The sequence below is a fragment of the Megalops cyprinoides genome, chromosome 9 (genome assembly GCF_013368585.1).
Source record: "Megalops cyprinoides isolate fMegCyp1 chromosome 9, fMegCyp1.pri, whole genome shotgun sequence".
In the NCBI taxonomy this organism is placed as follows: Eukaryota; Metazoa; Chordata; class Actinopteri; order Elopiformes; family Megalopidae; genus Megalops; species Megalops cyprinoides.
Window position 1 is genome coordinate 10918685 of NC_050591.1, and position 144179 is coordinate 11062863.

The following is a 144179-nucleotide window of genomic DNA, read 5'->3' on the forward strand; positions in this document are numbered from 1 at the left end:
GAGTCAATTGTGGGTTAGGTACCTTAAGACCGTGTTTCCCAACCCTGCTCCTGGAGGCACACTGTCCTGCATATCTTCTATGTATCCTTCCTGCTTGACTAAATCAGGTGTGCTCAGCTAATCAAAAGTGCCACTGATGAGTTCAGTCAGGTAGGTAGAGCAGGGATAGATAGAAGATATGCAGGACGGTGTGCCTTCAGGAGCAGGGTTGGGAAACGCTGCCTTAAGATACAACAGCAGTGCCCCAGTGGGGAATCAAACGGACAAACTTTCGGTTATGCTACACTGCTGCCTTTTGCTTTTATTGCAGGACCACCAATTAAAGAGTGCATTTAAACACTCACACCCAATGGTGCACTCAGCTGTGGACTGCCTGTGAAGACTCCATGAAATCCATACTGTCAGTAGTGACCATCTTGCACCCTCACAATTCCATCTCCACAACGTGAACCATTTAATCAACTTGTCACAATTTTCTGCTTTTCTAAGCCGCAATATCTAATGATAGCAAAGATCAATTGGGATTCTGGGCACAGATACACTTTTGAGAGGAAACACAGAGCAGGAAAAAAGACTCAAAAAAAAGCTCAAAGTCCTAGGAGTGTTGACAATCAGAGCTGTGCACGGTTTTCGTTGTAATGCGGCTTTCAAGATCAGACTGGACCGGGGGTCTGCAGGTGTAACTTTGACAGATTATCCACCACAAAAATTGAGCAAGGCTCTGCAAGAAAGCAGGCCGGTTCCAATTCCACCACTTTGTACTCCTGTGAGTTTTATTGTTGCGAAGAACTGATTAATGGGACGAAGCTCAAAGACTGCTCTCACACGGTGGGGTTTTGCTGCGTTTCTGTGTTTTTCGACGGACCTCGAGATCCGTCTTCTGAATGTGCAGTGTACAACAGCAGGCAGCCAAAAGGGCAAGCAATTATTTTCCCTGCATTGGCTTGATTCCCTCCAGAAGCCAAATAATATGATGCTGCGTAGTTGTTTTTGAGTCCTCCTTTACAGCCATGTAATATAGGAGTGTTTAATGTTATATGGACAAAATGTGCTGGCCACTGACAATGTCGTTATGCTGAATAAAATGCTTATGCTTGGGGGGTTAAGTACTTATTATTTATTTAATGTACTTTTGCACATATTTCCAATGGTAGAAAATAAAGATACTATTTTGCTTTTATAAAAATACCTACCTTTAGATATTCAAGTGATATAACTTGCTCTTTTGCCGGCATTGATCTTTCAGTTAAAGAAACTGTGAACTGAGTTAACTTGAGGTCCAGACTATTTTCCTCTGGTAGTTGAGGTTTCAGCTCAAAAGTACCTGATTCATTAATACCACATATGCTTTAGTTTTGATTAGTAATATGTCCACCATGGCCACACTCTCATAACCCTGTCTGTGCAACTGTTAGAGTAAGACATTGGCTGTGTCCCAATACGAAGTCAGCTGCCTTAGAAGGCAGCATTTGAAGGGAGCATTTTCACTATTTTCACAATTTTGCATACTTGCCCTTCGTAGGCATGTCCCAAACCAAAGCCATCATAAAATGCGTCCGTCTAAGGTGCCTTATTTCGGTTAAATTTGAAGGCAGCATCCGATGTATCATCATAGGGTATTCCATAAGTCTTTGCGATTACCTCAGGCTTCTCAACTTCTGTTAAATCAATGGTGGCTGAAAGCACCACAGCGGTAGGTGCGGTGGTAGTAGAGGAGCTCATTATAAATGTCCGTATACAGTGAACTCAATAATTTGTTGAGGTTATATCTAAAAAATACACTGTAATTATTTAATACACTGGAATAATGTGCGTAATGTTTTTAAGCCTCGGTGACCTTTCCATGAATTAGCTTGCTAACGTAGTGGTAGTTTGGTTGTCCATCAACAAAAGGTAAAGTCTTTTACAGCTACTGAAATACTTAACATGATAATCTGATTAAATTGAAAAAAGTAACTTATCTAGTGGCTAGTTATTTAGGTACACAAACATTAAAGTAATTTTCTCTCCAGCGATGCAAATGATCTATGACATCATCCTGCCTTCAAAGTGTGTCCCAATTTCATTGCCTTTTGAGGTTCCTTTTCCGTTAGGGTGCTACCTTATAAGGGAGCTCACTTCTAAGGATGCAGGCAGCAGGCAGCTGACTTAGTATTGGGACACAGCCATTGTATCTCCCTGTAAAAGCATCTACACATGTGTATGACATAACAACTATATTGATTGTTGTTTATTTACTATTCTGTCAATTATATTGCCATTTCAAATGAATGTTCTGTTTTAATTTTAAAACCTGGAGAATCTGGTTTCACTGAAATGCTTTATACTTTAATTTCATAATGTATTCTTGTGTTTTCTTATGTTCCATGACTGCATGTTATATAGCTACAGTTCACGTGCAGTTTTTGATTATAGTCTTTTTTTTAGGGAATATATTTATGGGTGCCTGTGCATTTCATCAGACCGTTTCTCACAATATTGAAGTCTTGTATGACCTTCACCATGACAATAATGTAATGACTGAGAAGAACCATATGTTTTCTCAATGTAGCCAGACCACGCCACCCTCTGTTATGGGAGGGACCCTTGAGTTCCAGGTTTTCATTTGTGGGAATATGTAGTATCCACTGTTCACTCAACCAGGGTAACCAGTTGGCAGCAATAACAATGTATTAGATTTACCTGTAATACTACAGCACAGCTATTTAGCACACAATCCTGGAAGCAGCCACAATGTGCTGTATCATAGGGAATCTCAACACCAGGGCCTCACAATCACAAAGAAGGAGATACAGACAAATCAAAAAAGAACTCCAAATCCCAGTCCCACGGTACAGCAATATCCAGGCTGCCCACACAACACAGCAATCCTTATATTAACATACAAAATAAAAAAAGCACTGCACCAAGCAACAACACACATGCACTAAAGCAACTTAAGTGCTCTCGCCCAATGCAGTGAAACAGCATCAACAATCATCATGCCAATGCATAGAAAAGCTGATATTATTAATACCATGGTCAACAGACCTGCAATTTCCTGCTGTTATTTCTTAACACAAGGTGTTAAAATGCATTACCAGCCCACGCAAAGGGGAAGACTGCGAGCTGGAGGAAACAATGAAGGCAGTTATATGAAAAAACCTCAGAACTGCTACTTACATAAAGCAACATGTTACTCAGGCATCAAAGAGAAACCATTTTAAAATCAGCAGATTGCGGCAGCTTCTCCCATCTCGCGGACTCCTTGTAAATTTAGCCGGCTGGACAAATAAACAAGAAACTTCCTGTATCCATTTTAAAGGAAGTGACTTAGTTCAACCAGTCGGACTGTCAGGTGTCTTCTAGAGAGAGACTTCAGTGATGAGACTGAGTCAGAGTGCAATGAGACAATTTTGTGTTTATTCTGAAAGCTCTCAGGGGAAAAGTCATCCAACAACTCACACAGAGAAGTCAGAGCAATTCTAGCTTGCACTGAGTACATCATACTTTTTTATGCGGTGATAAGGTGTGCAACTCTCAGAATAGACTCATACATCATTTCTAGGCAGTATTCAGGCAGGAAAGTTGAAACACTGTGGTTAGCAGTTGATTAAAAAGCAGAAAACTCCCTAAACATTCTTTTAAACTTCAGCCAGGTGAAAGCATATCTATTGCTGACCAGGCACGGCCTGTGTACTCCTTAGACCCACACAGTGCCAGAGACCAATCAAGGCCGATTGAACAGATAATCCACTCCGCCCAGGAACGATACAACATGCTTAACATTTCAGCAGAGAACACAAAGTGCTTTGTGAAGGATAACACATTTGTGTATGAATTTTATACACACAGGTAGAAACAAAGAATACAGAATGATCAGGCAGAAGACACTCAGCTCTCACACAAGGCCAACTCTCCCATTGTCTTTACAATGCCAATCATTCAATCCCGGTACATTAGCACAAATGCAAGCTTTTATTCACACTAACCTGTTGTTTAAAATGAAATCAGGCAAAGGGCTTACCAATTAACATTTGTACCATGTAAAGGTTACCGAAAACCAATTGCTTGGGCTGGCGGAAGTTGACATTTATTTTCATGATCAATACTTATCTTTACTGTCCGATTGCTTTTTAATAATGATAATACAGTGCAATTTCGCTGTAAAGTACAATATACGTATGACCCCAGAGCTACTTAGCGAAGTTTTTGCATGGCCGGACCTCATACTTTTTAAGGTGCAGTATTTTCAGCAGGGTATGGCTACATTACCTTTAGTTAGGCTTACAAGAGGAAATAAAGCAATTCATTCTAGACTGAGATCCAGTTTAATTCACATTCAGAATTCAAATGAATACAGCCCAGTTAATCCTAACATGGTGCAGTTAATTATTATACAGTGAAACATAGTTCAGCACTTTTGCTAGTTACCGGATTGAATAGTAATTCAGAATCACGTTCAGCTCATCTTAGAAGGAGCTGCGAAGACACTGCAGAAGGAACATCACATATCAAAAATAGACACCGAATTCAGGCAATCCCAAAATTGCACCCCGGGGCAAATCAGTTCAACCTTGTGGTTGTTCACGTTACTTTATTTGCCATGTTCCACATGATTTATCCTAGACGTTTTGCAATAACAGGTCCCAAGAATAAACACTAATGATAACACAATGATCGACCACCATCAATATAACAGACTCGTGTAAACACTGGGCTCTGTTATACTAATGCAGATCATATATGCAAGTATGTGCGTAAAAGTTTCCATCCAAGTAACGCCTGTGTCTACAGAGCTACAGACACTTTTTTTCCTCCATTATGCCACATCCATGTACATCATGCATGCATATCAGGCACCCATGTTATGTATATGTAGCATCCATCTTCTTATTATCATGGAAAACAATATGTCTAAAGGGCTTGCAAAATTAATAATGACAGCCTTCCAGTGTATTACATTTTATGTTCTGTGTTCTGTGACTCTGTCAACAGGTTTTATTACTTGTAAAGGGCAAATCCACATCTTGCATGTTAAGAGATCCCTTTGTCTTGGGAATTTTTGATGAGATGAGGCGCAAAGTATTTAAATTATAAAGTGAAATATAATAACCTAGATCTTGTCAGCCCTTCATACCCATTCTGCTAGGCTCTTTGAATGGTAATTAAATTGATTCTGTCAAATAGAATAATTTCCTAATGTGCTAAAATGTTTCATTATTGAAAGGCACTAATTAGAAGAGCAAAACTGAGATAGTGTCCTTTGTGTAGTATTTCATAAAGACACTATAGCCTATTTGTTTGTTTGGACTTGCATTGACTGCCTGTTTCATAACAATGGTGAATCAAACAGATTGACTTTGAATGAAATTGCCCATACAGTCCATGCATTACTGTAAGTACATGGTAAATATTATTTTACATTTTGACTTCCAGTTGTTTACAATGCTTTTCCTCACCACTGATGGTGCTGGTCCTATTGTACTCAGCTCAGTATGTCTATCTATTAATCTGTCTTTTCACCACTGTGCCCGTCATGGTGTACATCATTTTGAAAAGAAAAAAAAAAGTGGTCAGTTTGATTTTATATCTTACACACACACACACACTTTTGACGCACGCTACTGACATCATCAAGCAAATAGAGGCAACTTCATTCATTCATTTTCATTTCATTCATTCATTCATTCATTCATTTTCTATCTATAAAAAGGTGAACCTTTGAGGGGAAAGGGAAGGAGAAAAAAAAAAAAAAAAAAAAAAAAAAAAAAATATATATATATATATATATATATATATATATACATATATATATGGCATTTAACAGTGAAGCTGACATTGGTGACAAGTACATTTATGACAAGTATTTTTAATTTGGTGTGTGGAAATTGCTGTTTTGTACTGAGGCCTGTAAAAAGCATTTTTTTAGGCCCACAATGACCCTAAGCACTAGGGTGTTTTACTAGACAGCGTTCCTTTTTGATGGTATTCAGGGCTTCATTTGGAGTCACACATTCTGTTACACATTCTGCCTGGATGGGAGTTTGTTTTGTGGCCTTTCCGCTTCTAGCCTTACTTCAGAGTAGTATTTTGTGGTCATACCCATATTTTTGTTTTCCCCATTTCCCTCAAATTACTTTCACAGAAACCACATGGGGAGTTGTACTCTTGCCACCCTGCCTTTGTATTAAATAAATAATTGGCTTAAGAGGATATCCCTGGATTCACTGAGTTCACCTTAGCTTCTCGTAGAGTGGGAAATCTGCCCTTTTCAGCCATAGATTATCATTTTATTTAAAGCCAGGGATCTAGGTCCTGACAATCTGTTGTTGGGGAGAGAGGAACTGTCCAACTGTATCTGTGTCCATAGCGTCTGTCCACATCAAAGGAGCAAAGGTACCAACGTGTTTCCACCAGAAGTCGAGGTAGAATTAAAGGAGGCAAGGGTCTACAAAGTCTTATGGCACTTGTTCACCTGTGCTCCAGGTGACTGCTCTCCAGAGAAAACTGCACTCCGCACTTACACACATGTAGAGGAACTGGAGTAATGTAGGGATGACGTTTAAAAAGGTTGAGACCTAATAGAGAATGCATATTGCCAAGATGACCACACCTCTTTGATCACTGAGGCTGACCATCATAAGCATTTCATTTTCCTATTGTGACAACAAACAATGAAAGAAATATTTATCTGCAACTCTACCATGTCTTTTGCAATAATTTGCCATTATCTGCCCCAGAGCTCCCAGCAGTGCTTTCAAAATGCCAGGCCCTGTAAAACTGAATGCATTTCAAACATGAATAATACAGATGCTGAGCTCATTTTTAAAGTAACAAAATTACAGTTCTATATCTGGGGGAAATTAACATTTTAAGAGCCAGTGTGTCAAGCAGCGAAGCATTGCTGTGGACTACTTAGCAGGGCGTAGCAACTTTTGCAACTGAAGCAGAGAAACAATCCAATGTGGTGCTACAAATTTTATTGTCATTCTCATTGTTCTTTTCAATAGCAGATTTCATGATTGTTGTTTGGGCTCATCAAAAAGAAGCTATTCAATGCTTAAACTGGTGTTTAATCAAAATGGAATTGTGTCTGTCAACCTGTTCTCCTTTTGTATTTTAAGTCAGTAGTCAATCCTTCAAAAAGCATGTTGTGGAAGTGCAGTTATAACTAACTCACATTTTTGTTAAATGTTGGATTCGTTGGACGAACCAAATAAGTAATACCAGATTCAGAGACATGTGGTTAGTTGTTTAAATATTCACTGTCTGCTGTTAAATCCAAGCTTAAGCTTGTTTCTGTGCCTAGCTCCTTTACAATGTACCTGAATCCTGAAGATTTTAACAGTTTATCAAATGGATTATTTTGCTGTTTGTCTGAAAGGCCATTTCACTCAGGCACACATAGGCGCACACACACACAAATCTAAACTTGTATTTTTAAATGAACATGTTAACTAGTTAAGCTTGCTTACTAAATGAGTACACACTGTGAATAAAACTTCTCATAAAATCATTGCTTGGCAGTTAACTGAAAAACTTACGGAACTAAATTTAAAATGACATAACAAGCTAGCTAATTTACAAAGACATACTTTGCAAGTATTTGAGGCTGAGCAAGCAAGCAAGACCAATAGTTTGCTAATTCCTGTAGAAATGAACCTCATGTTCTCCCAGCTCTCCAGTGGCCAGGTTAGTAAAGCTATGTCTGTAGCTAGTTTAGGTACAAGTTGTAAGTAAAACAAGACTAGTTATCTGCCTAACAATACAGGGTTATTGTTTAAAAAAGCAACTCATGTTGCCACTCTAGCAAGGTAGCTCCTTTAAGTAATATGCATTTTTCTAGCCCAATGAATAATGTCACCTTGCAAGTATGTAATCTCCTAATATTACCTAATCTTTTATGTAGTCATCATCCTTACCTGCAAGTTATCAAATAAAACACGTCTTTAAAATAATATCTCACAGTTCCGTGTTTTCACCCTCCTAAGGTACTGTTGCCTTTTTTCTCTGGTAAATTTTCATTAAGTTAGCTAAGTGGGAGAGGGACACAACTACCATGATGAACAGAAAATAAAGCTCATGGCCAAATCCCTGTGAAAATTCAGCAAAGGTTGTGTGGCAATGTGGGCATGGCAGCCCAGCTAAAGAGACAACTTAGTATTGGCCTCTTTTATTATATTGAAGTTTACAGAAGAGGAGGACAGCTTCTGAAAACAGTCTCATTTTGTCTGAGCAAATGCACCAATGTAGAGAGATCATAATTCAAAATTTTGACAGCAATATTGTTTCATGTTTTGGTGTAGCAATACCTAAGAGAACATAGAACAAGGCTGTGCTGCTGTCAGAAGTGTACAGTTTGATAAATTGTTATTTTATAGACCATTTAATATCAAAGACATTTTTGCTGAATATGTAGCTATGCGGTATGTCTGAAATAGGCTTTGCACCTCACACAACTTCAAATGGTTTCATCTGTGTTCTGTTTCACAATTAACAGATTTTAATTGCATGTGCCACAAGAGATCTGGATATGTATCTGTTTATCACTGTTTCATGTGTCAGTGTAGGTTCTGTCATGGATCCATAAGTAAATGACCCACAAAAAAGGCTTTGGTTTATTTTGAAAGGTAAGAGTGGGTGTGTTCTACTGTCACTGTGGCTTACATCCTAAGCCATGACACATGTTTACCAAGCATGCATGTGGAAATGAGAAAAGCGGCACCTCCTTTGTCATTATGTAAAATGTTGATAGTCTGAGTGGAATATGTCAACTGCATTTTTTTAACTCATGTGATTTTAAAAATATATAAACAGTCATCTTCTTTTAAAATAAAGATGGACACTGAGAATGATGTAATAGTTTTATGTCAGGACATGAGACCAGATGGGAAATTTGAACCCCTGAGCAACTGCTGGTCCCATGCAATTGTGTCCTCTGCAGGAGCTTAATGTAGAAACTTTCAAATACTCTCCATCTGTGTGTGTGCATGCATTTCACCAAGGTTTTAAGGGCATCATGCTGAACAAACTGCATCAACTCCCTACCGGATCTAAAACAATATTATTTTCCTGATGTTTTCTTTAAGCCCAGCACCATGGAAGCAAAGGTGGTACATAGCTGCAGCCAAGAGCACAGTGCAGGAAGCCTCATTGGTGACTTTAAAACAAATGAGTTATTGTGAATTAAGGGTGTATGTGGGAGCAAGAACACTAACAGCCCACCAACATCCACAAATTTTTGCTTAGCAAGTGCCCTTGTCTAGATTCACATGAGTTATGAACACTGTGGGCGTCCCACTCATGGTTTGAATCCACAGTCCCTAGGTCCAGAGTCAAACACTCTGACCACTACTCCACACTTGAGTCCATGCTTGTTCAAAAAAAGTTTTACAGAAACTGTGCACTAGATGTTGATTGTCACATTAAGATTCTACAGTAATAATAAAAAAATCCTATCAGCATAAATCACACATGCATGCATAGCAATTAGATAAAACGAAAGATATTATTGCTCTGATTATGCCATAAAAATGCAGTAGTTGTCCGTGATATATTTCTCTGTTTATTTTTTTGAATAAGATGAAGCTGAACAAGAGAACTGAAAAAAAAATGTGACCAAAAAGAGTGACCAAAAAAAAATGTACTGGTGAAAAATGGACAAGAATCTCTCCTAAGCATTTTCTCACACCTAAGGTCTGCCCTCACTGCAGCGGCCCCAGCCATGGCATCCTCCACCCAGCAGGGGATTCTGACTGATGGCAAAGCGACCCTCTGACAGGCGCAGAATTGTACTCCTCTTAAATATTAGATAAACATCATCGACAATGTAATTTAGAACGAAAGCACAACCAGACTGTACAAATAACATTGCCTGGGACCAGTTACAAATAAATTATAGAAATTATCACAGTTTGCACAGTGCATTGAGCACTTTAAATTGGGATTTGCATATTGTTTATTTCTTTGCTATGGCTTGTTCTTGATAAACCACTCACTAAAATATCATTGTGGGAAATAAAAAAAAAAAAGTTCTGTTTGGTACCATTTGAAAAGTCATTTGAAATGTGTTTTTTTCTCACCTCAAGAAGTAACCTAACTCTTTGGTGGCAAAATATTCTTACCTAAAATATTGCACTGCTGCCCAGAAGATAAAGGGATAGACTTCACACAATGCGTTTTCTGGAAAAAAAAAAAAGACAACACCTAGCCTTATGCTTTGTATGGACCTCAAGCCCCATCTACTGCTCGGAGAGAGCTACAATGTTCCTGTTGCCATGGAGATGCAACTAGGGAGCCGTTCTCTCAGAATACTGCCTACATTTGCACTGCTGTACAAAAAGGCTCTTCTGTTTCCACTGACACAAGGCCTTCAATGGGCCAAGCTGTTATTTATTCTTTTTTTTTTCTTTCAAATTTACTGTATTTTTCTGTTCTATGACATGGTTGTATAGAATTTTTAGTACCATTTGTGATCACCATGACCAGAAGCTTTAATGAGGAGAGACTGGCATCCTCCTAGTGTTTGTATTCTTCTAGGTCCTGTTCCTCTCCTCCTCCATTTCTGATGCCACACATTAGATGTCCCGATGCAACACATGAAAGAGTGAAAAGTTCATTTAACACAGAGAAGCCAATAATTAGCTAAATGAAATGCCAGTGCAATGCAAGTCTAAATGTATTTCTCTGATGGAACAAAACCCACCAAGAGAATGGTCTGCAGGACCAACCAACCACCTATTGTTGGTCAGTTTTGTCACCAGATTTTCAGAACTGGTTATATTTCTGAAAATGTACCACATGATGACATTGATAAAAACCGCTTATTTATAGTTACAAATGTCCTGTTTGGAGCACTGAACTTTGTGACAGTGTGCTGTCTATCAAATGCACTGTTACCTGAAAAGGTTGCTACAGATTCAGCGGGCACCTGTTGGAGAAAATGCTGAGATGTATTTATGGAGTTCTTTTGCTGACTCTAATTCTGTCTGACAACACTTTGTGGTTTCATTTTCCGCTTACTAAACCTCTGTGTGAGATCGATGAGTGAGAAGCAAATTATTAAATTAGATTAAGTCCAGATCGTGGCCTCAATGGAAGATGAATGAGTGGACTTTGAGCTATAAATCTCCAGCCTCGGGGGCCAGCTTCAGCAGTTAGGCAGCAAACTGAGCTTCATGTCAGATTAGCGACAGAATGTGAACCTGGGCCTTCCCTACAACTTCCCTGCAAGACTCCCACCGGTTCCCTAGAGACAGAGTCTCTGAATGAGATTTGGTCACACTTAAAACAAAGTGTTGCTTATAAAGGCTTTATGAAGCTTACGTAAAGCCTTCATAAACATAAACCATAAACCATACACAAGCAAATGTCATTTAGCCTGATGACATTCTTGGTTATGTCACATTTGGTATAACACGTTGCATAAGAAATTATGAAATTATGAAGTATGACATTTGCTTGTGTACGGTTTATGAAGGCATTTTGTCGTGTTTATGAAGGCTTTACATAAGCTTCATAAGGCCTTTATAAGCAACACTTTGTTTAAAGTGCGGCCTGAGATTTCTTCTGGGGAAAAGGAAGTGTGTAAAAAACAGTCATGTTACCACAAACACTATATTAATTCCCCAGACTCACAGTTGCAGTCTCATTTAAAACAAAATTGGCAAAACAACCTGTAATACAGCATATTGGACTTTTGTGAACAAGTTTTACGGTGAACTCTGCTCATGGTGAATTCAGCATTAGTTAACTAACCAATAACCAAAACCGTTTATTTTTACCTTTATAAGCCTCAAACATGATCATATTTGCCATTGTCATGTAATGTTGACCTGCCAATGTTGTAACATCAGAACAGCAAATTTATACAGTGAGATGAGCAAACTTGATTTTATTAATTTATTATGATGATCACTGTTATTAGCAGTAGTAATAGCAATAACAGTGGTGGTAATAGTGCTAGTAGTGTTGCTTATATTAGATTAGCAAGTAGTGGCATATCGTCAATGTTAACGATATAAACAGAACCACGCAGTATGACCCTGTATTGTGCATAGATAATAGAATACATTTTACAATGCACGCAAGTGGTAGTAACTTATGTATTTTTACAGATATCACATTGTTTTGTAATAATGACATGACACAGTAAACGGGGAAAGTCATATAAAATAAGAGCCCGGCAGAAAAAAAAGGGTCGTAATTGTCGACATTGATTATATGTCGTTGAGGAGATACAATGTATCAAGATAATGGAAGAAAGTCATTTAGCTACAGGCATCATGATAATCACTCCGCCTAAACAATTAAGTCCTTGTTTATTTGTTTGGATTTTTTTCCCCTTGTCAGTTGTAAGTGTGGTATACATAAACAGTATGGTATTGAAAGGCACTGTGCTGGGACCAGAAATGTAACATCTGCTGTCTTTCTCTAACTGTACATCCCAAGGCTTGCTGCCTTGCCATTTATGTGTAGTACTGTAGGGGATTCATGATTGACTTTTTTGGTCTGATCTGTAGATTCATACTAGATACTGTTGAAGGTTTGATCATTATGGTCTGTATTTTGGCAGAATATGGCAGTGGTTTTTAAATATGGCCTGATGTTTTCCGCTGTGCTATTGTTCAGGCACCCTCATTATACACTTGTGTACCTTTGCTTTGTAAGTCACTCTGGATGACAGAGTCTGCCAAATGTAAAGGTTTCCCTGGCAACTGTGTCCTCACCACCTTGGTTTGAGAGGGTAGGAGATAAGCTTGCACGTGTGTGGAACGCCCTTGTTTTTCAAAAACAAGACTCAGCAATTTACCTGCTGTGCACACCATGGTGTGTTAAATTCACTAGTGTGGTCAAGGGGTCTTTTTTTGTTTTAAAAAAAGTACCTGTACAATGAAATATTGTGAGAGGATGGAAGTTATATTGTTTCATGTATTCATGTGTATCACAATGTACCAATGGATCCAATTTATTTATTTATTTATTTTTTTTTTTTAATGGATCTTGAATTTGATGCTGGATCAGAAAGATACTTCTACAGATGTCCCATCAATGTCTGTTTATGGTGGCCTATTTTTCAAATTTGTGAACATTATTTAATTGAAATGATTTTAAGAATGTTTTTGATACAGTTCTCTTGTTATGCACACTCCCCAGATGTTTACTATGTTATATCATTGCTTCATGCAAGCATCGGTGTGTTACTTTTTGTCACAGTTTACAGTGCACTCGCTGCTTCATTTGTGTTGGAGAGAGAGAAAAGTTGTTTTCATGGACAGTCCAGTTAATTAATGTATTGAAATGGTGGCCACTCCCCCCCGACTGACTTGTCACGTTGCGGCCACTGTATAATTGTCATTCTTCCAAAGTATGTCAAATCATTTTTTTATCAAGGAGTTCAATCTGAAAAAAGGGACAATTTTCTGAGCAGTAGTAACATGCAACACTGAAAGTGAGCGCCTTACCATTGACACACATAGAGTCGCACAGCACATCTGATGGAGTCTGCAGAGCCCTTTGGTCTAAATATTCCAAAGGCAGCTTCCCATGAGGCTCCCCAGTGCCAAGACCTATTTACTGTGAAGCAAGCGCCACAAAGAGCTGCTTCAGAGGAAGACAAAGTGAAGGAAAATGCCACTTTTTCACAATGTACATTAACCCCGCTCATTCAAGAATGTTAATTTGAAGAGCAGAGAAAGCACATATTGTTTTAGTGAAGATGGCGTGAGTTCATCAGTCTCCAAGAGGACTTTCCTGAGTGGTTAAACTGCTTTGTTGAGTTAATCAAAGGCGTTGCCATGAACATAAATGTTATTGTGTTCATGCAAATGAAGATGATGCTTCCCTTGAGATGCTTTGTTAATAATATATGAAGACAAACACATAAAAATTCAGTGGCCAAGTCATTATTGAAAGTGAGAACTGGTTCTCATTAAACCAGTTAAATAAACGGCATGAAAACTGGATCGAAGGGAAGGCTGGACTGAAGCTGTATGTTGGTATTTGCACGACCAAATGGAATTGGGAATGCACACATTACTATTCATCTATTATGCTACGACTGCATATGGAAATTTGGCATATATTTGTATGTGTGTGTGTGTATATACACACACACACATACAGTAGCTAGGAACACATAGGAATAAACATCAATTCTTTTCAAGCTCCAACATGCTATTTCAAACATTTTTCTTTTGTAGAAAAGTGTACACTGACAAAGAAAAACAATATTTCCTCGGTAACCATGAAAAATGTTTTTGAATCCTTTTGGTTTCAGTGTGAGCCTAGCTTTCGACTACCCAATCTGTTTTTTCTGACAGAAGTAACAAGGTGTTGGGGTCGAGATTGATGAATACTGCTGTGGACCACTGTGGGACTGGCGAGGAAAACAAAAAAACATTCAGCAACTCCTAACATTTCAAAGAAGGGTGCATCGATACTGGGGGTTGTATGTGAGTGTGTGTGTGTGTATGTGTGAGTGTTTTTGTGTGTGAGCGTGTGTGCATGCATGTGCGTGTCTGTGTGTGTGTGTGCGTGCGTGTTTGAGTGTGTGCAGGTGCGTGTGTGTGTGTGTGCATGCGTGTGTGCATGCATGTGTGTGTGTGTGCATGCACGTGCATGTCTGTGTGTGTACATGTGTGTGTGTGTCGTGTGTGTGTGTGTGTGTGTGTGTGTGTGTGCGTGTGTGTGTGTGTGGTAGTGGTGGCGTCCGATGGTGACAATGTGCCGTGTGTTGAGTTTAATTTTAAAACACTTCAATTTAGCCATAGGTGGGAAAGATAACAAAGCAGCCAATGGTTTTTCAATATCTCTGCAACAGGAGAAAAAAGTTAAAAAGTAGAAAAATATTAACGTTTCTGAAAAGTAGCCTTAATCATGTAGAATTTTGCATTAACATACTGTAACCTAAAATGTAGTTAGGTTGAATAGAATTACAAACATGATCAACAGTGCTTAATGGCTGTTTGTGATAGTTGAATGCATGAATGAATGTATTACTGTTACAAAATACATTGCTTCTAATTCTAATAGCTAATGGGAATTAGTTCTGTGCCACTATCTGAAAGAGATTTGTTTTGTAGTTATTACATGCTTAAAATGTAAAGTCTTGCTCACCCTCAAGATAAATTTTTACACATGGTCCCACAAAGTTCATTAACCTACAGTGGTGTGCAAGTCTTGAACATTTTGTGTTCTTATCCTGATGCATAGGGAAGCTAAAGCTATTTGCGTTTTGTAGCCCTTTAATCTTGGTCCCCTTTCTTAATAGCAGGTTTCTAACTGTAACACATCCTATCGGTCCTGATTTTGAGGGTGACTTTCCTGGATTTTTTTATACAGTTACATTTTTTAAGCTAAATAAATAAGTTGTACTGTTAATTGTCCAAAAATAATTTCAATTATGTTCATACATTTCAGTGTATTATCCAGTCATCCTTATACCCAGTGTAAATTATTCCAGGAGCCACAGGCAGTCTATGACCAAATGCATGTAAAACGTTGCTTGCTGAATTACTCTTCTTATGATTCTTGATGCCATCATTAATGATGGCATTATTAGCTGCAACATTAGAGCATGGGGACTACCGAGTGCTCATCTCCACAAACTCCAGTGCATTGCTAATATATCTCCACCAGGTGGCAGAGTGGTAACATGCAACGCACACAAAAAAGCTCCACGCAAAATAAGAAAATAAACAAATATAAGACCATTTTCAGGCGCATGCCGAATTTGTTAATAATTCATGGGGACTTAATTAAATCCTTGCTAATTACTTCATAAATATTGCAGTGGGCTGCACACGCCGAGTTTGTTTCGGATTTATCAGGCCAGATATGGGAAATACTCCTCCCTTTGCATGCTGATAAGAGATCAGACAGCATCTCCTCTGTTTCGGGTCCTCATTTGTAATTATTCCATTACTCCGAGGTCAATGAGGGGAAGAGAATGGAGACGGAAGGCCTCCCTCAATAACACGGCACAGTTAGGCCGCGCTGGCTCCAATATGGAATTAAATCGATATCCAAAACTAATTATTTAATATTTCCTGCACTACCTCTTATGTAACCGAATCATCAGGCCACATTTTTTTTTTTTTTATTTGTGCCTTTTGGAGAAGCGGGAGAGAGCACCGGGTCGTGAGAATTATCTGAATGATTTTCTCAGTAACAGAGAGCTGATTCATAGTTAGTTTTTTTTTTTTTCATACTTCTCGTCTGCCTTTAAATCTGCATGCCCAATGTGTCAGTCAATGGAGCAGCGTCAAGGAAAGCAAGGCAATTATATTCATATGACAGCAGCCAGGAGTTAAATAACAAGCAACATCCCCTAATTTCCTTATTTCATTATTATTATTATTATTAGCAGCAGTAGTAGTAGTAGTAGTAACAGCAGCAGCAGTGGTAGTGGTAGTAGTAGCAACAAGTAGTAGCAGTATTGCTTTTTATGACTAAGGTAGGTATGGGTACACTAATCACCAAAAGGTTGTGCAAAGTGACGCTCACAGAACCACCCAATCACAGACGCTCACAGAATCTGCAATGCCATCTGGGGGATCTGGCCTAATAGAAGACTCTGAAGTGAAAAGAGGATGTGAATGGCAGAATTCCATCTTAACGCTGGAAACAGGATCAGAGTGACTGCCACCGAGCACCATGAAAACACAGAGGATTGATCAATTATACATCAAAAGAAAAAAAAAAAAGTCAAATCAAATAAATAAAACAATTGCACCATTCCAGGTCAGCTGTGTGTTCCTCTCTTCTATCATCACCAGATTGCAGGCATGAACTGAAACGGAACTGAAGTGCCTAGTCCAGCTGCAGTGTGTGGTGCATTGCCATTCAGAAACTGGGCAATTTATCTCAGTTTAGTTTGCCCCTTACACAAAACTAAAACTGACCCCTGGTGAAGTTAATGTAAACTATTGTGACAAGGAATGAACAAGGAAAAAAGTAAGCTTCTTAAGTTCATTATTGAAAGTTAAAGCCCACAGATGTTGTACTGTGTAGATGCCATTTTCATGTTATTGTAATCATAGCAATTATTATTGCAATCATTTGTGTTTTATTTTTTGTAAAAAAAAAAAAAAAAACATAAAGCCCTTCCAAAAATACAATTGACATGTATTGATATATGAATTCAATAGGAATATCTGAAGCATGATTTCCTATCTGAAGAATGGACACAATATCTTTTTCTCAGATAAGATGAATAGGGTGCTAACAACAACACTCCATGAAGGCTTAGCTAAACCTTCTGTACCAATTTGTACTTTGTAAGAACTGAAGAACTGCCCTGGTGTTGTAATGGGTCCCCACTGATTATCTAGTAGGTGCAGGTAATTTCACACATATTGTTACAAGGTCATTGTTGCAATATGTCCTTGCAGTTTTTGATATATGGGTAAAGTCACCCATTATAAATGAACCTTGTTACAGTGGTGTGCTTACCCAATGAATGCCATCCTTGTTACAAAATTGTTGTTACGAAGATATATTTACTCAGTCACTCTCTCCTGTTACACTGTCCTTGGAATAATGTTGTACTTACAGCTATAGTACCAGTCAAATATTTGGTTTTGCCTCATTAAGATGATGGGAAACATGCAAAGACATTTTGATCTAAAGACATATGCTTAAATGCTTGAAATTTGTTTCTTAGAAAAATAGAAATAGTGATGCTGATGCTTATATATGAACTTCTTTCCAAGAAAATTAAACAAAAATATATATATTTTTATAGAGGAATCTAAAATATAAGATTGCATAATTTTATAGTTTTGAGTTTTGATGTATTTGCTATTATTCTAAGAAGTGTGTCCAAACTTTTGACTGGTACTGTATGTTTGCATATGTGAAAGTGCAACATAAAATAACCAGAATTGCCCATGTAAGTACTATGTAATTGAATGCAAATACAGAGTAATTACATGGTACTTACATTGGTTGTTGCTATGTAATTATAGTGGAATTAAGGCAGCGTATCACAAGGTTGGACCCTGTGTTGTTTTTAGGGACACCTAGAGTTGACTCAGCAGCTGGGTCCTTTCTCTGCCTGGTGTTTCTGAGATGTGGTTGTTTGCTGCGCTGTGTCTAATCAGGAGCTACTGAACTACGGGTCATGTCAGGTCCAGACCAGTTTCCTCTGGATAGTTTGGCGTTGAGCCTCTCCAATCCTGGCGCCAATTAAGCACTGCTGGCAGTATATCTGAAGCCTGCCTGCAACCCTACCCTCCACAGACATGACAACAAAGACACCGCTCATGTAGGAAACAGAAAACAGGTATTAACATGTCATATTTTACAGGCGATCCATGGGTAAAACAAGGAAATGGTCCATGTGGTTTCAAAAAGGAGTCATGAGAAGTAATATAAATGTATACTTGAATAAGTAAACACGTTGACAGTGGATAGCTTGTGGTCACAAACCGTTGACTGTGTTGCTGATTCCTGATTGCACTTAAAGCAAAATAGATTTTGATCAGTTGATGGGAAACCACATGACTAATTTCACAATGGCGAATACGATTAGTAAGTATATATGGACACAGAAAACTACAGTGTATATGTCTATACATACGTATTCACGTACAACTGCCGTAAGTACACATTCAAGTAAACCTACTACAAGTACACATTCAAGTTTGTTGTCTCAGGATGAGGGGAACTAAGAGTTTTTTTTTTTTTTTATGTTTTTTGTTGACACTGTAGATAAAGTGTCTCATGTGCTTCTTGTCCAAAATGCTTTGAAGTTGATAATGTTCAATTATTTTTGGATAGCCATCTGAATTTACCTTTGATAAAGGTATAAATTAGAAGCATCCGTTTATTAAGATGTTTGTACAATTACCGATAAACACGTGTACGTGACCCCTCAAGTAATATGAATTTGACCAACCTATCAAGCTGAAAATTATTCATTTGTTGTTTGTGTTCCGAGTTCTCCCTCCTGTTTTGGATACCATGCCTGATATTGACACAGTGTGCTCCTGAACCCATTTAACCAGGGAATGTCTGCCCCTCAGAATCAATGACAGATGGGGTAACTTTAGTTACATCTCAACAGGGAGAAAAAAAGCAAGCAATCATCATAAATAATAATAGTTTGAAACCTCATTCTCCATAAGACTCCAAACTCGAAAGGTTGACATTATAAGCAGGGTAGCAATAGCAGCCCTTGTTTAGCCAACTCATGTGGACGGATTCAGTAGTTGACTTTAAAGATGAGAGAAGAATAAGAGAGAATGAGAGAGAATAATGTGAGTTTTTTTATATAGAAGCCTCCAGGCCTGCAGAATAGTGGTTGATGTACCATAGCACTTCTTTGTATTATTATAATTATCATCATATTATATATATATATTTTTTAATCTGACTTGTTTCTTGTTTTATATTTACACAGTGCTATTCTACTCTTAAACAATGATCTGGCATTGTTTTTTAGCAGCTGGTCCGAAAACTCTGTTTTCCATTTCTATACGCAGTTTCTTTCTTTGTCTTCTATTCCCATACATGCAATTACCTTATCAAGGTTTTCCTCAGCTCCTGACAGTACTGCCCAGGGTGAGCAATTAATATTTCATTTACATTAGAGGAGCAACAGTCTCCAGTCTCTTTTATCTGACAGGCAACTTGCCTTAACAAACCTCCTGCTAATTGGTCCATTAAGGATTTCTACCCATCATGCCCATCATTTGACTCGCGCCGCGCCTCTGCGACTCTCTCCCGGGGTCAGAAAATAAACAGAGGCCAATGGGGTAAATTGGTAAATCGGTAGAGAAAGACACGGAAAGAAAAGGTGCCCAAAGGAGGTATCGCTTGACGGCAGCATCGTCACAGGAAATGACCCATTAGTGCAGTCTCCTTCCCGTGTGAAAGCAAGAGTTTCATCTGGGGCATTCTGTGGTTTAGCGGTTACCTGCAGATGGAGGCCTCAGACAGTGATGACAAGGTGGTGACAGGCTGGTGGCGGGAGACGGGCAGGTGGGGTTGTTCAAATGTTTGGGTCAGACTTGAGTCAGAGTCAGGTTTCATAACGTATCTCCTTTAATGTGACTGTTCAGTCAGCTCAGTATTTAAAAGGTGAGTATAATGATAAATACGTTTACATTTTTGTTGAGAAAGGGAAGCCTAAACTACTGACTAATCAGACTAGCAGTTTAACTAGAGAGACAGATATATAGATAGATAATTTTTCATTAAATATTCCATATCAAAGTCAAATTAAAAAAAAGAAAAAAAAAATCAAAATTCAGCAGATAACAGATTTCCTCAAGTGTAAATCTAAGGTCCTCCATTCTAAGTTACAGTTTATTGATACCTCAATACACCACCAAAGGTTTTTGACATGTGCAAAGCCCAGAGACGCTATATTGTACGAAGATTAACATCTTAAGCATGGGCAAAAGTTCAATAGGATTCATGAAAACTTTGGATGTGATACAACCTCCATGTTTATTTCTGGTTGTTCTGAATCAGTGTGTCAATGTAAATGAATCCACATGAGCATTAAATAATACAGGAGGCTATAGATCACATTTCTACAGTTGCAAGTAACAGCCCCTTTAATCTTGAATCTATTACTATCAACTACAGACAAGTTGATATAAATGTGGTAATTACAACTGGACACAGTCTCAAAAATCGCATACACAGACAAACAGACAGACACACACACACACACACACACACATTGTTTCTGTCCGTTATATATATATATTTTATGTGTACTTGCTACTGTATGTGTTTAAAGTATGTTTTCAATTGCTAACAAACACATTATTGACAAAGAAAAAAAACACTATTTTGTAATTGCTTTCCACTTATTACACTTATTGTCCTGCACTAATGTGAAATTTGTCTAAGGACTCTAAAGTCTCATTTTCAGGCTTCATCTTCAACAGTCCTTTCTGATCTTGACCCGTTGGACCCGTCTAGCTTATCTTAACGGCCCTGCTTGTCCGGAGTGACCCCCTCCATAAATGGCCTCACATTTTTATCGACCTCCATCTTCGTAAAATATTCTCTCCTTAATTTTCAAGTCTGTTGGTCACTATGGCTCTCCTGTTTTTTTCACCTTTATGTAATCCTCTTTTGGAATCACCAATTGCACCTTAGGCTCATCTCTTTGATTTACTGATGCACTGAAGCTTGATGAATGCAATCCTCCAATACATTTGCAAGCACCCAAAAGCTATTTTTCACATTAAAAGTCACACAGAGCCCTGCAGTGACGACGGCACCAATTGGAGGATGGGTGCTTCTATACTATATGTCATCTTGCAATCCCTGGACAGATGAGAAGATCCTGCTGACATACCCACACCCACCCAAGGTTACAATGACAATTTTTCCTGCTGTTCTGTCATTAGTTTCAGAAAGAAATAATAACCCATAGAAAAAATATATAATTATTTCTATAATTTTTATAATTATTTCCTGTGCTATCTTATTCCTGTGTTATATAATAAGCTTAGCTTGACATGTAATTGTACAATGCATGCAAACATCTATAATCCCACAACCTATATATTTTATATTTATTTATTCTCTCTGTGTGGGCAGGGACTAAAGGACTAAATGAAACAGTTTTGAAATTATCAAATGATTTTTAAAAGGGATCCTAAAGTCAGTATCTATCAAAGAGAGACCCTTCTTATTTGGCTAAACCCTGACACTAGCAGTGGCACTCTGGGGACTTGTTGGTGCCCTGTGCTTTGCAGCTTGCAGCCTCTACACCAGTACTATGATGCACCCAGCCATCTCTTTCTCCATGACAAAGCTGACACAATACTACTAATAATAATAATATCATCATAATCGTATTCATTATCATAATATATGATAGTTTAAGGCCTTTCACACAGTGCAGTTCAAAGTACTTAAATGATTACTTCAATCACAATATCAGTACTGTCACGTCTCCATTCCTTTCCCATGCCTTACGTAAACAAGCCCTTTGATGTGAAGTAGAAAGAAGGGGGCACATGACCATGCTAGCAAAAAAACAAAAAAAAAACAGGATATTTCTGGAGCATGAGACAGACCTCCTTTATTTGAAAGGGTCTTCATAATTGAACAGAGCTGAAAGCCTGTGAAAGACATGATTCATGACACACTTCATTTTTTGTGGAGCAAGGCCTTATTAAATGTATGACTAACTTTCTCCACCAGGGGGCATTGGCATGGTTTCCCTTTTCGACACAGCATTTAAGACGTGGGCTAGTTCAGTGGGAAAAAAAAGCAGTATGACCTGATTAGCTGGTTTAACATAGGAACTCTTGAACAATCAATCCCATCGACACAGAGGTGGAGAGATGCAATCACATTGCCAGGGTCCCAAAAATGACCTGAAAGAAAAACTCTAGTCCCTGTCTAGATTTTTAAAACTAGTTTTGGAAACAAAAAGTTCTTTGATGGAATCTTGTGACAAAGCTACTGATTGTCATAACTGACATTTAAAAGATTATTCATCGGGCAGCCATATCTCTGCTCAGCAGTGGTTTGCCCTGCTCCTGTTGAGTGTTTTGCATAATGTGCTGGCCTTGTGGCTCCATATCTCTGTTTCCTATGTTTTCATCATTTCCAGAATATGAAATACCAACTGAAAAGTTTTACTGAAGTCTTCAGAAGTTTCTGACTAAGTGTGTGACAAGCATATATGTAGTTTTGTAAGTATGCATGCACAAATGAACCTGAATCCTTTTTTTATTGTTATTATTGTTTTCCACATTGCCACTCATCCTTGGTTTTTCTGTTAGACTCTTTTTACATGTACAGTTTTATAAGGGGAAGCCCTATTAATTATCACCTTCAGAGTAGCAAAGTATACCTTTTTACCTTTTAGGTGCATATGTTATAAGATAATTCACAAAACCAATAATACCACACTGATCTATAGAAACATTGTGTACAACCAACATCAATTGGATGATATTGCAAAGTACTACTGCAGATCCACTGAGGTAAGACTGGTTTGCAAGGTTATCACAACTTCACCAAATATGTCGAGCCAGGACGGTGAAGAATGCCCGTATTTTGAGAATGAGGTCAAAATCCAGCTAATGTTTACTTTTGATTTTGTCTCAAGACATTTAAGGTGGGAAGAATTGCCATCATCTAATGATCGACTGTGTCTAATTCTTTAGCAGCTACTAAGGTTGGCTGGCTGCATCATTGACTATGTCAACATCAGCGGACCTGGGCCCAGTTACACTAGTTGGGTCACTGCTACATCTGATGGAGTGTCCAGACATAACAACTACACCTCTTGTACCATAAGGAGGTATGTACCTCTTTGTGTTTCCCCTGGGCATAAGCATAACCCCTGGGATCTTACACCTAAAGCAGAGCAAATGTAGGATGAAAATTCACAATTAGATGCTCTAAAGATGGTTTATAAATGCTGAAATGTTGCACATCTATGTGTCTACCTATCTAATAAGAGTACAATGGTGGTTTCAAAAAGTGTGAAAATTGTTTTTCTCACACGTTAGGCTATTTTCCTATATTCCTAATTTTTCTTCTTCCATTTGTTAAGGTTAAGTAATTAGCATTACCATCTAAAATAAGCACCAGCTGCAATGTCCATACAACAAGCAACCATAAGATTAAAAGTGCAAATGCTTATGGCTTAAAATGCAGCTATATGTTCCTTGTGTATAGCTTGTTTTATTATTATTTATTATTATTATCTTGTTTTATTTATGTTGTATGCATACTGTTGGGATTGGAATCTTGCAACATAGCAGTAGTTTTCAATTATAAGATTGTGTGAAATGACCCTCATATTGCACAAAATGGCATCATATTAAAACAATAATGAAATAAAGGATGTGCATTATTAATGTGGATTATTGGAGAGCCAGAATTCACTGTATGTTTTAATGATTAAATAAAATTGTATTACATTACATTACTGTCATTTAGCAGATGCTTTTACCCAGAGCAACTTACACAGGTTACAGTTTTACATGTTATCCATCTATATAACTGGATATTAACTGAAGCAATTTTGGGATAAGTACCTTGCCCAAGGATTCAAAAGCAGTTTACCAACAAGAAATTGAACCAGCAACCATTCAGTTACAGTTCTGCTTCTTACCAATATGCCACACTGCAGCAAAAATACTGAAAATGTCTTCATTATGCCAGAGAAAATGATTTGCTTTGTAATTCAGTGACAGAGATTATATGGTTGTAAACTATAAATGTTTCTGGTTCTTTACATGTGTATCAATCTTAAATTACATTTCTAAATCATACAGAAACAATAACCAAAGCTAAGAAAGACCCAAATGAGTGACCTTTATATCTCTGGCTTGGAAATTGCAGAGGTTGAGAAAGATGATTGTGTAATTACCGCACTGACAATCCTCAGACCACAAAAAATATATTGGACCACACAGCCCCTTGAAGCAAAAGCAAACTTGACAGTTTAGTAGCTACACAAAATCTTTTCACTTAATTACCAAGCACTGATTTTTAAAATTATTATTATTATTTAATTATGAAATGTTTTTTATCTGTGGTTGGCAAGGACAAACATAGTTAGTTAGCTGGCTAAGAGCATCCTATCTTATTTTATACATATTTATAGTAAATATTAACTGCAGTTAGTGAAGTAGACATCATTATTTTATATCTCAGTGAATGATGGTTTGTTATTGATTGCAGATTAATATGTAGTGATAAGACAATTTTCAATAATACAGGGCTGAAACTGCAGCTGTGCTATCATTGTGAATAACAGCGAAGTTGAAATGCCAAGCTGACCATTCAGATTGCCTGAACAGAACTGTCCATTTTATAAGGATGTACGGCGTAGGTATTGGTTCTTTATTAAGCATTAATAACTACACCATGTGGCAACACAGCAAAAAGGCAACACAGGAAAATGAACTCAGTTAGTGGTTATTGTCACAGTTGTATATCTTCAGGTAGCCACAACAGTATCTTTCATTAAAAACTAAAAACTGTCAGTATAACTATCTGTATACTAAAAACTTGGTGTAAAGTTGTCTTAAATAAGAAAAGAAAAAAAAAATAGTGCATGCTTATATATCTACCCCTTGTCATAATCAATATTATTTTTTAATCAGGGAGTTAGGTGCTTAATATATAAGTTCTGTATGTGCATGATTACAAATGTGACTTAAAACTGGGGAGTTAATCATTTTAATAGCATCCGTTCGTGGTTCTACTGTATTATGCATTATACAATTAAGAAATAACAGAAAAACAGAAAAAAAAACACAAATTCATATGTTTACAGTAATGAATTGCACCAAAGATCAGCTGGATGGGGGATAAATACTCCCTGCTGATGTGTCCAACAAATAAGGATAATTGTGGTAAATCCAACAAAAACTGGCTTTAATAAACTATTCTCAATCATTTAAGTACTTCCAGTGAATTCCTGAAAGAGAAACACAGTAACATAACTACCCCATTTTAGACATATATTTAGACATGGAAATTGCATGCAAGGTTTAACATTTTTTTACGATCTAGATAAGTGATAATAATTCATCACACTGTGTGACACATTCTAAGCTGATGCTTAACAGCTGTGCAGTTTTTCATATTTCATTACTCAATGAAACCAAGCATAGAAAGTAGGGTACAATCTATGTACTGCTCTTCTGTTACCTAGTAAGAAACAAAACTCTGACAGTTGAAATGCAGTAGAACACTCTGTGAAAGACATCTGTATTCTGGAAACAAACAAATGAGAAAAAAAAAGAAAAAAGGAAATATGAGAATACACGAATTATAAAAAAGAGCAAAAGCCAATATTTGGGGTGGGGGTGGGGGGTGCAGTTAGGGCTTCATGGTGTGTTGAGGTTGACTTCAAACGCCTGCGTTTAATGTAACCCACATATCAAAGTGGAGCATTAGATGTTTTCTAACCTCTGGCAAATGTGGAGGCTGAAGCAGGCAGCTTTGAAACATGGCCTTTATCTGATAGCTGCCTTACAGGGAAACGAATAAGCCAACCACGAGCTGCCTTTCCAATAGCGCTAGCCTCTTAGATGCTAAGTCAGGTCTCTGCCTTGGTTCTTCCACTGAGTCATAGATATTTGCAGACATATGCCCCTACTCTATATGCAGCCCAAGACTGAGAGTCAAATTCCTGCCTAAGTGATGGAGAAAAAAAAGGGAGCAAAACCAAGCAACGGGCCCCATCCACCCATTGGCTATCTGTTGAAAAAAAAAACAACTTATGTTCTATTGTGTTGGAAGTCGCTCTGGATAAAAGTGTCTGTTAAACACATGTAATGTAATAATGTAATGTAACATAAGTCTGCATGGTTTAAAATATGAAGGATGCTGTCCTCTTTTATGTTAATATTTACATAGTTCAATAATTTGGTACCATCCATGACACAAGATTTGGGTCAGAAACAATTGTGGTTTGTTTGTTTGGTCTACAATAAATGTGATTGTCTCCACAACACTTCATGACACAAATAAGGAGAACTACCCCTCATGCCAATATTGTGATATCACAGTGTGGAGGTCTGCCTATTTTTCTGGCTTTACCCATTCAACACCTAGAGCACTGGAAGAGAGAGAAGGAAATCCAGTTAATGAATGAGAAACTGTACTCACCCCACCCACCATAAAGGGAACCCCATACTGACATTTTCCACTGTGATGAAATAGTTTATATTTTAAAGCCTTGTTTGAGTTGTTACATGTATCTGTCATTCTCTTCATGCATCTTAACAACTCTCTCTCTCTCTCACACACACACACACACACACACGCAACAGGGGCAAACCCGGTTATGCAACAAGATTAGAGGTTGTAAAACGTTGGTAAATGTCCAACATGAACTTCCTATTATCTTTGAGTATATGATTTATAACGATTGGTTGGCAGGTCAAAGTTGTGATTGCCTGGCCCTTACCCAGACTCAAGAGGATAAAATTCCTGCCTCACAGTGCTGCCCCTCTTGTCTCTGGGGTTAATGACTGAAAAAAAAATAAAAATCTTTGGCAAGAGATGTTGAGCACTACGGCAGTGTGGAGTCATGGTGATTGGGGGAGCTGGACCTGCCCGGGTCCCGGTTGGGGGAACTGACTGTTCGTGTGAATAAAGCATATTTCCTGAATTGCCACAACTACGTATAAATGGATACCAGGTGAAGTTTACTTTATGTTTTTATGAATAATATCTGATGTTTGCTGAATAAGCAGGAAGAGGGAACACTTATTGGCTGTTCATTTGCTGTCATCACCTCCCCTTTAAAACATTTTGATAGTTGTGGTTGGTAGTATCTGCTAGGAATCAGTGGAAGTGGTAGACACGTTAGTTAATATAAGATTGGTCTGTAGTACTGTGGATTTGTTTTGCTTTACATTTCAGTCCAGGCTTGCTGCACTAAAAAATGATAAATACTGTTAAAACAGAATCAGCTGAAAACAGAATGTTTGTACTGTATGTTTGCATTGTTTTTCAGCAATGGAAGTGTGTTAAAATGTCTGCCACTTTGGCTCCTCCTGATTCAAAGATTTGTATGATTCCTCTGTAAATATACTTAGGCCTAGATGCATTGTGTGTTCTTCTTTATGTGGTAAATGACTTTGTTTGCTGCAGCCTTTATTAATGTCCAAATTATAGCTGAAATCAATTCAGCCGTCTGAAGGCAAACACATGGAACCAATTAAAAGGTCATTTCAAAACATGTCTGCACAGTCATGATTGTCATTTGGCTGGGGGAGAGGTCTGAAGGAGGGATTCTTGCTTCAGGGATGCAACTGATGCAGTGCCAACAGAAACCAGTTATTTGTAAGTAATCAATACATGCACAAGTCCACCAGTGCAGAAAGTATAAAGCAGATATTTCAGCTTTATCAGCTTCAGTGTATCCTCAGTGTAAGAGCAGTTACTGTCCATTGCAGGAGCTTTTTATCAATAAAAATAATAAATAAATAAAGATAATAATAATAATAATAATAATAATACATTTTTTCCCCTCAATTGAGATATTTACCAACAGTATTGCACCATTGCATCTATACTGATGTATACTAATGTCCTAAATGCGACTGTGTGCTAGCTTTGTTGTAGATTAACTATGGCAGTACATCTCTAACTTTTTTATGCATCACTGCTGTTAAATTTCTCTGGCTAATTTACATTACATTATTTATTTGCTTAGCAGATGTCCCACATTGCTTAATTTGGTGCTTGGTTTTGCTCAAATTTTAATATATCATTTTCAAGAGCTGGATATTGAGGCAGATTCAGTTGCTGAGGGGTACAAGGTGCACAGCCTCATCCTGTCACATTGCAGTTTACAAGATGAGATCTAAACCCATTGCAATGCACTTACCTATACAAATCTTCTGTACTTTCACTTTATAGTTCATCTGAGCTTGTTTTGAGCCAAATGTATATTTTGTGTGCACAATATACATTCCCACAGGGCATTCAACCTCCGCTAGTAACCAAATTTCCAGATGATGCTCTCATTTTGGCATTTTAAAATATTTTTACTGTTTTCCACATTTAATCATTCATAGGCATCAACTTCACTATTTATATTTGTCTAAGAAGCAAATTTCAAGAATTAAAGCGTAAGTCTTTGGATCAAAATGTCTTTGAATGCATATTTCCCATTATCTTAATCAAGCGTGTCTAAACATTTGACGAGTGCTGTATTTCATTGTCTGGAAAGCTGGAATTGGAGGTGTTGTAGCACCACGGACAGTGTCAATCCACCAATGTTGTAGCATCTTGGAGAGTCCCATAATTTCCTCTACAGCAGCATCCAACACACCTGCAGGCAACAGACAATCAAGAGGACCTGCAGGTGCTTACTCAGGATCCATCTACTGAACGTAATATGATTGAATGACAACTTCATTATTGTTGAGTTGAATTGTCTCTGGCTTCACCCAATACAAGTGCAAAATGAAAACATTAGAATAATTAATTTAAAGAAAACATTGAAGACCTTTGAAATTTATCTAAAGGAACCCGTGCAATCCACAACGTGTAACTGGAAAAAAAAATAATAAATAATAATAATAATAATAATAATAATAATAAATAAAAGTTTGAGTGTGTGTATAAACAACAGATCACAGATGATTCTCTTTTAAATCCAATTGCTTCCCTGTTTCTTCTCTTTCGCAAAACTATTAACAGCTTAGATGCTCTTAGCAATTCCAGGTTTGCAGCCTCATTTGCCTCCCTCTCATCTCTGATGGTAAACTGATGTGAAATTGGTCACTGACCCATCTTCTCTGCTTTTGGTGGGCAGCAGGGACTTTTCCTTTTACACTGATAGCCTCCACCTCCAAAAAGCCATGCTGATTCTATATCTTCTTTGAAGTCAAAACTGAAAACATTTAGCCCATCCTTCTCTAAGTGTTATCGTTATGTATATTAATATAATATGTATTTATGTAATGACTTTGTAACCCCTTATCCACTGTAGAGCCTAGAACCAGGCTGGCTGGCTTAGTTCAGATGCTGGTGATCCATGTGAATTAGTACTATGTTTTGGAAATTCATGTCAGCTCAGCCTGAAAGCATCACTCTAAGACCGCCCTTCCCACAACACAGCTAGTCTTATTGTTGCTCTGTGTATGTGTGTGTGTGCATGCATGTGTGTGTGTGTGTGCATGCATGTGCATGTGTGGGTGTGTGCGTGTTGTGTACGTAGGTGCTTTCTTTTGTTATTCACACAGAAACCAGGTCCCTAGTGATAGTAAGGCTAGCGTCATCAGGATGTCGCTTTTTTTCTCTGAGAAGGGGGAAAAGTGCAGCTCAGATTGTAGCAATTAGTATATCAAACTATTTACCAAAGACGGTTCACACCATTATTGCAGTGTCAGCTGCAATCATGCTATTTTGAATTAGCTGCAAACATGGTTTTACTTTGCTGGGCGAAGAGCCAAATGAGCTGGAAGGCTGCAAATTTGTATGATGGTGGTCTGGAAACGAACACAGTGTGATATAATGAACTTCATGTGATCATCTGGTGAGTGTTAGCGGGTGGGGTGTCAAGAAAAGGTCATCTTTACTGGTAACTATCGACAGTTAATGTTCACAGTGACATGTGACAGAGTGACACTTTAGATGTTCATGTGCGCACTTCAGGGGAAATGCTGCATGCCAATTGTTAACTTAATTCAGTCACACATTATCATTGCAATGATGCATGCATAACAGATTTGTGCTCATACAGATTCCCTGCACAATTCCATGAGAAGGAATGTCACTTCTCCATAGTACTGTTTACCGTTAACATTGAATATCAATGTTGATTGTTTTGCAGTAGGAATGGGGGAGTGAATCCAAACAGGTTATAGTACCTATTATTATCAGTAAGTCACCATTTTGAATACAATCTTTGTGTTTCTCTGTGTTGAGCAAAGTCTTTGGATTGCTTCAGCTAGTGATTGACAGCACACATACCTCTACCTGTTATAGTATTCATGAGGCCTTACTCTTGAATCACTTTAATCGATGAAATGTGTACATGTAGAAACAAATGGAAAATCTCTGAAGCTAACCCAGGTCATGCGCCTATTCCAACTACCAAATCCCTGCGAATACCAAATCTAGCTTTTGACTCAGACACTTATTGGAATGGACTCTCTTCGATCAGATAATGCTTATGCAATAGACATAACATGAGGTATCCACATTAAATGAATCAATCTGATGTACACATCTAGCGTTTAAAAATGGAACACAACTAGCTGGGACATTTTCTGCAGGTTATTTCTTTTGAAATACTGTTAATTGTGTCAGAATCTCAAAATCCTTATGACAGAACAATAGTGCACTTGGTTCTTCTGTGATTTTCTGATGTGGTAGTAAAGGATCTTGGGTAAAAATGGTACCTGAGCTGTATTTTAATATTTTTATGTTTTTTTTCCAAATACTATCTGATTAATTGCAGCCCTCTTCTCTTGATCGTATACCTGGAAACAGAAAGCATCAAAACTAATTATATACTGTATATGGGTAGGGAGGGAGACTGTACATTTGCAAACAGGACACTGGGCAGAGGAGGGTGTAGTGCCCACAACCTCAGTCTGTTCCCAATTCCGCTCGCTTCCCCCTGTGTTTTTTTGTACGCTTCCTCAGAGACGCGGCTCCATTGTTGTTGTTTTGGCTGGCGTTCCTGAGGATCTCCTCTGGCCACGTAGGGGTGTCCAAACTTTGAACTACCAGGTGGGTAAAACTTAAACCAACATTGACAAGGGTATTCCGATCTTAAATAATCAGCGCAGCTGTAAAAGACGCATAAGAAATCACAAAAACTATGACAAAAATCAAATAAATGCACAGTCAGATCAGAGCTGCCACAACAGCGACTGAACACAGCGGCGCCTTCTTGCAATAATGCAGGAATTTGGTGATGTTGCACTACTGGGGACAACATCCATTCCACTGTAGCACCTTGGAGAGCCCTTAGAAGTAAAAAAAAAAAAAAAAAAATCAAAAGCATCCACATGTACTTACTCATTATAAGGGGATAAGATTTTACAGCACCCTGAGAATTTAGTGAAAGATACCTTTTGGGAATTTTGTATCTATATAGAAATATAATATAATTTCATATTTATTTATTTCCTTACTTTACCTGTTAGCATGGATGTTCACTAAAAGCAATGTGGTTTCTTTACCACCACCTTGTGGTGGCAAGTATTTTTGATGGGAGAGAACCTGTTTTCCTAAGCCCAGTCTTTGCCTGTTTTCTGGGCAGAGCCTTCTGCACCATGGCTTCCAGACTTAGCTTGTTCAGAAAAAGTAGTCAAATTGTCCCTAGCTTTGCCCTCAGTTGTGAGATTGAAAATACACGCTGCATCAATTTAACAAAAATACAAATGCCGAGTTATTCTACCCCAACAGAAGACTTGTTCCTGTTCAGGAATACCTTTTCCTGTTTACGTTAGATGTAAGAAGCCTTTTGGCATTTAGTCTTTTGAAAAATGTCCTTTTTGGCAGTGCAATGTTTTTTTTTTTTTGCATTTCTGTTTAACAGATGAACAGATGTCATGTTGCCTCAGGATTTTGACATCAGGCTAGCAGCCCTGCTCCACACCACTGTCTGACATGTTAAAATGCAAAAGTTGTGATACATCTCACATGACCTGACAGAAAAAAGGTAAAACAAAATATCTTGAGCTATGTAAGATATCAATGGGTATCAGCTGAAGTTTCCATCCTTTTTCCTAATTAAATGTACGACATTCCATAGAGACCCAACCTAACATTTTGTTGTCAGTACACAAAAGACATGCTTGCTGTACCATTTTTGTTGGCAATGCCATACTGTAAGTCATTTACACTTGTAAGTCACTTTGGATAAAAGCTCCTGCCAAATGAATAAATGTAAATGCATGTTGATGGATAATTCTGTGACTCTATGAGCTAGCCCCTGTTAAGAATGTAATGACAGATTCCTTTCTAGGAAGCAAAATGATCCTGACTTTGAGATCAGAATCCTGTTTAAAATGCTTCTCTACTGGACATTGCTCAGCTGAGCAAAGCTAAGAAGGGTGTTGTGCTGTCCAACAATCACTCCATTTATATGCTAATGTGTATGTTATATCTGCTACAAATGGTGTTGAATGTTACAATTGGTAATAGGACAAAGTATATTCTTATAGGCTACAAAGCTGCAGACTTGATAGGCACTGACTATTCTCATATATTTATGGCAATGTTGTCCTGAGGATGACTTTATTAGGGTGTAAATCCACAGCTGAAGTAAAAACGAGCACTCACATCCAGAGATACATGTGTATGTATCTCTATAATATGCATATCAGAAAACTGTCAAGTTCAGAAGAACGTTGAAACATTGCATTAACTGTGTGTGAGGAATTGACTGGAGGAATGAAACCAAGATATCTTTTTTTCAATTACCAGCCTTCCATTCTCAGTGTCAGAGAGAAGCAATCAACATGTCCTACATTAGAAATGACGGGAGCCCTTTTTGTAATTACAATGGTGGGATTTTAATGGAATTTCTCAGCTGGGGCTTGAAGGGACCACAGTTATTTTCAAGCAGTCAGCTTTGTGACCCAAATTAAACACCAGTGCTTGAAACCGCTACTGACCATGGCAGTATGTTAATAAGGAATTACTGGGGTCAATGAGACAAGTGAATTAATATCATGTTGATTCAGGGCAGGATAAGAGTTATCCCAGGCTAGCTCAGCAAATTGCAAAGCTTCTTCTCCATTTTTCAGGAAAAAAAAAATGACCTAAATATTTGTGTGAAGCAGTGTCCGTTTGTAACATAATTCCCTCATTATTTTGCAAAGGACAGTGTAATTATTAAATACTCAAGTGTATATAACTGCACACAGTGTATGAGCACATTGCACTGGGCACACTAGACAAAGACCCTGAAGGTCTGAGTCTACTGCAGGTTTGAGTTTAGCGAAAGGTTTAAAGGTATTTTGTGTCAATCGTTCTAGTTACAGTCCTGATGCTTGAAAAACATAATTGGCAAAAAACATTTGAACTACAGCAGTATGAGTTTGATAACCGTGGGTTCGATTTTGCTGTAGTTCCTCAAGGTGGTGACAGAGAGTTTGGAACATTATCTGTGCCTGGTTTTAATAGCACTGTTTTAAAACATAAAAACAACTCAGTTCCTGCTTTGTGGTGAATATGTCTGTGCATTTGTGTCTCACCTCTTGGCATTCTGAAAAAGTTGATTCATACATAATATGCATTCATACATGGCAATTAACACAAATGTGGATCAGACCTGGAATATTATGAATAAAAGACACTGTGCTGCTTTTAGTGATTACATGACATGCTTGCAAGGCACAATATGCATCTTATTCATAATGTTTTTGTTTTGGTTCATATTCTCCTCAGCAAGCATTATGTTATATAATCACATTTTAAAGCTATTGGTTTTAATAGCTTGCACTGCGACACTCACGAACAATGAAACTACACATTTTGAAGTGAATAATAGTGGATTAAAATAATAAAAAAAGCCTAGTAATCCTTACTGAGATTAAAATGTTAAATTTGAAGATGCTCTGGGAAAAGCAGAGCATTGGTAGGCTTCACATAAAGATGAGAGTAAAATAATGTTCATACCACATTGTGTTATGAGGGTCAGACTAGTGAATTGGGTATATATATAGTTTTTTCTTGAATTAACCATGATGAACTGGCTCAGTTGTATTACAGTTAAAAATAATTGCAAGGATTAAAGTAGAATGGGGGAGGGGGAGGTGGGTGTCAGAAGGAGGAGGGGTGGCAAAACTACATTGGATGTTTTCTATTCATCTTAAGATGTAAACCTACAGTGGCCTGTGGCCAGTGGACACAAGAGTTCATAGCTAGATTGTAGTTCACAGACTCTGTTCTTAATGCAGATATTGAGAAACCGAACCGGATTGCTGACACACATCCTCCTGAAAACAGACCTCTCAACATATATGATTCCGCTGCTACATAACTCGAGCTATCAACTGTCATTCAGGAAAGGCCTCTCGTGGGCTCGGCAGTGAAATATAATGAGAGATTTAGGGGAAATTGCTCATCTTGATGGCAGCAAAATTTATCGTACTTGAAAGCACAACAGTTTATGGAGCTGTGACATCTTTCAGCATTCCATTATGCTGCTGCCTGCTACAGATATAAAAATGGTATTCTATAAGTCCATTTTGTGCCATTTAAAATCTATGTGATGGATGGCTATGAGAGTGACAATACACATCATACACGAGGCTGCAATGGAGGCAGGCATGGGTCAGTAACAAAGAGGAATAAGATCCTTGAACCTGAAGATCGTAAACCAAGGGGAATGTGACAATGTGGCAACCGTGATGTGAAATTGATGTTAGCGCTGATCCAGAAAGAAAAACACCTGCTTCCCTCTTGTCAAAGGGAGGAAAGAACATTGTTTAAACTTGCCCAATAAAGTACAAAGGCGCCTAAAGCACAACGACGCGAGAACCCTGATAAAAAGGGACTGAAATTAAAATGTCAATATCCATCTGCTTCTCTTCTCTTGAAAAACAAACTGTGTTGTGATCTTGATCACTTGGCTCTTTATTTGTTAATGTTTCTTTGGTTTTCTCTGATCGTTGAGCAGTAATGATGTTTGACTTCAGATGATCACAAGATGAAACAGCTCTCCTTTATCTCCAAATGTAAAGCATACTCTAAGATCATGAAATGGATTGAGGTTGACAATCAAATGCAGAAGGATCTGATCATTCTGATCATTTTAAAACAGAAAGACAAAAAAAAATTTAATGCATGAAGATAGTATTTGATGTTACAGCTGCTGTGATGAAAACCCCTAAAGCAAGACCGATTTAACTTTTTATTTACCTGTTTATGAAAAATGGAAAAGATTACACTACCACTGTTTAACTAAAATAAAATTTCAATTTGTAGCGGTTTAAGTTTTATTATCTTTTGAAAGTGAATGTTTGAATTCAAAATTTATTACAAATCCTTAGGGGACTGTGTGAGAAATTCTAATTTTAACAGTCTCAATATTTGCCACCCACTTGCAGTATGCCTACTTTTAATGTAAGTGAATTTCACTAATGTTATATTATGTCATGAAAAATCTTGCCATTCACAGACTCTCTTGTTGAAATGAGCCTGTCATAGATTTTATAACTAACAGAGGAATTACTTATTTAAGTATTTAAATATGTGTCAGTTTTTTGTGCCTGTATTTAAAGACAGATTTTATGCAAAAGTGTATGTCAGTGCTCCCGCCCCCTAGCTGTTGTGTTTTTGTTTTTCCCTGTCCATGTGCTTTTGTTTTCCTTGTGTTCTAGCCCTGCCCCGCTCTCCGCCCTGTCTCTGCCCACCTGATCATCTCCACCTGCCTGCCTGCACACCTGCTTCCCATCATCTCATCAGCCCAGCCCTATATCTACCCTGCTTGTCTCTGTCTTGTTGCCAGTTCATTGCAGTGTGTTTGTACCTGTTTTGGTCCTACCATGTTTTCTGCCTGATCGCTGTTCCCTGAATTGACCCTGCCTGTGCTTTGACCTTGCTCCTGCCTGCTGCCCTGCCTTGTTCACCTGATCTACCTGACTACCTGGTTTGACCCTGCCTGTCCCCGGCTTTGATTCCTGACTGCGTTTGGACTGCCTGCCTGGTCTCTACCCTGCCTGTTTTGTGGTTATGATTCTGCCCTGCGTCCTTAATAAAGCCACTTGGAATCTGGAGCTCTCGTGGTCCGAGCCTGAGTCCTTGCCTGTGCCCTGACAGTGTAATTCAGAGTATTTCAAACCTCCTGTCCAATAAGCACTAAGGGCAATGGTCAGTGCCTTCACAAACACCCATTAGTGAAGATGTGGAGTTGACAATTACATTCACTTGTGAGACACAATAACACCAACACTAGGAGCTGCTTGCCACCCTAGCTTTTAATAATTAATTCTACATTTTTTCCCCCACTCAATGTGTCCAATCCCTGCTCAACCTTGGATTCGACATGTGTTCATTTCACATATATGAGGTTTCCCATTTGCATGGTACTTTGTCAGCTATGGTTGTTAAGTTTTATGTATGCAGTTTTAGCATGGCTACACTGTGTCAGACTGCAGTGGAGGTTTATAATTGTGTGTGCCTATTTCCTTCTGTGGTCCTTCCCATATTCTGCTGGCATCACTTACTCAAATATCCACAATGTCTTATAAAATGTCATAGCATGTGGAGGTGATTGCTTTGCTCTGTATTTATTTACAGCATACAGTGCCTTGAAAAAGTATTCCACCCCCAATTCTTTTTTAACAGAAATCATTTCCACAACATGAGAAGTAGACTGAGATGATGATTATTATTATTTTATTATTAATATTATTATTATTGTGAATCACACAACTCTACAACAGTGCAGCCCAAATAAAATTATTAACCACTAAAGAATTAAAAAAAAAAATCATCTCCTTTCTTTAGTACTTGGTTGAACCACCTTTTGCAGCTATTACAGCCATCAGTCCTTTTGGATAAATCTCTATTAATTTTGTACAATGTGATGAGGCATATTAGCCCATCCCTCCTTGCAAAATTGTTCAAGCACGTTGGACATGTTGGACAATTTTGAGGTCTTCCCACAGATGTTCGATGGGGTTAAGGTCAGGACTCTGACTGGGCCACTCAAGGATGTCAACTTTCTTCATTTTAAGCCAACCCAGTTTTGATCTGGCAGCGTACTTTGGGTTGTCGTCCTGCTGAAACACAAATGTCCTCCCTAGTTTACACTTTCTTGTCTCCTAGTCGATGTGCAGTGTTAGCTCTACAACACACATACTGCTTAGTGTTTGAGCTTAAAAGTTCCACTTTAGTCTCATCAGACCACAAGCCATATCTTTGTAGTATCTTCCAAGTGATGTTTTGCAAAATCTTTACAGGCAAGCATGTGCTTTTTTTCAGCAAAGGCTTCTCCCTTGCAACCCTTCCACAAAAGGCCTTTTTGTGCCCTTTTTGGAAATTGTTGACCCATGGACATCATTTTCAGTTGTAGCCACTGACGTAGCCTCTCTGACAAGCGCTATTCTTGTTCTGCGACTAAGTTTAGGGCGGCAGCCTGCCCTAGGCAGTGTGACTGTAGTTCGATATTTCTTCCAGTTCTGTATGATGACCTGCACTGAGATCTGAGGTATGTTCAGTGCCTTTGAAATGATCTTGTATCCTTCCCCAGATTTGTGCTTCTCCACAGTTATATCCCTCGCTTGTTTTGAATGCTCATGTCTCTTCATTTTGGTTTGTTCAATGGAAAATCCAACCATAAGGTATTTGTGTCCATGAGGTAATTCAAAACAAGTGTTCCACTAATTTCCTGAGTTTATAAGAGAATATCATGCACCTGAGCAAGGTTAGCCTTGCAATTATGAAGGGTATGAATACTTTTCAAATCTCAAAGTTTTAGTTTTTTTTTTCCCCCTAAATTTTTGAAAGGTTTTGGACATTTCAATTAATTTTTCATCACGTACAACACTGTGCAGACCAGCTGGAAAAAAAAAAAAAAAAACATTAATATATTTTAAATTTTAAATTTGGATTCTGAGACAATAAATTGTGAAAACAGTACTGGGGGCTACTTTTTCAAAGCACTGTACATCATGCTGTCAAGGCTATTTCAATCTTCCAGCTGAGCAAATGAAAAGCAACAGAGAACTCTGCCAAGTTGTGCACCCAGCCGTTGACCAATGATTCAACATCCAAATAAGTGAGTTTTACTCTTGACTGTGCACCAATGGAGCTGTAATGCCATCAGAATATGAGGGCTAAAGAGAGGGGTGAAGTTCCTGTGGAAATTGGTAGGTTCCTACTGGGTTTAAGAGCCCCACTTGCCTTTGCCTATCCTAAAGGATAAAATAAAATCTGGATCGAGCCACCATGGAAATCTGTTACCCAGCTCAGCACAGCAACAAAATGATTGTCTGTGAATGCTTGAGATCAGTTCAGCTGGAGTGGCTGTTCCATCTAACATCAAATCAGCTAAAAGGGGAGCAGGTGCCTGACACAAAACACCTGCACAATATATGGATGCCCCGCACCTCCCACCCCTTTTCTGAAAACATGCCGTCCACACTCCAAACTTGAAGCAACAACAGCCCCAGTTTCCAATGGGGCAGAATCTGGCTAAATAGAAAAAAAAAAAAAGTACAACCTGATGACTGACCCACAGAGCTACAGTCATCCAAACAGAGATAACTCAGGATGCAAAAAGGTTGGTTCAAAGAAAACAAAATTTTCTTTAATGGAAACTCAAGAAACAATGCAAAAACAGGCTTGATACGGGAGTACATAGATAAAGCATGGCTGTTCAAGACTGAGCAATAGGGTAGGCAAAGGGCAGGGCTTTACATAACAGACAACACAGGGCACAACAATAACTAATCAACACAGGTGGAAAACATTAGTAAATGAGACATGGAACGGACAGGAAGTTGAGGCCACCTGGTGGTTATCACAGGAAGCAGCAGCTGGGAACTCTGACAGGAGGCTATGATGCTGCCTGTTGGTCACCCCTGGAAGCAGCAGCAGCAGCCAAAACCCTGACAATAATGCCTATATCCAGCCATAAGTGCTTCCACAGCCAGGCACAAAAAGGGGCAGCCTACACATTTTGAACACACTGTAAAATGAACACAAAGAAAATGTGTTTGATAATGGAGACAAAATTGTAACGGCTTCTTATAAACAAAATAAACTGAGCGAAAGGAATATTTGCTTCCAAAGCAGCATTAAAATGTTATTATGATCGTATAATATTTTGTCTTCTAGGCTCTGACTCAAAGTACACTGTACATTTCACTGGAGTGCTTACGTCTTTCCTTGTACCACACATTTAGATGCAATAAACCCAACAAAATAACACCAAATGATTACAACACCAAAATAATGAGTAGGCTGTGCTGTATTTTTTCCAGCATGTATCACCTTGTATGCCCTGTTTTTTTCATTCTTAAAATATCAATATACTCCAGTCCCTGTGGAGCCCCAAATTGTCTACACTGTTGTCTGTAGATTTTAACTACTACTTCTGTAAGATATATATATATATACTATGGCATGCCAAACAGGAAATATATATTGATCTTTGATATATATGGCATGAAAAGTGATATATGCTCCAAATGTACAGCCATCGTTTGAGAGAATCGATGATGAAGTGTGCTTAATTTTCAACAGAGCAGCACAAATATATATATATATATATATATATATATATATATATATGTATATTTATTTATCAAAGTTGATTCCATATATATGAACGTTCAGTCTATATACATCACTTTTCATTCCATATATATATATCAAAGATCAATATATATTTCCTGTTTGGCATGCCATATATATATATACACACACACTGTACATTTAACCCTCTAATGTCAGCAAAATTGCTATTTCTCAGTGGAACTCTCAGAGAGGAAGGAAAAAAAAAATAAAGACCTTCCACCGGTCAGCGATAATGCATAGAGCTTACTTCATCCTCTAAAGACTGTCACAACAGCTTTATGTGTCCCCTGTGTGAGAGACTTGAGTCTTTTTCCAATTGTGTTTCATTGGACGTTACAAGCATGTGTGTCATATAGCTGGGAAGTTCTTTTGATAACACTTGTGTGTCTGTTGCGATGCACAGTCCCGGTTTGCAGCGTGGTTCATTTGGATTCAGCCCTGATGCGCCCGATGGAAAGATATGAACAGTGCACATCCACACAGAGGCCCATTCATGAGCTTCCATGAAAGGATTCGTGCAGTAATTAAAGACGGCAGTGGGATGATGATAAAGTCTAAACCACTATTAAGGCGCGATTGTGTCGTCTCTGCAGCGAATCAATCAACCACACAACATGCTTATGTTTCTCTTTCCTGCTTTTTTCCTCGCGGATGTTCAAATTGTAAAGAAGCAGGTGGCACATAATGCCCCTTTCTGTTTCTTTTTTTTTTTTCCTTTACCTTGTGACTCAGCCATTTACCCAGAACGTTCATGAATGTTTACTGCTATATTTGTTGCACCATGCTTTTGACGCCATGTGATCTGCTGTTTGTGTTAGAATGTCAGTTTTGTACCTATTTTTTTCTATCAGAAGGTCTTGAACTGACGCTTCAGGGATTTGAAACAGAATGGAGACCACCTCCAGGTTGCGAGTTATAAACCGGTATTGTCAGGCTTCATGTCAGATCAAATTGAACAATATATTAAAAAAAAAAAACAAGCCAGGAAATAACCTCCAGTGAGATTTCTATCTTGGGGGCCCGGATTTGCATTACAAGCAGGGGCATTACAACGGGGGGGACTATTGTCCTGATCTGCTTCGGAAACGGTGAGGGAGATGAACTTCTGCCCTGGAACCTGACCACTGCTCCTTGTTGTCTTCATCTGGACATTGCTGATAAAGTCTTTAAAGGGGTCATCCCTCTGATGTTGCGCAATCAATCACGCTGTCCTGTCCCCATGTTTGTAAATGGTTGGCTGCACCGTATGTGGGGGTTGTACTTATATGGGCACGTGTCGCTTAACTCCACCAAAGTGACGGCAGTCCTCAATGGATGAATGGCTGTTGATTTCAGAACTGTTTGTGTACTGCTGTGTAAAACATTATGCGTTGCAGCATGCCAAACTGGAGTTCACACCCCAAGAAGCTGGTGGCTGGTGAGTGTTGTATCACTGAGCAAGGTGCTCTTTCAGTTTCCATCCACCTCTACCCATGAACTAGATGCAATTGCTGTAATGCCATATTGTCTTTGCAGTTTACATGTACTCTTCTGTAATTAAGCAGATGGCTGGCTCACAGGAACAAGGTTACATTGCACAACTGAACATGTGTCAGTCCCTCACATAGTGTTGTGATAACTAGTGCTACCGAAAAACAAATGGTGTGCTACATAAATAGATTCATTAGTGTAATACACAATCGGAGAATTCATATGTGCAATGCACCACTACTGCGTGCATAAACGGCAATACAGAGATGAGACAAATGACGGAAAGATAAGTTATGAATGGGCAGGGAACCCAAGATGCACTCTGAAAAGGCGGGCCTTCTTTTTGCCAGCACGGACAGAGAAATTGACCGGGATATGCTACTGGGAGGGGGGACCAGGTGTCCTGTGGTTGCAGAGCAGAATAATCTGGACAGCATATAGGGGTCTGGAGACCAAAAACAACCAATATAACAGCTTGTTGCTTGTACCACTGCTCCTGTTGAAGTAAACCAACTTCACAAGCTATGTTTTCAGTCTCAGTTTACTGTTATGCCAAAATAGACCTAAGAGGCCATATAGGCCTGTGGAAGAAATTGTGGCTTACAAAATGCTCAAATACCTCCAAAATTAGACAAGACTTGGCTCACAAGGTAAAACATCAAAGCAACCTTGATCACGTCACATAACTTCACTGAAGCAAACAAATTGTAGTCTTCCTCACTTTTTTTCCTACCAGCAGTATAAAGGAGGAATTTAATGAGAGCAAACTGTGGCCGAATCACATTCATTTGAAAGAATTAAAACTTTGTCCTTTTCTAGGTTACGACACAGCTGAGTTGGTTTCATTTGAACTAATTGAAAGCAATAATAGGCACGCATTAGTCTATTCTCAGGAAAATTACGGCACATTGTTCAGCTGATGCCTGTATGAATTCAAGTGCTCTGATGTCAGAGTGAAATACGTGGTACAAATGGCAGCTTCTTCCCCATTCTGCAATTGGAAAGACGACGACAGGAAGACTGCGGCTTGCTTTGTGTCAGCCCAGATGCTATTAAAGCTCTCTGCTCTAATGCAGATGGAAGCGTGGGCCAAGGCACCCAAACCAAGATCACTGAAAGGCAAGAGTGCAAGAGGGCTTAGTCCAGAAACACAGACTTAAGTTATGTATTGAATGAATAACGCTGTGTGTTTGTGTGTGCGTGTGTGTGTGTGTGTATGTGTATGTAGACTAGATCGGTAGAGATGAGTTGATTCTATGATAACACTATTCAACTCAGAGTTTCAGCTGACAACAAATTTTGCATTGAAATTCATTGGATTTAGTAAACAAGTTAACTACTGTAGTTATTTACAAGTGTAGCCCACCCCATTGTGACATAATCACATTGGCTTTGACTTTTAAAGAGATTGATCTAGGGCTGGTATGTATGTTTCTTGTCAGGAGGCATCTGGTATTTCTGCCATGCAACCCTGTGAGTCATGTGAGGGATTCATGTAAATATTTTACTTGTCAAATTCAATCTTTACTTGCCAAGTTTTAATAAAAAAGGGCAAACGCCAAATCTACTTTCTTGGAAAATTGTAATTGGCTGGTGTGGACATGAAAAATGAAGTGGAACTATCACAGAATGGAAAGCTTGTGCTTATTCAGTGAACATAGCAGTTGCATTTTACTTGCTGGGGATTGCAGCTGGAAGATCAGGTTTGTCAAGTTTTGGTCAGTATAGTATTACCATTGACTACCCCTCCTCATCTTCATCTGTTGATTTATGACTGCAGCTAAGAAGGTATAAAACTCACTGATCTTGAAGTAACCGTCTGCGTTTAATGGCAGTGTTTAACGGTTCGGTATTAATGCCACATGTATAAGATATCAGGAACATGTTGCCAGCAGTAGAAACGTAGCCTAGAGTTGTTTAGAATATCTCTGGAGGGGCATACCTTTGTTGGGCCATACCCTTGAAATCCAAGACTTTGGATTTGTGAAATGATTATTTAAATCCATTTTTACATATGCACAGTTATTTCATATTCTTATTTCAACAACCACTGGATTCAGACATCCATGAATACCGAATTATCACAAGTAAGTCTGTGGGCCCTGGTGGAATACAGAACACAGGATGGCTTACTGAATTTAGCGAAAGATTAAAATGTATTTATGAATTTCCTAAACACTTGAACTGCAGGTCTGCCACTAACATGCATCTTGTGCAAACAATTCACTCCATCATTAGCGATTAGCCAGAATTACTCTGGATAAAAATGGCATTATTGTAGATTGTCTACAGAAATTCTGAATGGGGAGGCTATGTGTTACAAATCTCCTTGATCTCTCATGGAAGCCAGGAAACATTGACTTAAATTTACCTCACAATATTGCTTACAGTATATTTATTTATATAAGTTGATTTGGTACTCATTTATTGACAAATAATCACATGACTACACTGTGTATATAATAGGTTAAAATAATGGAACATGTGGCAATAAAAGGAGCCATCTCTAAATGATCTCTAAATAAGAATACAGATTAAGTCAAAAGTAACTCTTTACAAATATTAGTTGAGGATACAGGAGAGAATCTGCAATATCACTTAATAATTCAGAAGTAAGTAATTCCTTTGTTTGAAAAGAGAGAGCAGGAACTGTGTCCAGCAATGTGTGCCATCTTTTTCTTTTTGTGGAGGAATTCAAAAAACTACAAACATATTTGCTGGTTTCAGGTAATCCCGTGGGATTTTATGGAAACTTGTCAAACACATGATACACCTGACACATGATCATGGAGTCATTCAATTCCATCTTTTTTAAACCATTTTTACAGTGTGGCCTGCATAATAGTAACAATTTGTCTGTCTTTATTGTCTATCTCTACTCTCTAGCTATAAAATATACAGGTACATGTGTGCTTACATACATTTCCCACAAAAATGCTGAGAAAGTGTTGATGATGTTGAAAAATAGAGAACTTTGCTGTAATATTTATGCACAACATACCACCATTGATAAATAAAGTAGTTAGAGAATGTAAGGGTTGAATTTTATCATTTATTCACATTCTATTTCTAGATTTCATTGTTTTGTTTTCTGTCAGAGTGATTTAAATAAAGGCACACCTTGGGTATTGCATTTAGCAAGGCAAATTCTCCTTCCCAGATGAGTGTATGTCTTTATCAGTGTTGATTATGCTCAAAATGCCAGATGTCACCCCAATCCTGCTGCAATCAAAGTAGTGATTTGAATGTGTAAATGTGATGTTCTCTGGTGGAATTGACTAATTCTATCATTACCCAACCCAGTGAAAATACGAGACATTACAACAATATGACTTGCCGGTGTCTGATTTTGCTCACACCATTAAGCAAAAAAAAAAAAGTTGATATATCCCACAACATCCTGCTTGATGACTAACTCATTACTGCCTACACAACAAGTGAACATGGTTCTTTATCACATTGCTACAGGGTGGGGGTATAGTATTGTGTTAATGGTTCTGAAAATACTTCTTATGGACTACTACTACCATCACAACTACTAACAGCCAGCATATATGGAGCTCACTGGAATCTGGTGCAGTAGCAATGATCTACAGAGGTACAGGTTTCTGATATGGCCCTCCGTGGGTCAGAGCACTATCATTCTGAAATGAGAATGTGAAAGATCGTGCAATGCAGTAGAAACAGTGGCAGGGTGAAAACCACGTGAGGGCCATAAGTGAATGTAAAACTGGTCACCATTTTGCATTTTCATCTGCTCCTATATTTCCTTTAGCATCTTTTTTATGCACTATAAAATGGATATATGAGCCTATAACTGGACCAGATATCACAGATTTATAGGCATATATACCTGCAAGGTATAATCAATGTGTTTACAAATGCATGGCCATTTCTGAATTTCTTGTCTATTCATCAGATGATATAATGCAGAAGCAAAAAATATAATTACCTTAAAGGAGTTTATTTATGGCTTGTGCAATTCATCAGGAGTGTCTCTGTCTCTGTGCATTCTTGTTCTCAGTTGTTCTCACTACATCAAGCAGAGAGAGCCCATTTTGCTTTCTGTCGAAGAGCGCTGTCATCACTGAAAAACATCATGTACCGGGACTCCTCTTTGCAAGACTTCAAAAAAAAAGAGTTCCGTAGCCGCACGACCAAAGCCCTCAAGGCAGCGGCTTGGGCAAGGCTTCAGCTCCGCAACAACCAAGTGCTATCCAGTTCTAGTCCTAGCAACTACTAATTGAGCTCTACAAACGGCCGTGGAGCAGGGAGAGAAAACAACAAAACCAATGGCGGACCACTTGTACTGGACAGAACCTTGGAGTCCCTAGGGAAAGCTCTTGAATCTAGGCTGAGCTTTGGGATGGGCACTAAGTCCAGGCCATGATGAACATGATGACTCATTGCATAATGATTCACTGCATCCAGGACACACAGTATGGCAGTCTGAATTCACAGGAGCATTGCCAAGAATAGAGGGTTGTAGACAAAGACAATCCTAACGGGCGTGCAACAGCACAGGTGGGGGCAAATCAAAGCCTTAGCTCTGCATCACATAGTGTAATGGGATTGCAATAATAGCTGTCATTAATTGATACTAGCTAATTATGCACATACTGATCAGCAAGAAGGGGAGAAAATAGGCTCTGAATTTGATTTTTCAATTCATTTCATTTTTTGCTATTACCGATGACAACATAATATTGCCAAAACAATAATGATTCAATAAAATGAACATAAAAAAGATAGATCATTCATAACACAAAAAGCAATCCATATTAATTAACACAGATGGTAGTAATCAAGACTTTCCCGCATTTTGTTATTATGGTTCTTATGGGCTTTTTTTATGGGTACTCTGTGTCTCTCAGGCTGTGACATGCCAAAATGTACTGTTCAAGCAGGGTAGAATTAGACAAATTATTAATTAATTTAATACTAAATGCAACAAAAAGAGTCAAGCTAAATTCTAGATTGACCTAACAAAAAAACTGACCCACACCACCACAGACACACACACACACACACACTCTCCCATCACCATAAGGAGCTGCTATACCAAGAGTGGAGAAATTGGGTGGGTAAGGAAAACTGTCATTCAGTGATTTGGTCATACATTGCATCATAAGACACTTTGGTTTTCTGTAAAGCCAGCTCATATTTTAATTACTGAGGCAATGTACAAAGCAAAGATTCACCAGGGCATGCAAATAGGTTTAACATGACAGTTTATGTCTGCATCACATGAAGAACAAAAGTTACTGCATATAGAGTCTCACAAATGACAACCATGTTTGATATATCTCACTAAGACAATCATTTAGATTATTAATTAGATTATTTATTGAGATAATTTCTCTTGGACACAGAGAATGGAGAAATTACAATAGCACACCACTACAACCAGGTGCCAGGGATGCTGCAGTCATGCCATGTAAAGCAAATTAAATGAAACAGAAGACCTCTGGAAAGTCAAAGAGTGTGACGATCGAAGCAGACATTTCGCCTGATCGCATCTTGGATATAGATTAGCAGCGGCATTGGCGTGTGTGGTGTCACAGCTGTGTCTCAGAGGTCATAAGTTCAGTTTGAAAAGAGGCACCTGAATGGCTCATAGTATATAATGCAGCACTCTGGCAAGGCATACAAAGACAGTTTGCAACGGTGGATGTCAGTCCCTTTTCTGACTGACAGAGAGAGACGTTTCAATTGTATATTTTCAGAACTAAGTCGGGGGGAAAAATATCAAACCTGAGAACTGTCTACTCAGTTGGAAAAAGGCTTTTCAAATGGAATTGGTATAAAACTGCATTCAGGCAGCTTGTGGATTTTGAACAGCTCACAACATTGTTACAAGAAGAACCAAACCCAGGGAAAAGGTTCACAAATAATGTGTTAAAGTTCACAAGGAATGCATTAAAATGTATTGAATGCTTTGAGAGTTTGGTTAATCGCAGGCTCAAGTCTCTAGGTTCATACATACAGTGGCCAAAAAGCAACACCCGACAGGGAATTCAATAAATGCAAGAAGAAATCACAATCGGTCTGATTTGCCCACGGTTGTATTCGGTGAGTACATGATGCTTCCCATTGTGTAGACTCAAGTATCTGTTCCTATCGGACTTGGATTTTTTCCATTGAATTCTGCAACAGAGTAGAACCATGTTACAGGTCAATTAACGAGCATCCTTAAGCACTCTGGTTTATTAGTGTAATTTTCTCATGTAACCACTATTGCACACTGTGTATCAGACATTATTGCCTCTGAATAAGCTCCATTCCCTCTGAAATCATTTCTGGATAACACCCTCCTCTTGAGATATTTAAGCAGTTTCTCTGACTTACCCTGTCACCTGCTGGTGACTGTGAGCTTATCAGCTGCATGTGCAAATATGTAAAAAGTGCTCCCGTTCAGATAATAAAATGGACTCCAGCTCAGAATATGCGCTTAGATATTTGAGAGGAGGTGCCTTATCACAGAAGAAGGACTGCATAATATAAAAATGGCATCAGAAGTACTACTGTGATTAAATGAAGATAAGGAATCTACATTCAATGAAGCACAGTTTTATCAATGATTTGAACATTGCATTTGACAAAATATAAGCATGCTATGTCCAAAATATATGGTAAAATAGTTGTATGTAATAAAGCAATACAGTAACCCTTGAAAAACGAGAAAAAAAATATATATATATGTAACATGTGAAGCTACCAACTGAAGCTGAAAGATTGGGGAGACAAATTTGCATACAATCCCCACGCAGTTAACCAAATCTAGTCAACCTGGTCCCATCCATGATTATCAAAATCTTACTCACTACATCCTTTCTGCATCAGCTGTTCATAGCATCCATCCTCCACCCCTTTCTTTTCCCTGTTTATGATGACCTTATTGTCAAAAACCTTGGCCCACAGCCATGTGTGATCCCTTCATTGGACTCCAAGCCAACTGCAGTACCGCTTTAACCGAGTCAAATGCCACCGTCATGCTTTGGTTGTTTGGACATTGATACCTACTGAATAAATGCATGGAACTACCATTGTTAAGCATTACATGGCAGGGGAAAGATTTGTGTGAATACTTGCCCTCTCTGTTCAGGAGTGGTCTTAATCTGCCAGGAGTATGCAGTGACTCACAGCACCAGTCATCAGTCCACATTTAATATACACACATACATATGAGAGTATACATGTGATATGGAACTGTATCTGCTGTTACTATGTACAGGTTTTCTCTACTGATGAATTACCCCCGATCAAGACATACACTGTTTGTTCCATTTGAAATGGCTTAGAATGGATTCGAAAGGGTTAATTGCAGACTTGCTGACAACTCTATGGCACGACCCATCTGCTCAGAGCTCCCCGGACAGCAGTTTATCAGCCCTTAACTACCATCTTCTGATCAATTGAATTATAATCTAATTCTGCCTTGAATTTCTAATCTTGCTTACACCAAGCTTCTCTATTGTTTATAGGCTGCTCAATTCATGCCTAGGGATAGGACATACAAATGTCCCATATTCCTTCCCCTGAATCCCCTGCATTTAAATCTTCATCCAGTAGATATGAATTTCTGTACAATCAAAGTGTGAAGGTTGAGCGTGATGTGGTTAATTGCATAGGGATTGTCAGAAAGAGATTCTGCCAGATCTTAATTTGGACCTGCAGTGTACCTATATGAATGTCTTGCTCAGAATTGGTCGGGGTGTTAGTGCATCTATGTATCTCTATGAGAATGGCTGTGGCTTTAAGCATGCAAGCCTGTGAAGAAAAAAAAAAGCCTGCAGACTGAAAGAAGGAAGAATTCCTTGTAATAATGAAGGATTCTTGGTACTGAATCACACTCACATTCTCTACCATGAAGGCCATTGCCATCACCTTTTATTCAAACCTGTTTTCACTTAGACTTTTATTTAAAGTCCTCACTAGAAAAGCAACAAGAACAACAAAACTTTTTTTTTTTTTTTTTTTTGTTCCACTTTTTCCCCCGCACAACCTGTGGACTTCCTCTGTCTCCCTGCTCCAGTGGTCAATTTTAACTCGCGGAGCATGTCACATGTGTTATTTCCAATCAGTCATGTTGTCCTTGTATTGAAGTCGACATGTAGAGACAACAGAGCACACAGCCCTTAGGGAGTTAAACACTTTTCTGTTGAATGTGGCGAACAGCGAAGGTTACTCTTACTATCATTACATATGGTCAGTCTCTAAAATAAGTGTGTTTCTCCCAGGAATGCAGAGTCAGGAGGCCTGGATACAAAAAGTCTCTTCACAACAAAGGCATTTTGATGTGCACCAAACAGGCATAGGGCACCAAAAGCTAATATTCTCTGAAAGGGCACTCCTCTTGCAGGTACTTTTATACAAGGTGCGCATGATTGGTGGTAACAATTGGGAGAGCATGATGTTTTCTGCCCAGCAACAAAGGCAAGATTAGAAAGTGTAGCTGTCCCTGGCATTGGATAGTGTGTTAACATTGACTCCTCTTCCCAGCCAAGGCCAGTTCTGCATCAAAGGGAGATAACACAAGCAGGTAACGGCAGAATAATAAGGAGGAGCACAGTGTGCTTCTACTGATAGCAACATAATACATAAACTATCTCTCTGACACAGAGCGTTCCCAGAAAATAATGATAAAGAAAGACATAGTAAAGTAACATGGTAAATAAAATAATGGTAAAATGAAAAAAATTACAAGAAATCATTTTCGAGGAACACATGTCATGGTGGTTTCCAACACATCTTTGTCGCTCCTGAAAGTAGAGTTGTTTATTTCATTGTCCATTGAGATCTTGAGTGTGGAGAGAATCATGGTTAGCGAAATGTATTTGTGACTTAGTATGCAGCGTGCCCTTTATTTATTTATTTATTTTGCATAAAACCTCTCCAGCCATGATTCAACTGGTGGGGAGCAATCAATAGACTGATTCAGAGATCCTTATCACTGGGTTAAGTCACAGTGCACAATGGTTCTGCTTGTGGTTTCAGAAAATGATAAGTAATTACAGCACAGCTAAGTAGTGAAGAGGAATCTGTTTAAAAGCTTATGAATTGCCAATGGAATGAACATTTACATGAGGTTACATTTTGAGGTTTCTTTTTAATTTAAAGTAAAACACAGTTTAGTCACTCTGTGGGTGATGTAGAATACACTGGAATACCAGAGGGATAGATAGATGCCATCCAGATAAATATACATTACAGGCCAACAATGGTTGTTTCAAAATCTCAGAAAAAGCTTACAAATGTACCCATTTCCAACAGTATAAACTCACTCGAAAAATGGCATGATCCACATTTATTTAGCACTATAGGGTAACAGTTCTGTAACAGTTACTGTAACTAATCTTAAAGAATCACAAAATTAAAAAAAAAAAAAAACAAATTGCAGTCACCACCTGTTTAAACTCAAAATACGCTGGCCTCCTGGTGAGAGTGAGGTTAATAACCAACTAGAATGCGTAAAGGAATCCACCAGGGTGTGAAATGTCTCAGCACCATTTAAAAAGCCAAAGCCCTGCTTGCCTAAGGACTGAAGTCAATTGCGCGGGAGTGCTCTACTCCACCATGCGGCGCTGATAACAGTCCCCAGTGACAAATGACTCGCATCACCGGTCCGCACTTGTGGAGGAACTGCATGCAGCATGCTCACTTGTTGTGTGTGTGTGTGTGTGTGTGTGTGTGCAGCCTGTCCCTGTATTGTCTGAAATCCAAAACGGCATGTATTGCTCTGTCCATAAATAGGCTCCGGTGGGGCCCACTGACATTGAGAGGTTCAGGGGGGAGAATAATTGAACCTCGCAGAGATTAGCTGTATTTAGTGATTAAAGCAGCTTAGACAGCAGCACACCACTGCATTCCTGCCAGCGGTGCGTTAATTACAGGATCACTCACGTCAACATCTGTGCACAACTGTGGCTCTTCTGGTGCTATTCTTGTGCTCTTAATGCCTTTCCATGGGCAAAGAGTTGAGCATTTTTGTTTGTTTGTTTTTTTTCTTAATACTCAGCACAGTTGGGAAATCATGACTTTGTACAGAACATGCAGTTCAGACACCCTATGCAGTCCTTTGTGGGGACAGAATAATCGTGCAAAAAAAAACTGAGATTTTAAAATTGTTGATGTGGCCTGTTGATGTTGATGTGGCTTACAAAGCTTCTCGGCACACTTTCCACTGCCACGGCAATGGTTGGGGGGAGCATGGCTGTTGTCATTGTTTTGCCATTTCATTTTGTATTTGCTATAAGTTGACAATGTGCGCTTGCTGAAAACTCTTCTGGTTTGTGAGGAATGTAATTTAAAACCATGCAGCCATGCAGAACTGGGTCAATAACACCTGACTCGGAGGTCTGCTTACAGTTCAGAGGGACTAACCCATAATAGAGGCAACATAATAGAAACAGGCAATGTTGCTAGATTTGTCTCTGCACAGACACATAAACATGAGCGTGTATACACGCACACACACACACACACACACACACAGACGCCATAGATCCATGCATAAGTGCTAACGCAACACAACGTCAAGAAGTCTTCCGTGGCATAAATTAAAACCACCCTACAGACCAGAATGTGGCAGTTCAATTAGTAATCGTTTCAGCGTCGCACCACGAGTCAACTCTATGTCAATGTATTTAACAGTGACTGCTTAGTGCACAGATGGGAGGCTCACAAATCTACCGGACAGATTTATGAAGCTGCAGTACATCAGAAGATTCAAGCATCCCCATATCATGTCAATGAGATGAGAATTGATTCATCGCACATCGAGCCCTACATTGTAATATTCCCTATGGTTATGGGCACCCTTGTGTTGGAAGACATCTGCATAATAGTCCAACTACATGGACTGTCACTGAACCAGGCTAAAAGTGTTGGGAATGCGTACCATTCCTTTTGTTGGTTTCATGAGGATTGCAGTGAAAGTAGAATGAGATATAAGATATAAGATGAGGGGATATAACTGCTGTCCCTTTAAGTAACAACACAGTTATTCAGTCTATTACTCAGTAGGGAATTGTTCCCATTCTTCGTTTGTAAGACCGGTTGTGGAATTGGACTCACAATCAGAAGATTACAGGTTTAGATCCCCAGGAGATCACCGCTTCATTGTGTCATTGAACGAGGTATTTATTCTCAATTGCGTCTGTGAATATACAAGTCATATGATTCCAGCTGTGTGCGTGGATAGTGGGCAGAAAGGACATGCAGGGCATCCCAGATAAGCCCTGTTCAGCAATATTCTTGTTTGAAATGGTTCCCCCTTCATGTCTGTTTGTTTTCCCATAGCTTTCCTGTCCACATTGCTTTTAGGGATCACTGACAGCACCAATAGTGTTCAGCAGAAACACACATCCATACAAAATGATGTGTATGACAATTGTTTTCAAATGTAATTGTTGTATCCCATCAGGGAAATATTTCTGTTTAATTAATGCCACCACTGGTATTTTGCAAAAGCAAACAAGGCATGTTTTTGAGAACAAGGTTTTTTTTGATGTAGAGGGAATAATAATGTCCATGGCTCTTCTGGTTCATCATTACTCTGCTTTCCCCATGACCTGCGGATATTCTGCACCGGGGTGATGGCGGCTCTCATAAACCCTTATTTGGAGCTCTGAGGCTCCTCGCTGGCAGGGAATGGCTCATAGTGAACCTTTGAAATCTTCATTTCTGAAGCCTGTGTATCCCTTCTGTCAGCCGCTCTTGGCTGTGTGCTTGAAATCCTCCCTCGTGAAACCCCGCCAGTGTTCTCTCTCCAAGCCAAACAAGCATCTGCCGGGTACTACATGCTACAGAGAAAGGAAGGCTGACAAAAAAGGGAGGGAGGGAGGGAGGGAGAGATGGAGACAGAGCGAGCGCGAATTCCTATTTTTGTGGTCTAGGCCGAGGGAGGTGTTAGCGGAAGCGAGCGGATCCGTCCCGCGTTTGTTCCTACGAGCGCGGTTGCAGGCGCCCTCCGCCATTTTACATGCTGGGCTTGAAACGTTCCCTAATGTGAAAATCTGTAAAAAGAAACATTTATGTAAGCGTCACGTTTCTAAACACCAGTGCTGCCCCAACAACGCCAATGAAAGCATCTCCCCCCGCCCCTTGTCCGCTTCAGCTCTGCAGTGGAACAAGTAAATTCTCGCACGCTCATCCAAAAACACTGATCACGTAGCGGCACCGTCGAAACACTCACATGTTTGGATTGAAAACAGACTGATTGCCTGTACTGATTAAAAAAAAAAGAAAGAGTAAAGGGCAGCATTAAGGGTTACGGAGATATTTAGTGATGTGCAGATAGTTTTCAGTAGAATCACTGACTGTAAACTGATTTATCATCCTGGCTAGTGTACTATGTGTACGGTGATAGGAGTACCTTCAATTCTACGGTCCCCCAGAAATTAGCACAAAGTATGAATGCATTAGTGGATCACTTTAAATAGGTAATGCCATAGTTGTCTGACTCACAGCTCATGTCCTTTTTTAAAATATCTGTTGAGATTCTATTCCATCTGTTGAAAAAAAAAAAGGTCGGTATGTAGTTCTGTTCTCAGAAAATGGGATAAATGTCACCTTGAAAAATATGGGTGAGTTTCAGTATCTCAGGAATTTAAACTGCATCTGAAATGAGGTGTTTCATTTGCATCGGTGTTACTGTGCTGATAGCTGGCTTAAAGGCACAAGTGCGTTGTTTCTGAACCAGTACCCAATTGACCTGTTACTATGGCTTTTCCAGAGCATGGATGCTGATCAACATATTATCCAGAATAAGAATAACAAAACATGCAATGTTTGTGTAACTGGAAATTAGGATATGGAAAAGTGGCTGGTTTGCAAAACCCTTGCTCCCCCCCACTGACATAGCAAGCTGGATGTGTTTTACGTCCTTTTGACTCAAGAGAGCATTTGGGATTCAGTAGCAAGGCAGACACATAATTACATATAGATAAATTGAGGCATAAAATATGTGTGATGAGGAGGGTACTTTTGCTAGTAATGATGAGAATGGAGGCAGGAGCAAAATGTGGCAACGAGGGGCCAATGAGCAAATACAATGAAATAAGGCAGAGCTGTAGGGACCATGCTACTGTAAAAAGCGGAACGGAGACGGATGGCTAGGGCCTTCTGATACATATTAACAGTGAGCTGAGGTGCAGAGGTATAAAACAAGATGCAGTTTATTTTGTATTTATTTATTTATTTATTTTAAGTGCTGAATTCTTACACTGATTTGCAATTCCTTCAGGTACGAGATGCGCTACACATCAAATCCTGCTGGCAACCAAGCACAAGTGGGAGGAAAACAAATCTCGCTGCTTGTTTTGTCAACATCACTGAAGGAAATGTTTAACATGCACAGCAGCCAGCTAAAAAAGAAAATATGTAGATGTCCCGTGCATCATCCACGCCAGAGCATTAAGATTTCTCTAGACTTCTCTAAACTGCGTTTCTTTCCCGAATGTAAAAAAAAAAAAAAAAAAAAACACGCTGTGGGGTGTGACGTTCTGAGGCAGGCCTGAAACTGATCATGAATGCAGAGTGACATGCTGGAAAAAAAAAATACAGTTTGAGCTCAGATAACCTGCCAAATGTGGAAATCGATCGACAACACTAAGCATGGTAGCTTACTATAGAATACTAGCTCATAACCAAGCAATAGTTGTGTAGCCAGAAACTTTGTAAACAAGCCTGAATGTGGATTTGCTTTAACCAGAGCAAAACCCTGTGGAAACTCTCAAACTGGTACTATAAATTCCAGCATTTTGAACCATGATCTCCACCCTGCAGTGGCCATGTATGGTGCACTGTAGTTCAGTACAGTTCTACTTTCACTCTAAATCTAGTTCATGATCCCATCCCAGAAATGAAAACACAAGGATTATTTTACAATGGCACTTTGTTATTATTCTATTGATTATTAAATTTCATTTAATGCTACGCTAAAAGTCCTTGAGCACAGACTTTGTGACTGTTTGCAGCTCAGTCATTTCATCCAGAGAGAGAGAGACAGAGAGATACAGTATGTATCCCTTTAGAATAAGGGGCCCTTTGCTGAATGCATCTTGTGTCTAATGTGTCTTTGTATCCCGCTGCAAGTATTCTGAATGGAATGAGAGGAGGCGGCTGACAGTGAATAGCTTCTAAATGGAGCACAGTAGTGTGTGTGTGTGTGTGTGTGTGTGTGTGGGGGGTCTGGGTCAAGAGCCCTTGTCCCGATCAAACCTATCGACAGAGTGCCATGTGAGGCCTTCATCATTGACAACTTGTGTCCTTGAACCCCTCCCCCCCGACCCCAACACACACACACACACACACACACACATGCACTTCAATGTGATGCCATTGAAAGACTCTGGAAGCAATACAAAAGAGGAAAAAAATCCATGCAATCGATTTCCCTCCATTTCCTTCCATTATTGTGGAAGGCGGAATTCAAATGAGAAATCGATAGTTTGCGTTTAAGTCGCCGCATCGGGTGAAATTTCTCCACCTGACGCACTTGTGTCATTTCATTAACCTTTGGGTTTGGGAAACTTCTATGCTGTCATTTTCCACTGCAAGGTCTCATTCTTATGCGTTTATTCTTATTATTCTTCATTTGAGGAAAGCTATTCTACCAACAGATGATAACACTCTAATGATTATGGTGTACACTCACACAGACACATTTGGGATCCGAAAATGGTTAAAAAAAAAAAATGATAGGTACATCAAATTTCAAAGATAATTGTTAAGGAACATTAACACTAAACAGACTTTTGTAATGATTAATTAATGTTCAAGCCATAACTTTTTTACTATTATGGTAGTTTTTTTATGTCTCTGGACTTGCTGGTTACTGTCAACATCTAATTTTCCTATGTCATGTTTTTTTTTTTTTTTTTTTGATTAAAATGATTACCCTGCTAACTGAGCCACTCAAGCAGTTCAGCTCAAGCAAGTCCTCTCAATAGTTTTGGACATGCTGTGAAGCCAATTACCCCCACATCACATCTTAACACTGAGGTCTAATGACTTAATCAAATTAATGTGTGTGCATCATTATTCTGAGTGAAGGCTCACCATGAAAATATAGGCCACTGTAGACAGAGGATGAGCCTTACCTTATGCTGTATGCTATGCTTGGATTGCCTTCAACTGTCACCTCATTGCAACATAAATATTGTGGTTGAGCATTTGTGTACTATATGTCTAGTTATGAATTTTCAACACGTTGCATCCCCAGATGTCTTTTGTTATGTGTTTTACAATAGCCCAGAGATGTATAATCCACAACACTGTTTTGACCACTGGAGTATATTGGTACTGGGGGGTTCATGCAGCACCTCTGAGGAAAGCATCACGCAATCTCGAAACATCTGTCCGTTCCTTCTACCTGTGAGCCCGTGCTACCTGCGTAAGCTTGGATAACGAGTGTGTAATCATGGCTTTGCATTACATTCCCACATTCTCTCCTGAGTGCCTCCTGTTCGGCCTACAATAGACTAGTCCCCACTGAAATGTCTTCTGTGCTAAGCCTCCACTCTAATCTGTTTTGGCCTTTTTCATGAGCATCACGTTTGCCTTTGTGCCACAGCAGGGCTTGGAAAAAAAGAAAAACACACACACACACACCAGTAGCTTTGATTAAACTGCTATCACTAGAAGACATGGATATTAGGCATATTAGAAGAAATCTGAGTGTCTTTAATCCTAATATTGTCTTTAGATGCCTATGCATGGTGTATTATTGTATTTGATAAATTTCAGGCAAGCAGGAATAGAAAGAAAAAATATCACACCTACCTTGAGTTTTGTTATTTAAAAACTGAACCATCTTTTCTACAAAATAGGACAATTTACAATGAAGAAATGGTGAAAATAAAGCTTGGGGCAGAAAAAACCAGGGCAAGGCATAGCACAGCATGTATGAGAGAAAAGTAGTCCAAGAATGATGCTAATTCAAGGGAGATGCAATTTCATTTACTGATGGAATCGATTGTTTTTTTCCCCCTCACTTTGGCACTTCAAATGAGCTGGTAGTACTCAAATGTTGCACTGTACTAAGTCTCATACCAACAGTCTCTATGCAATAACAGGAGAAAAACCTGAACAGTTTGCTGGAGCTATACTTCATATATGTTGCCAAATTTGAATTATTATTATTTTTTTTTTTCCCCTCAAAAAGGTCAAATTAACAAACCTCATACAACACACTGTGAAATTCTGGCTTCTCCTCAGAAAACCTAGAGGGGTCACAACATCCATGTCACTGGTAAAGCTGATGCATGTCATAAATTCAGTTGTGATTATGATCCCTTATATCCCAGTTGTGATTATGATCCCTTATAACCCCCCCCCCCCCCCCCCCCAAAGCACATGGTCCCCAACAGCGATCCTGCCAAATAAACTGGTACCAACAGCGCATGGCTCCTTAGCAATCACAACCAAAACAATCGGGTGCCACAGCGTTCATGCTGCTTGCACCCTAATAAAATAAATACGAAGCAGATACGCAGCATTTCAAGGTGACACAATTTAATTTGCATTCCACATGTTTCCTTTAATTACATATTTGCAGAATGTGCATGGCTAACAGACTGTCTATTTAGTGCAATCAGCACTAATTCAGGCAGGTGCCGCTCACCTCAGATGCAGAATAAATAATGAGTGTTGTATGAAATTAACCTTTAAAGAAAATCAGAAACGCACTTCATCAGTGCCAGCAGGCATTGGTGCTCAGATGTGATGAATTTGATAGCGCTGTGGTGTGGCAAAACTTTAATATGCGCACAATTACCCAAATGATCAACATGGAGCTACAGGCTATTAGAAAACACATCGTATTTGTTTCAAAACACCACGGACCTAGATTCAGCAAGCAAATCATGAGCATGACTGTTCTAAATTTAAGGTGAAGAAATACAAACACACATAAATACTTAATTATAAACAAGTAACTGGGGTTTACTGAAACAGGAATCCAATATGAAAACATAGTTTTAAGCAAGACAGATATGGGCTGACAACAATCACGTCAGTAAGAGAGTTTGGTGTAATGAAATAATCAGCCCTCCTACACAGTATCTGCATTCTTGGTTATAACACCAATTTGATCCTGCCAGAGAGGTACATAAGTTTCCTGAAATCCCTTTAGTGGGTAAGTCTGCATGTTTAATGCAGGCTGGAAAATATTAGTTCCCCCCCCCCCCCCCCCCCCACACCCCTCCTCAAAATAAATACATAAATAAACCAGACATGGACAGCAGGAGGCAAAATTTGGGAAACGGTAAGACGTGATAAAAAGGTACCGCCAGCTCCGTGGAATAGAGGCTTAGAAATGTGGCCTATCCCAGGGGTTCTACATCTAAGACTCTCACGTTTGAATAAACCCTAACAATTGGGGGGTCTGGCTCCCCAGAGCCTGCACGGGAAAAGATCTTTTTTATCAACCTCGCCCTCACAACAGCGATACTTCCAGCTGTTTGCCAGCGGTGGCTCCCTGTACAAAAGGAAGGTTATCTCCATTCGAGCATGACGCGTTGTCCCCTGTGGTTAATGAGTCTATCCGCTCGTCACTTTCATCATGCCTGAGAGTTGGGGGAGAAACGGCTGGGCTGGAAAGCTGTGAACGTCGGCTGTCAACAACAAGTATATGTGTATTTGTCACCATCAAATGGCAACGTTTCCTGCTTGAATTAAAACAGAACAGTTTCTCCTTCTCTGGATGTATTGTCCTGGTGTTTCTGGTCATTTGGGGTGACAATATAGCATGGTGGTAGAGGTTGCCCGTTCGATTCCCTGTTGGGACACTTCTGTTCTACACTTGGGCACAGTACTTAATCCAAAATTGCCTCAGTAAACATCCAGCTGTATAAATGGAGAACATGTGAGAATTGTAACCTATGTAAGTAAGCAGTAAGCGTCTGCTAAACAACAATAATGTAATGTGCCTGCCTCCAGTCCCCCCCCCCCCCCCCCCCCCCCCGGCCCCCCACCAAAATGTTCATTTTTGTCCTTGAGAGGGACACAGCCTGTCTTCACAGAAATGTGTTATAAATCAACCTCTGATAAGGTAACAAAAAATAAAGTGTGGTAAGAATAGATATCCCATGTAAATGGGCAGAATTCATGACAAGGGTATGTTAAGGTCAGTAAAACATGCACACAGAGGAATCTTACAAAAGCGGTTTGTACAGCGTTTTTTGAAGTGCCGACAGCTTTTAGGGGAATTGCTAGGACACAAAGACAGAGAGATAAAGGTGTGTTCCTTGTTCTCTCATATTCTCCGTGGGGCATTTCCTTTCAGATCAACGCCAAAAATCAAAAAGTCTGGCTGACTCTCTTCCCGGGCTTTGGGAGACAAATATTCGATGAAATCAAATCAAAGGACTTCATATCCCATCAGCACTCAAGAGAGTGGTGGGGAGTCAAGAGCTGGCAGAGACAACAGCAATACAGATAAAATGGTGATAGATGATTTCTAGACTCACAAACCGGCAGGCAATCCTACCGTCCATTTATCAGCTTGCACCTGTGTACCTTTTGGCACCGTGCAGTGATTACATTTCAGTTAATAAAAAAGCTATTGGATAAAGCCACAGCAAACATTGCAACAACCAGCTCTATTGTTATATGTATTAAATTGCATTGGTACACAGCGCATCCTTCTAGTGCAATTGTAGCAGTGTAATTCCTTACACAAGAGTGACCTGCTTTAAAATGTGAATGCACACAGAAAGTTGTTTATACTATGTGAAATGTGTTTGAAGTATTAGCTGTTTTGAATTGTTAAAGGCTTACCTTGAATTGTTAAACAATTACCTTGGAATTAATCAGGGATTCATAAAATTGCAGACTCAAATCTGGCTTTACTGGGAAATTGTGAAGAACTAAAAAGAAGGCTTATTATGGGGTCTGGAGTTGCATGGCAGCCAAGCTCTGATCAAGCTCTCTTTCTGCAGAGATCCAGAAATTTGAACTGTGGACATATAAGTCAAATTCTTAGAGATAAACATCATTATGAACACATGCGGCTATGCTTATGGTTGAGAAATACTATTTTGATACATTCAGTGTGAAAGAACCCTCCCCAGTTCACATTTGCTTTTCATACATGAGGCATGTCATAACATATCATTTGTGAGCTGGTGTTACAGTGACAGATTGAAACTGGACCATAAAGATTCATGAGCAGAATTTTGCTGTTGCTTATTGTATCATCTGCCGAGCAAGTGAATGATTTCTCAGTCTTCTTCATCCTATGTAACCTATGAAATGTATTATTCTGTGCATCATTACTACTGTCCATGCTCTCCCTGCAAAATTATAAATGTTGATTAACTTGGTTTATGCAAAGCATCTTATATCGTATCTCATACGTATCTTATATCAACTGCCATTGAAAGACACCTTAATATTGATGGAGGTCATCTAATCTGATCTACACCATTTCAAAATGGATTGGAAAGGAGTGAACTCTTGTAGCTGTTTTTCACCAATTTGTGGGTATTTTGTGATCACATCCTGCAAAAATACCTACTTCAAATGCATCAAAACATTGTTCAATTGCTAATTGTCATTATCTAATTGTGTATGTGTGTTTAATTGAAAAGAAAAAAAAAAAAAAAACAGGCATGGGTGAATGGGCCACATGCCTAATAACAAGCTCATTAAATACAAGTATACGGCTGCTACGAAGGCATGCTTTTTCTGCTTCAGTTGGTTGTATGCTCAAACTGTTTTATTTTTTTTTAGAATAGAATATGATAGAATAAAATAGAACAGAATAGAATATATCTTTATTGTCCACCAGGGTGGAAATTTGTCTTTGGCTCACCAAAACACAAGAACAACAACATAAGAAACTGACAGGTAGTTGATAAAACAAACAAGGTCACATTACACATAAAAAAGTAATAAAAAAAATAATAATAAATAAATAAATAAAAACAGTTCTTGGCAGTGTCTGTGGCTTGAATCATATCAGTCAGTTGTAGAGTTAAGAATATTAATGGCACTTGGGATGAAGGACTTCTTAAATACATTTTTATTTGCCAGAGGGACTCCATAGCACCTCCCAGATTTCAAAGGCTCAAACTGGCTGAAGAGAAGATGGGAGCTATCTGCCAGGATACTCCTCGCCTTCTTCCTCACCCTTTCTGTAAAGAAGTTGAGTTAAGGGCTTCTGGGGTTTGCCAACTATTTTGGTTGCCATTGACACAATTCTAGAAAGTTTATTCTTGAATCTACAATTAAGGTGACCATTCCAGGCAGAGAGATGAAAAGTTAAAACACTCTCAACAATAGATTTGTACACTGGTTCTAAGATCTGCTGACTAACACCGAGGCCGCTGAGTTTTTTTTCCCCAATAAATTATTGGTTTTTGAATATTTGCTCTTTCTGTTTTGTGTCGGCTAGCTTCCTCACACTTCCCAAGGGCCTTGGCTTGGAACATCTCTACTACTATCATCATTTTCAGCCATCTTTGTGATAACTACAGTCTCCTTCAACTTTCCATGAGAACTGTTGCATAGTTTCACAGGTGATTCAAAGCATGGTGGGTAGGGCCTATATAAGGACAAGGACAACCCAGTAACATGGGTTTTTGATAGAATGTTCCATGTTAGACACTACAGCGCGCACACACACACACACACACAAACACATTTAAACAGAGCAGTGTTCAGCATAATCAACACATAATGGCATTACAGTATATTCATCATCGTGCCATCCTGCTGCATGTGACATGCGATAACCTCTGCCCCCCCTAATGTGTCCTGTGCATTGTGACTTTTTCTGCTTTAGGGTGGCTCAGCTTTAAGTGTTAGGGAACAGGGCACAGCTCTCCCCTTGGGCGAGAAAGGCAGTTTGTTTTGCTGAATGAGTAATTATATTCTAAAAACTCTGCGGGAGCAAAACAAGTGCAGAATCCTGAATTAACCTTGCTCTGAACAGAACAATATTGTTGCATTTTTCAACACAGTGGTGACTGAGGAAAGCACCATCAAAACCGAAATTCTCCATCAAACCGACTTTACCGTGTTAGCTTGATAAACACCACAGTGTGTTTGCGATATCTGTTAGATTTCTTTTAGATTCCTCATGACACCTGTCAAATTCTGAATCCCGACGATGCCTTGAAAATTTCCTGGAACCTTAAACTGCCAAATTACTATTGATCATTGCTATTTCTTCCGATTCGTCTGCTGTCATCTACCTGCTCAGCATTACTGGAAACAGAGCCAATCTGGTCATCGATTTCACTCTGAATTACTACAGTATTGAACATAGCGGTCTTGGTGATATCATTTTTGCATGGTTTTTCAACACAGCTCAGAGTACCGTGGCGCTCCCCAAACGCTCTGGAAATGCAGCGTTGTATTCTGCCAGAAGCTGAATCGGCTCAGTGTAATTCCCTTTGTGTTTACAGAGACAATGAGTCAGCAGAGTGGCAGCACTTGTTTTGAAGAAACGAATCCACACTGATCCGTCATTGTGTTTCCATTACCCTGTCTCTATTGCCTGATGATCCTGGTCAATCTTTGACCAAACAGTTGTAATTTCTAAGCTGGCTGAGTCTTGTCTTTTATGGCATCTGTCCCTCCATACTCCATGTTTTTTTTTTGTGAAGTTTTCTGAGTCAATGTACTGTTGAGAGTTGTCACTATTAAATAGCAGCTGTTTGATGGTCACAATTGTTGTCATACAATATTGCAATTGGTTACATCTAATTAGGTGAACTCGCAATATATACTATTTAGATGCACAACAAAAAGAGGTATGTAGCACCGCAAATTATGTACTAGTGTTGGATAACCATTGTCCTGTGGAATGGAAAGGCATAGATGAAAGCATCTCAACCAGTAGCTTGCATTCAGCTTTGCAAAACCCCAGTCTATTTGGGCTTACACTTTTTTGTGGAATATTAAACTCACCTGGGTCGTCTTACTCTCTGCATGTTCTGATCCTACTAATCCACAGGCCAACCCACACAAACAAAACATTAATGGTGATGATCTGGTTGTCTGCCCCCACTGTCTCCTCCAAAGAATATTCAAAAGACTTTTCATTGTTCATTCAAAGTGCCAGCTCAAATGAAGGAAGTCCAGCTGATGTGTGACACCTGTATCAAAACAAGAAAGGCAAAATCTTCAAGTCGTCAGGACCTTTCTGATGTCTAACACCAGCTAGTATATAAGCGGGATTGATTTGTCTCTAGTAAACCACTAGTCTCAGACTGAAGGTGAGTTCACTGCACATAACCATGTTCAAACAGGTATAGCAATAGACCTCATTGAAAGCTCCCCTCCACAGCTGGGCCATTACCTTTAGGTTCGCATACACTGATTCTGTGCCCTTGCCACACATTTAGCTTTGACTAATGACAGCGGCAGGAGTGTTTAGATATCTGGTGCTGTAATCTCATGCTGTCAAGATAGAACAATTTCCACACGTACCCCTTTCAGCAGATCCATCGACATCTATCACCATGCGCTCAACTGGTGTATCAGTCACAGGAGGAAGGACGAATGCTGTCCCGTCTGCAATTGCGCAGATTAAAGAGACAGTTTGAGCGGAGCAGATAAATGGAAAGCCGGTGTCTATGCTGATTGACTCAGGCAGCAATCAAACACTGAAGCAATGGGGTACACTGACTGGGCAAGACATGAGTGAACCAGTGGTTTGTGAGATGCGTGCAGGGTAATAAGAACCCAAGCATTGCAGAGGATTACATCACAGTCCAGAGGTCAGAGTAGCCAATGGAGATTGAGGTATGCCACATTTGTTGCATTGCAATGTCTTTCTGGGTGAGGCTATTTGTATTGACCTTCACCTGTATTTGCAGTCAGTGCTCACTGATTGCCGGTCTACATGGTTGAATGCTATCTGAAATGCTGACCACAGTGAACTGGTTGTAGGTAAACTGCATAACTTCAAAGTGTAGAACATACCGTGGGAGACACAGAACAGTATTCTGAAAAAGAGAAAGAAGAAATTTTGCTAATACTGTGGTTATATAAAAAGAACAACTTCTTGTAGCCATGTGAAGAAAATCATGAAAAAATTGTATGCCATCTGAAGACATTTTAGATGCGTTTGTACATTGCCAAGACAGTTCCCTGATGCATTGAGCTATGCTGAACCTCAACTAGAATGTTAATGTCTTCTCTGTTGACATTTTGGGGTACATCACTGTACTTCCTCCGGTAACCAAAACTCATTCGGATCCTTTTTGCTTCTCTGGATGTTTCTTAAAAGACTCAAAATGACATGAGGTTTTGAAAATATTTTCATTTAGCACTCTGATCTATTTTATATAATGAGTTATGTTGCCTATTAAGCAATGCTTAGTACACTATTGATGGAAACAGCAAGGCATGTCCTCGAAGCTATACTGTTTTTTTTTTTTTTTTTTTCGATTAACAGCTTAATGGAATTCATTAAGTGATTCTTACATAGACAGAGGGGCCCCTGAGGCAGGGCTGGATAAAGTAGCACTACAGTCTTTGTTAGTTTCTACATTACATGTACAATATGCATCTTATTTGGGAAAAGGTTGTAATACTTAGGCTAGACTTACTTTGGAATTACATTGGAAACTCATGTCCTCCACCATCTGTGAACTATTCAGGTAAGAGCTAAATGAATTCAGATACCTTCTTTGTAATGGTGTTTTTTCTCCTTGGAGAAAATTAATTCATTATTTGCCTCCTGAACAAGAAGCAGGCATCTGGTGAATTAAGTAGCTAGAAGTCTTGAAAGATTGTGATAGAAGTCTCTGAATGAGACTGTGCCAACCTCTGTTCAGCATTCTAACTTTGGTAAGAAACTAAGTTAGAGAGACTTTCAGGGAACATTATGTTGAGTGGAAGATCTCTGATCTTATCCAGACCTGTAACACTGCATCTGAGTCAAACCAAGGAGAAGAACCTGGCCTCCTGTCTGAAGAGGGACAAAGAGCAAGGGATGCAGCTGCGCCTTGTTCCAACTCACACTGAACAGCCAGGTCAGTGATCCAGCTCTGCCCAGCAGGCAGAGAGACAAGCCACACACAACTTATGTAACACTTCGATAGTATAACAGTATACAGGTTCAATTTGAAATATTCTCAATATTTTTAACTCCATCTCTTTATCTTTAACAGTAAACAATTTGTTTGCAAATATATGCAGTATGTGCTTATGAAACATTGTCTTGATTACTCAGTAAGTTGACAAATTAATGCCCTTTCCCATCAGATGAATTCCTCATTTTTAAATGTTCAGGTGAAATTTATAAACTTGTGCCACAATAATCCATAATTGAAAATTTTGCTTATAACAGAAATACTATATTCACTATATGTATAAATCGTGGCCCCTGTGAGGATAGCCACATCCATCACACAACCATCTTTCCAGGGATTTTTTTTTTCTGTGTTCATCTTTCTTGTTCTGTCTTTCCCCTTGTGCTCCTCTCATCTAAAGTTAATTTAGTTTGTCTTCTTTTTTGTGTTTGTTTTCCTTTTACCTCCTTGTTATTTCCAAAAGATCATCCTTTTGTAGAACAAAACAAATTGATAATGGGTCAGAAAAGTGGAATTTTTCATGGTAAAATCCAGAAAGAGACAAGCAAAATAGTCAGACCAAATGGGTTGCCCTATAACTATTTCAGACTCCCGTTAACCCAAAGAGCCAATATAAACTTAGAATCCAGTTTACTCTTGTTCAAAGATGCTGATGTCTGAATGACCTTCATTAAGATTGTCATGAGGATACCATGAAGTTGACTGCATGGCAGAAATGTCAACTGATGAGGAAGACAGTTTCACTTTTTGGTCCACAGATCTTTATCTGTAGGAAAAAAAAAAAAAAAAAAGCTTGAGTCGGCTGTTTCCTACAACCATCGGGATTGAAATCCTTCTTTCCTGAGGTCATGTCCTTTCATTCACTCGCTAATGACATCTGTGATGAGATCGGCAAACACCTCACTTCCAGTGTGCCATTAGGCAAATTAGACCTTAAGTAATGCGGTTAGCACACTCATCAATTTTGTCGTGGGAGACAACACGGGCCACGTCCCTGCGCAAAGTTCCTCCATAAATGTCGCCTCTAATTAGTAGACTTTTCAATTAAGAATAGTCAGCGGAAGCCTTTCTTTGCCCTCAGAGGACATTTTGGGGGAGTGTTTTTTTCACTTGATGATGAACAAAAAGTGACAATGTAGCCCAACCCTTTTTTTGCAAAATGGCATTTCCCATTCTTTTAACCAATTTATTTCAAAGCACATTCTTCCTCACCTTGTCTCACTGGATTTAGGTTCATCCATTCCTGGCTCTTTTTTTCTCGAAATTCAGCTCTTGAAGTATTTGCTGTTTATCTGGGAGCTGCCCTTCTAGATTAACGGGATCATTTATCTGGATGGTCTATGTGTGCTATCTTCGCGAATCGCTTCCCTCTTCCTGTGACGGTGTTGTGAGGCTTCGGGTGAGATCTGGCTCAGAGCGTGTCTTGTTAGGCTGACAAAGGGTGAGGCACGGGCTGCCGGGGTGAGAGGGCTGGCTAATAAGCTCAAGGCTGCGGCTCCCGGTAATAGTATGCCTTGACCCACCCCGTGACACACCAGCAGTATCCGTGAGTCATCGGCCAGGGATCCGGGGCGACTGTCACAGCTGCCTCAATTAGGGCTAGGCTCGAACCCACGATCCCCTCGCCATATGGAAGAGTGCCATGGTGCCATTCCAAACAGCCCTGCTGCCACTCTGTGAGCTCATGCGCAAATGATCGTGCTTGCCAAGTGCAAACAGACTCACACACACACACACACACATGTACCCACACACGCACGCACACACTCACACACACATGGTCACACACACATAGGCATGCATACACATACATGCTCACACACACACATACCCACACACATGCTCACACATACATGCATGCATACACGTACACACACACACACACAAACACGCACAGATACATCATAAATGCCACCATGACACATAGCCAAAGGAGAGGATCATTGCATGCAGTGCAGTCCTTGAGTCACTGCCAGTGCAGCCATTATAAATATTTCAGATATTTATACACCGCAGCTGATAAACATGTTTTATGACCAACAAGAATGCAGAATGATGCTGCCAAGCACACATTTACATGTCCAGGTAATATAAATAATAATAATAAAAAAAAGAAAATTCGATAGGGTTCAGACTGCAATACTTTCTCACTTAAGAGCATTAAAACCAGCCAGCAAATCTAATGAGAAAGTTGGAAAATGGATGCCATAAGTTTAGTGGAGGCAAGACTTTAGCAATGGTCCTTGTTCTGTGGACACCGATGGCAACATCAACCATTGCCTGGTGTTGCCAAACAGTGTTAACCTGGACATACCAAACTGTTTTCAGTGGTCATTGCACTAAAACCCCTTGCTGTACCACAATTCATTCTACAACATTAAGCAAGCTTATGCAAAAAGTTTTTGAGTAACTGTGTATAAGGGAGATAGTTATGACTCATGGGACTCTTATTCAGATATTGTTGATGATGTTCCCTCAGTACTTGCCAAGTTACTTATTGTCCTTACTCAAGCTGTACTCATTAGACCAAACTTTAAGGTTTACTGTGACTGATCCATCCTAATGTGGCATTTAATGTTATCTTACATGCAATGATTGCAGTCTCTTATGAAACATACAATGAGGCAATGATTACTCTGCTTTAGCATATTCCTTATCCTTGTCCTCAAATTCTATAGCTGTAGTTATATATGTATATGTGTGTATGCAGCTTACAGTTTTTATTTGTTATTCTTGTGTTATACAGCTGGATGTTTATTGTGGCAATTCAAGGTAAGTACACTACCTTGCGTAAGGGTAAAACACTACTGACCTGGGAAGTGAGTGGTATGGCAGCTTTTTGGGTTACGACCCCTGCTCCTTACCACTGCACCATATTGTGCTTCCCACATTGCTTCAGTTAATTACTTAACCAGACATTGAATATTGTTTCAATCAATTTGAAAGCACAACTGTTTAGGTGTGTGAATATGTAATTAATACACATGTAACCACTGCCTCCACTATGCTTTAGCTCCCAGGAAGTTGGTTTTTAGAGATGAGCATTTCAACAAACAGCACATTTTGAAAATGAATTGCCTGCATCAAGTGAATTGTGGCCCCCAAAGACAAGTACAAGAAATACAATGTTCCACAAGCAAGATTCTCCCTTATTGTATCTGTAATGAGACAATTAGTTTAACACACATATTTCGCAGAAGTATGGGAGTTAAAATCTAAAAAAATAAATTAATAACAGTCAGCTATTTGCTACCTTAAGCAATTTTAGTTCTGTCAAACTGTACAGACATAAGGGGAGATTTTTTATGAACATGAGGAAATTAGGAAAGTAATGAGTAAAGGCTTGTACCTCATTTGCAGGTCAAAAAGTAAGTGATGCCTTTCACATTTGATGTACTGGATGATCATTTTGGGACACAATACATTATACATGTCTAGTCAACTGTTATTCCAAATGATCCCTTATAAATGAGCCATGAGTGTTACAGTTTTTCACAATTGTTTACACACTAAAATTGGAACTTGAAATGCAGTTACTGAAACCTGAAACTCATGTACCAAATCCCTAATCCAAGTCTGCACAATTGCAAGCACAATTTCTGCTTTACACTCAGTCTAAATCATTCTTTTGTTGAAAAAAAAAATGTTTTTGTTACTGTTACATTGGCATGGGCGTTACATTTGTGTGTGTTTATTTATATATTTTTTTTTTCTAAAAATGTATACATAAAATTCTAAAAGATGTATGTACAGATCGGATTAACAACCCGCCTCACAGAAAACATGTTTTAATAAAGCCTCAGATAGCTGTCACCTATACAGTCTATGTACACAACTTTAAAAGACCTCTCGGTGTGTGAATATTTTGAACCATCTAGTAATACATAATGTAGCCTAATGCTCATTAGGGACTGCCTGACATTGTACTGAAAATGTCAAGCAAATGACTGAACGTCTGTGCGGTTTGCTTACACAGGTAAACCCAGCAGATGCTTTAAAGGTAGAATAAAAAAAATCACAGGGGATGCATAAGCAACGGTGCCATAAAAAGTCCAACCAGCTCCACATTTCAAACTGATTTGATTTCTTTTTTTTTTTTGCAGACTACAGTGAGAAATGTCAGTAATAATAATGCCTTGTCGATAGATGAGGCGAGGGGGTTGTGTTGTTGACATGCTCTCTCTACCGAGGACATGTTCCTGGACCTACTGGATATATGCAGGGTATATTGGAAGCACATGGACTTAATTACCTGTTCTTGCCCCTCTAATGTACAGGTGACTGCTGAAATCATATTTTCTTTACTTTCACAAGAGTTAGACCTTAACACCCATGAGTCTGAAGCATCTTATTACTAATTAAACAACAGCCATTCAATTTAACTGGGTAAACTTTTAAGATCTGTAATAACAATGAAGTTGATTGCAATGAAATCAAAGAACTCATTTAAGCAAAGGGTTTCGATGTAGATACGTTTAACTGAATGTTTTGTTTTTTTTTTCCTAAAACATCTGTGACACTTCTCATGTGATACATCACATGCTGGACTGCAATGGAATGAAAGAAACTTGAGAGAAAAAAAAAAAAATTCAGCACTAAAACTAAACTAAACACAACATGAGACTGTGAGATTTTTTTTAAGTCATTGTTCTAAATAACTGTGAAAACTAGGGTATTATGCAGCTCGAATCGTGTAGTAATAACAAGTGTCCTAAAAGTAATTTGAACACAGAAACAACAAGTCTCTCAAAAGTTACATTTACCACAGTACTACGGTTCTAATACATATACCACAGGCCAATCTCCTGCAATCATTGCTATTTTAACGGTCCACGTCTCCCTATACTGTCTCATTTTCTCAGGAGTTGTGAAAACAGTGTAACTTATGCAGATCTTTACTGGAAAAGATATCTTCCAATATGCTCAGTGCATTCTCAGGAGATGCCAAGAAGGGATATATGGGAAAGGTCCCCTCAGTTCAAACAATTTTGAAAAGCATAATCATAAGTTCTAACTAACGGTGTAGTCACTGAAGTGTTCATTTATAGGGCTTGTTATGTTTTCAGGTTTGTAGAATGGTTTACTGACTAATATATTCTATTAATGCATCCAATGGTCAGTTAAAATGGGAACTGTTAAATATGTTGATTGTGCTCTGTCTGACTGGTTTTGTGAACTGCTGTGACATTGTTCTCTCAGTGTTGTATCTGGTTCAGCTTTCTGTTGAAGCGGTGTACTTTCACAGTGTGATTGCGTTCCTCACATTAATGCTCGTGGCATCCCTCCTTATTCGTTTTCGGGATGAGCATGACACTTTCTCATTCTGTTTCCCAGTTTCTTTCTCACTTCTTTTGCCCCCAATCTGCCTCATGGCCTTTCATTCAAACTGTACATTCCCAGAGGACCGAGAGGGGTTTTGCATTCCATTGCAGAAGATCATTTTCTGGCTTTGTTTTGTTAAGCAGTGTGAGTTGTGCATTCTTTTCCTTCATTTCCTTGTCGACAGCGTGCAAATTGTGGAACATTACACATCTTGTTGGCTTCAGACGTTTTTTGTCAGGCACACTATGCTACTCTCAAAGGAAAGCATTGAGTCCACAACTTGGCTATAGTTTGATTTTTTTTTTTTTTTTCATAAACAGTCTTCATTTTCCTTTTGTGTCTAGTCTTGATCCTTCATTGCTTTGTCGGGATGGCACAATGCAGTATATCGATGGTGAACTGGAAGTCTCACTTTCCTAATAACTTTCCTCTCTCCAGAAAGCTAGCTTTTTTGTATCTCAAGGGTAGCAGTAGCCAGTTCAAACCACCCTTTTTAGACCTAAGGACACAAAAGAAAAAAATATATATATACTGTACCAACAGTAAAGACTGCCTGTGGTTCTGTTGCTAAGGTGCAGGTAACACATCTTGTGGACAGATGCAGTGATTGCTGTGTGAGCTGGTGATGAGTTTTTTCTTTTTTTTTTTTTTCTTAGGAATCAACACTGCCAGGAGATCCACATCTTAAGGCAATATAGCAAGGGTTCACTTCTGAAGGGAAAATGATAGGAAAGATTTTCAATGTGGATTTTTTTTTTTTTTAATTATTTTTACATAATCTTGATTCACAAAACCCCATTAAACATGTGTCACAACATGTTAAAACTTGAATGACTGATATTTCATCATGTAAAATGTATTGGCTGCTCATGATTCATGCATGTATTTCTAGATCTAGATGTTTATATGTTGTCCATACACAAAAGAATGATGCGATCAGCAATTTTAGTACATTTACTTTTAGTACATAGTACATGTTCTGCACCATGTAATCCATTACCATCTAGCAATGCTCACACCCTTGACTGAGCATAGCTATCACAAGGACATGCACAGTTCAGCATGCACTCCTGGTACAGGCCGATCCCCAATATCCCCAGCTGAACCCATTTGTTGATAGTACATTTGCAGATGTGGAGTGGTATCTCACTGCACTCCAACATTTGTGACTATCCCAGAGGCTAGCAGTCGGGTCATTTTGGTTTGTGACTCCAGAGTGAACTTTTTCTTTCGTGGTTTTGCACTCATTGCCAGCAGAGTGTGAGCAACACAGAAAGAACATCACATGCTACCTCTAAAGGGACAACAGTGATGGATAGAGTGAATTTTGAGTTGAGGCTCAACACAGAGGGCAAAAAAAGTCAAACTATTGGCTTTATTTAGGGTTATTGGCTCTACTTAGAGGCAACCAAAAGATGACGTGGTGGAGAAGTGGAAAATTCTTTTGCATTATTTGATGTTTGATGACAATTGATCTGAAGTAGTTGTTGTCTATCTTGATTTATATTGACTAAATGTGATGATTTGTTTTGGGGTATGGATTGGTCAAAATACAGAGTGCAGTGGTATTCAATTAGGTAGGTAAACACAATAGGAAACTGCATCTGTAATACCAGGTCACTTGACAAGAGGCGACCATGAGAAAAGAAAGATCAATTCATTTATTATATGAAATGTTTTCTATATATACTGTATGTGTAGGCACAGTTTTACAAACCTTTGGCTCCCATAACACTTCCATGGAATGGTTGTAATTAATCAAAGGCTGGACGTCTCATTGCAAGAGCCACCTTACCTTTGCAAATGCAGGGCTTTCTAGACAAGTATGGGCTATCTAGCAATAGTACATGTAGTCCACATGTAAAATCACATAAATATTTCACTCGGAGAAATGAAGAAGTATATTTCCTCATAAATCATCACAGGAGGTATCCCAGTACTGCAGAAGCCCATATTCAGAAATACAAAGTCAACATCGACCCCATTAAATTATTTATTCATTTTTGAGGCAGACACAATTACCTGCGACAATTTACAAAATGCTAGTTTCAGAGAGCAGTGTCTTCAATGAAAAATACAATGAAAACAATCAAAGCATTGGTGGTGAAAATGGAGATATGTATGCATGGAAATGCAAATGTGGCCAATCAATCTGCAAATTCTTGGTGCACATTTCCATTTACTTTAGTGTGTTTTTGCAAGCACTTTTCTCAGAGTAAATTTTTTAAGACAACAAATAAACTATGACTAAACCACTTTTACAAATATGTAGGAATGAACCTTAAAAATCACAAAACATTGTAGATTCATGTGCTATGTAAAATCCTGTTATCAGAGCACAGTAGTGGTGAAAGTGTTCTGCTCCTTCTGATCAAACTTACCGTGTTAAGGAGACAAGATTTAAATAACTGTTTCAAAAAATGTTTCAAGTGTTGTGATTGATATACTTTCATTTTTGCCATGCTTGCACAACATGGATGGCATTGTGGTTGGAGAAACTGGCTTGTAATGTCAAATAATTTACATCATAAGCCATTAGTAAGTTATGTATGAAAAGCAATGATGAAAACCATTTGGGGCATGATTTTGGCAGCAGTAAGTGAATCTTTAGGTAGGAACAATGGGGTCCAAATGAGAAGTGGAGTAATTGTTTTAGAGTTGCTTTTTAACAAAAAAAAAAAAAAAAAAAACTTTGCTGCAATATCACAGATGAACAGACAGAATTTAGTCTAAACTGAGAGCTAACCAATAGCTCTGGTAAGCATGGGGGGAAATAACTATAATCACAAAAAATGTCAGCAAAGAAGTATTGAACTGCACCTGGCAATCATGCTAAGTGCAGAAATGATTTGATTCATTCAGAATTAGTTGCTAACCTGTTGCATGAAGAAGATCAGGATTATCTGCTTGGTTAGCAGTGTTTTCAGCTGATTTCAGGGGGATATTAAATCAAAGGTGCAAGCAGTTCAGAGCAGCAATTCCTGCGCTTTAAATGCTGTGGCTGTGGTATTTTGAGGTAACTTTAAATGTGTTCCCCCATACATTATATTTATGCATTTCACAAATTTAAAAGTTACTAATAGAGAAAGGACATTTCAGATTCATGCCTCTCTAATATCCTTTTTTTACTGTGTAGTTGCAAACTGAATATGTGTGTGCAGCTGAGATGTATATTTGAATTTGTTAGAGTATTTTTTTTCCATCTAGTTTCAGTCAGTCTGTTTTTTAAAATTATTATTTTAGTTCACCACAGTGAACTAAAGTTCTGAAAAGCAGATCCAAATGTTAACCACCATACTCCAAGGAATTAATCACAAAGGGCGTATTTCAGAATCGTTAGAACAGCACGCCAAGACACAATCAACTTTAGATGTATTGCACCAAAGTTTTGCTCATTTCCATTAATTTCACCAAACTTTAAGACATGCCATGGAGTATTTAAATTGACCCGGCGAGACCTCCGGGTGGCATGTTTTATTGTCTGACATTTCAGCAAGTGACTTTGGGTTATAAATAGATTTGGGAGACCTTTTTTGAGGTGGAAATTATTTAATAAATCAAGATTTATTCAAAACCCAGGCATCATTCACCCTTCCAGGTAAAGAGCGCTGCCTTTTGTCAGAGATATCCGAACGGATCCTTAACGTTGGAAGCAATACTCGGCGGTGAATTGGGGCTCATTAATTACGGTGTCATAGCGCGTTAGTAGCATGGAAAAGCAGGTCTGCTTTTAACGGGAAGGTCACGCCGCGCAGCTGAACATTTCGAGAATGCCAGGGTACTACACACATTGGAAAGATGGAAATGTTTTATTTATTTATTTATTTATTAAATATACTGCATGGCTGTATGTAAAATGCTTCAACAATGCAAGTAAAATATGCTAACGTATGCACCTTATCTTGTCCCGCTCTGAATGTGATTATGATACAGATGATTTTTTTTTTTCATAATTAAAATAATAATTATAAATCATAATATTTCTAAAGCTTCATTTCACAAACAGGAGGTGTTGTTCATAAAATATTCTCAAAATGACATTTTATGCATTATAAAGGAAAACTCTGCGTACTACTAACATGCTTGGCAGAAGGATGGAAGGCTACAGTGTATCACCTGTTTTGAACTGAGATGAAGTGGCTCATCTGAAAACTTAATGTTGGATATTTTTGATAAGATGATAGTAAGATGCTGCCTTAGGAGTTTCTGTAATGTTTCTGTGTCATGTAGAGTTAGGGTTAGTGTTAGTGGGCAGAAGTTAGGGTTAGGATGACATCTTATTGCTAAAACATCAGAATAATTTCTTCTGCGCATGAAACACTTTTAGTAATGCACAAATCAGTTTGGTGAAAGGCAAGGGGGAGCGTGATCCCTGGAGATATCTTTGTTTCAGACACTACACGCCGACAATGCTGTTTTCAGCATGCCGGCAAGTAAAATTCCAGATAGATTAGGCGCGTCCAGAGGTCCCCCACATGTATCTCCCTGACAAAGATGGACAGAAATAGAAAGGAGCTCGGCGTGTGTCTCACGTTGCTGTTGTTCTCCAAGTTGTTTTTCCTTTTGTGTCATTAAATAATGAACGTATTCTGAACTCCTGCAGTGGTGGAGGCCTGTGAGGATTTCGGCCTGTAATGTAAAAGTGATTAATGTGCTTTCAGAACAGATCCACGGCAAACAGGGGGAGCAGGATAACATTTCTGTGGCCCGCATGATGTATGACTCCACCTTTTTATTTTTTGAGACTCTCGCCAGAACCGGGTATTTTATTTTTAGCTCTGATTCATGTTGAATTTGGAACAAATAAACTCATTTTCTTTTAGTGGGGGGTGGGGTGGGGGGTGGTTGGGGGGCGTGGAGAAGCGTCATTATTTTGAGTGCAGCTCATCGCTGGCGCACGCCTCCTTGAGTATCCATTTGACTTTGTGATTCCAGATTATTACTCTAAATGCCCAGGCCCCAGTCCATTTCCAATTGAATTGATCTGCTGTGTAATTACGGTAATTTACTGTGCAGGCCGTTCACTTAATTGATTAATTACACCGAGTTAATAAGGAATACCTGCTCATTAACGGTCATCAGTCCTGTCCTGTCAGAATTCGACTGACAGGATGATGTGAGTAAGTTGGTGTGGTGAGAGTAGGGGCTAGCGGGAAACAGAAGGTGATAATATTTGGTACGAGAGACGTGGAAATGCAATTTCATTTTGAGAGCATCTGGACAGATCCGGCTGATAACATCACCTCAGCCACTCAGGCTCACATTAAGGTTGGCTCAGGAATGTTTTTACGAGGGGAAAAATTGTTTTTGCTAGGCTCAAACCTCATACTTACCGCTGTCCTGACAATGATGGCAAGTCTGTAGGAGGACCCCTCTTTAATGAAATGGGGTCCTCCTACAGAGGTGGTTGCCGGGAATGGACTGCTTTATAAGGATAGTTCAGCATGATTTTTATCTACTACAAATGGGCTCTGTGTGGGAGCCCAAATAGTGTTCCCACCTGAAGAACTAAATAACAAGTAATTGAGTCAGCCAACTGAAGGGGTTCTGAAATGATGGTCCTGCAAGGACATTTTCTGAGCTACAAAATAACGTCTAATGCTGAGTGAATTTTGTAATAGGTTCTCATTATGAATAGTATCTGTGATTTGTCTACCAAGACATTGTCTTTTTTGAATTTATGCACTTCTGTGTGTATAAAACGTTTATGACACATGTTTGAACTATGGGACTTAAGATTTCATGAAGACATATTGGGTGGAATGGTTTACTAAAAGACAAACATTTACCAGGCTAAACCAGCTATTCTTGTATGTGTTGTGTGCGTCTGTAGCTGTGTATGCCATATCTACACATAATGTTTGAAAGTGGTTAGAATTTACTGTGACACTGTTACCAGTTGCCATATTAAGAAGCTATTACTGTTGTTTTCCCTTAAAGGATTCAGTAGGGCAACAGGAAATAGAAAACAGGACACAGGAACAAATAGGGCCTGGCAGGAGAGAGGTGAGATCTGTATTCCTAGGGCGTGGTTGGGACACCTAAACACAAGTTTAGCCAATTTCCATGGATTATGGGATTTCTCCCGTATGGATTATGAATGTGGGTGAGATTGTTGCATTTCCTTTTTGCAATACTTTGCTGTTTTTTGTTTGTTTGTAGTTTGTAGGTTTCATGTTTTTGTTGGTTTATTGTTTGCTGTTTGTCTCCAACAACACTGTACTCTTTGAATTGTATGTTGTAGCGCAGGCTGGTTGTTACAAATGTGTATACATGCCAGTGTGACTGTGTGTGTGTGTGTGTGTGTGTGACTACATGGCTCTTTTTTAGTTTTGTGTCAGTGTTCAATACATAGTGGAGTACAGTTAGTTAGGCAGATTATCTCATTGCCACTTTATAACAAGTTAAATTAGCATGATGAGAGAATGGTGTAAATGGCAGAAGGACGGCAAGGATGCTAGCAATGCGTCACTTGCCTTGGCTTGTGCTATGGCTCCTCCTGAGGACAGCTGTACCATGTCTGTCAAGATCTGTTCATTCCTAACTTAGTTGATTCAATGTTAAAGGAAATATTTACTGAGTTTGAATTCACATATCACTAAATATAAATGCAGCATGATAGCTGTGATGTGTCACTGAGTTACATAAAATTACGTAACATTGATTTACGTAGCTGTTGCTGCCGGGACCTGGATTGGAGGAGTTTAAAAAGCTCTGCTGCCAAGATCCAGAAATGGGGGAACAGAGGGTTGGGTGAATAATCTCAAGAGGCTCAGCATTATGGAGCCTCAACTTAGCATTCAATCAAAGAGGAGAAGGAGGAATTCTGGCCGTGCTGGCCTTTGTTTTCCCGGCGTGGCGGAGCTGAGCGGATTTCGGCTGTCATGAAAAAACACTTCACAAGTGGAACATTACTCAGATCATCACAATTATCTCGAGGGTCCTGGGAAGTAGGTTCGTCTCAGGGTCTCGTGTGCCCCGGCTTCAGCGGGCGGAGCTCTGTGTGCTTGTTGCTGGCTCTGATTACAGGCAATGGTATTACAGGAAGTAACTGCATCAAAGGTAGCAGTGTGTCACAGCAGCAAGGAACAGGACTTGTAACCTAAAAGTTGTGGGTTTCATATATATTGTATTATAATACATGTAATAAATTAATATTATAATTCACTGTGGATATAGTAATGACTGCATATCACACACAGTATACAACAACCTTTGGACACGTAGGACAACGGGTGTTAAAAAACTTGAAACTGAACCAGTTCACATGTGTCTTACTTCTCTGATTCTGGGTACTTAGACATATTCTCTCAGGTGTCAGCAAATCTGACAGCTTTATAGCTGTACATTGTTGTTGTTGATAATTAAAAACATTGTCATTTTGTTTGTCCATGGGGGCTGATTCTGAAAGCAGTCTGGACCGTTTTATTTACACGAAGGCAAAGGCTTTGGTAACACTTTAGCATTTTGCAGAGCCATGAAATCAACTTTTTCTTTGGCATTTTGTCACAGTCTTACAATTTCCACATTTTAGCCTTTATTGTCTGATTATTATACTTCTGCCACAAAAGCAATAGCCAAATTCAGTTAGAATGTGTGCTTTTTCACTGCCAGTGCTTTATGTGTGATTGGAGAGCATTCATGTGTATAATACAAACACAACACAAGAAAGCGCTGAGAGATTTGCAAGCACAGCACAATGGGTTCCAGTAGGTACTCTGAGTCATGAGCATTGCCTGATACCATAGAGCCTGTCATTTACATTTCATCCTTCCCAAATGGCAAATGCCTCAAAGCCTAAATATAAATCAGTGATGCCTCCTGAATTGTAATTAATAGCAATGATTGTGTTAATGCAAAAAAGAACCCCATTCACCCTTCATCCATACCTTTCATTAGTTTACTACTACTGCTATTACAACTAATAATAATAATCTGCCTTATTGCATTATGTGATGTTATCTTACCAATGTAAGGATTGCACCTTATCAAACACTTGATATTCACAAAGTGTGTATCTGCCTGAATTATTACTGATGGGTATGTGGTGTATGCCTTCAAGCATTACAGCATCTGCTTTGGTTATTGAACAAAAATGGACCCGCAGAACTCAACATCAAATAATGTTTGCAGCAGCGAATAATCTCACCCTGAGTTCAATGAATTTAAGAGAAAAAAAGATCTAACAACGGTGTGACTCAGGGAGAACATAACTTCATTTTTTCTTTCTTCCTCCATAGAGGCAGGAACAGAAAACACTGGAATTATTGCCTCAACATAAATCTATTTTGTGGACGGTCACAGCCTGAACAGGGAAAAGCAATGATGTAGAGCAACCTTCTCGATTTCAGTTCTAGAGGGCCTGGAGCACTTCTACCAGCTCTTTTTACACCACTAACACTCTACCTTTTGGAGAGGCCATTTTTATTTCCTGCTCCACTCATTTAAACGGTCACTTGATCGCGACAAATGCGATTAAAATGCTTGCAGTATCGTCAAAGAAATACGTACCAGACACATTGTGCAACATTTTTATGGCCCAAGGGACATTTTCAATGCCAGTCCCTAATTGTTGCAATCAAGACAGTGTTTAGTGGAATTCAATAGTTAAGGTTTAGGTCAAAATAAATGACTGACCTTTCACTAAAAAAAAAGGTATAAAGTGAAATGTAATCTGTATACTTTCCAGAAAAGCAGGCATGATACTGGTGATTGTTAAGCACAGTTTATGTATGAATTCATTTTTGCAGAATGATGTGTTGGCGTTTGTTGAGAATTCATTTTGTTTAATGTACATCCATGTTACAGCTTAGTGCAAGGGTTCAAATGAGGCCTTTGAGATTTAAATGCTGATTTATTTGACATCTTTAAACTGGAGGGCACAAAAGACTGGTGGATAGAGAGGATGAAGAATATTAATAACAGACAGCCATATAGAGTTTTCAGGTTGCTGATTGAGGACTGTAAGTGAAGGATACACCAGAAATAGGAATAGAAATAATTAATTAATATATAATAGAAATTAATTAATTTATATATATATATATATATATATATATATATATATATATATATATATATATATGATTCATGCAGTTCATGTACTATAGGTCTTCTTCCTAAGTATAGATTTTGTGAAACATACTGCATACTGATTGGGACCAGACGCTAGTTGCCTACTCATTGTTTCAAAATCACAATTTTTAAAGGAAAATGAATCAAATATTCATTGTCATAAACTGATTTTTTCACTTTTACTAGTAAAATAAAAGGGACCATACCAGCTTCTTGATGGCTTTGGAGCAATACCCTCGACAGCAGCGTGCAGTGCTTCACAGTCTCTGTGTAACTCACCACGCTGACCCTCTCACAAAAGAGCAACTGACTCTGACTAACATCTGATACCTTCAGCTTCTCTGTCGCTGACTTGAACACAGCAGGCCCTTCTGTGTGGCATCTGAATAGTTCTCACTACCTGCTCTACTTGCCTGCCTTTTCTAGCCTTGTTGCTCTCCTGGCTGCTGTAACTTCTTCCCGGTTGGCATTCTCATCTATTACAATGCGATCCCTACATCTGCCCAGGTTGTCTTTTCCTCTCATTCTATACCACAGGAATCATAGCGGCAATACCTCAGTCATGTAAGCTTATTGTTTATCAACTGGAAAATGAGGGACTTTGTTTTAGCACTGTGACCAACACTATGGTAAGGACGAACCTCTAGTTGTCTGGGTTTCTTGATGAAATGTTTAGTACTATGTGACCAGTCATGGTTGCTTATCATGGACTTATCCTCCGTAGTGGCTACACTTATCATTTCAAACAAGCCCCCCCACAGTTAGACGTTTGTTATGCCACACTGTTGTTCCTGAAGTTTGAACTCATGACTTTGAATAGCATATATATGACATTGAAATATATTATAATATAACATAATATACATATACAACTAAACCAGCACGCACTGACTTGTGGCCTTGGAGTTGTAGGTGGAAAAGGAAAAATTCCAGATATGAAATTTACTTTTCATTTTTTCAGGTTGCAAAAACTTGTAAAGGTTTAGCCAAAATTTTTATTAGGGTTAGTCCAAAGTCCTTACCTCAGCAAACTCAGACTTTGTAAGGTAGATGTTCTTCAATCAATGTCTTTTATCACTGAGTATGTGAAGCAACAGGCCTTTTAAATAGGTTTCCAAACACCTACCTGCAGTTGTGGAAACATCACATTTGTTCTTCAAAGAATACCGTTTGATTCCGAGTTTGACTTCAGGGTGCATTCTTAGCGCTTTTATGTTGTGGTGAAAGTTCCTTTCCTGGTCCTGTCTTTGTGGAACTACAGAACTTAAAAAAGCGTCTGCTTTGAATTTAAGGTTTGATGAGGAGGGACTGGCATTCAGAGCCAAAAAATAAATAAATAAATAACTAAACACATATATCTCTATACCTTTTTATGAAGGCTGTCTGTGGAAGCCCTTTTCAGAAGACCCTAAGTTTTACTGACAAGATTTTTGCTGCATATCTTGCCTGGTGTGGAAATGCATTCACTATGAGTAGTCACCACGTTGCAATGTTAAAGCAAAGTCTTGTTCGGGTCATGCATGCCAGCTCCACCTATTACAGGCTTTATAAAGCCTTGCTGTGCCACAGAGGCTCTAGGGCTTTTTGCATTAAGAAAAATGAGTGCTCGACCTTGCTGGATTGACACGTTAATATGTCCAAATCCTCTGTGAAAAATGGCATGTAATCTGTTATAGATATGATCTCAAACCTCACAATGACATGGACTACTGATCTGACTGATAATAACAGTCCAAAAATAGACAACTGTGGCAGCTTGAAGAATCACTTCATCCAGATCGAGCTTGATTCTTGATTCTAAATAGCTATGTCAGCCATGAGATTCTGAAGGTCTTGCCATATAGCTTTTAAGTAACGACATTATCATTGGCACAAATCACTCAGTATATGTAGCTCCATCCATTTTGAAATTCATGACGCTCCATCCAACTACTTCTCCATTAGCAGTTAGAAAACTTTCCTTGGGCAGCCCATAGAAATGCAATATTCAGCTTTTCAACTAATTTGTGAATTGAGTGAACTGAAAATGAATGCAAGTGGTTTGGAAAAAATGGCAAACTGACCAGGAACTAATAGTGACTGATTGATGAAGTGGGTGGATTATAGGCAGAGGTGTGATTGCCTTTTATTTCAAAAGTAGATGTGCAAATTCCTCTTCGGTGGACCTTTTGTCATTTGCCTCCACAGTAATTCCCTTTCAGACAGGCTCCATTGTTTTCTTTCAGTAGACTCCTCTATCTCACAGCTCCTCAAGGACAGTCCACACAAACACGCCGGGCGATCTATTTCCAATAGCTCCTTCTCTTTTCTTTTACGGAGCCGGCAAGGTTACATCTTTAAGCCGTCACTCTCGCTGTTCATGACTGTTGCACTGGGATAGTACAAAGTGTGAGGCAGAATTCAGTTTAGCCCAATCACTCACAAGTCACCTCACCGTTTTACTTTCGTATTTATAAGTAACATGCAGTAATAATTGATTTATTGTGCATTGAAAGGTTTTCATCCCAAAATGTCAATATATCAGGAAAATTTCCCTTATTTGTTTCCAGAAACTTCATATAAAGAAAACGTCTTTTCTAAATTCTCATTTTGTTAATCGGATATTTATAAAATCACTAAAATAATAATAAAAAAGAATATCAATCTGACAATCTGTCATTTCGCAAAATTAGTCTGCACATGTTTTGCTAACAGCCTGGTTTCTACTGATTAATTGTTACTCTGTATGTGTAGAGTTCATTTACAAAAACAGATATCTCCATTTTTATAAATTTTCATAAATCCTGTTTTTTTTTTATTGTGCATTCCAGGTAATATCAATCAAACTGCAATTGGATTGTTTTGATTAGTAAAAATAACAACAAAATACAGGTAACTTACAAAATTATTTATTTATTTTTTTTTTAATTTAAAGTTTTTTTGTTTTTTTTTTAATTTAAAGTTTGCTTTTTGGCAAAAGCAGATAACTCCAACAGTCATTTTTGGCAAAAGCAGACAACTCCACATTTCATGTTTCAGAGTTAAACAAAGCCATGTAACATAAAACAAATAGGCAAAGTGCTCAAAATTGCAACAAAAACAAGAGCTACCACAGCGGTGACCAGACAAGCTCATTGCAGAACTGACTCATTGGCCCTAGAGTCTGAAACAGTTTTTATTTACAATCAATTCTTTGGGAACTGCACTAACCTGGAAAAACATGAACTAGTTTAGAGTCTTCCATAGTGTAACTATGTGGGACACACCACTCGGTTTATCTTGGTTAACTCCTCGGTAGACAGTGCAGACACCTGAGTTGTGTTTACAAGCAATGGAAGAAACTTTTCCTTGACCACTATAACGTGTTTTTTTCACTACATTACGTGAGTAAGTTTCAGCTTTCCTCTTCTTTTTACACCCTGAAGGAGTTAACATCACAGACTCTTCAGTTTCGTCGAAAGTTACATCGAAATTCCCTTTCAAACAGCACATCTCCGGCTGAACAGAGTCACAGCTTCAAGTTGCATCACCTGACCTGAATACTCTGCGCTGATTCACTGAAAAAATGTATCGGGTTTTATTCAAGAACAACACTGGCGTTTGACGGTTTCTGCTGTAAAATGTGAACTTGCAATGCCTTGACAATAGACAATAACAGCTTTTGTGACAAAACGTATTTAGGCTTCAGAAGGTGCTATAACTCACGACAGTCAGTTCATATTTTTTAGCGGATGGCATTTATCAGTGTTTGCAAATGAACTCTTCTTGTGTTCTGTTGTAGTGTCACCCCATATGATGGTTTGCATTTCCACAAACAGCACTACTGACATATCAGTGAGACCAGAGTATCTCTCGAGTCTTTTTTTTTGTACGGCCTACACCCACCTAAGTAGTGTTTGTAGATAAATGAGAGGAATTAGCAAAGGGCAAAGACAAAGGGATTATGGGTTATGCAGATTTAATATGGCTCCAGAGCGCAACTGTGGACCTTTTATTGTTTTTCTCTGAGCTTGAGCTATAAATGATATCTATGTTCACATATTACATTTTGTCATTTAGTAGACACTTCTTCCGAGGTGACTTAGAAAGAAAGAGAGCAAAGGCTAACAAAGTTGGATAAAAGGTGGTGCATACAGCACACTGACCCCATCCAAACATACATAGGCCCCTGATGCAGTGCCTTCATAACTAATGATATTAAAAAAATGATAAAAATTGACTGATAACATACTTGTTTCAATAAATGTATTGATACATGAACAACACATCAGCATGATAAATAAGTAAATGTATTTCTGACTATGAATTTTATGCATGGCTAGCTACCTCTATCTGACTCAGCTGGCCTCTGGGTGAACCAACTATCATGGCTGATACTGGCTAACACACTGCTGGCTTGAGTCAATTAGCTGCTGGTGCCTCTAGCTCAGCTCAGGCATAGCTGACCTACAATTAACATGGGTCAGTGGAAACCTGTCCACTGTAAAACGCTGGCACCAGGTGTTTTTCTTAATGCAGCATCTTTTTCTGCTGGGATGGAAATAAAGCTAATGGTGATATATTCAGAGTCAAAGGCCAAACAACAGCAACAAAAGCAGTGGAAATCCATAAGAACTGTCTCCTCCTTGCAAACCCTGAAACAGTGGTAAATGTTAGCTTCCCTTTTTTCACCTACTGTGATACTATAAATGTTTGTGATGCTGAAATAATGGAGATTAGGTCATGCTTCCTGTATTTACTCCTAATTTAATTTTATGTGGTTCACCTTTGACATTTTGTGTGACCTGCATAATGTCTATGAAATTGCAGCAGTTTCAAAAACCTATGTAGCTGTGCCATGCTTTGTTCTTCAGTTTCATTGGCAAATTACATGCATTCCATTTTTCTCTTCCTTACACATTATTGCTACCTTCATCCTTGTGCAAATAACAATGTTGATGTATATTGTCATGCAATGATTTTAATTTCTAATAACTTTAATTGTCTTAAATTAATTAAGGAATGCCATTAAGCTGTAACAAATATTTCCAGAGTAATTTTTCATATACAGTGGCATTCTGTTGTTTGAATGCTTTTTCTGTTACATTAATGCTTGCAGCTAGGTAATCCTTGCTGTGTGTCGTAAAAATGCCAGTGGACTTCTCTATTATTGTCCCTTCCTCTCTTACTCATTTGGGCTGTGTAAGGCCTAGTCCCGATGGCAATTGAATCTCTCTCAACAACACATAGCTGCTTGGAGGGAATTGCTTCACACTTTCCTTCTTCCAAGCACTACTCTGTTCTTTTAATACCTTCTTACAATGTTTTGCAAAACAAGCAGAGAAAAGAAGGGCTTCAATAATTGATTCAAAGAAAATTGCAATTGAGGAAAAAAAAAAACAAAAAATAGAGGTTAGGACATTCACCGGGCGTGATCAGGACATCTGACAAGCACATGCCAACTTCTCTCCATCATTCTGCACTCTGTTGATGCTCCTGTTACCAACCTCTAAGGGATACTGATCAAAATCTGTTTCGCTAAAGCCTTTAGCTGTGCAGCTAAAGAGAGTAAAAGAGAGTAGTTGTGAAACAGACACACAAACAGACAAAGACACACAAAGTGAACGAATCATGTTTTTTTTTTTTTTTTTTTTTTCATAAATGTGATTTGAGGTGGCAGTGGGCAAAAAAAATATCTGGCCATGGTGATATGATCTGTGTCAGAAAAAAAATTGTATGTTGAACGGTTTATGTAGTTGTTATTGACACTTTTACCTTGTGTGATCCATTCCTTAGCTTACAATGGGGATATTCAGGGACATCAGCATCACCAACACTGCATTATTTTATATTTATATGTTTATTAATGGCAGGCAAGATGTTGCAGAACCATCGATCAATCATAGTATTGTGAATAGTCATGACAAATGTACCCACCTATGCCTATAATTTCCTACCTATGCCTATTGTGTGCTATAAGTAGTATATTCAGTATTCTAAAGGCATATCAATATATTAACTAACCATGTGACATAACTAACACCACATCATTTTTTTTCTCTCAAGTCAATGGAACTAGTAATAGCATGTCAGTGCAACAAGGTGAGGGCTTTGTAAGTATTTGAGTATTTTAAAAAGCAACCACAAACAAAGAACATGGTCAGTACAGCAAATTTAAAATTGAAAAAAAGAAAATAGACAGGCTAAGTTTGCACACAGCCATTATTAAAAAGGAACTGTCTCACTGTTTTTTTTTTCTTTTCAGTGTAAGGATTGCCATGTGTGAGGACCTACTTAGTTCAATGCTAGCCCTCTTACCTGAGGCAGGCCACATCTTATCTCCTTTTTGCAGACTCAGAAGTGCCTTCCTGGGCGTTTGTTCCATTTTATTATCATTAATGTCTTTTAGTTTTATTTCCACCTCTCCTAATCTAAAGAACTTTATGGTTCTATGTCTTTTTATACTAATTGTGTTTATGGGGTAGTAGGAATGGTTGATTATTTCCGTTGTGTTAGTTCTAGTATTAATGTCTTGAGAGTAATTTTTTACAAGTGTTTACTGCAGGAATTAAAATTTAATGAATCCTTTCGCTACTTTGGATGTAATATCTATGGTTTTGAATAGTACAATGAACATTATTCAACCAATTTAACATGATGTGTAATATTTCTGTGGTTATAAGGGCTTAGTGCAACATTTCTTTATTTGCAATTCAGTTTGCCAAAACATTAAGATAAGCAATAAGTCCTGGTGAACTCATGGCTTTTAATTATCAGGACCACAGAAAATTTAATCATTGTAATTACCGAACATGTCTCAGAAGTCAGACAATTGATTGAAATAATGGTCAAATTACCTTTCTATTACATAGATAGCAAAGTTTAATTCCAACCAGCTGTCCCATATAGCAGTTCCGTATTACACTAGGATGTGAATGCATGCACTGGGGTCCTTCCAGAGTCCGACTGTTTATTAAATTTGAGAAATTTCACATGAATCCATTGGATGAGTCAGATTTCCATAACTTATGAATAAAAAGACTAAAAATGCTATCCCTGTGAATACAAAAATACATTTTTGGATGACTGTCTGAACATGACAGCTGAATTCTTTATGCTTTAAAAAAATGAATGAAACATAAAGATACTTTCTAACTTATTTTAAGCTGAAAGTTAACATCATTGCTCATTAATTCTTCTGTTTACTAATTCCCTTACATACAGTAAGTGCTGTTCATACTGTGTAGGCTATAATGCAGGGGCCTTTTGGCTGCACTCTCTTTCCCTGACTGAGTGAGCAATTGAATGACATGATGCGGCTGTGTGCATTCACAGCTTTATTGTTTCATTGTATTAATTTTGACTGGTACTCGGATCAAGATAATTTAAATTCATAGGCTGATTTTTGTTCCTTGTCCACTTCTGTGTGCTGCTAAATATAATCTGTGAAACAATGAAGTCCTTTAGACTTTAAACAACTTTTATATTTGATGATCTGAATACACTGTTTGACATATATCTAAGATTCAAGATTCACTTTATTGTCCCACACTGTAGGAAATTTGGCTTGGGCTTCCATCCATAGAGAAAAAACATTTCCCATGCATAAAGACGGGATAAGACAGCTACAAGGAACAAGAAACATGTCGAAGATAAGATGATGATCAAAACATACAATAAAAAAGACAGAGAAAAACATACATTGATGTTAAATAGATAAAACCTATAATGCCAAAAAAATACAGAGAGGCGCTACTACTGGAAGTTGGTCATATTGATTCCATCCCTATTACGTCTACCATATAAATTTTTTATTGAAGTAGGGATAAAATCTATTCAAAAGACAACGTGGTAATTTAAACCTCCTCCCTGATGGCAGTAGCTGGTACTCAGTGTGTAGCACATGAGATGAGTCAGTTATAATCTTGTTGGCTTGCCTTAACACAGCCTGCTCGTAGGTAGACTGCAGGGATGGATGCTGTCTTACACCTATTATCTTCCTTGCAGTTTGTATGAGTCGGGCTAGTTTTGACTTCAGTTGCACAGAGAGATTACCAAGCCAAGCTGTGGTGCCACATCTAATCAGGCTCTCAAAGACCACCTGATAAAAGACTACCATACACTTCTGATCAACACTGTGAACTCTTGAGTCACCTCAAGAAATGCAGACGACGTTGTAGTCTGCTACAGAGACTATCAACATGTGTGCTCCAGGTCAGTGAACTATCAATAAAAATACCAAGGTATTTGTACGAAGAGACCTGTGAGATGGTTTCATCAGGCCTGTGGCCACCCACTTCTCTAGGGTCAAACACCATCTCCTCTGTCTTTTTAACATTCACCACCAGGTGATTGTCATCATACCATCCTACAAATCTTTGTATTTCCGAGTATTACTCTGAAATATCGCTGTCCTTTTTCATTAAACCTAAGAAGCTAGTATCATCTGAGAATTTAATTATGTAGTTATTATGGTTACGACTTCTATACTCATTAGTGTATGAAGTAAAAAGGATATGGGATTCCATCTCCTCATGCTGAAGCCAAGATACATCATACCTAACCACCTCCATAATGTTCAAGTTCATAGCCTATTAGGTACAACGTATTGTTTAAAAGAGGAGCCTAGGCTGTTGTTCATGCTAAACACCATTCTTCATCTTACTGCACTGCTGATGTAGCTTGAAATGAATGAATTTGTGAAATATAATGTTATTAACAGCAGTTTCATCCTTTGTTTAGGCCTTACCTTTATGGGCAGCACTGTAGGTTGCCTCTAGGAGAGTCCAATATGTTTCATTAAAAAGTGAGATCCTCTAAATGTCAAATACTTTTATTTATTTTTTAATACTTTTTTTCTTATTCTATTCTATCTTCTTCTATCTATTCTCTTCTACCCTATTGAACCAGTTTTTTTAAGCTTGCATTAATTTTAGGTTATATAAAACAGGCAACTCAATTGTTTCAGATTGGTTCTGAAAAAAAATGGTATCCATTCACCCCTATTATTAATTGGGGTGTATTTATTTATTATATTGTTTGCTGTTTGATTTTGCATCATTATTTATTTAGTGTTGTAATATAGTTGCTTTGCATTTATTTTATGTCAGCATTTTTGTAGTTTGTTTATTGTATCTATATTGTGTGTAGCCAAGCACTCAACTGATACTTCTTCACATTACAAAGCCCTGGAATATTCTGTTGACATGTTTTTTGCATGTATACAAACCAGACAGTATATCCTGTTAATCTCGGTAAAGACAACTGCGCTTACATGTTTTCTTTTGGATAATTCAAATGAACATATTTTTTAACAAGCAAAAACGATTTTACCTCATTTAAAAGGGCATATCAAATTCTGCATGTCATGGTCAGGACTGCTGATGGCATTTTCCATCAGACAAATTGGTTCTGAACAAAATGATATACAGCATGTGTTGATAGCTATTACAGATCCCAAGTAGTCTACCTAAAACTGAGGGGAGTCAAAAATGTCAAAAATAAGGTAGGGTGCATAGAGTTAAGTGGATGTATATTATTCAACTGAGGTTCTTGTGATCGTGTGTGCAGTGATATAATTGTCTACATTTAATATTTGAACAACTGGTGCACACCAATGATACAAAAATAAGGGATTGGGAACTGTTTCAGGGGTATAGTTTCATCACAATGTTCAACTCTCTGCTGTCTAACTTGTGTCCGCATGACCATAACGCAGATGGTCCACAATGCAATGTACAATATGGCTATAGGATACATTTTATAATATTATAATATAACATAATATAATATAATATGTTATTATGGAGTCAATATTTTTTAAACAACTGCATTGCTGGCTTTCAGGACAGGATCTGTTAGCTTCCCTCCTGACTCTCCTGTTTTCATGTTTGAGGGATTATGAGACCTGGGCTATTTAGTAGTCCCACAGTCTTCTGCAGGAGACCATGCTGTCCTATTAACTAAAAGACACCAACCTCCACCATTTAAGACACTGTAGGCTGACTCTTGTCATTCTCAGGGGTTCGATGTATCGACTCGGCATTTCTCCCTCTGTTTCTGAAAGCCAGAGGAGCATCCGGCCACTTCAACCTTGTTTGTGACTCACCTAGCCTGGTTCCTGTCTTCTTATGGCTTTGAGCACGGCGGAAAAGAGCAGCCACTTCCTACCACACATCTGTGCACCTCTGTAGCATCCCAACAAATGCAGGAACCTCAATTAACCAATCCATCTTTCAATTATTTTTAGGCATCATTTTATAAAAACTGTGCAAAAAACATGTTATGAACATACAGCTTGACTGATTTCCAGTGGGATTTCTGTGGAGAAAGAAGACAGAAAAAGATTACAACAATACGAGGAAACATGGGGAAGATAAGAAGCATGGGAGGGCCCAAAGGGATAGACGTAGGCAGGTACAGTGCAGTGAAAAAATGATGGTTGTGGAGGGAAATCTAGAAAGAAGGGGGGAAGAGGGAGAAAGCATGGTTCAACAGATTGGAGTGAGAGTGCAATTCCTTGGCCTTGTAGGAGACTGTGATATTCAGTGGGAAGGAGTGTTGCCTCTAATGCCTTGTTATATTGTTGAACAATTCAACAACTCATTGCAATCTTGCATGTAATACGATAATACATAGTCATATTTTGTAATGAAAGTAAATAAGTTGAGATAAAAAAAGAAGAGAAAAAAAAATTCTGGGCATCCTTTTGTATTCAAAAATTTCCATCATTTCACCTTCCTGTCTTACTTTTTGTTGGTGCTGTTGTCTTTTATTTGACGTGCAACCGTGCATTGTCTCCCACTGGTATATAAGAATCTTTTGGGTGAATTCCCAGATCAGTGTCCACCTCCATCCTTCCCACTCAGACATAATTCTCTCTGTCTCAGTCTCTCTCCCTTTCTTTCCCTCTGCATTTATTAGATCAAATTCTTAAATACATGGGGCTGCATACTTTTATGCGGCTAAGACTCTGCAACTTCCCACCTAAGTTTTTTTTTTTATTATTTTTTTTTTCCTTCTTCAGAAATCCTCTGCGGTCTTCGCAGAAGAGTAAAGCTATTCACAAGACTACAGTAGCATAATACACTGCTGTTAGACAGTGATGTGCCCCCATGTTGACTTAATGCATCTTTGAAGAACAAGGCAGACAAACAGCATTGAGTGGAGTTGCATAATCCACAGCGCATCTAATTTTATGGAAATCTGAGCAGTTTACATAATGTCAATACAGGACGTACTCTAACCCTTTCAAAGTTAGTAAATCAATCCGGTGTTATTTTTGTGGGAAATCTCAAGCAGACAGTGATTTTTATTTATTTTTTTTACTCTATAGGCAGCATAAAAGCTAGGTCATAGAGGTGAACTATTCCCATGACTGATCACAGATAAACAGCTGTACACAGACGCTGTATATTTAGTAAATTGTGGGCCGCAGGAGTAATGAGAGAGCCAGATCAGCTCTGAGTGGATGGGACCGGGCACAGTTGGTGACATCGCTGAATAAAACCTCTCGTTTCAATGAGGCGGACTTGTCTAAATCTCACGGTAAACAAAAGTGACCGGGTCATAAATAAGATAGATGCGCCGTAAGAGGGGGGGTTTACAAGAGACCACTTTGATTTTTCAAATTTATTTTTCCCTGATAATGATCATTTCTGTAGGTTTTATGATGATGAAGAGTATTCCCACTGCACCATAATGCGGGCGGGTGAATCATTCCCACGGCGCCTGCAGCATATTCAGCCATAATCTGCTTCTGAAGGAAATCTGAGAAGAGACAGGTCCATCATAACCACTGAACCAAAGAGCTGTGCTGATGGTAACTTTGAAAGAAGGCAGAGTGGTACTACTGGAATTGGAATGTCATGTTCACCAACTGAACACAATTTAGGATATATGCTATGAAAGTATATAAGCACGTGTGTACATTTTTACATGAAAAATCTGTTAGATTCTCATAGACACATACCAACAGATTGTGTGAGACACGTACATCCATAACCACTGAAGCAAAGAACTTTGCTGATGGTAATTTTGAAAGAAGGCAGAGTGGTACTACTGGAACTAGAATCCCATGTTCACTGACTGAAGACAGTGTAGGATATATTTTTATGAAGGTATATAAGTACATGTAGTATATAAGTATATAGCACATAAGTACATTTTTTCCATAAAAATCTTTTAAATTTTCATAGACACAGACCAACAGATTGTGTATGATGTGTACCCCTGCCAAAAAGCAGTGTCCCTTTCAAATAAAAAGTATGGTTAGATACATTGAGTTGGGCTGAAGGCTACATACCCATGCTAATTTTACACAGCAAATTTGGTTATGCCCAGGCATTGAGGTATTATCTGCAACAAGACAGTTGGTAAGTAATTGTTATGGCCTGAGTCATTAAACATTCATTCACAAAACAAGTATGGGAGAAACAGGATTTCCTCGGCCTGCCGTATGCTTGCAAATATGGAAATCCATTGGAAGCAGCCATAAAAACAATCAATTGCAAATTGAACAGCTGTTGACACATCATTCACTTTTTTCAGTGAGTGCTCTGCCAGTGAAAATATGCTAATGAAACACAAATGGCCACAGAAGGCTCCATTATAGCTCTACTGGTGTTGATTTATGGTTTTTACTTTATATGGGGGACTTTTTTGTCTCGTTATTTATGGGGTGATATAACACAGCAAAATCATTTTTTTCCTCTATACTATATCAGCAGATTGTATGATTGGAAACCCTGTAAGGAAATTCCTGTGTGTGATTTGGATTTCCTTTGGATTATCTAGTATTTCTGTGTATAAACTCCAAATTAATAAGTTTAGGTAATTTTGTCATTTATACGAGGCTACAAAGTAACACAATCTAAATTTCATTTTCATATGGCATTTAAATTAGAATTATATTTTAATTTTTAATGAGACATATCTAGAACTTCAGGGACACTGTTTCATTTTGTTCACAACATTGAGAATGATTCAAACAGATTTCCTCACAAATCACAGTGTGTATATACTGTATGTAAAATGCTAGGGAGAAAAATGAATGAATCACCATGAATCACATATGAATCCAAGAACTGAAAGGCAAGAATGAACTGTTATCTATATAGCTATTCGTGTATGTCACTTCCACACTTTTCTTTGTAACTTATGGAAGCTGCTCTATTGATAATTAATATAAAGAGACAGAATAAAATAAAATACTCCAGCTACCAAGGAAAGGTGCAATCAGAGTGGGATTACAGGTATACATGTTCTTTAGCAAGTTAAAACTGCCTTCTGCTATTATGAGTCATTTATTTGAGTATTTTGATTGGTTTTAAAAATGAAATGAAAACGTCATGTCTTAACTGATCAGCTTTGCAAACATGCAGCCATACTGCATTTCCCTGTGTGGCTGGCATATTCTCACACATTGTAAGGAACAGGTTAGGAATTTAAACCAAGACGATTAAGTCATTCTAGCTCGTACTGCAATTTAGGCTGGTATTCAGGCATTGCGGAGCAGAAAATGATCTCTCTGACCCAGTGATGGAAATCAGCAGGTTAATTAGGCTCTTAATCTCTGTGAAGCCGTGTCACGCTTGTGGCTGCAGCAAGCAAAGCGCACTCTCCTTTAACATTCTGCAGACACAGCAATATCTCCATTGTGGTAATTGCAGGGTGTCATTCTCTGCATGACTGACATTGAGGGAGCATCCTCAGCATGTCCATTATACTGCATAATTTATACCTACATAATAAATATGTTGTGTTGATGTTTTTTTTTTTTCCATTTTTCTATGCAGCCCTGTTTGGAATTGCCAATTATACATTAGGCTTTTCACATTGAAACAACCTCCGCAGTCATGCAGGAGTGCAGAAGCAGACAGAACCTTCCCGCATACTCACGCGCAGCCAAAGGCTGTTTTGTACGCTAGTTCCACAGTGCGCCTCAGAGAACTGGGTGCCAGTTGAAGGACAGGCAGTGCTCCATTAATATCATTCAAGCAACTTGGGTACCTGAATGAATTTCAGATTGATTGAGAGGAGTGGGAAAATGAAAATCTGGATGACCTATCCAGCCTTATGCCCTGTGGAATAAAGGCTCATGTTATTGTAAAAGATCATTGTCTGTGTCAGTTAATTATTACAAACTTTCGGTTTTACTGTTTTTGAGAATAGTCTACCGTGATGCAGCATAGTGCCCTGATTGCATCTACCAGAGCAGTTTATTCTAATGCAGTCTACACATTAGTAACAAATTCAAATTCATATCACACACACTGTTATCCCACATCTGACTCTTACTTATACCACACACATTATAAACCATTACAATATGGGTCTAGTTAATGGCAATGTAGCACCAAACATGATTCATGAGCAAATACATGGAAGTGGTGAAACCACATAGGACATTACTAGCACACACAAAGCACACATTATATCACAGGGAGGTGTATGTGTTTTATTGAGATAAACCTTCTGAACCATGTCCTCCATTTTTAGCAACCACTGGAGGTGCTGCTGCAGCCCAGTTAACAGTAATAAAGCTCCTGAAGGTGGCTCATGAGAATGGTGTTCAGAGCTCTCCCACAACTCATGAACTGAGGAGACTTTTTTAGACATTTGTATGTGTTGAACCACCAATGATTGCACACTTGACACGTATGCATTCATTTTTCTGTATCTGGGATTCTGGGATTATGTTTGCGCCCATTAAGTAAATCATATACTGCATGGATGCATGCCACAGTCCAGCATGTGACTTTCTCAATCCAGGTCGTGTTCCATTGAAATCATCTTGGGTTCAGTTCAAGATCGGTTCAACCTCAATGTGAGACAAACCAAAATCATACTCATTTTGCAATTTTAGAAGGATGTTTTGGAACATTAAACAGTCTCATGTCACAAAGCTAGGGGATGGATCAGGCTTGCTTCAATTACATTGAATCAGATTCTACAAAGGATGGAATTAATGCAATTAATTGTTCTTGTGACGTCAAGATATCATCACATTACACTTTAAATACACATTAAATGGTGTTCTCAATCATTTATCTGAGAGATGGTCTTCTCAAAAGTAACTTACACAGCTATCATGCCAAGACATGTTAAGTGCAGACCCCAGGAGCAGCGTGGATAGCCACACACAGATATAAAGCAGCCAGTAAAATTGATAAATGAGCACTGAGCTGATGTCAGGTCTTATCATCTGAAGTTGTCTAGTCATACACAGAATGCCTAAGGCCCTTCCCTAACAGCACCATGTCATGAAGAAGGATCATGCCAGAGAGAACAGAAGCTACAGAATGGAAAGACCCAGTTACTGATCAAGGAGCTATCTCTGCGTAATATGCATTCCTCAAACCAGAGTGGTCAGCCTCCAAAATTGGTCAAAAAAAAAACAACTGATCAATGAACAAGTCCAGCCCTCATATCTCATGGTACTTGTTACTAGATCTTCTGTTGTTTATTTCATTTTCCTATTTAGTGGGGCTTGTGAAAGCATTCATCTTCATCTTTGCAGATGTTTTGATGTATGGCTAGGTTGTGGTGATCACTGGTTTTCCCACTTCTCTCATTCTTTTCTCATCACGAGCAAGGACTCGTCGGGCTGCTCATTCTAAAGTCATTACTATTTCGTTTTGCCAGAGGACGTGTTTCAGAGAAAGAGAACTCACAATATTGGCTTCCATACTAACAAAAACAAAGCAAGGGGTCCAATCTAGACTCTTTGCAACTTCTGTTTTCTAAAGTTCTAACATGAAAAAAAAAAAAAAAAAAAGTTAGAACTGAGAACACAGCTAAGTCTCAGCCTTGGCCTGTAACTGATTCCAGTTAACACACATATGACATGCTGCTTTACTTCTATCAGAAATAAATGCAATAATTGCATTCAACAAGGTCTGGGTACACTGAAGTTACAGCATAAATTCTCACTGACTTTAATACTTACAGGGTCTGAAATAGCAAGAAAAATTGAGGCCTCCTATGTCGACATTTATGAATATTACAGTATATCCATTTGGTATTTTCTAGACTATTTAATTTAAGTAATTGTGCCTCATTATGAGGACGTTGCATCGTATTAGCCGGTTACCTCAATGTTTTGACAATGATTATGTTATGGTTGAATATTTATTTCAAGGGTTTCTCAGTTGTAAGCATATTCAACCTGTGACCGGTCGTGTTCTGCATACAGATGGGAGCACATGTTCATTTTTGTTATAGTGTCCGGCTGATCCTTTGTTTGGCATGCTGGGAGTGACCTTCGGGTTAATGAACTCCTGGTGTTAATTTAGGCTGAAGGCAGGTGTTGGGATTTGACATAAATAGAATATGTGCCTGGCGTCTTGGCACATGGTCTTAGGGTGAAACTAATTGTACGGGGAGAGCTTCTGTCTTCTTCTTAATGGGTAAGTGGTGATTTACTGCACCACCCGCACTTCATAAGTAAAGACTTGCCATCTTGTGTAAATCCATGTTGTACTTGTCAGTGTGCTGTGTGATTAGGGAGGATTATGTTTTCTTATCTTACCTGGGGAATGTGCTTTTGGAATGTTCTGACAGGTGGAGTAAAAGGGGCTTGGTTATGTAGCCTGCTAGAGGCTTTCTCTGGGGCCCTCTCCTTTTCTCTTTAGGGGGTTCAAATTTCGATTTTTCATTCAGGCTGTTGCTGTGAGCTGTCCTGGTGTGCGATCGCAGTAGGGTGTACTCACACAGAGTAAGGGCTGGGCTGAGATAATTGGCCCCTTTGTATGTAACGTTCCTTTGTGATTTTGCCATATTTTCTGGAGTTGGCATTGTGTTTAAAACTAAGATCTAAAAGACAAACTACAAGTGCTGGTGCAAAAGAACAGAACAACCCATTATGTCCAATTAAGCTCACACTCCTAGGAAGGGTTGGGTTCAGATAACTGGTGCATTTATATTTACATATAATATTATTCATTGATTTTGGATGTTTCTTCTGTAGTTTACATTCTGTTTAATATCCCTTTGACAGAGTATTTGTTTCATATACATGTGATATGTAATTTATTGTGCGATTTGCATCACTTGTTATCTCCCATGACTCCCTGTTTGTAAAAGGCCTAAATAATACCTTTTTTCTTACATTTTGGGGTGCTGCATTTTGCTTTGCACCTTTGGTCGTAATCTATTTACAAGCATAACTAGCATTTTTATTTATTTATTTATTTATATCTGTAGTTCTGATTTAAATTGGACACAGAGCTATGTTTATAAGGTATAGTGATGTAATAATCAGCATATATAGTGATCAAACACACTTGGACAGAATCGTTACTAAACTAGCATGACCTAACACCTGCTGTAAGAAGCAAGCAGTCAGTTTTTATCGATCAGTTTGGGCTGATTTAGGATATGCACTGCAGCACTCAATCGAGTATGGAGGTGCACAATTAATGAAAAGGTTACAGTTTGAATGTAAGAGAAACAGGGCACGGTGGTCCATTTTGAATGGTAAACTTGTTGAGATTTTACCTTTTAGTCCTTGTTACCTTGCCTAAAATGGACAGTCCTCATTCATATTCTGATTGTTGTAGTTTAATTATACCTGTTTCAAGATTTTGCATCATCAAGGTCTTCAATCAAGTTATGGTACACCATTTTGTGAATCTTTTTCAAAAGATCATATTTATGAGTATAGTCAACATTGGTAAGTGCTGATTGATATTATGGCTTAATACACTTTAGCAAAGAGAAGCTGCGTTCTACATGTGGCTGTTGGAATTATGGTCAGGGAAACTTGCAACTCCGTAAGGGTGTGAGGAAACATTTTGCCCTGACTCTCCCTGTGCTCTGAGCAATTGCGAGAAGGCACTAAAACACCTGCCACCAGCCCTCTCATTTTCTGCCATTTATGGGCTGCCTCTGAAAGTTTGCAACATTATTTGCTCGCTGTGTATTCTCAAGTGCTGTCCATTTTGGCAGCTTTCTGTGTGGTTTTGTATGGCAGGCTGCCTTATTTTACCACTACATCTTACAACGGAGTCAGAATGCAGCTGCTGTTCTTGAAGTATAGAGGTGATTGGTACCCCCCCCAAAAAAAAAACAAAAAAAAAAAACATGGCAATACTGCAGATAAGGACATAAATATAGATAATTATATAGATAAGGACATAAGACTTTACATGTCCGCTGATAGAGCTGTAATTAGTCACATTGAAAGGAGATTGTTGGAGTTTGATTTATATTGCCAGAGGAGTGGATGTGATACAACAACATTGTACTGTTTACACTGTAGTCTGTACTAACAGCTCGAGACAGAGGGCTTTCAGTTCAATAAATAATACATTCTAAAAACAATTCTATGCCACTGCAGAGGGCTATGAGTCCCTGCGTACAATATAAGGTCAGAGCGTTGTGTTACCCATGTCAACTCGGAAACCCATCTGCTGTAGCTGGAGTCAAATATTACTTTTTTCCTAAAAGTCTTTTTAACTTCCCTCTTAATTTGTAGCAGGTAATCAGTTAGTGCATGTAGAGACTGGATACAATTGACCTAATATCACTCCTCCTCTTTTAACTCCCCATAAACAATGCAAAGCTGCTAAGGGTGAGCAGTGGAGGGAAAACACAGGGTTATTATTTATTAGCTCAGCAGACTTCTGTGTGAGATTAAAGTTACACGGGGCTTGCTTTCGTAAAGCTGGATATTTTACCAGGCAAATTAGGTTAAGTCCATTGCTCAAGGGCGCAGTAGCGGCACGCTACCAGGGATTCAAATTGAAAACCCTGCCCAAATTCCAAATCATTACCCAGCACAGCTCTCCTTTGGAGCGTTGCATTGTTGGAGAGTAACATGCTTACTAAATGAATGGTTCACCTTTATAGAAAATAACAGTAATAATACATAGTTTGAATCAAAATATGTCTATGGAGTAGTGCTGTCACTCTCGGCTGACATGCATTTGATTGACTATTTCTTTCTTTCACAAATGATCTCCTACTATTTGCCCGATATAGTTGGTGCTGGCTCATTACACTCTTCTTTCTTCTTTTTTTTTATTCCACTCTGCCAATTTCAGGGGCACTGCTTTTTTTTTTCTTTTTTTTCTCCATTGAGCACGACAACACTGACTACATTAGCAGTCAGTCGCAGTCTGCTTCAAAGCGATTGCTTTGACAGCTGATGTCATGCCTTTTAGTTACTGTGTGATACGTTTCCCCTTTCCTCTTAATCTCCCCCTTTCGCTTCTCATATCAATATTCTGAATTCTGCAAGTTCAACAGCTCCGGTTTGCATGTGTTCCTTAGATGGGTCATTTCAGGAGGATTAGTCCGTCAAGAGGAGGGCTGCGGGGCCTTTTGTAAAGTTCATTCCACCCCATGATCTTACACGTTCTAAAGTGTAAGTTTTGGAAATGCACGCATACAAATACAGCTTTGTAGCATGGGTGCATTTCAGTTGTCTTTGAGTAAGCCCCCTGCTTTGTATGACCAATCAGAATGTGAGATGACATATCATGTTACATTTACATTTATTTATTTAGCAGACGCTTTTATCCAAAGCGACGTACAAAAGTGCATACAGTAAATATAGCGACAGTAAGGGGACGGGATGTGTACAGTTCCACAATGAGACAGTAGTTCTCAGCTGAGAGCAAAGTCTGTTTGAGGACACAGTACTAGCTAATTTATACAACTACAGGGTATAGGGCAACTAACAAGATCCAACGTCAGCGCAATGAGTGCCTGACTAAAGGCGGTAAAAGAAGAAAAAAACACAAGTGATACTGATATCATCAGTAGTTACAACAGTTATATTACCTACCATATACTGGATGGATGGTGCATGAAACTTCATTTCCTTAGCAGATGCTCTGTCTTACATACCTTACATTTATTTTTGGATGTTGTTCATTTATATAGAGGAATATTTACTGGGGCAATTTAAGTGAAGTGCCTTGCCCAAGGGTACAACTGCAGCGCCACACCAGGGGCTTGAAATAGCAACCTTTGGATTACTCGCTTTTACAAAAAAAAAAAAAAAAAAACCCTTACTTCTACATCCCATGTGTTAGGTGATGTCATCTCCCTTTTCATAGGGGTGGCAGTGTAACATAGTGGTAAGGAGCAGGACTCATAACTACAAGGTTGCAGGTTTAATTCTCCGCTGGGGGACTGCTGTTGTTCCCTTGGGCAAAGCAGTTAACCCAGAATTGCCTCAGTACACATCCAGCAGTATACATGTAAAAATTGTAATCTTTGTCCAGTCCAGTTTAGGGTAGAATTGCTACCCTCCCATTGGCAAAATGCACACCTGATTCCTTTATTATGGTTGATTCATAGATGAGCTTAGTACTGAAACAGGAGGCACAGTTTTGCATTCCGTGTTGAGGGAAAAATCACACATGCTAAGACCAGACCCCTTGGGGCCTCACAAGATCATTAATCATCACAAGTAGGCTTACTCAAATATCAGCGGCATACTCATACAGGTACTTTGCTCAGTTTAACCTTCAGTGTGTTTTGTTCAGGTCAATGGATGATAGAACTTGATGAGGAGTACTTTGTTTAATGGATACTGCATTTACAGAATATTCATTTCTTTCTGAAGACAAATGCTGCACAATTTATGAACTCCACTGTAAATGAAGACACTCGCACATACCCAATTCCTATGATGCAAGGTCATGGAAGTAGTTCATTGCTTCATTGCTTCAGGTATGTCAGAAAAACACTGGGGCAGCAATGTAGCACAGTGTAGCATAGTGGTTAAGGAGCAGTGCTAGTAACTGAAAGGTTGCCGGCTTGATTCCCTGCTCAGCCACTGCTATTGTACCCCTGAAAAGAAATTCACCCAGAATTGCCTCAGTAATTATCCAGCTGTATAAATGTAATTGTAAAAATGTTACCTATGTAAGTCACTCTGGATGAGAGCGTCTGCTAAATGCCAATAATGTAATGTAAAGAAATTGCATGATACTAAATCTGCAAAGTGCCATAAAAAGTGATAATAATTCACCACACTCCACTCTCCTTGCAGCCAAGTCCCATTGGTATCTACATGTTGTCCCAGAGAGGGTTGCAGTAAGACAGATTTTTTTTTTTTTCATCTTCTAACATGTAATATTAGTTTGTAATGCTGGCAATGACTAATTGCCTTATCACCAACAACTGAGAAACAAGTGGTATAACTGAACTTTCTCAGAGGTGACAGAATAACCTGATGGGACAATTGTTTATCTAAAAAGTGTTTAGAGCATCCTACAATGTGTTTTGCCATCTACAAAACTTGCAAAATTGAAAGTAATCCCCAGAGGTGGCGAAAGCTTTGCTAACGTGTTTCTCACAGGACAAAAGCCACATTGTTCATTGGCAAAACTGCAAGATATATTCCCTAATGCTTAGAAGTAAACCCGAATGTTGCTTCATGTCCTGGCCTTGTGCCCCCTCCCTACCCCCCAGGGGTTGATGAGGAAGTGCGGGAGCCTGTGATGTTTTTTTTTTTCTTTGCCTGCTGTCAGTCATTTGTCTCCCGCTGTAGGACCTGGGACAGTGGCAACCTCACAGACTGATTGCAAATCAGACAACCTGCTGTTTTATTGCCTTTGTCAGACCTGTTACAAAAGTACTGGCAAGTGTTCCACAGCCCTTTTAATGGAACAATCCTACACTGATGTGGCCCTGCTGTCTTCTGGTTCTGCTCAGTCCTCTGTAAGTGGATCATTTCTAGTTTACAAACTAAATCAAAAGGCTATTGGCCAGTTTCAGTTTAGCTTTAGTTGGTGTGATGTTGTCCAATCAGCGTCTTGCATGTTGGCCAACACAATCACAGGTCCTCAAACAGTTTTATCTCAATTACCCTAGTAAAAACCAAGCAAAGTGTACCATGTGGCAACCATAACAGTGAATTTGGTGCCAGCCGCTTTGGATAAGTCAAATTGATAGATTTAATTTGGTATGCTATTGACTTTAATCAGTGATAACATTCCAATGAACAGGTTCTTTTATGATGTGATGGTTGTAGTAATGCTCAGCTGGAGTCAGGGCTGAAATGATCTCCATTGCATGGATCCCTAGTACAATACCATAATCCTGGTGCTGGTGGCTGGAAAATCCATGCGGAAGATATCATGTAAAGTATAAACAAAATTAATGTATTCAGTGGATGACTGGTGCTAGTTTACACATGACAGGAAAAATGAAAACAACACACTGGTTTGAATGACAGACTTCAGTGTGTCATTCGCCGAGTGGATGTTTTCCAGCTGAACAATCCTCTATGTCAGTGGTAAAAAAAAATGTTTTGTTGTGATCTTCAAAATGAGATATCCTACAGTACTCAGAAATAATTCTACCTTTCATTTTGTTTCTGTCTTTTTTTATCCATGAGTGAAGCACATTCATTTCAATCCTTAGTGGAAAGACAGGGAAATGACTGCCCCTGTGGTGTAATTAATGCACTCAGGATCAGCCAGAGAGAACAACTTGGTCGAGCACAACTGCGCTGTGACAAATTGCAGTTTTAATCCTACTTAATTATGTTTGGAGTTTAAATCACCGCAGCCTTCATGAGGAATACATTAGAACTGAACTCTCAGTCCCTGTTTTTTGTGTTACCTTTGTATTGGACACACACTAAATAAATAAAGAAATACAATGCAGTGTAATGAAATGAGTCAGGAGCCATGCAAGCAAATTTCTCTCCACAGCTGAAAATATAGCGATTGGGTTGAAATCATCAGATTCTTGTCAATTTTTGTCACAAATTATGTCATTTTTTTTCCATCTGTATTATCTGTTTTTGAAGAACAGAAAATCAAAAGTGCTGTGGGTCAACACTTTAACTCTCATATCAGTTTGTTTTATTCAACTTTGGAAGTTCTTTTGAAGTAACTTTTGTAGGATGGCTGTCTGATGCTTTAAGTGGATAGAGCCTCAATAAACGCTTATGAAACTGCCAGCCAGCTACTTTTTTTTTTCCTCAGATTGCCACCATGGCTGGATGTGCAAGTTGCTAGATGTGTCAGTCTCTTTGACAGTCCTTTTGTCATTGATTTAATTCAAAGTTATTGAATGGAGAGTTACCAAGCTGGCGACACTGTACATTCTGCCGCAGAGCCTTAGCTGTCAAGTTTTGACAATAAAATTGATATATTTTAAAATTTCCAACAATTTATAGCAGCCAGGACCCCCTCCACCGATCATTACAAAATGACAAATGTATTTTGAAATGCAATGGAAATGTAAACTGTAAGTGTCAGTTGCATTTCTGTTAGAACGATCTCTACTTGTGTCATGCAAAAACTGAAATTTGAACATTGCATCCAAATCCAAGACATTACGTCATCCTAACATATGTTCAATTATAAAAACATGTCATTCCATTTGTTACTCATTCCTTATTATGAGGGCAATTAACAATTAATTCCATTCTCGTTTAATTATCACCTTACAAAGGTCACAGGCTTTTGTTTTATTATTTATCAATCAACATATTGCAACTGACATAACACATATCTGGTTTATTCTCCCCAGACATCTGTATGACATAATACCAATTTTTTCTGCTTCTTATTAGCACACTTGTTAATGTTTTCTTTTTTTGCATTAGGAGGAAACAGAAGTTATTAACTAAAAATAGGTTCTCAGCTGTCACTTATAGCTTCTAGGTTACATCCAATCTGCATAGTTTGACTCAGAGGTCCTCAGGAAAAGTCACAATACAGGTGTCTGCTTCTGATCTTTTGATTGTTTTTTTTTTTTTTTTTTTTCTGATGCAACCCATTTGCAAGACAACTTTGTTTAGACTGTGTGCAATGGGGGTAGCATGCTTGCTCTGCAAGAAATGCTTAAGAATGTTGCCAGTTAGCAAAAATTTCTGAGCTAGCAGTATGACTGCATTCTACAATGCCTTGGGTCTGGGTTAACACAGCTGATCAATAAATAATCAAAGTAATTGGAAATGATTCCTTATTTATTCTGGACTATAGAGGCATTCAGCGAATGTAAAACTGCTAGCTCTCCATGCCAGCATAAGCACTCCACATGTGGAGCAAGTACACTGGAAATAAAATCCTACATCATCATGTTGTATCCCAAAAAATGAGATGTGTAGCATACATTTTGCAAATGTTGTTTCCATTTGGGTCATGGCTAACAAACATATTCAGCTGAGATCTTTTTGGGATTGTGACCAGAATGTCCAGTCCATGTATTTTGGTGAATGGTTTGCATATCCAATTTCTGAAAATATCATGTGTTGATATATGTGGTAGATAGGACAAGTTGGACAACTTCCAAAAGTTTCTGAAATATATAGTTTGGAATTTTATCTCTTTTGAAATCTTCAGATTCTACGGCATTTTGCCCCATTTTGTGTTGTATGAATTAACAGATGCTACTATTAAGGTTGCATTAATTAACAATGAACTCCCTAAAGAACACAAATCTCTCACAACTGGCTATAAGACAGCTGCAGCAGAACAAGTTGACTACTGCTTTACAGTATTTAAAGCTGCATGCGTGTTCATAATATAAAAGGGACAAATAATGATTATTTTTGGACAGGAACATGTTGAGCACAGACATTACCTATTTACTTATTTATTACTGTTAAAAAATAAAGACATTACACAAGTTTAATAACACATTGTAAATACACTATATGGACAAAAGTATTTGGCCACACCTGTTTTTCAGGGTTTGGGCTAGGCCCCTTATCTCCAGTGAAGGGCAATCTTAATGCTTCAGCATACCAAGACATTTTGGACAATGCTATGCTTCCAACTTTGTGGCAACAGTTTGGGGAAGGCCCTTTTCTATTCCAACATGACTGCCCCAGTGCACAAAGCAAGGACTATAAAGACATGGTTTGATGAGTTGGGTGTGGAAGAAATTGACTGGCCCACACAGAGCCCTGACCTCAACCCCATCGAGCACCTTTGGGATGAACTGGAACGGAGATTGCGAGCCAGGCTTTCTCGTCCAACATCAGTGCCTGACCTCATAAATGCTCTACAGAATGAATGGGAACAAATTCCCACAGAAGCACTCCAAAATCTTGTGGAACGCCTTCCAAGGAGAGTGGAAGCTGTTATAGCTGCAAAAGGGGGACCAACTCCAAATTAAAGTATATGTATTTGAATACAATGTCATTACAATGTAATGGTCAGGTGTCCGAATACTTTTGTCCATATAGTATATTTGTGTTACTTTTTATGAATAGTTGAATTCATAAAGTTGGGGCGAGTATACCAATTGTTCATTGTGCTGCACAGTTTTTCACTTCATCTACTAGTTAGGAACAGAGACAGCGAACAGTCCCTAGTGTGCAAGTTTTCATGGGTTGAAGTCGAAAATGGAGAAATTCTACTCTTGATGGTCACAGCTTTTCGAAATTCGATTCAATCAACACCTTGTAACAACCTGGAAAACATGTGATTCTGGTTCCTGTCAATTTAGTTGAGCGATCAAGACCCTGAGCTCTAGGGTTGTCCATCACTTATTTAAACCCCACTGGCAGGACTATGACAGTTTGAGTGGTCCATCTGCGGTTGAGTGAAATACACAGGATAGGTATAAGCCATGAAAGTCCATGCCTTTCGGATCATATAGCTTGCCTGAGGCGGCAGTTCACCAGCACAGAACCTAAGGTGATTTATACCTCTTATATCATAAAAACCTACACCAAAAATAGTACAGTTAAAACTACACTCAGAACTAACACTGTGTGAGTAATATATATTCATATATTCAGCACTCTGACACTAACTGGCTGACTCCAGAGATGATGTCACTTTCTGTTGTTGCATGCAGCAGGCAACTGATTACACCGTGTTACACGGGCGAGGATTAGCATAGAACTGTTTCAAACTGTTACCCTTCCGGATATACAGGCGAGAGCGTGCCGTGAGAGTCAGCACACATGCGGCGTGTGATTGGGCACGTCCTTCCGAGCGCTGACCTGAGTACATGAAATACACATGAGCTGTAAGATTATCTGCTAGAACATGAAGGCCCGAGTTGTCTTGTCAGGGGCTTAATACGGTGTCAGCGATTACGCTGGCACATGGTTGCCATTACCACACTGGGGGAAGGGGGCATTATGTTTGTTAGGAAACCCGCACGGGACAGGGCAGGTATGCCTGCAGTGATGGATGGGTGGAAGCTACCCTCATGTGCCGGATGTGCACTCTCTCGATTTACACATTCAAACCCCCACGTCTGTTCTTCTGCCTCTTTGTGATCTGTAAAGTATAAGCAGATTCCTAGAGCCTGGCTGCTCCAACAGCTACTGTGGACGCATGAGCAGATCCTATTGCGTTTTCGCTGCTAATAATTAATAGAACAACACAAAGGTGTTTTTTTTTTTTTTCTCCAAGAGCTAGTTAGGGTTATCTTGTTTAAAAGACCAAATGAGGTGTGAACACCTGATCTGGAAGCTTGGAGCCAGCAGCTTTACCCTCTGTGCCATCATGATGAATGTTAGCAAAGCTCAACTGTCATACCAATTAGGCCGAAATATATAGTGATTTTATCATTACTGGAAACTGCACATGTTGTGTGCGATAATTGCAGAAGGCTACTGGGGAGAAAAGTTGCAAGAAAAATAATTGATGTGGAGAATGTTATTTTGCTTAGTTTGGTGTAGTTATTCATTCACTTATTTATTCTACTTGTTAAGTTGAATATTTAACAGGTTACACTTTGTGAATCCTTAAATATCCTTCAATTATCTGTTCATTTACACTGACAAGAAATAGTAAATAGTTAATAAGTATTGCATTTAAAGGCGCTAACAACATCTGGACTGTGCATGAACAAACAAAGAGAAAAGCTTCACTGCACTCAGCAGATGTGGATATTATCACTTGCAAATAACGATCTCCATCTTCTGGATTTTTTTAGTTAGTTTTTTTTTTGGCTAACTATTGCTTTTCCTGACCTCACTGTTGCAAAGGATTGACATGGCCTCAGAGATTCTGTAGACAGAATTGGGTTTGTGGGAAATGAAATTGGAAATGAAGGAAAATTGATTCCATGGATTTGTGGATCGAGCCAGTATTTGCTTCAGGTACCCTCGTCGAACCCTTCTGGACTGAACTAAACACTGCTGTGAGCGCCATTTCATTTTGTCAACCCTGTAAACCCTGCAAAAGCTCATGTTTGTATACATGTAAATGACAATTAATAAACGATGCATCATAAACATAAGTATTATTTGTGTAGCCAGAGAAAAAGCTTTTAAAGCGCAATGTCTGGAATATTATGGCATTCTTATGCATCTAATGTATATTTTTGTGGCATAATAAACATATAATTATACATTTTGAGTAGTAGTTAAGAAAAAAGCTAGCATTATATATATATATATATATATATTTACTAATTTATAGTCACTATGATTCAAGTCAATAATAATTTTATTGGATATGCAATCAGTTTTTCCCTAATAACCCAATTGTTCTTAAGAAAATAAAACTTTTTCTAATGTCCTTTCTCCAGACACGGGTCTTCATGTAAAATGTGCTGTATAGTGTCACTTTGAATGATTCATTGCAGATCAAAGTACAGAGTGAAGCCAATAACCTTGAGAAGTACTGATATATCTAGTGGGTGAAAAGCCACAAATAAATACTTGCAGATCAATTGCTGAAATGAGACCTCAAATCCCTGCTGATGGTGGGCATAGAGAACATTTGTTCTCAGTGTATTAAATGAGAATTTATTTTTTTTATGTTCTACACCATTTAATAACTATGTGATTCAAAGTAAGATGTTCGTTACTCATCGAAGGGCAAATTCTGTCTTCTTTATGTAAAAAAAAATGGAAGAAATATGAGGGTCTGCTGAATCCTGGAGTTTTAGCATAGGGGGCTCTTTCAACTTTTTGCAACCAGATCTTTAAATCTAGGTAATGCTGCTGATAGATGTAGATTGGGTTTGACGTGGACCTAGACCCTAGAGCCATCTGAAAAACACATCACTCAAAACTCAGGCATTTGTGTTGGCCCATAGGGAAGAATAGGATAGCTTGAGGGTTTTACTGATAAAACCAGAAGGTCTTGGACAAATTGGTACTAAAGCCACTAGATCCTACAATCACTTTTTTTTTTCTTTTTTTTTGGGGGGGGGGGGGTGTTCTGAAACTGTGGAAGTTTTAAAAGCAAGTAATCTCTCTTGATGCAGAAGGTTCAGGAGGCCACTAACTAGCCAGGTCATTAATTAACCAATTTCATTAATTGGGCGGGATGTATGCATCTGGGATGACCCCTGCTGATGTAACACATGTCAGAACCCACCCAAGGTTTGGACTTACATAAATACCAACTACATATTCCACCCCTGTCTCTTGTGTGGATTTGTGTGCAGTTCCCCCTCTGCAACTGTGAACTTAAAATGCTGAGTCATGTTTGAACAGGCATAAATCCATTGTAATTAGGAGGCAAGCACATCTCAATACTCTGTCTGAATAAAACGTCTGCTCATTTAACAAGCTTAATAGTTGATCATAACATTTGCTGTAGGATTTTTTTGTCTGTTTTGCAACTCATTACCTATTCTTAGGTAATGATTTTTTTTTTCATTCATTATATATGCATTTCACAGACATCCACACAAATACAACTGCATGCACACGCACACACACACACACACACACACACACACACACACACACACACACAAATTTACATGTATATGTTGATTTCTTTTAACATGTATGGGTGTGTACGTAGACTGAAGAATGAAAACATCATTACCTGTACCCCAGGGGACAAGTATCTCTCAGGCTGTTGAGTTCTACAGTTCAGGCAAAAGCACTACAGAGCCTTCTACTCCTCCAAATTATGACCTCTCTAAACAAGTGCCGAACTTTAGAGGTGAAGAGTAGTGCACCGACCAAATCAATGAATTTGTACAATACAAAGAAAATATTAACTTGCAGCGAGACAGTCGCTGAGCTTATTACAAAATCAATGGCTTAACAGCCATTAACTGGGCAGGCGTCCATCTGCCTTCCATTTGTCTTTACAGGAATTTAGATAAAGTCATTTGCAAGTAAATTGCTGAGAGATCCATTAAAGAGCTTATCTCATGCCTGGCCCATCACCTTGGAGATTTAAGTAGCCCTAGACAGGGTGATGCAAGAGAGATGGAGGTCTATAGCGAGGGTGGAGCAATGGGGGGAGATTAATTCATCTTAATTATAGGCCGGGGTATGACCCCCCCCTTCCCGCGCTCCCGATGCAATTAAAAATAGAGCAGTGCGCTGTGAAGCCATTGTGTCCGATGCGGCAGTGTTGTTTGTGCTGCAGTGGAGAAGCTAGCCACGCTCGGTGGACCCCCGAGGCACAAAACCGGCGCCACTTAATTTCTTGAAAATGAACACATTTGGGACTTTGTAATCAGAAGACATAAACACTGCCATTAGCTGCCTTAATAACAATAATATAGTGTCATGCTTGTTTGTCTGTAAAAATCAAATTGCAAGCTGTTAAATTTTGTGGCCACCTAAGTTAAAAAAAAAAAAAACCTCACTGGCCAAAATTTTAGGAATCTGTCAATAAAGCTTGATCTCCAAGTGAGAATAAAACACAGACTGAAATAATTTAGATTACAGTGCACCAGGCCCTGTGCATGTTTAGCGGTAAAACCACAATGGAGTTGGGTTTGTTTTCTGCTAGCGTGCCGCTCCTTTATTTTCAGAGCGCTACTGCTCAGTGCCTTTCATGCTGCAAGTCTGAGGGTTTGGAGATCTTGCCTCCAGGGCAATCAATCATGTCGACTGTCTGTGGTGTGAGAGGAATGATCAAGTATAAGAGGGATAAAGGAAAAGAGACGCGGTTGCCTGGGAGCCCAGGCCCTTGGATGCTCCTGTTTCTTGCACTGCGGCATCTTCAAGCCGGCAGAAATGACTGCGCGCAGATCATGTGACCACTGCACCGTAGTGGTGGTCGGGTACATCAGCACTCAGGAACGGTTGTCAGCTCAGATCACAGTTGTAAAGCATAAAGAAGTGACACTCATGGGAATAAATAAATGAATAAATAAGATCGTAATTGATTGGTGTACATAACACTCAGTTTGTGACTGGAGACACACCTCTGGCTTTAAGACATGCAAGAAAACTTTGAACTGACTTGAAAGGGTTTTAAAAGGTTGAATCCTGATCTCTCCACAGAAGATAGAGAATCCAGCGATTCAATGTGATTCAAAGTAAGATGTTCGTTACTCATCGAAGGGCAAATTCTGTCTTCTTTATGTAAAAAAAAATGGAAGAAATATGAGGGTCCGCTGAATCCTGGGGTTTTAGCACAGGGAGCTCTTTCAACTTTTTGCAACCAGATCTTTAAGTCTAGGAAATGCTGTTGATAGATGTAGATTGGGTTTGACGTGGACTTACCCTAGAGCCATCTGAAAAAAAACACATCACTCAAAACTCAGGCGTTTGTGTTGGCCCATAGGGAAGAATAGGATAGCTTGAGGGTTTTACTGATAAAACCAGAAGGTCTTGCTTGTTGGTCAGTGGGCCTGCCCTGGGTTTATCATAGGGATGGTAGTCTTACCAGTCTCGGATTGCCTTCCTGGCCATAGCTCCAAGCCATTCTTCTCCACTTTTTAGTATGCTGCCATTGTCTTTTCCTCGCTGACTCTATAGTGTCACACAGCTTCACCACATAGGTCTACTGTTCTCAGTATCCTAGCCCTCCCAATCTGTCTGTGCCTTCTTTCTCTCTCCCTCACACTCGTTCAGACCACCTGATCAACAAGTGCATCTGCAGCCTGCATTTACCCTGCATCATCCACCCATTCATTGGATAAGAGAGTACTGCAGAAATGGAACTGTCTGGCATCCCAGCCCTAGCCAGTGGAGGATTGGAGGGGAGGCCCCACCCACAGCACACAGAAAAGGCAAACCCTTGGCTGTCCTACTGGCCGTTTAAGGGTCTCTGGACTTACATAGTGATCTGAAGGCTGGTTTCACTCGCTAAACTTTATGTGTTTCCAATCCAATGCTCTTGTCCTTTTTTACTTCTCGACCACTTTTTTCCAGGTGTCAAGGGTCATTTTCAATTTTTGGTTATCTCTGGGAAATTATTCTGTCTGGTGCTTTGTGCCAATCCAATTTTAAAAATGCACTACAGCAAAATAAAATCTGATTGATTTGAGCTGCTCATGAGATTTCCCATTACAGTAGGAAGTACACCATAAACAAATACTTGAGGTATGAAGTATGTTTACAGCTCCATAAGTAGAGTGGATCTTAAGTTTTAAGAATAAAGAACTTAGTCAGAAACATGTCTGATTATATTCATTACTGAGCTATTGCATAGCATTGTGGAAATGTGAGATGATAAAGATGAAAGATCACTCATGGTATAGAATTCTGGAACTTGACAAGCAGCGGGCCCTATTGATTTAGTGCTCAGCCGCAGACAGGGAATCATGTATCACATATGATCAATACCCTGCTGAGCAGAGTAAAGGAACGGGTTTACTATGAAAGCCACACACAGTAATAGTATGACCCCGTCTTCTCTGATTATATCACTGCAACCCTTTGTTATAATAACCTGTTCAGACCTCACAGAGACAGAGCAATGATAGTATGAGGTGGTAGATTTCTGTCGCAGAGCATCAGAAAGTTGGGGAGGTCCTCAAGCTTTCTGAGGAATCCAGGGAGTATAAAGGAAGCGATTAGCTTTCAGAAGTGAGGACAAAGACTTTGGTCATTAGGTACCTGGTGAAGTTTTAGCAATTAAAGCAATTTAAGAAAATTATAGCAGTCCTAAGCATACTCAACACTATTAAAATCCATAAGTTAATCTTATAAATATGTATGTGCTTGCATCTGTTGTGACATTATGTACACAACAAGAATATGCAAACAACGCATAACATGTATAGTCAGTGGGATTAAGGTCCAGCTGAATAGTATGCCAAAAACCATGATCAAGTTTGTAATTATAGGGAGTCGTGTGTTTGTTTGACTGTGTGTGTGTGTGTGTGTGTGTGCGCGTGTTTAGATGAAAGCGAGAGTCAGAGTATAAATTACAAATGTCACCTCCAAAAATAATCTTGTCACACTCAAAACACAGGATCGGATCGCAATCCGATCACTGAGGTGTGTAAAGTGTCACTGCTTCTTAGTGTCATTTGTAACTTAGTTCCGCAACCAAATCGCATATGTGAGTATGTGGCATAAAAGACGAGAAATATACATTTCCACTTTTCCCAGGTTCCAGTTAATTCCCTTGACAGGAGGAAAATTTCGATTTCAACACCATGCATTCAATCTTTTGATGTAGAGAATGCCACATGTTTTAAGCTTCAGTCATGAATGTCTTGATTCTGCATTATACTTCTGCTTTCTCAAATCAAAAAAATTGCCCATCAAGATTATTCTTGACATGATCATTTGGCACAGCATACTAGAGGAGGACCAAGAATATGTCTTGAGACAAAATGCTGCATATCACTGGCTGTAAAATGACCATTTTTAGGGAAACTTTCTCAAAAAAACTATAGCTCAAAAGCTGTGATTAATACGTTTAATTGATATCAAAGGTGAATTTGATATTACAAAGTGAAATTTTGATGTTACGTAGTTGTGACACAGTGCGTACTATAATGTTAATTTGTAGAGAGGGTCCACTTTAATAAGGGTTCAACATATAGTGTTCAAGAAAAATTAGAGGCACAAAAGAGCAAAGTGATCTAACCTCTGAACTACACTGCAGATCCTCATTTTGATTTTTGACATTGATAATTATTAAAAGTCATCAAGCTTTCTATGTTCTAGGTGTGATACCCCTTACAGACATTAAAATTCATTTTGAGAGATTCTTACTTCATTTGCAAGACTGCTGTTCTGTTTGGGTGAGAAACACTGCATTTGTATATAAGGGCATATGTTGACATGTTTCATAGTACCGTTGTTGAGCTGCAGTGACTCCTCTTCCTTTGAGACCAATACCAAAAAATAAATTCCAATACAACAATACATCACTTTTGTACTTTTCAATAATACCAGAAAAGTAGCTGTTTGGTATTGATTCCTTGTTCAGTAAGGAAAGAGCAATGTGTTTTTAATTTATAAAATTGCAGCTGAATTATAGCTGGCATACTTGGACTTTGCTTATCATTTTGCAGTATAATGTATGAGCTGTAACTTGAGTTTACAAAAATTAACATCAACACTAATTTAGGAGAGCTACCAGCCCTAAGTAAATTAAATGAATGAAAACTAAAATTAAATGTGGAATTTAAACTCATCAAGAGGAAACCAGAGGTGACCGTAGAGAGGGGAAAGCCACATTTGAAGGAGGAAATTTAGTAATTCTTGGTAGGGGAGTCGGTCTCCGATCACACTCAGATTAGCATCTTATTTCAAGCCTAGATTTTTTTTTTTTTCTTCCTGTCCAGTCACATACCAGCCAGAGACAACCTTATGATCACAAGGAGAGGCAGTTGTCTTCACTTTGTTTGCAAAGTTGGTCGAATGCCGAATATTGTCCTCGCTTCTTAAGATGTCTGATTGACCTTGCTTGTTATCGTTCGCGTCCAGCACACAACATTCCCTCTATGACAAAGGCGGCCCTCCTTGTAAACAAACTAATTACGTCCTTAAGTCTGGCAGGACCGTGACTGCAACCGGCGGAAAATTGCAATCAATTAGGGGCCGCTGCAAATGGTTATTCCTTTCATCATACTAAAGCCCGCATTATCTTACCAGCCCCCTTTGTGTATTGACATGGCAAATTACCATTATGTTTCCCGTGTAACGGAGGATCACACATTCTGGAATTATGGAGGAAGGGAGAACAGTTGGAAACACGTGTAAAAACAAAAGTGTGAAAGTCAGTCCCGTATGGCCAGATTTGGACTTGGATTTAGACCAGAATATATGACATGATGCAGAATTTTACGCAACAGGGCTTCAGCGCTGTTAATGTGTTATGCACTGTGTTTGCGTAGCACTTTCCAGTGACTCAAAACACTGCACTGCGGGGATCGGTTGCTTTAATAGTTATCAGCAGCATCTGCAGCTATTTTGTGCCAGAGCACTTAAAAAGCCTCAATTCTGGTTCAGTTAAGAAGTGAGTCAGTCAGTTAAACCAGAGGATGATTAGATTGAACAAATGAGACTGGGATCATCTCACCATGTATTGCTTTGTGATGGTGTCTTGTGATATTTATGGCCAAACAGTGACTCAGAGTCTCCAGTTTAAGATGTTGTAAAAAGGGCAGCTAGATTTTAGTTTGTCTGGGTTTAGGCAGATGAACATGATGTAAATTGAAGCAGACCATGTATTACATATAACACAGCAGAGATATACTCCACACCCGACACTCTACTAAGATAATTCAGGGTTGAGGTTTTGCTGCCTTTAAAGGCAATGAATGTTGTCTTTCAGGTAAGGTATGAGCACTTTAAGGCTGGGATTGGGGGTAATGTGTTTAAATGTGACATGTTTACCTGGAAAGACCCTCCATAAATAGTATTTTTAGAATGCTGTTTTCCCACACCAGATGACAAAAGAGAAACAGGCAGCGCTGTCTACAATAATTTGTGTACTGTGCAATGAATGACTCTACAACTGGAAGGAGCTTTAAATCTGGGCCTCATTTTTATGTTGGCCTCCAAGAGACAGGTCAATTTTCACCTGGAATTGTATGACCCATAAAAAATAAAATAAAATAAAATTCATACTAATGGGTGTTCCAACTGCAAGGCCATTTTGAATAGTACCCTGGTGACTTCTTCCTTTAGCGTAGGATCTGACTTGCTGTGGCTAAGTGGTCATTGTTGTCTGCTAACAGATAATTCAACAAAACTAACCCTGCATCACTAGTTCTCAAAGTACTTCTAACGCTCTGGTATATCCAATTTATCTTACAATGTTCAAAATGGATATACCACAGCCAATTCAGGGAATTCATGACGTCTGAACATTCAAGTGTATGCAATACATTGAAACGAACAGGAAAATACACAAAGGCAGCAGAATCTTATGAGCAATCTGCAGTGCATATAGCTATCCATGCATGGAGGACACAATTTAGTGTATTAAAGTGCAGTATCACTCCTATGAAAATGCAAATTATCCATTAGAAATTATCCACAGGACCAGCTCAGAAATTTTACCTATACATTTAAAAAAAAATATTCAATTGAGGAATTATTCATATGTGAAAGTAGAATAAGTTGAAGATATTGATATTTTATCACAATTAAGTGACTGCAGAAGATAAAGACATTTAGAATCTTTCAATTTTGTCTATCATACCCTGTCTTTGTCAGGGTCCCTCCTCAGCTGGGTACAGCAGAAAGTTGTATGCGACTCTCTTTGCTCTGGATCTGGAAAAGCCCAAGGCCCTTTCTCTTTAGCTAAAGTTTCTGTAATACATCTCCTCACTAAAGATAGAATGCTAAACTGTGGTGGGCACAGTGTCACTTGGAATCTTTTATTGCAAGTTACATTCTCACCAGACACCAGTTTCTTGTGCAGGAGACAAACGGAACACTCATGACGCAGAAGGGGCTGGCCTCCTTAGTAGATCCAGTAGAAAAAGTATATATCTTATCAAATGAGATATCAAATAAGGTTATCAAATAAGGACAACTTGGATTGGGTGGCAACTGGGTGGGATCAAACCTCAGAAAATGAGTGTGGAAAAGGGAGGTCTGTGTCTGTCCGATTTAGTGAAGAGAGGAAAATGGTTAAGCTCAGAAAACGACATTCCAAATGTCAGCTTTGCTACCACTCCTATATTCCCCTAGATTAGAGTCCATTTTCAAAAATCATCAGCCAGTTGGTTTAACATGCCAATACAGTTTTTCCTCTTAAATCATATTCAAGAGCTCTAATGTCGGAGTTCAGATAATTGCAGCCCATAAACCGATTAAACTTCATAGCTTATGCACCCTCCTGGGATTATTTCCCCCCAACTTTTCACAAAAGAAAAGCGATCCCCATCCACCTTGTGCCCAGTTTGGATTAACCTGCTGTATAAGAGGGCTGCACTTTATACCTGAGACCTTAATCTCTCCACTCTGCTCCTCCAATATCTGGAAGGACGTTTTTTTTTCAATCTGTAAGGCAATAGTGTTGGACTGTGACTGGCTTGGACTGCAGTTATCTTAAATCCGTTTGCACAAGGTGAGTGCCCATGTACAATTTAAAGCATGCTATGATTTCCTGGACTGGACTCTCTTTCATCAAATCCCTCAGTGTGCTGCAGCATTTTGGCTCTCTCATGAAATTGATGACAGCTAGTTTTGGACACAGAACACACTGCATGCCTAAGGTGGTTTCCTGTCTCCAAATATTAAAAAAAGCCATCTCACCATATTACTTTTGATGATATCCATGTTGGCCATGTTGTTAAAAATGGCATCAACGCTTTTCAACAAAGCGATTCTATCGACATAAAGTAAATTTTTATTATATATGCACAGCCATTTTTAGCATATTAAATGACAACATTATGAAATTGAATCACAAATCCAAATAATATTTTGCACAGAATAGGCTTATTGTCACAACAGCATTCCACCGTTTTCCAAGAATAATGTTCAAAGACAGCCTGTAGTTTTTGTTTTCCTTTTTTAAAATTCTTCTGTGCACTCTCCTCTGCAGCTGCACGGATTTTCCTTGCATTTAACCACGTCCTTCAAGTTGATTGGTGTGTCAAGACAAACAACATTGTTTCAGTTAAGCGATACTGACATCCAGGGCTCTAGAAATAATGTTTATATTTACCCTCCTTTTTCTTATTTTCTTTTTTTAGGGGACCTGAGAGAAAGTCAAGCAGTGAAAAAAAAAATGTTATGGATTTCCCATAAATTCATTTTAATGTGGGATTTCTATTTACTCTCCAATACACATTAAGGACTACCAATAGATTTATAGTTAAAGTTAAGTCTGTAGCTCAGAAGCAACTCCTAGAGCTAAATAATTTCTCACATACTTGTACGGAGTATAATGATAGTGTTCAAGATACAACAGCTTTCCATCTGTATCACAGGATTTCATGCAATGACTGTGTGCATGATGAAAACACTACAGTGCTTTTTCTTTTTTTTTTTTTTTCCTGGGTTGACCATGAAAGATGGAAACCACATGACAAATTTGAATTGGCTGCTTATATTTATCAGCTCTGCTGTGACATGCATCTTGTGTTAGCAAACATGGCAGCAGACATTCTCAGTCCTGTAACTGTGATGAGAGTAGTTAGCTATTTGTTGTGCACTGAAGTGTGCTGATTTGTGAACCCTTTGGCATTTGCAGCTACAGATAATAAACATCTCATGGTAATAATGTTAAACAGCAGGTCTGTCGACAGTGGCTCTGTTCTGATAGGATGATAATACATCAAAGGATGTGAATTATTTAATGAAAGTACAAGGAAATGATTACCGCTTTCCTGGCTGAAACATTAAAAAATGTTAAATTACAAATTCACACAAAAATTTACTATATTGTACAGTTTAAGATTGAACTCTCAGTAACTCCTCAGTGTGACGGTTGCATGGTTACACATGGGGGTCAGTAAAAAAACAGTGGAGATATTGTCAGAGGTGTTAATTAAGCAGTGTTTTTGTGATGAATATATGCTATTATTAAAAAAAAAAAAAGTGTAGTGCTGTATACATCATATACATCAGGTATAGAGAGAGCTAAACAAAACTCATTTAACATCATCATGGGAACAAACTCAAGGTTAGTGTAGCTTGGAGTTGTTTATTGACACATAATTTATCTCAGTTTTGAACACTGATAGCTATTTTTTTTTTTTTAATCGACTGTGTGCATTGACTTTGTCCTCTCTAAGCAAGCAGTCACAGGAGTGTCTAATAGCTTTTCACAAAACTGCTCTGTATCTCGTCTATATCTTAAAAGTAACTGGGCTAGACAATTCCATCTGGATGGGGCACTCGGTATGGTGCAGTGTATTGTCTTAAAAATGTAGTTTTCACACATACCAGCAATTACACATTTCAGTTAAAACTGGTTTTATTCGGAAGCCTCTTAAATGTAAGAAAATAAACGTAATTTGTTCTGTTGTTTATTTATTTATTTATTTTTGCTTCGCCTATAATTCCACTCAAAAACCTCATCAATTAAACACATACAACAGGAGCAGTGTAGCATTGCTTTCTGCAATTAGGCAGACCTAATTGGATGCCCATTCATTCTCCTACGTGTCTGCTCTGAAATTGGTTGTTAGCCTGACAAAACAAGGCATAATGAGGATATATTGTTTGGGTGTATGAAATTGCATAACTTAGAATTAGCAATTCTTTCTCTCTCATGGTTGTGTATTTTTCATTTATTATTGCACTTTATTTTTTAAATCAGTTTACTTTGCATGATTTGAATTCACTACAACAGCACACAATACTGAAGAACACAGGACACAATGTGGAAAAACTAACTGTTTTGATCTTCTTTCATATATAGTGTATTGTAGGAGTTTGAATGTAACCTGATGTCGCAACCAAATACCAAGATGCTTTTTACAGGATGTGGTCAAAGGCAATGCCATGGTTCTTTTACATATCAATATATTGATATTCTAGATTTGCAGAGCTATGCCGCTATGAAGAAATCATTGATCCAACAGACCACTCCACGTACAGTATACACACATCCCTGATTATGCAATACAGTACATAAAAATACACATTATCTAATAACATGTATGTGGTCATATCAGAGTGATGTGATTTGGGCAGCATATAAGGGCTCCAGAAGCCCCTCCCGCCCACCACAATACTGTGTAAAACAACTATCAGCAAAGTAATCTGTAGCCATTTGTCCAGGTTGTTTGAATAATAACACTTGTCTTGTCTAGACTGTCCTTGGAAGACTGGTAAATAAACTGGCTAAATAAATTAATAAATAAAATTTAAAATACCACTTTTTGGTAAGTCTTTATTAGAACAACAAATATGAACATCCATGTACTGCCAAGCCAGTAGCCTTAGCAGAATATACAGAGGAAATCAAATACCAACACACTGTTTTGAGCCTTCCAGTAGTGTTTATTATAAACAGTGGTACAGTCTTAAGACCTGATACAGGGCATAATGGTCCAAATGCCAAGATATCAGTCACAAAAATAAGAACACTGGTGGAGCATGAGACACCACAAGGATGTTCGGTTGCCTCTCATGTTTCATCTTCTATTTTGCCTGTTTGTACGGATTAAAAGGGATAGATCCCAGAGCTGCTGCAGCCAAAGCCTTGTTCTTTTGACATCGTTATCCTGCCATCAGCGTGCGTGGTTTGCGGAGGGCGCTAACACCGGGACCCGATAGTCTGAATCAATAATGGAGATTTAATTAATGCTTCAGAGGCAGGGTCATGCCTATGCGGCATGGAAGGCGGAGCCGCCGGGGAATCAAAGGCTTAGAGCACGGACAAAAACACGCTCCTCCACCATCCGTTTCTGTCAGCTCGTGGCGAACAGTGCCGCGGCGGAAGAGCTAAATGTAAACCTTGGGAATGCACCAGCTCGCATAAAAAACACAGAGAGGAGGAAATTTACAAAACAAAGCAAGTGCTCCTAATCACGTGCTTCCATTCGTTTCTTTGAGCACATTCGCCTTCCCACACATGCACAACAAAATCCCATTATGGAAATGAAGAGAGCAGCGATTTAAATATTTAAATACAGTAAGCTGCCGTTTTGCTAGTGATAAGTCAATGAAGTTGCATTTAGCATAGAACAATCCATAATAGGATTGTTTAAGGAAAGCTTTGCAAAGTCCAAAAGAGAGAGGTGATTGCAAGAAACGAAATACAATTATAATGAGGTGTTACCACAGATGGGAGCAACTAGAATTACAGCAGAACAGAATGAGATTGTGATGAGGCAGTAATACAAGCAATAACAGAAACTTAAACGGGATAACAACAGCATCACAGAATAGAAACTGATGATGAGACCACAATGACACAGAACACATTTTGATACAGGAGGGTAATAAAATCATACAAAATGCAATACCAATACAATGATAAATGCAAACACAATGATAAATGCAAACGCAAAGAGCAAGTACTTGGCATTGATAATTAATCAAGTCGACAGCTGAACTAAAAGGAAATTAAGGATCGAAATCTGAAATGGGAAGGATTGTGTGTTGAAGAATTTGGTTTGTCCCTCCAAAGATCCATGTGGACAGAATGGCCCCTAATCGAGAACAATAAAACTCAAAAGCTCTCAGTGAACCGTTCAGAATTCAGAGGGAACAGTTGGCACGGGCAATCTTCCTTCAGGGGAGAAGGAGGAGGAAGGTGGAATCCAGAGACAATCCCGTCTCGGTGTCAGTGCTCTCAGGGGGGGTGGCGGTTGATCCATGATCCTTTTTTATCCTGTGGGTGACTGGTCTGGATGATGTTTTCAAAAAAGGCCAAAAACAGGGCAGTCCATACGGAGATGGGGGCTTCTGTGAGCCAGCCAGACGTGCAACAGAGAACCGTTCAATGTGGCAGCGTTTATGAGGGAGATTCAGAGAGGAGAAAAGGGATCCTAGGTCAGACATTGTGGGAAAGAAAGTGCAGGCCAAATCAAGCACCTCTCCATAGATGCGCTTCTCAAAGATTTCAGTAAAAGCATAATATATGTTTTTATAGACTGATGAACTTTCACACTTGAACAATGCACTTTCACAGCATTGTAAGCCACTATAAGGATGTTAGTATTTTAAAAGGTCAAGGTTTTTTTATGGATCATTGTTTGGAACCATGTAAACACTATTATTTAAGGTAATATTTCACCTATACACCTTTTTAAGGCCTTGTGATCATTGAGTATGATTTAGGTATGATGCATATATATTTTAGGCACTATACCTTTCACAGCAGCCTGCTAAATAATACTATCATGCTTGAGTAGTCATGACTATCACAGTCACAGAACCTGATTAGAGGCTGAGGAATTTTTTTTTTTTCCTGATCTTGACTTCTTCACTCAGTCAATGCCTTAATGTTATACAAATTATAACATATTATAACATAGTGCAAGCATGTAACAGAGGGTTGTGTGACCTTTTCAGTTCCTTTGGAGTGGAGTTGCACACAGTTGAGATAAAGAGGCCTTTTCATGTGTGCCAGGGAAGGCCTGTTTTTCGATTTGGAGGTTTGGAAAAGTGGTAGTTTTATGTGGTCATATATTTTAGCCTTACTCCATACTGCTTTGTGCTGCCTGACATCAAGGCATTGAAATCGTATCACGATGATCCACTGTGAGTTCAGTTTTTCTTGTAGCGACAGAAAGACTCATGGCCTGGCTATACATATCTAAGGTGGGAGATGATGTTTGGGTAGCTCGCAGTAAAATGATATTCACTGAATCAGGCTTAAAAAAAGAAAAAAAAAACAACCATTTACATCTTCATACTACACAGCTATACATTATATGGACAATTCAAGGAAATTGTATGATTAATGGAGGTGAGTTCCTGGCAAATCAAAAAAAGTGAAAGGCCTTTAACATTTTAGAAAAATGAGTAACTGGCCCTTCATGACTGTATCAAATTCACAAACAGACCAATGTTGCATGATTTAGTGAAATGAAAGAGGAAAGAAAAGTACAACAAAGTACATTCAAAATTCAATCAAAAGCAGAAATATATGTTATGAAGACACATCACATTAATAATCAATTGGATCAGTAAGATCAAATGAAAACAGCCCATTGTGATATCATGGCAAAACGTGAGGGGAAAAATAAATCACTGGGAGTACACTGATCAAACTTGATCAAAGACATATAGTGCGTTAGATTCAAAACAAGCAGCCCGGTTGCTTCCATTCTGAGAGTCAGTATTCCCTTTAAAATTCAAGAAGCGAAGCTCCGCTGATATATTAAATGGAAATTTTTAGAGAGAGTCACAATCTGACAATTATGAGTTCTTTCACACCTGGATGAATTTAAAATCAAAGTAAAAAAAGAGCCAACGTGACATTTAGTGTTACTTCTTAATCCAAAATCCCTCTCTAATTTAAAGTCTTTCCTGCTGCCTTGTTTTGCCCAGTCAGGCAGTTGGGTATTGCTTATACAATCGGCTCATAAAGGAGAGCTCCTGCTGTGCCTGGGCTGTTTTTGCCCTCGCTATGATAAACCAACGTGACTCATGCTAAATGGTACCTTGGAGATGAAAGTCAAATACAGCCGCATGCGTGTGTTCGGCTCTTTGTAACTGTTTGCGAACCCTGGGAAATCTGGTTAAATGCGTCCCTCTAATAGGAACAGAACATCATTATTCTTCATTAAGCTTAAATGGGAAACTTCAAAATCAAAGAGCCAAAATGGATTACACCGGGAACAGATTAACCAGTGTGTAGATGAATTGCGCCGGTCGAGACACACACGCGTATGTTTCCCCCGATTCGGGATACCAACGGTTCACAGCGGTCCCTCGCATTAGCCATGTTTCTGTGGTGTTCTTTATTTTTCGCGAGGGTATAATGACCAAACGGCCACCCTCTGCTTTGTGTGTTTCGTTTAAATAAACAGTGTTTGGAAGAAAGAGAGAGCCCCATTTTAGCTTCTTCTCTGGGTCTCACACTCATTGTACAGTGAAAGAGCCATGCCGCATATCCTAGCAACAGCTCACACACAGCATACTACCCAACATGCCTCTGTTTAGCAGAGGCAATGTGGTGGCAATTATTTATTCATTTTTCTTGTAGTTTTCCTGGCATTTTTGTTTTAATATATATAATGTGAACATCTGCCAATGAAAAATTGAAGAGGCTCATGTCAATTTAACATTCATTATTTTAGGTTTTCTGAGACTGTGATATGTATACAATTTAAATATGCAGATGGACAATGTTAAGGTATTTGATATAGATCTACTTTAACAAGCCTAGTGAAGTATAAATCTGGCCTGAAATAAAATCTCTTCCATTCCATTTTAAATGTGCTTCAAGCCAGCTGTCTTGCTGAGTTGCAGCCATTAAAATTTCAAATATACTAAAACAGTGTGACACTTTTTTTTTCTTAACTAAAAATTACATTGGCAGATATCCTAATTAAAATTGACTTCTATAGCTTTGATTTCACAAACAGAAGTATTGTAATCGATTGTGCCGTTTCAAGGGTACAGCAGCAGTGTCGAACCCAGGAGGCAAAAGGTTGTAAGCTCTAACCCCTTCTCGAGACTGTAACTCATTCATACAAATTGAAATATGTCAATTAATATGTGGGATTAATATTCACCAAAGGAAAGGATTATGGGGCAGAGGGCAGAGGGAAGAAACACTGGAGGGAAGGAGGCTTATCTGTGAAAGACGCATGCCAAGAAAACTGAAGCTGATACAAGTCATCAGTTGGACCTGTGGTAATGTACTGAGCAGAGGTATGCCCACTGAAGATGAAGGAGGAATAGCAGCTGAAGAAAACACTGTTGGAAACACCTGTGTGGGATAACGGGGGTATATCTGAAGCAGATAGATTAGTTTATGAATTATCATGATTAAATATGATGACATACTATTAAAATGATCAAATGTGAAAGCACGTTGAAAATAATCTTCCACAAGATCCATGGCAAAGTAAAAAGTCTTATTTTCCCCTGGCAATACTTCCAGTGATGATGATAAAAGATTGAGCAAATGAGGGTCCATCTACTGCCTTTATCATTTTATCAAATCTCTTTTTTTACAGCTACTTTGACACAATCTGCCAAAGACCATTTGCCCTCCATGGCCTTTCACTTTCTGCCACTAGGCAATAACATTTCTGAGCCAGCATAATCCTGGGTTGTTTACTTATAGGAAACAGCAAATTTTACTTAAGTGAGATTGTGCCCAAATCCAGGTCATTCAAAGCAATCCCCCTTCTTTAGAAGACATCCCCATTCAAGGCTCCCTTAAGAGAAAGAAGAGGGAAATATAAAGAAGCAGTGAATTAAAGTGGTAATAAATTATGCACGTATTTATTCATTTTCCCAATTTAGCACAAAAACATGGTATCACCAAGAGGTTTTTTATTTGTTTTTATTAAATCTATTGTATCCTGTCATCTTGATAGCATAGTCATATTGAAGAAATTTCATTGGCATGGAAGGTGAATCTAGGGGGTCAGGAATTGAGCAAGAGGTTAATAGAATAGCTGTGGCAAGTAAGGCTGAGGTGGTTTAGGCACATACAAATTCATTCTAAAGAAAAACTGGATGGGTCACACAGGAGAGACACGATGCTAGGGCTGGTCAAGCTTTTTTGTCAGAAACAAGATACTGAGGACAGATCCTCAGATGTTATCTTTTTGTTTGTTTGTTTTTAATCTGGATTGCAATATAGCTGTATCATCATCTAAATTTACAGAGTGTATCAATTGCAAAACGGACAGGTGTTTAAGAGTTCTGCAAGAAAAAAGAATAAACAGGAGCCCTGCCATGCAAGGTTGACTTCATTCTGTGTATTGTTGGGGGAGTTTGTTCGTTCATTTCCAGTGTCATTGTTCATTTCAATTTAAGCAGACACTTTTGCTGTGGTATGAACCTGACCATATTGCAGTAACAGCCATGTCTAGCTGAGCTGCGGCCTTCTTATACTGTGACAAGATGGGACAGCATTTTTACATTTACATTTACATTTACATTTATTAATTTGGCAGATGCTTTTATCCAAAGAGACTTACAAGTGAGGCAGAGTATGACACAAAGCATGAAGTCAACGGTAGATGTTATGGACAACATATTAGACGTACTGTACTTCGTTCAAGCAATGTTATTTAGGATGTTGAAAAATGAATCTGTGATTCCTTGTCTCCTGAGCTGGAAGAAATTGTAAGAACTTGTAGTTAAAACATATACAAGTACAGAAATGCTTCAAGGCATGCTCCCATGATTTTGGATGATTTTGTGGAAAACTGAGATACGATTATTAGATAAGGAGTCAGTTATTCATTTTCTTCATACAGTGTCTTATCACAGTCACTCTCTCCTTTTTGTCATGTCTGCCTGCATATTAGTTTAGATTTTGATTTTCTGTGCACAGGAATTCGCTTTGCATTAGACTTGCTCCTCCATAAAATATGGCTAGCACGATTAAAAAAAACATACAAAAACATACACATAAAACATTGAAGATGTTCATAGAATATGCTGTGTCCCTCATTTAATAAAATGTGTTTTGGAAATAATCCCTTGTCTTCAGATACATTCTGTGAACAGAAGATAAACCAAAAGAAATCAAAATATGCAATGGGTACATGTCTGTGTGTCTGCTTAATTAAGCTTCTGAAATTGTAATTTCTTCAGCAAGTTTGTTTTGCTGGCGCTCGGATGTGTCGGACTGGCACAATCCTAATAGCCACCTTTCTTTCTCGCCTGAGAAAGAAATTGCTGCCCTCTTTAATCTAGGTTCCCCACTGCTGCAGAGCAGCTCATTCCACTAGATTGTGTTTGCTGTTCCCTCTGACTAGACTTCCTGGTGCCACATACTGTATCAAGGAACCTATCCGCTAAGGGGGGAAGGAATCCAGAGAGTGGATTGCGAGGCGAGAGGGTTCGCGTTAAGCAACCTTGCTTTTATTAAAACTCACCCCACCCTGTTTAACTTTGAGCAATGCTGAGCATGTCTGTCGTAGCAATGTGGGTTAGACACTTTCCACCGACGGACGGGACAATCTCATTGTCTTTATGGCGATTTAGCTTCTGTTATAATAAGGTGGTGCTGTAGACATGTGACAAATCATTTCTACAGGAAATAAGATTTTCTTTCTCTTGGTGGAGAAACAAACATGGTGCATTTCATCAGCTGTTTTGCCCCAATTTTAAGATTGTGGGCCAGTCTTCATGTTTCACACATCATCTTGCCCAGACTTTCTGCATTGCCACATGACTTCCATCTCTTCCTTAATGTACAAGTTGTAGCCAGTGATATGGAAGTGACTCAAGTTGCTCTGGACAAAAGTGCTGTAATGGCAGTATATCCAGGCTGGAACACAGCTGGAGTACATGCACTGAGGTCAAAAGAGTTCATGTTGAAAAATATCACATGAACAGTTACTTTGATGGGAGATAGCCATGGCAAGGCTGCACATTTTTTGATCCATTGCTGTACACAGCACACTGCAATAACATGAACTTGTATAGTAGCACACCAGTTGCTATTTATCACACTACAAGATATATATCCCACAACAATGGAGTGAGCACTCATTGGAAGCCCAGCTCTGCTGATTTCATCTTATTGTAGATGCCTCATGTGCCACAGGGTGCCTGAGAGAGGTATGATGAGCAGCCCCTGCCGAAAGACACACCCTAATTCGTTCTAGCACTCTGGGCCCCCCATCATTTTTGGCTGAGGACAAGGCTGTGATCCAACCTGGACCATGGAACTCAGCTTAAACTCAGGGCAAGTGCCTTAACCATTGGTATGCTGAGCCCAAACTATGTATTCTAATACAATACACTGACGTGTATAGTTTTGCATCGCCTGTCCTAAAGCAAACTTTAATGAATGCTCATCAAACATCAATTAATGCTGTAAAGTGTAAGACCACTTGTTTTGCAATGCTTCTATTAAAAACATTTGCTTCACACGAGAGGTATTGACATTAGTATAGGAGTTGTTAATATTGTTGTGTTAGAATATGTTGTAGAGGGAAAGTCTTACCAATCTGTAAAATATTCAATATGTTTCTTTTATTTTGTCTATCATGTTATAAATCTTTGCAGTACATCTGAAACATTGGCAACTAAACAAACACTCAGTATGCAAGAGTAACAAGGACCTCTGAGTCATTGTTTCACCGAAGAGGCCTCAAATCCATGGCACTCCTTCTTGGCAATTTGAGTTCATTGTGAATGCCTTATTCACAAGCACTCTCTCGCTGCATTCCTACCTGTTATGGGTTTCCATCAGTAATAACATGACTGGCTCTTCACTCTGCCCCTCCACGCTTCAGCTCTTTCAGCAGGCACATTTGGGAGTCGTGTGGCCTAACATGGTTGGTCAGACAAAGCATCACAGGAATCTCAGAAATGAGCAAGACAGCCTCTGGGATGTCATGCCAGCACTCCGCAGCACCAGGTACGGCCCCGATGATGCCTGTAAAAGGGGATCGTTCCGGCTTTTTTTGAGACGCCTGCCACCCCAACCCCCAGACTCCCATTTCTCTCTTCACCACTTTCAGTCACAATACCAGTAAGTTGAGATGAGAGGTAGCCATGCTTGCTTTCTGCTGTCCTTCATTTTTTCACTGGTTAGATGGTTCAGTATGTTCTTGTATTTTTTGCCTTTTGATTCCCATCCCTGCCTTGGATGACCTAGATCTAAGCCACAGTCCTCGCCACTGCCACCCTCCTCTGAGAGCTTCCTCGTAAACATGGAGAGGATCCATTCAAGCATCATTTATGTATGGTATGAATAAGTAATGGGAGTGCCACACTGTGCCCAAAGGGAGTCCGTCAGAGGTCTCTGTGCACTCCAGACTGTTCCTGGTGAAGCGGTTTTTGTTTCCTCTGCCAAGCCCAGTGCATGATGGGTTAGAAGCTTGTCTGCCATTGAGTCACAGTGTATGCTGCTTTTTAAACTAAAAATGTGATGGGAGGGGAGGTGGGGGGTTGTCATTAACTGTGGTGGCATTGAGTGGGAGTTGAGTGTTGAATTCCATCATTTCTGTAATTGTAGAAATTATTTCCTTTTGGGAATTATTTTACCATTTCTGGGAGTGATTATATAATTGGCAGTGCTCTATGCCAGTTCGCGGTTGGATATAGCCATTTTCAAAAATGCCAACAGGCTCCGCTGTCAATTTAAAATGTCCATCAAGCCGACTTTGACCTGCCACTTAATCCATTAGTAAGACATTATGTCTTGAGCACGTCTCCGGTAAGCCATGTTTAAAGATTGGCTAATGCACTGTCTGTCAGTTCAATAAACACAGTGCTTGTGAGTCACTTGTTGATTAGGCCCTACCGCATGAATGAGATGTGTACATACAAGCGGAACACTGAGGATTCAAATGGAGCGGAAGTTGCGTGGCATGTCAGGCGGATTTCGAAGGGAACCTATGGGGAGACAGGGGCGTAGGCGGCTTGCCCTGCACCTGACCCTCTACTGCACAAGCTGTTCCTTCTGGTAAACGAACACATTTTGATACGGCGCAATGGTTGGCAATCCCGGTCCCCGCCTCGTGTTTATAACTGGGTCAAACTGTTATTGCCAGAGCTAATCAGCTGCCGCTCGGAATATGTCAGAAGCCGAGAGATGCGGAGTGAAAGACACAGAACATGTTTTATTCATCAAGGGAACGATTGACACTGTATTTATCAGTCACTCCCAGGGGGGTGGACTGTTGGGATTCAAACTGGCCCCGTCTCCTTCGGCGATGACCTTGCGGGGTGCATCTTTCTCGCTTGGCGCCGCTCCCACTTCCGCCCTGGGGATTGTGAGCATGTGCAGTAAGGCTCATGGGGCATGCTGCATGAGCAGTAAGCCGATCTCTGATTTGTAATCTGACCCCAATTGTGAGCTAATTTTTGTTCTAATGAGATTTGCTTCTAAAGCTAGGATCCAGTTGTGGCTGGATGTGTATAGCATAATTTAGCATTGGGGAGGGGGAAATAATACCGAATAAGCGAATAATATCATAAAAGCAAGCCAAAAAGCCAAAATATAAGACTGTGATAAAACGTTGTGATGGGGGAAAGGCCGGCTGTGACTGAGGGCTGCTGTCGGCTGGTCCTAATGTTTCTCCACAGGGACTGGGGAGATTTCAGGACCCTGGACAGCACCAAGCAGGCAGGCATGCTCACCTGCAGGACATCTGTAATCAGCTCAGGTGCAACCAGTTGCCTTCCTCAAGCCTTGCACAAAGGCACAGCTTCTGTGCCTTCCTGGGAGAGACCTGCATGGACACAGCTCTCCAAAGCCATCTGAACTGCTGCCAGCTTGTCTTGCAGCCACTACAGGAGTTGCAGAAGGTTGTCTTGCAGATATTTTCTTCATTAACTTTTTTTTTTTTTTTCTTTCTCATCCTAAAACAGCCTATGGCTGATTTAGTCTTTTTTGTTTGTATGTCTCCTGTCTATCTCTGCCCAGCCCCAGCACTGTGCCACATGTTCACAGGTAATGGTGACAACTGAATCATTTGTTATGTAAAATAATCTTATACATGCATTACTTATGTTCTTCAGTGTGTTAAATGCAATGGTCTTTTCTGATTCCATTATATAGATCGAAAAGATAATATCACTACATAAAAATGGTTTCCTTGGTGATTGATCGATTATATGCAGAAATTTTGACAATTTAAGAACAATTGAACTCCGTCACATCCAGTTTATGTGCAACATGCATTTTATTGAAAGTTTCTGATGATAATCATGATCCAAAAGGTACATGCTGTGTGGCCCTTCACACACATGCCAACCAATCCTATTCAGTATAGCATAGTTTGTGTGACCCCTTTTTTGACAAGACTGCCCTCACATCCATGCCTGCTATGTATCCTGTATTTTCCATGTAAACAGTATTTTACCCTCCCTGCCCCTCCCCTTAAATTTAGAAAATGCATGCCATGCAAAAGTGATACCCCATCTATGAATTACACAGTATAAAGAATCTCGATGGCTATATTAGTAGTAGTAAGTAATTCTGAACAAATTTTTTCTGCTATCTGTTCAGGAACATTGCCACCCCCTCTCCTCCACTGTGGCATGATGAGTCATTACAAAGCTATGAATCAATTTTATGTACCTCAATATACAGTATATGTCTTTGATGTACAACTTAGTCGTCACTGTGTACTGTGTGCGCGCACGTGTGTGTGTGTGTGTGTGTGTGTGTGTGTGTGTATGTGCGTGCATGCGTGTGGTGTGTGTGTGTGTGTGCGCGCGTATGTGTGTGTGTGCATGCATGCATGTGTGGTGTGCGTGTGTGGTGTGTGCATGTGTGTGTGTGCGCCCGGATGTAGGTGTGTCCGCGCGCATGCGTGTGTGTGTGTGCGTGCATGTGTGGTATGCGTTTGTGTGTGTACATCTCCTAGCAGTTTTAAATGTATTTGTTGCAGATGAACATTGGGCGTAAGTAGGCTCATTTATTATATCCAGCTTTAAAACACGGCATATTCTGGGTATTATGCTCCCTGCATTGTTTGGGGCCTCTAATAAATTGAATAAAAGAATCCACCAGTAATCATTTAACACATGCAGTTATTTTAAATCATTATGAAATCATATATAATATTCTGTTGAATTATGTATAATATGCAAATATTCTGCAATACAAGATTCCAGAATGCCACTGGGTTTTAAGGCTTTATGGCATTATTGAGAGTTGCAACACAACCTAATCTGGGCAAAGGCAGAACAGACAGTTGGTGAACTCGAGAGGCACTTTGATGTTGTGCTTATGGAACTGAGGCTTGTCTCTGCTATGCAACATCTGCAGTCCCAGACTGGTGGGAAGATCGCTTTGCAGGAAGCTCTTAATTGAGATATTGTGAAGGGCATTGATGCAGGACATTCTTACATATCGTTCCTGCATTTTGAATCCACTTCACCCATTCACTATTTGGTATCTGATTATAATCAGATTATTGTAATCATTATTATTTTTTTTTTCATTTATTTTTATAGCCTTGAGAGTCATGGCAACCATTAGTTAGTAGCTGAATAAAATGCTAATTTGGATACTTCATAAGCATGGAGCATAGCTCTATTCTTAGAGTTTTGAAAATTATTTTACACACCATTGCAGACCGAGTCTAATAAATGTGTCCAGTTTAATTAGGAATGGGCAATTTTCTACAGTTTACAGAAGCAGAAGAAAACGGAAACAAAATGGAAAAAAAAATGTTCAGTACAAAGACAAAAAGGCTTTTCATGGCCATACCGACTGCACAGTCTAATTAATTTGTCTTCTTATATGATTTATATACAGCATTTATGTGATGTATAATTTTGATGAAAAGATTTTTGATCATTTATTTTTTTTTTCCATTTTTAGTTTTTTCTGAATGCAGGCCAAATTTACATAATGGAAATGCAGCTCTGAAACACAGGCATAGGTTATGCTAAATGCCCAGATGCACATAGGCAGGGATTAAACTTTAATCTTTACAGAGGAGGGAATGTGGCAAAAGTGTGTCTGAGCACTGGCCAATCAATACTGCTGTGTTACCTTTTAAAAACCCTCTGCCCTGGTACACATTACTTACACAATGTAAAATGCCACTGATTACTAAATACTCAGAGCAAGAGCTCTTCACTCGGGAGGAAAGGGGTGTTCTCCCGCGTGAAGTCAACATTGTTATCATTCTCTATATGAGACATCCAAAAAGCCCCCAAAGATGCTGCAGATGTGATGGTACCCTGGGAAGAGACTGCAAAGAGTGCCAGTGGCTCTTCGCCTGGGATAGAGAGTACTACTTCCCAGTGGGAGAAAAGATGTTCAAACAATCTCAAGGAGAGAGGCAAATCAAAGCTCTCTGCAGTGATGTGGGAGGCTGGAGCAACAGGAGGGGATCTCTCTATAAGCCACCCCTTGGCACCAGTAGAATATATGGCTACCTACATCTTCCCACATAACATGGAGGGCTTTGGGGGGATCCAATAGGCAGGATATAATGGATTTTCTTAGTAGGATACATGAGAATGTTGATTACCTTTGAATCTTCATCAATGTAAAAGTTGCACGCTAGCGTTGGCATTAAAATGAGCAGACCGTGTGCATGTGATTGAAATGTGTGTTTGAAACTGCGCAAAAAATAAACTGAATTTTACTGCAGAAGTCTGCAGGATGAGGGTTACTTTCAGGGTGAGCAGCAGGTGCACAGCCCTGCAACAGAAGAAACAGCTGGACAAAGCACACCACAGAGGGAGGTGTGCATCGTGTCCGGAACCCCCCCCCCCCCCCACACTTTCTGGAGGCCCAGGGTTCAGAATGCCAAGGAGTGGACATCCTTGAGGTAGAGGTTACATCCTCAGCTATCACCAGTAGTCTCTATACACTTGCTGACACAGCATCCATGCACCCTCCTGCAATGATGGCCCCTCGTTGCCCACCTGATGCGGCTGCTTGCTCATGCACATGCAGGTCCCTGCTGGCAGCCTCCCTTCCCCACCACGGCAGGCTCTGCTTTCGGCCTAGGGTCCAGGGGGAGGAAGAGAGTGAATTTAGTTTCATTTCTGAAAAAAAAGCCTTGATTTTCATTGCTGTCATTTGCATTCTTATATTTATTCATTCAGAAATATCTAGATGTTTACATACGTATCCTGATGTTACCTGAACTTGCAATGGCATTGCTTTGTCTCCCATGGTAGTGGTGCAGCCCCTGTATTTTTTGCCACTGGCACATGCGGTTGTACAACACATTGCCTGAAGTCATGCGGTGTTGTCCTCCGTGAGACTGTCATCCTCTGCATATGCTAATACTGCAATATTCTGCAAAACACAACATGTCACAAAGAATGTACTGACTCTCTGAGGGCTGTAGTGCCCCACCTGACTTACTCAAACAATTGTAATGCATTTTTAGGTTTCTAAATGTATGCGTCATTACCCAAGCTGCCACTGACAGCCAGTGATTAAAAGCCTGTTGTCTTGCACTTCTGGGCATGATGATGTCATCAAACCGTGTCTTTAATGGGTAGTCATTGTCCCCCCCAAACAGCCAGATGGTTGTCCTTCCAAAAGCCTGTGCAGGATGTTGAGCAGGATGCGCAGACCCCTGGGTGACTGCCAAACACAAAGCCTTCTGGGCATTGATAGAACAGAACCCCCTTTGAGGTTCACATAAATGTCACTGTGTAGGAGCTCCTGCTTAGTTTCCACTCGCCTTGTGGGTGTTAAAGGAGGCTGAATGTCTGCAGAAGCTTTTCTCACTGAGCTGACTGTGACATGGTGTACCGCAGAAGTGACAGTCGCTTGGGACCTGGACGGAAGGAACTCCGAGGTGTACTGGGATGAACCGGCGGTGAGGAATGACAGGGCGGCTGTCACCCTCACAGCTACAGGTATCAGGAAGTGATGCGCCGGACGGCTGCGGAGATCGGCCGTGAATGTACGACAAATGTCCAGAACCACCTGTCACAGGGAATGGAGCTTGTTCTTATATTTCATTTCTGCCCTGCTCGGATATGATGTCCTTGGCTTGTAGATTCTGGCTCTCCTTTGTCCCTTGTGGCACCTGTCACACCTCATGGCTATCACATGTTCCACAGCAATGTTAAAACTGTGACAGATTTATAATGTGAATGGAATTGTGTATCTGTTGTATAACTATACATAGGAAATGAGCCTTGCACAGTGTTGTAGGGGCATTTTAACAGGGATAAGATATCTCAATATGATAATGATCCCCTCTGTGTTGTAACACTGTTCTACACTGTACATGCACGCACACGCACGTGCACACACACACACACACACACACACACACACACACACACATATATATATAAATTATATAGATATATAATTTATATATATCTGTGTATGTGTGTGTGTGCATGTGTGGGTATGTATATAAAATCTTTCTTGGGCTACATTGATGTGATTGCTTGACTGATCATTGACAGATGAGGAATTTTCTATTTGATGACAAGAGACAATTCACTACTGTTGTTTTTTGTGTGCTCTGTTTTGAACCGTATAATTACCGGAATGTGCTGTGTCCATAATTGTGAACTAAATAGCAATCACAAAGCCAAACAGTTGCATAAAAGACTTGTTATTTTGCTCTGACAAAGTCATCTACAATATTGTTACTCAAGTAATATTTGTGTATGGAAGCCTCCCCTATACTTTCAATCTTTTTTTGTTATAATTGCCCCCCAGGTGTTCAGGTACTACCAATTGGCAAAACTGTAATTTGCATTAAAAAATAACTTTCACATGGCAGATTTTTACAACTATTAAAACAGTACTGTTTATGCCTGTCTACATCCTAAAACTAAAGGTAACACACCAGTTTTTGCAGGGCAGTTGTATTTTTTTTTTAGCTGGCTGCACCAGTTTTATTATCCTTTCAGTAGGGTCAGATTTTATAAGTTTATAATAATACATTTTTTAAATGTTTTAGAACTGTCATTAGTTCATGAAATGTTTTCTTATGGATAGTGGATCTGAAGCTATCTGCAGAACCCATCGTTGGTCCTGTCCTCCATCAGGCTAATGGACGTTCATGACCCAGATCATCAAAGCCAGACTCAGATCCTTTTTTTCATTTGCAACCATTGCATTGGAACACTGGTATCAAATATCTAGGCCTGTTGTCAGCTTCTTTCTAGATCTGTTTTGTATTTTTTCTGAGTCTGAAATGTTAAGGGCCTTGTGATAGACAGCCAGACACCCGGTAACTTAACAATCAGATGGTTACCAATGGATCTCTGTTGTTGCTCCAAGTGAGCTGTCACCTTATGGTATATGGCAAAATATAGTTAATTAAATTGCTATTTGTATTAATTTGCTAACTTCTTGCTCTCTGCATGTTACTAGTTTATCTAATAATGACATTGATGAACTACTTTCCCATTTGTGTAGTGTTTGCTTAATTATGAGTTATTAATAGATGAGAAAATGTGTTTCATTGTACTCCCTGTAAGTACAAGGAAACAAAATTTCTTATTAACACATAAAAGATGTTTCATGATACATCCCATAAGTATTTCTCATTTTGTTTTCTCCCTTCTTTTGTGATCTCTCTCTCTCTCTCTCTCTCTCTACATACACACACACACACACACACCATATACTGTATTTCGAAATCCTGCCGTAGAATGCCACAGATTGACACACAACAACAAAAACTGTGCCTTAAAAACAGCAAGGGAAGACAAATAATGTATGTCACTGTTAGAATTTCCAGCTAAAATTTAATAAGTCTTTATGTGCAGAATCTAAACTTCCCACTTATGTCAGAATTCCAGAAGACATCAAATGAATTTCTGTGCTTCAATTAAAAGCTGAAAGAAATGTGAAAATAAATAAACAAATACATGCAATGAACATTATTTCTCAAACCTGTCATACATTTGTTAACAAGTAAATGAGTAAACTTCAGCTTAATCGCTTCATCAAGTCTCCAGATATAACATCCCTCCACCTCCGAACCCCGCACACCACACCCTGCCAGCACAAACCACATGGGCCTCGGTTTTGCATATTCATCTTGGATGCTAATTATGTAATCAAGAAGATAGTTGTTTAAAAAACAAACCCCCTTATGGGCTTTCAGGACTAAATCTACCCCCACCACTGCAACAGAATCTGTCATGCAGGGGCAGTGAATTGGAGCTTAACAGTGTCTGATTACTTGAGCTCACCCCGGTCCGGCCCTCAGTAAAGTAATACTCTTTAAGATAGTCTTAAACCCTTATGCATGACCTGCCGATGAATAAAGTATGACGTGAAATCAGATTGGAGTTATTTCTGGTGGTGCTGTGCTAAATCTCTGTACGACTTCCTCACGCATGCCCCAACCCTGTTTAATTATTCATACAGGTAACAAAGCACATCCGCCCGTTGCACTAATATGTCTACGTTCGCTTGCTTTCTTTAGGTACAATGTCATGCCGTAATATGAAATACTTTATGCAGTGCATAGTCTGTGCAAGTAAAGGTGTACTTCAGAATCGTCTAAAAGGGAAACAATGTGATGCGTCGCGAGGAGGTCACAGTGATGCTGCTGTCAGCCCTCTAAGCTTGATTGCATGTAGTTGCACAACAGCACGGGCGTCATTTGCTATTCATGAAAACCCAGCGATTGTCTGTGTGTGTTAAAAAAAAAAACGCTTTGATGAGCTCGTTGATTTTATTGTTGTCATCCGTTGGGAATACAGCGGGAGGAGGAAAATAGATGGCAGTTTTTTAAAGGAGGTTTCTATTAACTCCTCTTTGACCCAGTGGCTAACGAGATGCTGGTTGAGTTAATGCATCTGTATTAAATATGGGTCGAGCTGTTTTTGTACACAGTATTTCATCCTCTTTGGGTGAGGAGCCGATGGTATGGCCTGATCGGTGTACGTAATCCGTTTACACATTCTGTGTGGCAAATGGTGCAATTATCATTATACGACCCTGTTCAAATGTAGCATTTACACAGTGAATTTATGTTGATTATTTCAGAAGCTTCACTATTCTGTCTGTCCTTCAGCATTATTGCAATGAAGACTCTTATGGGTGAACATGCTTTAAAGTACATTACCATTTTACCTTAGCATTACATACCAAAACATACAGCCATTTAAATGGGTGGAGCACTTAAGTAAGTACATTTCACATTGTTCACTGAAGTCAGTCTTTATAATTTCTTCTGTCTATCTCTGAGAGAAGTGTCTATCTATTATACCTCTCAGACGGTTAGAAATAGTTCCATATTCTTAGAACTGAATATGTTGGATTCAGTCAACACAGCGCCTTAACTTGGATTTGCAAATACTCACGTGTTAGAGGTGCTGTTTTCATTAGTGCAGAGTTTCTTGTCTCCGTGTAACACACTGAGCAAGTGTAACTGGGAGCCTGCCAGTGGATTCCCTCTATGGGCAGCAGAGCTCTTCCAAGCTCACATCTAAGTATGATTGTATGATTGCCAAGTTAATCTTCAGTTTGGTCCTAACAACTGTCAGTCAATAGACCATGGCCTTTTCGTATGCCTCTTTGATTGACATACTTGAGTCTTCTAGGGCTCTATAAATCTATAAATCATGTCTGTCATGCTTGCCATACACCAATGGAAATGTTTCAGACTTAAAATTTACATTAACCTTTTGAAGAACCCTGACATTTGCATTCAGTATTGCATGTCTCTGGCTAACTGACATAGCTGAGACTGCATGCACTGACATGAAATGTCAGTCTGATCTCTGCTCGTTGTGCACTCCAGTGTTATCTCTCTAGCACAGAGACGATAGCCCAGGCTCAATTTAAACACAGTTTACTTTGCCCTTAATTTCAGTTTAAATTAAGATCGGTTTTCCTTCATCTCTTACATGGTGTTCTTTGTTAATTTCAGTGGCAGTTGTAATGGTGTTTAAAAGAAACAAGTCAAAGTCCAGGATGGAGGGCTTTCAGGATAGGCTGAACGTGGCCCAATGTCCCTAATGTCCTTCAGAGAGTACTTGATCCCCTGGCACTCTTTCAGATCTTGACTGCACTTAATCTGATGACTTGTACTTAAACTGCAGCTTTTGACAATAAAAACTAATTAAGTGTATTACTTGCATAATCAATCCATTCATTAATGAAAGACATTATCTGGCTTTGTGAATAACAGATGTAAATAATGATCTCTTGGAACACCCACCTATAGGTGAGTCACATTCAAAGACTGCATTCACTTTAACCTGTTCCCAAAAGCCTTGAATGCTTTATTTAATTACAATGAAAACATGACCATGTTCCTGTGTTCCACTCCAGCTTTTCCTTTTTGTATTTTAAAGCTGCTTGAATTATTTGTAGGCGTTGTACTCATTTTAGAATTCATTTTTTTTTTGTATTTCTATCCTCATTGTGACAATATTAATGTTCTGCCAGTAACCTGTACTTGACAGTCTTGCTGTCTTTATCAGTACCTAGCTGAAACAGTGCTAGGAAGTGAAATAGCACAGCCAGGTGCTAAGAACAGTCTTTAATGTGATAGAATTGAACTGCAAGTGAAACTGAATGACATTATGTTCTATAAATAGGCTAACTATTAAGACCAGTATTTTACAGATGGTTTTGTGTTGGTTTGTTAAAGTTATGCAATCAACATATCTTATAAACCTGTCAACATATCATATCAACACAATAATAATAATAAACATTTTGTAGTAACATAATATTTTACTTTTATTTCAAATTGAAGTAAACATTGATGTTTCTCCCATCAAGTTTTGTGCTGAAATAAATAAATAAATTTGCTTCATTGCAAACTGTGACCCAAATCTTGCATGAATCTGGATAACACTAATCTCACTACTATCGTAAAAATAGATTATAAATAATCACACACAGAATTTGCACTTTTAGGCTGTTGCATTTATTCCTGTAATTAAATGCTCCTGTTAAAACTATAATTAAGTGTTATGCTGGAAATATTAACATACAGCACAAAAGCCAAAAAATGCAAAAATATTCCTTTAATCCTTTTTTTTTCATTTTTTTTTCTGATTAGATGAGGAAGTGTGTGGCTTTGAAGTATGAAAGTAACTAAAATTACTTTACTTCGTCATTTAGGTCAGCCTAAGAATGATTATTTTGACAACACCTGACAAAACTTGATTTTAACTGATGATTTTTTTTTTCTTTTTTTCCTATTTTGCTGTCACTGTTTCATGGCGTTCCTTTTTTTTGGAGTATGGGTATTCAATTCAAAAACACTATTATGGCTAAATCTAGATTTCATTACATTGAAAAAAAAATGATATATTAACATAAGGGAACATAGTTTTCTTTTGGTCTTTACTGCCTTTTATTTTTAATGCTCTATCTTACATCTGTCAGCACTCTTGGTCTTGTAAATGTAGTCCAAGGTACTGCTGAGGTCATTCATTCACATCCACAGGAGTAAAACTGTCTTTTATACATATAGATGAAATATGCCTCATCACCTGACTTAAAAATGGTAGTTTAGAAATTATTATTCATCACTCTGCTCAGGCAAATTGTCTGGAATTAAGCCATGCTGAGGCTGTCATAAATGACATAGTAAATTTAGATAAGCTCTCTCCCCCTTTAACTGCTCAATGAAAACTAATACAATTTCTAAAGATTTATTTGCTGAAAAATGTAGACATTTAACCACTTCTGAAAAATGAAATGAAAATGAAATGAAAAAAAATAATAATAATGGGGTGTGTATATGAATGCACCTCCCAACTGGCTTTATTGTGCAGAGCAGCAAGCAAAAAAGGTTTGGTCTTCACCGGGTCAGAACTACAGAACCAAGCCTCTCTAGCCAGAGCTATTCATTTACATTTATTCATTTAGCAGACGCTTTCATCCAAAGCAACGTACAAAAGTGCATATAGTGGGCAAACAACAGGCACAAGGGCCAGATGTGTACAGGTCATACAATACAGATAGTGCTGAAGCTGAGCACAAGGTCAGTGTAGCGAGACAGATTCGGACTATTCGGAGACTATTTAGAGTCCATGCATCCACTCTACCTGTGGAGTTGTCTATAAGTACAGGCCTTGAGTGCAAAGATACAGACGATTTCACACACTCACAGTCAAAACTAGCCAAACATATTGAAGAACTGGATAAATGGCTTACTGTTCTGATAAGTTACATGTTTCAACTCTAAAACAGTCAGAAAATCATTTCATTCCAACATAATCACAAGCCTGTGTACAATTAAAATCATATATCCTTGTTACGAAGTCAATTTATAGGGCTGTAATACAAAACACTACCAAAAATACCATAATGTTTGTGCATAGCAGAGTGATATACGAAAAAAAAAAAAAAAATGCACGTTAGATGACTAGTCATAAGGTATGGCAATATCCAATTACCCATTCTGTGCTGTAAGGGGCCATCAACATGGTCCTTGGAACATTAGTCACATTGACAATTGCTCATGAAATAACACTTATAACACTTATAGCCTTTAAACAGCACTTGGACTATTGATGCAGTGTTAAAAAGTGCATTCTGAATAATTAATGAATTTGATCGGGCTCTGAATTGTAAAAAGTCTAGGAATATAGTCTTACCATAATTCTTTTATACATAACATTTTAAATGATGTATTTGTCTTTGTGTCATTACTTTCCATGCGTCTGATTTAACAGAGAGATTGATTAAACTGTGACCTTCTGACATGCAAAGAAGACATATTCCCACCTATTGGTTCCTGAGGTATGGTTAAAGCCTAGTCATGGAATTGTAGCCTTATATCATTTAGAGGGCTAGATAACTGAATTTATGGTTAAATAACCCAGTCATTTCCCTGTGGATAATGGCCACAGTTTTTCCCCCTGGTAGCAACATCGGATATCACCAGTAACATAATCTGGCATGTTCCACATTTCTTCACTTCCATACACCTAGTTAGAACTGGCATTTAAATGTAGTTAAAATGAATTGTAGTTAAGATAGCTCAGTGTTGCCTTTGTACTCATTGGTAGTAATTTTATACACCATTGTACAGAGTGTCCTATTAGTCCCTTTATCCCTTGCTTTTTCAGTTGAAATTGATCTCTTTGGGGATCCATTAAAGAAAAAGTTGTTTCACAAGGATAAATGAATCGGCACAGCAATTAGAGGACGCTGTTCCTAATGTATCCTCTAAAGTAACTCATACTATACTGCAGTATATATAGTGTGAATTACCACACCTGGCATATCACCTATTGCATTCATCTTTCAATATCTTTCTTTGTGTGTTTCCACCTTTGTCCTTGCTTTCTGCTCATGTATTACTTCCCATTCTGTACCTATGCCTTTGTTCTTTTTGCTCGTATGATATACACCACATAAAACTTTACCAGGTATATGCCACAAATGGCTACACACATTTTGACTTGGTATTCAATACATGGAATCTTGCTGATAAGATCTCCATTTGCAGGAGGAGAGTTTCCAATTTTCCAAGGTATTTGGTGAGTACAGGTGAGGTATTTTTTGAAAAGAATCTATTGTAGGAAGGAGCATATTAATGTGCGAAGATCAGGGTAATGTTGCATTAAATGAAGGTCAAAACTCCCAGCTCAAAAGCAAGGTTCTGTGGTTAGCATGTTATCGTAACTAGGTAGTCAGGTACCTATCTAGATCACTAGTTGGCTAACCAGGTAGGTAGTAGCACAGCAGAATCATGCCATGATATATCATTGTAATAACAAGCTATCAAACAATCTTTTATGTTCAAATTTATTTAGCTGAATAGCTACTGCAGGTAATATGCCTATCATCAGACAGGACACCATTTATTCAAGGGATGTCACAATTCCCCTGAGAGACATCAGTTACTTTGAGAAGTTTCAAGATCAATATCAATATAAAATGCAGTTGAGATAGCATTGTTATTACTGAAATTACTTTCCTTAAGTTAACTAATTTAATTACTCATGTAATTAATGAGATTAATAACAGCAATCATTAAATAACAAAAGAAATGTAAATTCAATGAAACAGAATAAGTAAACAAAGAAATGAAGACAAACATGATATGAATTAGTTGTTAGGAGCCAGTTTTGTGGAATGGCATGGCGTTTGATCTGGAGACACGCAGTGTGTATTCGAATACAAACGCTGGAGACAAGTGATGTGTATTCGAATACAAAGCAATGTCGCTACATCCGACCGGAGCCAAACGGCGCCTCTTGTGAACCCTATGGAGTCAATTAGGTTACAGGGCTCAGGAAATACCCAATTAGAGAGGGAGCTGTTTAGCTATGCACAGCTCCACAAGACCAATCAGAAACAGCACCCCCGCTGGTCATCATAACTCAAATGTGACTGCTATTAACTGTATAAAAAATGAACTAAATTCTATACCTGTTGAACTTCTGCTCAATGCTGATGTGCCCACGGCCGGCTGTGCAAATAAACCTCCCTGTCTTTTGCTACGAACATCGAATCTGCTTCTTTGTTGTAACGAAACACTTTTTGGTGTTCGGGACTTTTACTAACATAGTGAATAAATGATGAATGTTACAGCCAAACAATGGAATATAAAAGGGGTAATTTAATAGTGAGAGAAGCATTGTAACTGTAAGCTTTGTTATTCAACATAAAATAATCATTTCACTAGGGTGACCATACGTCCTCTTTTTCCCGGACATGTCCTCGCTTTGGGACCTAAAACATGCGTCTCTAAATGAGGACATGTCCGGGAAAAAGAGGATGTATGGTCACCCTAATTTCACATTAGGTGACAAAACAATAGTTAGATGTAGATTTCTCCTTGTTATACAGCCCTTATGAACAAACAATATAACTATCTGCTAGTAAGTTAGCATCAAAAGAACAATTGTAACAGGCTTCAAAATGTTAATGGATGACTGATAGATTTGGTTAAAAACAGTTCTAACATGATCATATCTACTGTATTCACAATGCAGTATTATCTACTGGGCAATACTCTCGCTATTAAAGAACAATGTTTTATTTTATGGGCATTTATATGACAGGCTAGTGAGAGGGCAGCTCTTGGTTTCAACGATGATGAGAAACACGGAAAGACCCTCTCAGAGCACATGAGGTAAGGCAGGCAGGATGAACAGTTGTCTCGGTAATCAACACAAGCCAGGGTCATGAGAGGGCAGCCTAGGGTCAGATGATGCAAGGCACCTCAGGACTCTCTCAGTACAAGTAAGACTGGAATCATGAGCACCCGACATGGGCTCACGGTTTACTCAACTCATGTCTCCAATTGCCACTTACTCTGGACAATAAAGACCAGGTAGATGTTGTGGGACAAACAATGTGAGATTCTTCAATAACCTCTTAATCATTTTTGCTGGACTTTCCCTTTGAATTACTGGGTGCACCAGAGGTGTTAAAGGCCACCCATGGATGGCTGTGCCAGGACATCTGTGCTTACTTATATTAGGTGATCAATTTTGGTGTCACAATTGCTGGTTTTCAAGATAAATAGACAAGGGGGAAATGAGGGAAGACCAGCTTTTTGTTTGGTTAAGTGATCTTAAATTGTCAATTAATATGACTTCGATAAAGGGCCAAAGAAGAACTGTCCCCATCTCCAGGCCGTACCCGCCAAGTAAGCACAGTGATTGTGTGCCATCTGGTAAACCACTTGGCTATCCAGGCTAAGCGTGGGATTTTGGCTGGGAAAAGAACGAGTCAGACACCAAAAATGGAGCTCAGGCTTTTATTTTTGGTTTACATTTATTTTTGGTTTACCTCCGTGCCTCCCTCTTTTCCCACCCCTCAAATAAACACTGCTTTTTTCTGCATTCTCTGTGTCTTCTGTATTAGAAGATATTGTAAATGGGTGTAGTTATATCAGTGAGAGTAAGTGAGTGAGATTCATTTCTTTTTTCCAAAAAGATTGTGCTGAAATGCTGAGTCCTGGACAGAGGATAAAATGAGGTGACAGAGACACTTTGAAAATGAGATTTAAATTGCAAGTAATGAGCTTGTTTTCAGTGTGAGTGAGGTAATGTGCTCTTGTTCTGTGCTAGCCTCAGGCAAAGGGAGATGCCTACATCATTGGCTGACACTGGAATTGGAAGGTCTGTGTGCGGTCCTTCATTAAAAAACATTAGCATTAAGAGGCTTCCTAATTGTGTTTAGCTCAATGTGCTGGTATCCTTTCTGCATGTTTCTAAGGATTAAAATGAATGATATAAATTAAATTTATAAAAGCCGCCCTTGAGAGGACCACTGCAGTCGTCGTTCATGTAGGCATCCAGGCCGCTAGGTCAGTATCATACTTCCTTTCAAGAAATGTCTGTCATTTGGCTGCAGATAGCAGCTCACAACTCCAACTTGTGGTAGAAATGGAGATACGGTGTGGGTTCATTGATGTGTTGGGGGATTGGTTACAGACTTGTGACTGGAAGGTTACAGGTTCAAGTCCCTGGAGGAGGCAGTGCTGATGTGCCTTACAGGCTGAGAGTGTGCTCAGGAAAATGAATAATTACATAAATAATACATTGCACAGTCATAGCAATCACACACAACCATATTTAAAAAATAAAGAAGGGGAAAAAATATCAGAAATTACTCCTTTAAATGTGTTCTGCACAGAAGGACAGTATCCAAGTTGGGAATGTATTTGAAAAGAAATGGTTGTTGAATGTTTCAAAGCTCCTCTCAACAAACATGAATCAAATGACAAACCAAAACACAACAGCCATAAAATATTCAATTCAAAGGGATGAACAGATGGGTCTACCCCAACTTTCCCCATCTGTATTGTATTACTTTTTGTATGTCAGAAGTGAAACACCCCAGTGCTTTAAAAAACTAAATTGCCCACTTACATGAATCCTTCCTGAAACTGTACCAGGTCAGTTCCTCCAGTCTTATGCCTTTAGTGTGAGGTGTCTTCTGCTCTAAAGCATTGCAGTCATACCAACCCCCGAAACCTTTCTGTCCAGGCAGGTATACTGCTTGCTGAACTACACACCGGGGAAGAGGAACATATTTCTCCTGCTGAGTGTAAAATAAAGTACCATAATGACAAAGAAAATGACAGTCTTGACTTTTCAGCATGCTGAGCTAAGGCTGTTGCAGTTGCCAAAAGGTAAAGAAGTAGTAAAAAAAATCTACTGTTCAGCCAATTTTTTTGCTCTCCTAGCCTTGTCATTACCATCTCTCTGATGACTCTTGCTATTTTACTTGTTTTCAGCTTGTGTAAGTTAGCTATATTTGTGGATTCCAGTTCAATGGCTTTGTTTAAGTTAAGACTGTATCTGCAAGGAATCCATGTTGCAGGTTTGCATTTTCTTGAGTTTTATCTATTTATTTGAGTTTTATGTAAAAATAATTTGATTTCCTGAGATATGTGGTGTCATGTTGCTCTAACTCTTGACCTTACCTGAAAAAAGATGCATCTTGTCCTCTGCAGAGTTCGATCATTGCATTTATTTTGCCATGGATGCATGCACTTCAATTCCAGCCTTTACTTGATAATGCAGGTCTTCATTGTGAATTTTCTATAGGTGGGAAAAAAACATAATGG